General features: G+C 40.3%; 1 protein-coding gene across 8 annotated transcripts; it reads left to right on the forward strand.

The window, feature by feature from the left end:
• The first annotated feature begins 12,035 nt into the window (after positions 1 to 12,035).
• On the forward strand, positions 12,036 to 115,459 carry LOC309656867 (uncharacterized protein). Of its 8 annotated transcripts, XM_082453894.1 has the most exons (6): positions 12,037 to 12,343; positions 59,507 to 59,602; positions 85,330 to 85,375; positions 104,515 to 104,647; positions 110,979 to 111,067; positions 111,636 to 115,459. In XM_082453894.1, exons 2-5 carry the CDS (start codon positions 59,529 to 59,531, stop codon positions 111,044 to 111,046), a joined length of 321 nt encoding a protein of 106 aa, XP_082310020.1. In that variant the 5' UTR covers positions 12,037 to 12,343; positions 59,507 to 59,528; the 3' UTR covers positions 111,047 to 111,067; positions 111,636 to 115,459. The 8 variants fall into 8 exon arrangements, 4 of the variants coding, with proteins under 4 accessions (XP_082310020.1, XP_082310018.1, XP_082310019.1 ...); XM_082453892.1 differs by having other exon boundaries at positions 109,612 to 115,459; XM_082453893.1 differs by having other exon boundaries at positions 110,979 to 115,459.
• Positions 115,460 to 124,625: the final 9,166 nt, after the last annotated feature.

Here is a 124,625-nt window from a genome sequence, read left to right on the forward strand (position 1 = left end):
GTCCCGTGAAGATGGGAGCCAGGCAGATGGATCCCTTTGATAACATACAAAGGGGTTTACCTAAAGAGGTGGGTAAAATAGAATGGGGGCAGACTTAGAATCTCTCTCTAATTTTCCACTTTTAAAAACAGCAATTGTCTCCAAGTTAGAATGTTCAAATTGTCTTGATCAGCTACTTAGGCCAGGTTTGAATTTCAGGTCACAACCCTTGATTTTTCCTGAGTTCACTACCTGGTGCCTTGTGGCATTGTCTATCAGAGTGATGTTTTCAGTTACTTAAAGTAATTCAGGCAAGGCAAAAAAGTTGTTTTATGCCAGCCCCAGCAAACTTGGCTTTTTGTCATTTAGCAAGACTCACCTCTTTGTGTTATGGAGAAGAGAAAAATAACCCCAGTAAAAGCCCTACAACATGGGACAAAAAATGGGGGGACTTTAAAAAAACTTTCCACTCTGTATTTCTAGCTTTGGGGAGTGTGGTATTCTCAGAAACAACTGTCTGTCTAGACTAGAGAGGAGCTTTGAAATTTTGGGGAGAATTATCATTGCTTCTTTGATTTCACAACACTCTCTTCTCCACTACCACCTTGTTTTCATAACAATTTAGTGAATTAAAATTAAAATAATTGTTTTGAGAAATTAGGGAAGACTTTTCTGATGCTTCTGGGGGTGAAATGGAAACCCCTGTGGTTAACAGAACCAGGATTGAGGATTGCTACTCTTAGACTGGGAATATCAGAGCATGATCTAAGGAGATTTTAAGTCTTCAGCTTTGGACCTTTGTAAGGTAACCTCTTGGTTTCTAGCACAAATGAACAATTTGCTTCTAGTCATTTAACTTGTACCTCACTTGCATAGGCAACGTTCTTTCCATTTATTATGTTTACTTAAACATTGTTTCAACCCACAAAAGCAGACCGGTAACTAAAGATATCTGCTACACTGTTTTGTTTTTCTTGTTTGCTGTTCAAATCATTCCCTTACTTAATTTGAGAAAAAAGCATCATGGTTTTCTGACACATTTGCTTGTCCTTTCCAGCCTGAATCATTTATGCATTGTTCAATCATTTATTGATTCATTTACCCAGTTGACAAATATGTATTGAGCACCGATCATGTTCTCAGAACTGGGCTGGGCATTGGGATATAAGAAGATGGGTTTCCTGCTCTCTGGAAGCTTTCTATTGCAATTCTCAACATATTCCTCTCAGGATCACTATGCAGCCCTCCTGAAAAACAACGTTCTTTTGATTTTTGTGTCATCACTGCCTGGCAGGGGTATTTCTTGGCATGGACTTTTATTCTGGCCATTTTCCCAAGGACCAGAGGCAATGCATGTCAGCATCTCACTTTCTCCGCAAGGGATGAGGCCTGAGGGATCTTCACAACCTCTTTTTTACCTGACTCACAGGGAGGCCACACAGAAGAGTCCTCCCAGAATGCTTGGAAGCTGATGAGCCACCTTAAACAAATGAAAGAAATCATCCTTTCATACCCGGAGGGGATGGAGATGTTTGAGTTGGGGCCTTGACTACAGCCAAGTGAGTAAGTATGTCCCTGGGTATTTAGTTACAAGCCTGGGAATTATTGAACAAGTCTCTCATCGTGAAAGGAGCTGTAAATCAAATAACATAAGGCCTTCATTACATAAGGGAGATAACTCTGCCTTACCAAATGGATTTGAAAGCATCCAGACTCAACTTGCAATGCGAGAAACTCTAGGTAGTCAGCCTGTTGCTGCGTGTATGCGGGTCCACTCATGTATGTATCTCTGCTCTGCCAGCTGTGAGGGAAGGGACTCACTTGGCTGACTTGATGATTTGTTTTCTTTCTTTTTCTTTTTACAGGTGTGTAGAGTTGAGTCAATTTTAATTTTCTGCCCATTTCCCGCTATTATCGGCAATGGTGTTTGTTCTTCCCTTATATTTTCACTCCCCACTCACATTCTTCTTCCTCCGTAGGTATTTGCTTTTACAAATTGTATGTTGTATGTTGCTTGGTCTGTATGTATTTTTTTCATCTTTTCATTATAACCGTATTCAAACACAGTGGAAAGTTGAATGAAGAGTACAGTGTACACTCCTATACCTATGACCTTGAATCAAACATTTCCTAACACTTTGTCATACTTGCTTAACTCTGTATAGGTGTTTGAAAGTAAGTTGTAGACATTATGATAAATCTCCCCTAAAGCATGCTTTAAGCATGCTTTTCCTAAAAATAAAGACATTGTCCTACACAAAAACAGTATCATGACCCTTAGTCCTGGAAGGAAAGAAGGAAGATAGATAGAGATAGAGATAGAGATAGAGACAGAGACAGAGACGGAGATGGAGATGGAGATGGAGAGGGAGATAGAGATGAAGATGGAGATGGGGTTGGAGATGGAGATGGGGTTGGAGATGGAGATGGAGAGGGAGAGGAGAAGGAGAATTAGAAGAAATTCAGCCATTTTTCTCTCCAGTTTCTTGGCTGCAGGTTGCTTTTTTTTTTTGTTTCCAAGAATGGGTGTTCTGCCTCCCAGTACACAATATGGACACCTCAGAGTAGAGTTACTATCCAAAAAAAAAAACAAAAACAAACAAACAAAAAACCAATAAAGGGCCTGAGCTTCATAGCTCTAAAAAGTCACTTTTTTGGAAAATTAACACTTGCGATTTTCTTTAAATGCAGCCCAACCATTCCATCACTTGGCTATTCAATCCTAACAGTAATAGCAAGGTTTGGGTTGAACTTGCTGTTGAACTGCAAAGAATTTCTCAAGGCGGTCATTTTTGTGGTGTGTAGAGCAGTGTATGATCTCTAACTCTGGAAGGCCAGGCACAGAATTAATGAGAGGTTTCATGTGTATCTAAAAGAATGTCTTTCCAAGAATTTATTACTCTCCTTTTGGCATGTGCTCTCAGGCTCTTCAAGTTGGTGGTCAGATTGGAAACTTTAAATTTTTCTTTCAGAACTCTGCCTGGGCTTGTGTACTTTTCTATAGGTGTGTTATAGTTCAATGAAAATTTTATTTTAAAAAAAGAAAAAAAAAATAACTCTGCTAAAGTCTCACTTTCTCTAATATACCCATCACCCTTGACCTTTAGCATTTCCCCAGACACTTAGCACTTCAGAAGTCTTTGGTTTGGTCTCTGGAATTGGCAAACTGTAGTGTAGTGACAAGAGTTCTCAATTCACAGTATCCCTGATTCTAGAACTGGTTCTTGGGTTTTCACGTAAGAGTTGCATTATTGGGCAAGACCCTTAACCTTTTTATGGCTCAAATTTATCAGCTGTTAAGACAGGCATAATAACATGTTGTCAGGATGCATGTGGAGTCACGAAAGTCAAACAAGATAATGGATACAAAAATGCTTCATTAACTATAGGAAACGTGAAATTTTTACAATTAGGGGTTTTATGTGTCTCTGTTCTTTTTCTGGACTGTTATGTGATGATCTGCTTTCCCAGGTTCCTCCCTCAGCTGCCTGTGGTCCATTTTCCACGCAGCAGCCAGAGGGATGCTGTGAAAACATCATGTATATCATGTTTCTCCTCGGTGCCCATGGTCGGTCCCATTTCTTTCTCTGCTTCTTGACACCCCCGTCTCTCTGACTTCAATTCCTACTATTCTCTTCTTGCTCATTCTCTTCCAGAGACACTAGATTTCCTGCGAGTCTTCAAACCTCCCGTTTCAATCCTGCCTCCGAGCCTTTGCAGTTTACTCTGATGGGAATGTATCCACATGGCTCACTTTTTCACTTCCTTCAAGTCTTTGCATTTCATTGAGGTCTTTTTGGCCATTCTTCATAGTTGCAACCCTGGCACTGCCTAGCCCTTCTTCCTGCTTTATATTTTTACATAGCATTTATAACTTCCTAATATACTATGTGGGTGACATTGATTTTGGTTAATATTTGTCTTTCTCCACTAGATTATAAGCTCCATCAGAGCAAGAAATTTTGTCTGTTTTATTAACTGATGGATCCCCAGCACCTAGAACATAGTTTGACATGTAGCAGGCCCTCAGTGAATATGTTGAGTATTATGTTGAATAGTATCTTGAAATATTATTCAACCAATAAATATTTGTTGAATAAATGAATGAGCCTGTTTCAATCTCACAATCAGAAAAAGGATGGGAACTTACATTTCTGGACCCTTTTCCATATACACCTCATAAAAATGAGCCCTGTTGGAAAGTCTATGTGGATTCCTAACCTTCCCCCAGGATCCTGACCTCCTGGAAGATATTTGTATAATCTCTTTGCATGTTTTAATAATCCAGGAATGCTGTTTCTATTTCAAAAACCTGCAGAGAAGCAGTAAATGGAGGAGAGATGTTCTTTGGAGAAATACAGAGAATCAGGATCATACCAGGCAAATTTGATGCATGCTCTTGTCTACTGGATGATATTGTTTCCCCACCCATCTTTCTAGTATTTTCTTCAGCAGGATGTAATTTGGTCTTGCAGCTTCTCAAATGGCAGAATGATGACCTCCACAGCATTTCCCAAACTGTGTGCTGGGAACACTAGTTCCAGGAAATGTTAATCTGATCTCAAAAAAGAGTAAGGTTTCTGTGGTTCTGATTATATATTAGCATGTTAAAGGCTCTGAGGAGTCACACAGCTTAAAAATAAGTAAAGAATGGGTGGCCTGTTCAATAGTAACTTATTGGAATAGGGGAAGTGTGGCAATAGTGAATTCTACTCCAGTATATTAAAATGACACACCAATATTAGAAGACACTACCTATTTTGAGGCCATGATCTTCAGCTTTCAAACTTTCACTTCCCACGGAGCTCGTGGCTATATACGTTTTGTTTTGCCATTGAGTTCTGCTCAGTACTCTGTAAGCTTACCTAAGGAAGGAAATGCGCTTATGGAGTATCCCTTATGTCAGTGACATTCTCCATGGCACTGCAGTTCTTTTCGGATTTTTTTTTTAAATTAGTGAAGTACTTATTGAGCACATCTCCCTACTTAATGCAAGAATTCCATTAGATACAATAAAGATACCAGGGGGAACAAGACAGGACAAGATCGTGGAGCTTACATTCTAGGATAGCCAGGCAAAAACAAGTAAATCTACCAAATAATACACGTGGAGCCAAGGGTGTTAAAGGAAGAAGGGAGGAGATAGGACAGAGAATAAGGTGTATGTGAGGGTGTTTCCTACTTGAGGTGACCAGGAGGGAAGGATGCTCTGAGGTAGGGACATTTAAAGTGAGACATGAGGATAAGGAAAAGGGGCTGTGCAAAAGGGGGAAGAAGAATCCTGGTTTTAGGCAGAAGAAAGGTGTAGTCATGGCTCAGTTGCAGGAAGCAACTTGCTAAAGAATTGCAAGACGATCCCATGGTTGACCCATGGTGCTCATGAGGGCCATGAGATGAGGGGAAGGGCGGCAGTCTGTGTATACACGGCAATTATTCAGGGCTCTTGAGGCCATGGTATGGCCTTTCATTGAGAGGATGATTGATAGGATTGAATTTATGTTTTAAAGAACCTCCCTCAAAGCAGAATATACCCCAATGCACTAAAAATTTTAAGTGAACAATGGGCATTTAAAGATGCTTTTAAATATCTGAAAACTACAGATTACATATTTATTTGTCTCTCTTTCCCAAACATACAATATCCTCTAATTCTATGTGAACCACTGGGTCTTGGTGAAATGTTGTTATTCTACTCTGTGTTTTATACATGTCTCCACATCTAGGCTCTCTGTATATCTGCGCTTCAGAGAATACCTATAGCCTGGAGCACATGTGAGGGATTTTAGGGCAGAGTCAACCTTCTACAGTCCTGGAGCTTGTTTTGGGGGCCTCCCATCTTCCCACCCTGAAAGCATGAATTCAAGAGATGCATTGTTTTCCAGTAGTGCTGGGCATGCATTTTCTTGCTCTTCTCCATGCTTCAGTGAGTGGTTCTGGAGGTACTCATAAATTAGCATGATATTTGCAGCACTGGTAAATGGCAATTGAGAAAACTTTCCAACATCAAACAATTCATGCTATATTTATGTCAGTATAGACATGGCATACATGAAGTATGGTAGAGAATTTTTTGTTAGCCAGATGAATACTGAACTCCAGAATAGCAAAGGCTTGCTTCTATAAAAATATTTAGTAAGATTTATTTAAGATCTAAAAAATTAATTTCAGCTTTATTTAAATAATAGTTTTAATTATATTTTATTTTTTATTTTTTTGAATTTTATTTTATTTTTTTATACAGCAGGTTCTTATTAGTCATCCATTTAATACACAACAGTGTATACATGTCAATCCCAATCGCCCAATTCATCAAACCACCACCTCCATCCCCCCGCCACATTCCCCCCTTGGTGTCCATACATTTGTTCTCTGCATCTGTGTGTCAATTTCCGCACTGCAAACTGGTTCATCTGTACCATTTTTCTAGGTTCCACATATATGCATTAATATACAATATTCGTTTTTCTCTTTCTGACTTACTTCACTCTGTATGACAATCTCTAGATCCATCCACGTCTCAACAAATGACCCAATTCCGTTCCTTTTTATGGCTGAGTAATATTCCATTGTATATATGTACCACAACTTCTTTATCCATTCATCTGTCAATGGGCATTTAGGTTGCTTCCATGACCTGGCTATTGTAAATAGTGCTGCAATGAACAATGGGGTGCATGTGTCTTTTTGAATTATGGTTTTCTCTGGGTATATGCCCAGTAGTGGGATTGCTGGATCATATGTTAATTCTATTTTTAGTTTTTTAGGGAACCTCCATACTGTTCTCCATAGTGGCTGTATCAATTTACATTCCCACCAACAGTGCAAAAGGGTTCCCTTTTTTCCACACTCTCTCCAGCATTTGTTGTTTGTAGATTTTCTGATGATGCCCATTCTAACTGGTGTGAGGTGATACCTCATTGTAGTTTTTTTTTTTTTTTTTTTTAACATCTTTATTGAAGTATAATTGCCTTACAATGGTGTGTTAGCTTCTGCTTTATAACAAAGTGAATCAGTTATACATATACAATATGTTCCCATTTCTCTTCCCTCTTGCATCTCCCTCCCTCCCACCCTCCCTGTCCCACCCCTCTAGGTGGTCACAAAGCACCGAGCTGATCTCTCTGTGCTATGCGGCTGCTTCCCACTAGTTATCTATTTTACATTTGGTAGTGTATATATGTCCATGACACTCTCTTACCCTGTCACATCTCACCCCATCCCCTCCCCATATGCTCAAGTCCATTCTCTAGTAGGTCTGTGTCTTTATTCCCGTCTTGCCACTAGGTTCTTCATGGCCTTTTTTTTTTTTTTTTTCCCTTAGATTCCGTATATATGTGTTAGCATACTGTATTTGTTTTTCTCTTTCTGACTTACTTCACTCTGTATGACAGACTCTAACTCCATCCACCTCATTACAAATACCTCCATTTCATTTCTTTTTATGGCTGAGTAATATTCCATTGTATATATGTGCCACATCTTCTTTATCCATTCATCTGTCAATGGACATTTAGGTTGCTTCCATGTCCTGGCTATTGTAAATAGAGCTGCAATGAACATTTTGGTACATGACTCTTTTTGACCTATGGTTTTCTCAGGGTATATGCCCAGTAGTGGGATTGCTGGGTCGTATGGTAGTTCTATTTGTAGTTTTTTAAGGAACCTCCATACTGTTCTCCATAGTGGCTGTATCAATTTACATTCCCACCAACAGTGCAAGAGTGTTCCCTTTCCTCCACACCCTCTCCAGCATTTATTGTTTCTAGATTTTTTGATGATGGCCATTCTGACCGGTGTGAGATGATATCTCATTGTAGTTTTGATTTGCATTTCTCTAATAATTAGTGATGTTGAGCAGCTTTTCATGTGCTTCTTGGCCAGCTGTATGTCTTATTTGGAGAAATGTCTGTTAGGTCTTCTGCCCATTTTTGGATTGGGTTGTTTGTTTTTTTAATATTGAGCTGCATGACCTGTTTATATATTTTGGAGATTAATCATATGTCTGTTGATTTGTTTGCAAATATTTTCTCCCATTCTGAGGGTTGTTTTCTCATCTTGTTTATGGTTTCCTTTGCTGTGCAAAAGCTTTTAAGTTTCATTAGGTCCCATTTGTTTATTTTTGTTTTTATTTCCATTACTCTAGGAGGTGGATCAAAAAACATCTTGCTGTGATTTATGTCAAAGAGTGTTTTCCTCTAAGAGTTTTATAGTGTCTGGTCTTACATTTAGGTCTCTAATCCATTTTGAGTTTATTTTTGTGTATGGTGTTAGGGTGTGTTCTAATTTCATTCTTTTACATGTAGCTGTCCAGTTTTCCCAGCACCACTTATTGAAGAGACTGTCTTTTCTCCATTGTATATCCTTGCTTCCTTTGTCATAGATTAGTTGACCATAGGTGCGTGGGTTTATCTTTGGGCTTTCTATCTTGTTCCATTGATCTATGTTTCTGTTTTTGTGCCAGTACCATATTGTCTTGATTACTGTAGCTTTGTAGTATAGTCTGAAGTCAGGGAGTCTGATTCCTCCAGCTCTGTTTCTTTCCCTCAAGACTGCTTTGGCTATTCAGGGTCTTTTGTGTCTCCATACAAATTTTAAGAATTTTTGTTCTAGTTCTGTTAAAAAATGCCATTGGTAATTCGATAGGGATTTGACTGAATCTGTAGATTGCTTTGGGTAGTATAGTCATTTTCACAATATTGATTCTTCCAATCCAAGAACATGGTATATCTCTCCATCTGTTGGTATCATCTTTAATTTCTTTCATCAGTGTCTCATAGTTTTCTGCATACAGGTCTTTTGTCTCCCTAGGTAGGTTTATTCCTAGGTATTTTATTCTTTTTGTTGCAATGGTAAATGGGAATGTTTCCTTAATTTCTCTTTCAGATTTTTCATCATTAGTGTATAAGAATGCAAAAGATTTCTGCACATTAATTTTGTATCCTGCAACTTTACCAAATGCATTGATTAGCTCTACTAGCTTTCTGGTGGCATCTTTAGGATTCTCTATATATAGTATCATGTCATCTGCAAACAGTGACAGTTTACTTCTTCTTTTCCGATTTGTATTCCTTTTATTTCTTTTTCTTCTCTGATTGCTGTGGCTAGGACTTCCAAAACTATGTTGAATAATAGTGGTGAGAGTGGACATCCTTGTATTGTTCCTGATCTTAGAGGAAATGCTTTCAGTTTTTCATCATTGAGAATGATGTTTGCTGTGGGTTTGTCATATATGGCCTTTATTATGTTGAGGTAGGTTCCCTCTATGCTCACTTCCTGGAGATTTTTTTTTTTATCATAAATCGGTGTTGAATTTTGTCAAAAGCTTTTTCTGCATCTATTGAGATGATCATATGGTTTTTATTCTTCAATTTGTTAATATGGTGTATCACATTGATTGATTTGTGTATATTGAAGAATCCTTGCATCCCTGGGATAAATCCCACTTGATCATGGTGTATGATCCTTTTAATGTGTTGTTGGATTCTGTTTGCTAGTATTTTGTTGAGGATTTTTGCATCTATATTCATCAGTGATATTGGTCTGTAATTTTCTTTTTTTGTAGTATCTTTGTCTGGTTTTGGTATCAGGGTGAAGGTGGCCTCATAGAATGAGTTTGGGGGTGTTCCTTCCTCTGCAATTTTTTGGAAGAGTTTGAGAAGGATGGGTGTTAGCTTTTCTCTAAATGTTTGATAGAATTCACCTGTGAAGCCATCTGGTCCTGGACTTTTGTTTGTTGGAAGATTTTTAATCACAGTTTCAATTTCATTACTTGTGATTGGTCTGTTCATATTTTCTCTTTCTTCCTGGTTCAGTTTTGGAAGGTTATACCTTTCTAAGAATTTGTCCATTTCTTCCAGGTTGTCCATTTTATTGGCATAGAGTTGCTTGTAGTAGTCTCTTAGGATGCTTTGTATTTCTGCGGTGTCTGTTGTAACTTCTCCTTTTTCATTTCTAATTTTATTGATTTGAGTCCTCTCCCTCTTTTTCTTGATGAGCCTGGCTAATGGTTTATCAATTTTGTTTATCTTCTCAAAGAACCAGCTTTTAGTTTTATTGATCTCTGCTATTGTTTTCTTTGTTTCTATTTCATTTATTTCTGCTCTGGTCTTTATGATTTCTTTCCTTCTGCTAACTTTGGGTTTTGTTTGGATCATCGTGTTTTCATTGTCATTTGTCTCCAGGTACTTTTTGATTTCCTCTTTGATTTCTTCAGTGATCTCTTGGTTATTTAGCAACATATTGTTTAGCCTCCATGTATTTGTGTTTTTTACATTTTTTTCCCCTGTAATTCATTTCTAATCTCACAGCGTTGTGGTCAGAAAAGATGCTTGATATGATTTCAATTTTCTTAAACTTCCTGAGGCTTGATTTGTGACCCAAGATGTGATCTATCCTGGAGAATGTTCTGTGCGCCCTTGAGAAGAAAGTGTAATCTGCTGTTTTTGAATGGACTGTCCTATAAATATCAATTAAATCTATCTGGTCTATTGTGTCATTTAAAGCTTCTGTTTCCTTATTTATTTTCATTTTGGATGATCTACCCATTGGTGTAAGTGAGGTGTTAAAGTCCCCCACTATTATTGTGTTACTGTTGATTTCCCCCTTTTATAGCTGTTAGCAGTTGCCTTATGTATTGAGGTGCTCCTATGTTGGATGCATATATATTTATAATTGTTATATCTTCTTCTTGGACTGATCTCTTGTTCATTATGTAGTGTCCTTCCTTGTCTCTTGTAACATTCTTTATTTTTAAGTCTATTTTATCTGATATGAGTATTGCTACTCCAGCTTTCTTTTGATTTCCATTTGCATGAAATATCTTTCTCCATCCCCTCACTTTCAGTCTGTATGTGTCCCTAGGTCTGAAGTGGGTCTCTTGTAGACAGCATATATATGGGTCTTGTTTTTGTATCCACTCAGCAGTCTGTGTCTTTTGGTTAGAGCATTTAACCCATTCACGTTTAAGGTAATTATTGATATGTATGTTCCTATGACCATTTTCTTAATTGTTTTGGGTTTGTCTTTGTAGGTTCTTTTCTTCTCTTGTGTTTCCCACTTAGAGAAGTTCCTTTAGCATTTGTTGTAGAGCTGGTTTGGTGGTGCTGAATTCCCTTAGCTTTTGCTTTTCTGTAAAGCTTTTGATTTCTCCATCAAATCTGAATGAGATCCTTGCCGGGTAGAGTAATCTTGGTTGTAGGTTCTTCCCTTTCATCACTTAAGTATATCATGCCACTCCCTTCTGGCTTGTAGACTTTCTGCTGAGAAATCAGCTGTTAACCTTATGGGAGTTCCCTTGTTTGTTATTTGTCGTTTTTCCCTTGCTGCTTTCAATAATTTTTCTTTGTCTTTAATTTTTGCCAATTTGATTACTATGTGTCTCCGTGTGTTTCTCCTTGGGTTTATGCAGTATGGGACTCTCTGCACTTCCTGGATTTGGGTGGCTCTTTCCCTTTCCATGTTAGGGAAGTTTTCAACTATAATCTCTTCAAATATTTTCTCGGGTCCTTTCTCTCTCTCTTCTCCTTCTGGGACCCCTATAATGCGAATGTTGTTGTGTTTAATGTTGTCCCAGAGGTCTCTTAGGCTGTTGTCATTTCTTTTCATTCTTTTTTCTTTATTTTGTTCCACAGCAGTGAATTCCACCATTCTGTCTTCCAGGCCACTTATCCGTTCTTCTGTCTCAGTTATTCTGCTATTGATTCCCTCTAGTGTAGTTTTCATTTCAGTTATTGTATTGTTCATCTCTGTTTGTTTGTTCTTTAATTCTTCTAGGTCTTTGTTAAACATTTCTTTTATCTTCTCGATCTTTGCCTCCATTCTTTTTCCGAGGTCCTGGATCATCTTCACTATCATTATTCTGAATTCTTTTTCTGGATGGTTGCATATCTCCACTTCATTTAGTTGTTTTTCTGGGGTTTTATCTTGTTTCTTCATCTGGTACATAACCCTCTGCCTTTTCATCTTGTCTATCTTTCTGTGAATGTGGTTTTTGTTCCACAGGCTGCAGGATTGTAGTTCTTCTTGCTTCTGCTGTCTGCCCTCTGGTGGATGAGGCTAGTGCAAGTTTCTTGATGGGAGGGACTGGTGGTGCGTAGAGCTGACTGTTGCTCTGGTGGGCAGAGCTCAGTAAAACTTTAATCTGTTTGACTGCTGATGGGTGGGGCTGGGTTTCCTCCCTGTTGGTTGTTTGGCCTGAGGCAACCCAACACTGGAGCCTACCTGGGCTCTTTGATGTGGCTAATGGCGGACTCTGGGAGGGCTCACGCCAAGGAGTACTTCCCAGAACTTCTGCTTCCAGTGTCCTTGTCCTCACGGTGAACTACAGCCACCCCTGCCTCTGCAGGAGACCCTCCAACAGTAGCAGGTAAGTCTGGTTCAGTATCCCCTGGGGTCACTGCTCCTTCCCCTGGATCCCGATGCACACACTACTTTGTGTGTGCCCTCCAAGAGTGGAGTCTCTGTTTCCCCCAGTCCTGTCAAAATCCTGCAATCAAATCCCACTAGCCTTCAAAGTCTGATTCTCTGGGAATTCCTCCTCCCGTTGCTGGACCCCCAGGTTAGGAAGCCTGACGTGGGGCTCAGAACCTTCACTCCAGAGGGTGGACTTCTGTGGTATAAGCGTTCTCTAGTCTGTGAGTCACCCACCCAGCATTTATGGGATTTGATATTACTGTGATTGCGCCCCTCCTAAGCCACATATCATTGTGGCTTCTCCTTTGTCTTTGGATGTGGGGTATCTGTTTTGGTGAGTTCCAGTGTCTTCCTATTGATGATTGTCCAGCAGCTAGTTGTGATTCTGGTGTTCTCGCAAGAGGGAGTGAGAGCACGTCCTTCTACTCCGCCATTTTGGTTCAGGGCCAATAGTTTTAATTTTAAATATTGATAGTTCAACTATAATTATCTTTTATCTTTTACTTTTAATAGATAATTTTGAATACTTCAGAAGAAAAATAACTTCTTTGGAAAACTTATGAAAAATCATTTTTACTTTTCCTTTTTTTTTTTGGCGTGCTGCATGGCTTGTGGGATCTCAGTTCCCTGACCAGGGATTGAACCCGGGCCATGGCAGTGAGAGCATGGAGTCCTAACCACTAGACCACCAGGGAACTCCCTACTTTTCCATTTTTTTGAATTTATTTGAATTTACAGAATTTGATGAAAATATGTTTGTTTTGTAAATTTTGAATATTACTTTAAAAGCTTTTAAATCCTTTAGATCATTGAGAATGCGTACAATATGCAATTGTGATAGAAACTGAAAATACAAACCTGGAGTTCAGAAGAGAGAAAGAGCTATAAAGGAAAAATAAGTAAATCTTCAAAGAAGCATTGTGCTTAAGTTTTTAAAAACTATTGAAAGAAAAGCTGGCAGGCTTCTGTTGGGTATGACCTACATAAAATTTGCAAATAGGACATTATAAATTCTTTTTAAGTCAGGTTTTTGAGGTATCATTTACATATAGTAGCAGTCACCCTTTCCAGGTGTTCAGTTTTATGTGTTTTGACAAAATGTATATTGTTACATAATCATGACCTTAATCAGGACGTAGGGTATTTCTATCAACCCAGAAAGTTTCCTCAGTGCCCCTTTGTAGTCAATCCCCTTCCCACTCTTCTCCCAGCCCCTAGCTCCTGGCAATCTTTGATCAGATTCTTTCCCTATCATTTTGTCTTTTTCAGGATGTCATGTAAATTGAATTCATACAGTATATAATCTTTTGTGTCTGGCTTCTTAACACTTAGCATAATCCCTTTGAGAGTCATTCATGTTGTTGCAAGTATCAATAGATCTCTCCCTTTTATTGCTGAATATTATTCCATTATATGCAGTCACTACACAATTTGTTTATCCATTCACCAGCTGATGGACATTTGGCTTGTTTCCAGGTTGGGGAGATTATGAAAAAAGCTGCTCTAAACCTTCTTTTACAAGTTTTTTTTTTTTTTAGAAGTAAAAATAAGAATCTAAAATGACAGATTTGAACTGGATTCCAATTTTTTTTTTTTTAGTAATCTTTTATTTATTTATTTATATTTTTTTATATTTTATTTTTGGCTGTGTTGGGTCTTCGTTTCTGTGCGAGGGCTTTCTCCAGTTGCGGCAAGCGGGGGCCACTCTTCATCACGATGCGCAGGCCTCTCAATATCGTGGCGTCCCTTGTTGCGGAGCATGGGCTCCAGACACGCAGGCTCAGTAGTTGTGGCGCACGGGCCTAGTTGCTCCACGGCATGTGGGATCTTCCCAGACCAGGGCTCGAACCCGTGTCCCCTGCATTGGCAGGCAGATTCTCAACCACTGTGCCACCAGGGAAGCCCTGGATTCCAATTTTCAAAAGAAGTCTGTTGATGTTTTGTTTTATTTTTTTTTCAATATTTATATCAGAACAATAGTCATAATCATGTGAGTACTGAATATTGATTTAATAATATACTGCCATGTAACTGTTGTGGGAGATGAAAGAAGGATAATGTGTGTGTCTTTTTTTTTTTTTTTAATCAGTCATCAATTTTATACACATCAGTGCATACATGTCAATCCCAATTGCCCAATTCAGCACACCACCATCCCCACCCCACCACGGTTTTCCTCCCTTGGTGTCCAGACGTTTGTTCTCTACATCTGTGTCTCAACTTCTGCCCTGCAAACCGGTTCATCTGTACCATTTTTCTAGGTTCCACATACATGCGTTAATATACGATATTTGTTTTTCTCTTTCTGCCTTACTTCCCTCTGTATGACAGTCTCTAGATCCATCCATGTCTCAACAAATGACTCAATTTCATTCCTTTTTATGGCTGAGTAATATTCCATTGTATATATGTACCACAACTTCTTTATCCATTCATCTGTCGATGGGCATTTAGGTTCCTTCTATGACCTGGCTGTTGTAAATAGTGCTGCAATGAACATTGAGGTGCATGTGTCTTTTTGAATTACGGTTTTCTCTGGGTATATGCCCAGTTGTGGGATTGCTGGGTCATATGGTAATTCTATTTTTAGTTTTTTAAGGAACCTCCATATTGTTCTCCATAGTGGCTGTATCAATTTACATTCCCACCAACAGTGCAAGAGGGTTCCCTTTTCTCCACACCCTCTCCAGCATTTGTTGTTTGTAGATTTTTTTGTGGCTATGTTTTCATTTCTGTTGTGTAACTACCTAGGAGTGGATTGCAGATTTATGTGGTAAGTGTACTTTTAACTGTGTAAGAAACTGCCAAAGTGTTTTCCAAAGTAACTGCATCATTTTGCACATCCACCAGCAGTGTGTGAGAATTCCCTTGCTCTGCATCCTTGCTACCACTTGGTATAGTGAAGTGTTTTTTGGGTTTGTTTCCTTCTTTCAATTTAGTCATTTTAATAGGTGAGAAATTCTCTAATTACTGATCAAAAAATTAAATTGAGCAAGAAAATTATTCTCATCAACAGCACAACTCGAATAGGTTAAATCAAATCTTGCAATTTAAGGCTACTGTTTAAAATGATCAGAACACGTGTGAGCCTCCATTTGTCCTCATGCCCAGGGTCCACAATGTTAGTGGTGAGACTGTACTCACTGTACCCCTTCCTTCTGCTCTGAAGTTGGCTGTTGGGGGATGTGTTTCTTTGAGGTCTGGCGCCCTTCCTTGCATAGGACAGAGGCCACTTCATTCTGCAGTGCCCTCTAGTGGAAGCTGTTCAACTTGTTCTCTGTGCTACCCTGACCTCTCCACACTCCCGGTGAAAGAAGAGTCACCATGCCGCCCTGAGAGGCTGCAGCCCCTGGTCTAGAAGACAGGACCTGTGTTTAGAGAGCTCTCTTTGTGGAAGAACTAGCATAGCTCCACGAGCCACCTGATGGAGTGGTGAGTGACGCTGAGAAGAGTTGTGAGCAGTGGAGCCTTGGTTCCCAAAACTGTCATTTGGAGGAGGCTTATGGGATGTCACAAATGGTAGCATGCTCTATTTATCCCACCGCTGGTGAGACCCTGCACAGAGCTTCTAGTCAGTGATGAGATCAGCTTCAGCATCCTTGAACCTTGGATGAGTGGCACTGGAGAAGGCTAGACTATGATGGACATTGGTCCTGACCAACTCTAAAAACTTTTTAGTAGATTGTAAGGAATGCCACTAGGGAAAAATGCACTTCCTCAATTTCAGATTCAGCAAAATAGACACCGATTAGATCAAAATGCTGCCTCTTCCTGACCACAAGAATGTGTCCTCACAGAAGTGGTGGTGTTTTGTGATCTACAAGCTGCAGGCTGGGGTGTAATATGTCCTGACTTGGCATTTGAGGAAACTTCAAATAATTAAGGCCACTCATCTCTCCTCTCAGTTATTTCTTCCTTTGGGGATCATAAAAACCTTGAGAAATGTCAAGCTTCCCTTTTAGATTTTTCTTCATTGAATGCAAGACCTCAATTTTTTTTTTTTTTTTTTTTTTTTTTGCCCTTCTAATGAATTTGGGTTATCATCTCAGGCCCGTCATGCTGCCAAGTCAACTTTTCCAAAATGATGACTATGTTTAAGACATTCACAGTCAACTAGGCAGTTAACTACATATTTTGTATTCATTTCATATAACTTCATGGTTGACAGTGTAGGCTGTGAATTCAGACAACCTGGTTTCAAATCATAACTCAACCACTAAGCTACCACACTGTCCCTTAAAGTTTGAATGTAATGCCCACCTATTTCCTTATTTTCTTACCTTTGAAAGTTCTTGAGTGTTTGTGTTATTACTTTCATGTACACAGTACAGAACTTTCAAAGATAAGAATATTTTCACAATTAGTCTCACAGTAATTTTTTTTTCTTTTTTTTGCTGCATTTTATTCTTGCAATTAAATGCTGTATAACCTTAAGCAAGGAACTTTTATCTTCAGTGACACTCTTTCATTCTTTTTCTTTTCTTAAAAAAAAAACTTTTAATTGAGATGTAGCAAACATAAAGTGTATTAATCTTAAGTGCATAGCTTGGTGAATTGTTGTATACACCCATGTAATCATTTTAATTATTGTTGCAGTTTATTCTTGGAAAAATAAATATACATTTAAGTCTCAACTTGCTGATATAATTTCAACATACAAAGCACACAAGGACAGTTTTACTCCAAATTACATCTAGAATACTTAACTATATTGAAAGTGAATATTCAGATATTAACAAAAATCCTTATGGCAAACTTTGTATGACTGACATGGTTACAGTGATTATATATGATGTTAGCCCACATGATCTTGAGATCAAGTATACTACAAACCTTGGTCAAATATTTTTCTTTTTTTAAAATAAATTTATTTATTTATTTACTTTTTTCTTGGCTGGGTTGGGCCTTTGTTGTTGCTGTGCGCGGGCTTTCTCTAGTTGCGTCGAGCAGGAGCTACTCTTGGTTGCGGTGCATGGGCTTCTCATTGTGGTAGCTTCTCTCGTGGAGCATAGGCTCTAGGTGCGCGGGCTTCAGTAGTTGTGGCTCGTGGGATCTAGAGCACAGGCTCAGTAGTTGTGGTGCACGGGGCTTAGTTGCTCCGTGGCATACAGGATCTCCCCGAACCAGGGCTCGAACCCGTGTCCCCTGCATTGACAGGCGGATTCTTAACCACTGTGCCACCAAGGAAGTCCCTATTTCTCTGCTTATTAGTCTGTGTTACACTGCTCAAATATGTGATCTACAGAGTCTTAAATGCTACGATGAAGTCATTATCATATCAAAGGGCTCAATAGCTCATATTTCAATGAAAAAATATAAAGGATTGACTCAAGTCCACCTCTCCAAACAACCACTTAATCAATGGGACCTGGACAATGGTGAAGATCTGGATTTCACAGAATAATATCTTACGGGCTGATCTTGTCATTCCTTGGCCAACAGGGGAGACTGAGAAATAAAAATTAATTTGGAGGATAAGAATCTGTCTTCCCTTTCAACTGACTGGAAAAAAAGAAAACACAGATAAAGCTAGTTGTAGAGTTAACAGAAAGCCGTATTTCTTCCAAGGACATGCTTCAACAACAAAGTATCATAATGACTCCTTTATTTGAGTGACTGCTGTTTTCTTATTCAATGAGAGACTTCGCTATTTGAAATGCGGTTGGTTAAGAATAAAACATTTCACTCTTGCCCAGAGGACGTAAGTGACTTTGACACAGAGGAGTAGTTTTGGTTTCCAACCCAGGTGCAGAGCCTGAGATAAGAGGTGTCTGGACTCAGCATTTCAGATCCATCTTAACTTGGTCATTTCCAAGGAAACAGGACCCTGGGTCTACTTTGCACTCCAGGCTTGTTGTTGACTTCTTTGAGTCTATCAAAATACTACTTCAATTAAATTTTACTTAACTCTACCCTTCTCCCAAACCCTATAATAAATCTATCTTTTCCTTTGTTCAGTGAGATATCCCACAGTTCTCTGGTGTGGTCTCCCTCTTGGCAATGGATCAATAAATCCGCTTCTGTTGGCCTACAGGTTTCTCCCTGGAATGCTTAAGCTGATGAGACTAGGAAAGTAGGCTTTATTATTCCTGTTTTTAAAAGAAGGAAATTGAGTCTCAAGAAGGTTAAATAAAGTGTACCAAGGGTTATAGATAGTAAGTGGTCACAAAACTGAAACCGAGATCTGAAGTGTGATGAAGTCCAATCCATGTTGCCCCCGCCTTCATCTTCCAGCTCATTGTTGCCCTACTTTTGGTTAACAACCCCACTCAATGAGAAGCCACAAAAGCCACTCATACCACTTTGCTCTTTCTTATTACAGCTAGTAGCCAATTCTGACACACATCACGATTCCTTAAGGTGCGGCTTCATTTTCATAGTGTTACTCTCTTCCAGGGACACGGGTGAACCATCCAACACAGTTCTGAGTTCCTTTCTTACTCAGCCACACCAATAAGCCAATATTTCTAACAACACCCTCTGGGTTTTCACACTTACACGCCTGTGCTTGTGCTGTTCTCTGACCTTGGCGTTCCTTGCCCACAATTCTCTGCCTATGCAAATCTTTAAAAAAGTTAAAATCATATCAAGGTTTTTGTTGCAAACAACAGAAACCATGCTAGTTTGTTTGAGCAGACAAGTAATTTATAAAGAATATCAGATGATTTCACAGAATCTTTGGAAGGGCCAGAGCGCCTGACTTGAAGGCTGCTCTGAAGGACTGATCCAGGGTAGACAGGACTGCTGCAGCCAGACACAGAGAACACAGTTTCCATCTCTGACACTAGGGGGTGCTAGACTTTCTCTTGCTGCTGTGTTGGAAGCTGGGTGTCTGCCACCGCCCTCATCAGGACTAGCCAGATTAGTGCCTTATTTGCACCATGAGCCTCCAAGTCAAGTCTTGCCATAGGTATATTGGACTGGCAGAACCCAGGTCACATGTCTACGCTGCAGCTGCAAGGGAAGCTGGGAAAAAGGTTTTGGCTTCTACCTTAAGGAGGCATAGACTTAAGTGGGGAAAGTCCCTCCACACAGAAAGAGTATTCAAATATATAGAAGAGATCCAAAGAAGAATGATAAACTTACATTACACAGGGGTCCAGCTCAAAAGTCTCCTCACCTGGGAAACCTTCTCTAAAACTACAGCAAGAATTAAGGTCTCTTTGTTTTGTCTCTCAGTTATATGTTATTTGCATATTTACTGAGTTATCATTATAACAGATGTAATTCATATCCCTCTCAAATCTCCTCACTTTTACTTCCGGTTCTGACTTCCAACTGCCATAATAGCATTTTTTTTTCCCCTGAGGGCTTTTTCTGGCCACTTAGCTTGATTTTGTTTGCCTGTGCTGTGGGCTGAAAAGATGGAGGAATTCACACAGGTCAGGAGCAGCCCTCAACCAATGACTAACAGAAGGTGTATAAATATCCCAGCTCCCTTGCCCTGTGGGTGGAACAACCCTGAGGCACGTGTTTCATAGTAGCCCCCAGCATTTCCCCAGTTGGACTAAGCTGGGTTCCCCTCAGTGGTTGCTGGCTTGATAACCCCTTTATTGGCTGCCTTCCCTTCCTTGTCTCACTTTCCCATTCCTCTGTCAACGTTTCCTTCACCTCCAAACTACTTGCACTTGAAACTTCGTATCAGGATCTACTTCTGGTAGAACCCCAAGAAGGACAACACTCTTCCCTATGTTATAGATACCCATTTACTTATCTATCTCTCTTGTAAGATTCCTGAAGACAGGGAAACCATGACCTTTTTGTTTTTTTAATCTCTTTTCTATACACAGGTCCTTGTATATAGAAGAAACTAAAGAGATATTTCTTGCATTGAGTTAAAATAGGGATAATGGTCAAATTTTAAGTTTATACAGTGTACAGCCACACAATTTTACTCCTTCTGGAAGGAGTCATGACATATGATTAATAATGGCTATTTTCAATGGTAAGGACTGGAATTATGTGGTTGTTTTCTAACTTTTACCCACATATTATTATTACTTTTTAAAACATCAACCATCCAGGAGGTTGTGGTCCATTATGGGCACACACTACTGAATGGTGCAGTTATTCTGGGCCGTTCAGGGTTGAATGACCTACCAAGGACAAAGCCCTTCTATGAAACACCTCATGAGGAGTGCTAAGGACAGCCAAAGGGATCTGATTAACCTTTGCAGTGGTCTCCTTCACCCTGGACCCCCAGCCTGAATCCATGCCTGAGTGGAGTAATTCACTTCCTGGCCCCTTTCCTTGTCCCCCAGGATGGGCTCCCTACCCTTAGGAACAGTTTCCATATGAGTGGTTTTGTGCTTGTTTTATTCTTGAGTTTTTTGGTTTTGAATATAGGCCCAAGGTCTTTGGCCAGTGGGTATAATTTCAATGGGTTTGATGGATAATGACAAATAAAAAGAATGGTGAGTGTTATGTAACAGCTGGCAGGCTCTGAATGCTTTTGGCTGTGATTCTGGAAAAGCATGAGAGAGGGATGTGGTTGACATACAGAAACAGAGTCTGAGTGGAACCCTCCTAACTTTTTTGGATCAATATTGCAGCAGGAGATTGAAGCAAGAGGCACCCCAGCCCCAGGCTCCCTGCCTCTATCACAGGTCCTAAAGAAATTCCCGGACTTTAGACATTCTTGCATGTTTCTGACAAGACACCCACTCTTCCCTATCCATTAACACTGTCTCAGTGACAGTATCTTCCTTGAGATCCTCTGGACTAACCTCATTCTGCATAACTCAGTTACCACTTGATACCCAGTGTTCCCTGGTCATTCCTTATCCTCCAGATTCTCATTTTTGAAAGATCTATATATCTCCTTCATTGACCTCATCTCTCATCCTTCCCCAACTCTCAAAACTCTTACTCGGTGCCTCTGGAACTCAATGAATAGTCAGGAAATCTCCTTCTTCCCAATGTGTCTTTCACCTTCTTGTTCTAACTGGCTCTCCCCTAAGGACATTGTTCCCTCTGCAGTCTTCCATAAGGCTGCTTTCTCTTCTCTCATCTTTGGAACCACAGAAACTGGAACAGGATAGATGTTCTCTTTGTTTCTTTATTGCTGGTCTCAAACCATTGTCCCACCTTCCTCCATCAAAATGACCATCTTTGAAACTCGTAACATCGGACTGTATCATCTGCCACTTTCATGTTGGCAACTATCTACTGACTCCAGTGTCACTTCCTCTCTTCCTGGCTCACTGTCACTTTCTCCATCACTATGCCCATTGTATTCTTGGTGCTTTCAATATCCATATAGATGAATCTTCCAGTACACTGTTCATCTTCTTGACCTCCGCTCCTCCAAACATCTCACACTCCATCTTAGCTCAGCCATTCACTCACATAGTCATACCAGGTGACCCTGTCCTCACCAACAGTTGTATCCCCTCCAGAATCTTAATTCCAAGCCTCCCGATATCTGACCACTACTTCTTATCTTGTTTATTTTATTTGTATGTACCTATGTCTTCTTTCTTCACCCCATTTCCTTGCCTCCTCTCCAGAAGTAACCACTATCCCTGATTTTGTGTTTTTAATTCCCCTGATTTTTAAAATGACTTCATTATATATGAATGTAGTCTTAAACAGTGTGTTGTTTAGTCATTTTTTTGAACTTTATGAAAATGATAGACTGCAGGTAGTCTATTGGAACTTGCTCTCTTCCACACTATTCTATAAATAAGATGTCTCCATGTTGTTGGGCATTGCTATAGTTTGGTATAACTGCTGTATAATATTGCGTGGTGTGAATTTACAAAATTTCTTCATTCATTTCTTCCATGGCGGTTTCCAACTTTTTTATATCACTAATTCTGCTGCTATAAATAACTTGTACATGTCTTCTGCTGCATATTTGCAAGAATTTTTCTAGGAGCAGAATTGTTGGGTCAAAGAGCATAAGAATGTTCACTTTACCAGATGATGTTTTGTTTCTTAAAGATATTGTGCATCACTTCCTATTATTCCAGGTCACTTCCACTAAGTTCTGATGTTAAAAACTCTCTGCCATCCCTAGGACCTATAACCACTGAACACATCTTTTTACTTTCTTCAGTTTCCTACTTACCCAGCCTACAGTCCGTGATCTGTCATGATATTCATTCCTTTGCCTCGGATCCCTTGCCTCTTTCTTTATCATGCTCATCTGGCAAAACCCTAGTTCTGCCTACAGCCAAACCTCTGCTGGCTCTGTATCTGCACCCACTCAAGAGACCATGGCTGCAGAGAGTGACACAGCCAGGCTGACTGTTCTCACTTTACATTCATGACTGCTTATTGCAGCTTGTATGATACCTGTCAAACATATTATGCTTCCCTGGTCTATTAACTCTCCCATGCTTCTATTTTATACCTTCTTATCTCTCCCCAAACCTCTATTACCTCTTGCTGCACCCTCACTCCCAGCTGATGACCTTGCTCCCTCCTTCACTGAGAAGATAGAAGCAAGCAGAAAAGAACTGCCACTGGCTTCCACTTCTGCATTGACCTCCCCACTTTAATCTATGTTGGTTGTATTATCTATTGCTATGTAACAAATTATCCCAAATCTTAGTGGCTTGAACAATGTCATTTATTATCTCATAGTTTCTGTGCATCAGGAACCCTGGCACAGCTTAGCTGTGTCCTCTGGCTTTGCGGCTCCTAGCATCTTCCTTTTGTAGCTGAGTGCCTTGATCGGTAATTGTGCCCTGGCCCTCAAGGGAGAGTACTTACTATACTTATTATTAATAATGAACTGGATGAGATAGGCCACACTTGTTCTCATCCTCCTATAGAACACACACTGGGTAAAATAAAATTTGTGCTATTAGTCAATTATAAAGCTTTCTAAAATTAAACTACTTTTTTCTTAAATTGTCTTCATGGTATTGAAATAGCGTTATTAACATATATCTGGAAAAAAAGAAAGTGTCTCACCTAAGGCCAAAATAATTTGCAGATGGATCAATGATTTAACTGTAAAGAAAAGAAAGTATAAAGTACCAGAAAAAAATAGAAAACAAATTTTCTTATCATCTGACAATAGGAAAGACTTCTCCAAGTAAGGTACAAAACTCAGAACTCACATAAAAAATGTGGATAAATTTGATTCTATAATGATAAAAAATATCTACGTGGTGGGAAAAATATGAAATGACAAATTACGAACTAGGAAAATATCTTCAGTTCATACATAGACAAAGGATATATATATATATAATTGAAAAAGATATATGTATTTATATATAAATGTGTTTATATATGTGTATATGTATATAAACATATTTATATATTAAAAGGGTATATGTGTATTACATTCTCCACTGCTATATTACAAATTACCCCAAAACAGAGTTGCTTAAACAATATCATTTATTATCTCATGGTTTCTGTGGGTCAGGAATCTGGGCTCAGTTTAGGGAACATAATATTTACTGTATATATATGTGTGTGTGTGTGTGTGTATGTATAAAACATTTTTAAAAGCCTAACAAATCAATATCTAAAAGGTCAATACCTTAATGAAACAGGAAAAGGATATAAACAGACAATTGGGGAGATGCTCAAATTAATTCAATTAGAGAAATGCAAACTACATCTATAATGAATATACTTATTTTGTATTAGACACCATGCTTTACATATATTATATATAAACATTTATATTATATATAATATATTTAACTCATTTAATCCTCTCAATGAGCCTATGAGGTAGGTACTATTATTATCCTCATTCTGTAAATGAAGAAACTGAGACTCAGAATGGTTAACCAGTTTACCTAGGACAGCTGAAAAGTAGCAGAACCGCTGTGTCTCTTACCTTTTTGCATATGCCGGGAATAATATAAGTAAAAGGATATTTACTGCAGAGCCTGGAGCAAAGCAAGCACTGGGTAAGTGTTAGCTAAATAAGTAAATAAGTGCTGCTTATAACAGCAAAGATTGGAAACAATCCACATGCCCCTAATAGGAAACTGACTAAATATAATATGGTCCAGTTAAAAGAATGAGGCAGTGAGGATACTGTTATGAAATGATCGCCAAGATTAAAGCTAAGTGAGAAAAGCAAGATGCAGAAAGGTGTGTATAGCAGGCATATCTACTGCATAATATAAGGGACACGTTTCTAAATGCATGGTCTATCTCTGGAGTTATTCACAAGGAGGGTTGCCTCCAGAGAGAACTAGAGGTGGGGTGACAGAGGAGGAATGCAGCATACTTCTCAATGCATCCCCACTCCCTCTTTTTTTGCTTTCTTGTGTGCATCTGTTACCTATTCAAATGAATGAAAAATTAAAAGTGAAATAGTGATAACTTAAAAACTAAAATAAAATAGTCTTTAAACAACAGAATAAAAACATATAGTATTACACAATGAGCTGTAACTTACTGTCTGTATTTAAAAGAGTAGGGAGGACTGGTTTCATATGCAAAAATAGACATAGTCCAAGGATGTTAATACGGCATGGAAGCCTGATATTCTAGACCCATCTCTTGCTTTTGACTTTGACTGCTGAGGCCTGAGGCAAGTGAATTAAGCCAGTCAAATCTGGAAAACAGTACTTAACAATCAAGTTCACTTCTGCATTGTGAAAACCAACTACTTGATGTTGGTGAGAAGCTTTGAAGGTGCAACATTCCAGGGTGCGAGGCAGAGCCTGTTGGGACCTGTGTGCTGCCATGGGAACTGAGATTCCAGAGTCTAGGCTTTGAGGAGACTTTCAATCACTATTTAGTTAAACAAATGTTTTTTAAAGTGCCAGCGCTTCCAAGTGTTTCTTAAATGTGTGTGCCCAGAAAATTGGCCTGTTTTAGTTGAGTTTTCTGATTCCTGTATTACTTTTCTGCAATACTGCCAATGTAAGTAAATTTTGAATGTCATGATTTCAGGAAAATGGGTTCTTTTCAGGGAAGGGAAGTGAGGCTTAAGATCTATCATAGTGTACAATTCAGTAAGGAAATGATAAACCCTTTGGAAAATTACAGTGAGTTAGAGACTAATGTTGGTTTTTAAATAATATGTATTAAATTAGTCTGTAGAAATATAACACACCCAAAGAGTAATATATAGTATAAGAAAAGAAGACGAAGGAAATGAGGATGTTGGTAGATCATTCTCCATGGGTGTCTCGCATTTCTGCATATTTTGCAAGCAATGCACTAACTGTCCTTTATTCTGGGGTATCTTTTTAAAGTATGTTTATATCATTAACAGCCTGGAAGAGGAAGATATAGTTGTCCTCCAGAGCAAATGGCAGGTTTGCTTGCTGCACTTTGTATCAAAGAACCGAGCTCTCTGTGTGCCAAATTCCTCTCCTGTAATGCAACACATTGCACTTTCCATATCACCCTGTGTAACTGGGGCTTCATGAACTGATGCAAATATGTTGATACTCTGGCTACTGCTATTGCTGTGAGAAATAAACTATCCTTTGTCTCTGACCCACGAGTCTCATATACCAACAACCATTAAACTCTGGCTGGATGACTTCTTAACTTGCAAGTGGAGTAAAACCATAAACCCTTCAACTCTTGAGAGAGAAGCATTCTCCAGATCACTGCTGTACAATAGAAATGTAATGCAAGCCACTCAGGTGAGCCAGATACATAGTTTAAAATTTTATAGACACCGCTTTAAAAAGCTAAAAGAACCAGGTGAAATTAACTTGAATAATATATTTTATTTAACCCAATATAGCCCAAATATTACCATCTCAATATGTAATTGATATAAAAATTATTAATGAGTTATTTTACATTCTTTCTTTGTATGAAGTCTTCAAAATCTGGGGTGTTTTTTACACGTATAGCATTTCAATTCGGACTATCCACACTTCAAGTGTTCAATAGCCATTGAGTGGCTTCCATTTTGGACAGTGCAATTCTGGACTATAAAATACAGTAAAATGAAAATAAAAGGCTTCAAGGCTGAAATAAATTTTCCCTTAAAAAAATTAAGTTCAGAATATCAGTGATATCGCTCATTGGGCTTGTCACTCCAGAGACTCTGAGCCATGTCCTACAAGTTCCAAAATTTGTCTGACCAGGAAATCCTTCATGCGTTATTTATTCCTCCTGTGCCCTTGAAGGTACATTTGGGATTGCTGGTTCTTCTGCAGCTGCCTGTAATAAGATAGGAATGTAGGATAAGAGTCACTAAAGACAAATTTGATACCAATCCATCAAGCCATGCCCTGTCCTCATGTTTCCAGAAACTGAAATGTAGATGTGCCTTAACATTCCCTTCTGGTTTTCTCCTTTGAGAAGTTTATTTACCCAGCTGGGGGAGGGGAGGGGGAGAAAATCCTAACCTTAGCTTGTATTATATTAATATTTAAATAGGAGATTGGGTACTCAGCCAATTTTGAGGAGGGAAAAATGAGTGATTTCAGCCAGGCACTTGTTGCCTACCTTTCCTATCTGCCCTGCCTGGTGCAAGGGCTGCCACGTGATCACATGGGCAGCAGTGGGGTGTTGACAAAGGAAGAGAACCCTGAATGTCAGATGTAACGTGATGAATGTAATGATCTGTCCTTACTACGTATTTTTTTCTAAACAGTGTTCTTCACGCTTCAGAATCCTGCATGGGTTTGATTATGGAAAAATAATTAATTGCCAAACCTTTTTATCATTTGGGGCTGAGGAGATATATCCCAGGTAACGTCCAGGTTTAAAAACAAGACATGGGAGTTTACAGGAATCATGCACACTGTTCCTCATATATCCTCAAAGCTTCCATATATGGCAAAATAGTAGAATGTTGAAAGAATTTCTTTGAATCCTCTAACCTCACAAAATCCAAGGACTCTTGGATAAAAATATTACAAGACTTCATCTAAAATATATACAACCAAATTCTTTTTGAGACAAGTTCTGCACAGAGAAAAGTCACTTCAGTTTACTAAATAAATCTCTTTGTAAAGGTCCCATAACATTGAGAGTGGATGAGTTAAATAATGGTATGATATGGCTAAATGTGGTCAGGCACCCTGGATAGTAAAGATCCCAGACCCTGGACACCTCAGGGCCTCGGCATGGGTCTGCGGAAGACAAGCCTGCCTCCCAGTCTGAACGTGGGGGAGGAATTCCCCTCCACAGAGGTCTTCCACCAGCCCATGACCTGCTGTTGCCCGTGTCATTCTGTTCCATTGCACGAAGCTGGCATTTGGTCTAAAGCCTTCACGGAGGTTCTGCTCCTCCCCCATACTTCTACTCAGGAATTGCTATCGAGTCCCCTCAGTGACATTCTGTGCCCTTCTCTTTTATCAAGCACCCTGACTTCCCAACCCTCTCCCCAAGATTCTCCCTATTTCTTCTTCTGTTGTATGTCCCAATAGCCCCAGTTTGGGTTTCATACCTAGGCTTTGGGCAAATCCTTCCCTGCTTTTGGACCTATCACCCATCTAGGAATCTGGCCCCTTCCAGACTCAGCTTGTTGTACTTATTGCTGTGTTTGGCTTTGGTTTCTGCCTCTTTGGGTAAGAGGCACCTCACCCTGTACCCAGCTGTGTGCTCTTTTTGGCAACCATTAACTTTGCTGTCTGTCATTCGTTCCTTGTGTTAGACCATCAATTATACTCCAGTAAAGATGCTAAAAAAAAAAGAGAGCGTAATATAGTAAAAAGCCTATGGAATTTGGAGTTATCAAAAACAGCGTTGGATTCCAAGATGTCACCTTGCTGTGTAACCTTGGCAATTAATCATATCTGAGCTTGGTTCTTCATCTCTAAATTGGGAATGATAACAATTAGTGCTTAGCTATAAGTTTCTTACGAGGGTAAGAAGATGTGTGAGGGCCAGTGTGCAAGAGCCAGGCATAAACTGACACGTGAGCATGGCATGTTTGAAGGACAATGAGCTGAGAGTTCTAAACTCAATTAACTTTTTGTTTGCCTGACTCTTTTTGCTTGAATTGTATTCTTTTTTTAAACACAGATCTTATAACTCCTGCTATATTACATTACAAAATCTTTGACATGATATGCTTTATCTTTTGTATTCATTTCAGTAGTGCTTTGACCATTACAGTCAAGTATTTCTTGGCTTGGGTGGAACAGAGATTTCCCAAAGGAGGGCCTCAAATATTGGGAACACTTTTAGGCTTTTGAACAGGAAATGCACATATGAAAGTGGGTTGTAGGGAAGCCTGATACCCAGTGTGACAGAACTGCCTGGAAGCAGGGAAGCTAGGGGTTGGAACGTTTGACAGTTGTGAGGTCCTACCTCCTGTTGGCTGTGAGGTTTTGGACAAACTGTTTAGCTTTTCAGCTTCAGTTTCCTTCTCAGTATATTAGGGATAAAATAGTATCTACCCCATAGCGTTGATAGGAGGATGCACTAGGAAATCCATGATACTCGATTATCAAGGTATCTGGCATGTAGGATTTACTCAACACACATTAACTATGATGGTTTTTTCTTTTTTTTAAAGGGAACGCTATTTATTTATTTATTTTTTTGGCTGCCTTGGGTCTTCGTTTCTGTGTGAGGGCTTTCTCTAGTTGCGGCGAGCGGGGGCCATTCTTCATTGCGGTGTGCAGGCCTCTCACTGTTGCGGCCTCTCTTGTTGCGGAGCACAAGCTCCAGACGCGCAGGCTCAGTAGTTGTGGCTCACGGGCTTAGCTGCTCCGCGGCATGCGGGATCTTCCCAGACCAGGGCTCGAACCCATGTCCCCTGAATTGGCAGGCGGATTCTCAACCACTGCGCCACCAGGGAAGCCCAACTATAATGGTTTTAGTGTTTGCTTCAAACACCTTCTGAAACTGTTCTCAATCCAGAGCGACCCTATTAAAATGTCAATCAGATCATGCCACTCTGCTGCTCAGAAACACTTCCATTCAGTGTGAAAGTCAAGATCCTTGCAGAAGCCTACCCAGATGCACTAATGCCTTTTCTTGCTCTATTTCCTTTTTCTCTTTGCATGTAAGACCTCTTTAAAAAACAGTTAATTTTCTTATTCGGTGTGCACACTGATTATTATCGGTCTCTCCCTACTAGACTGTAAGCTCCACGAGGGAGGTCTATTCTGTGCACTGCTAGCTCAATGTCCTAGAATGGTGCCTGGCCATAGTAGGTGCCGTTTGTTGAACAAACGAATGAATGAACGAGTGAATGCATTTCCCACACCAAGATGGCCTCTACCTCTTCAAAGTTCCTATATCACTTTGATGGCTATTTTCTTATGCTACTTATTACAGTCTAAATTATACTCTACTATTTTGGGGTTTGCCTTAGTCCCTTAACCAAAGTGTCAGCTCCCTGAGTGGGAGCGGTGTCCTATTGCCTTTTTGTCTTCCCCCGCAAGCCTAGCGCACAGTTACAAATAGTGCTTCTATTGGGAGAAACAAAACTCCAGAATCTAGACCACGTTCTCTGACTTTACCTACTCCTCTCACACCATTTCTCTACTCTTATTAAACTTCAGTACCAAAATTAATTTTTTAAAGATTTGACCTTTAATTTTAAAAGTCGAATGAATTTAATAAATGCCACTTACTAAAATCCATTAATAAGTGGTCCTATTTAATTTCTGAACACAATACTTGATATCTTCTCATTAGGAGAAACAAACTCACTCCGTGACCCTCTTTAATGTGGTGGTCAGCAGCTGCAGAGCGACAACTTCCCAGGCCCACGGCGCAGTGGATTTGGTGGCAGAAGCGGCTTGGCAGTGGCCTCCCTCTGGGCCCGTCCATCTTGCCTCCACGTGGCTGCATCGAACAGTAAAGGGAATCTGCTGCTTCCCCTGCTCGTCTTCCCTGGACCTCCCCAGTGCCGCCCAGTGTAAAACAGTCTGGCCTTAGGGCAGAAGCCAAAGCAAAGGAAAAGGGCCACTTAGGAAAAGAAGCAGAAAAATACAATTCTCTCTCATTTTTTTGTTTTTGTTTTTGTTTTATGTAGGGAATCACAAAAATGTGCTTAAATTGGCGTTTGTATTGTTTGATTTCAATACTAAACTTCCTTAGCTTTTAGCCCAACTCGTGTTCCCGGTAACTGATGGTTATTAAAATTGAGGTTTGGGAATGTCATTTTGGCTTAGGTAAATCGAAGGAAGAAACTCCTGAACTGGGTAGGGGCGAGCTCGCCGCACTGAGCGCACACGTAGGCCCTCCGTGCGCCTCTGCGGTATGGAAGGAAGGACAGGAGACCCCTCTCGCATCTCGGACTCAGGCACCGTGAGCACCCCGGGGTCCTCCCGGAAGGCGAGTGTGCGAACGGCGTTTATTCAGCTGCTGCCTCCTCACTCTCTCAGCAATGAAGCCCTGTCACTCTCATTTGATGATTCTTTTTACAAAGCTTGGGCTCTCCTCAGGACCCCGGATGACACAAGGAGGTCTGCATGCTTCCCTTTGCCCGTCGGGGGTAACTGCCCTCTGTGACATGCTCAGGCTCACGCTTGGAGCAGTACCCGTTTCCCAGGCTGCGGGGCATGACTACTGGCCAGAGGGCTGCAGGCTTCAAAGGTCCGGATGAGCTCCTGCGGCAGGTCAGTCCCCGGAAGTGCCTCTGATGTGAACAGACACCTGGACAAACACAAAGGATGCAGCGCAGTTCTTTTTATTCCTGCTACACATTCCCCTGAGCGAAATTTGCCTGAACTACCTTCTCAGGCCGCCCAGCATAAAGAGGCTTTTGTGCGGTTGGGGGCTGGGGAAGAGAGTGCCTGTTGGATTAGAAACTTCTCCCAGCTAGCTCTTTCGTCTTCAGATACTCGTGCATCTGGACTTTGCCGTGTCCAGCAAGGGTGGGCACCTCCGTGGTCCCTTAATCCCTTGCCCAGTCACAGATAACCGTACTTGTCACGGAAGATTTTCAGCCAAGCACCCATCTACTCATCTTTCACAGAACGTGTACGGATAGTTTTTTGGCACTGGGCTCAGGACCTGATCCCACAGGAACACAACAAATACTTGTCAAATGAATAAATGAGATACTGAATGAAACCCTAGATCAAAGCTATATCTTTAGGTGCGGAACCATTTGTCTTAGTTTGGATTCCCCACAAAGCAGGCTGAAACACGGGGTTGAGTACAAATAGTTCCTTTGGGAGGTGATCCCAGGAAACACCAATGAGAGAAATACTGTATGATATCACTTATTTCTGGCATCTAAAAAATGCAACTATCTAGTGAATATAGCAAAAAAGAAACAGACTCACAGATATGGAGAACAAACTAGTGGTTACCAGTGGGGAGAGGGAAGAGGGGAAGGGCAATAAAGGGGTAGGGGATTAATAAGTATAAACTAGTAGGTATAAAATAAGCTACAAGGATATATTGTACAACATGGGGAATATGGCCAATATTTTACAATAACTATAAATGAAATATAACCTTTAAAAATTGGGACTCAATATATTGTACACCTGCAACATATAATACTGTACATCAACTATACTTCAATTAAAAAAGAGGATAAGGAAGTGGGGCAGGCAGGGGAAAGCAGCCAGTAGAGGGCCTCATTTAGCAAATTACCACTGTGGGCGGTGGGTGCATAGCCCTGCTGGGGAGCTGGAGGAGCCAGGGATGGACACCCCCAAGAGTAACCCCACCTGAAGGGCGAAGGAGAGCGAACATGCGGATATTATCCACCTTCTCCCATCAGGCATTGGCGAAGGACAGCTCCCAGGGCGTCATCAGTTCCAGCTGCTGAGAATTGATGGGCCGAAGAAAAGCTTGACCCAAAGGTGTGCACTGGCCGTGGAGAGTCAGACTGGTGGGTGCACAAATGGTAGAGGGCATTTGCAACACCATTACATCCTCTGGTTTCCATTCCCTCCATGTTGTCTCTACAATTAGCCGTCAGGGAGGACACTGAGAGTCACCGGCTCCTTCCACCCTAGGAATCGAGGAAGTTCCGGAGACTGCAGCCCAGCAGAGCAAGTCGTCTCCACTGTCTTGTTAGTGTGACATTAGCTGTGTGGCTAACCAGGAGATGCATTTCAGCGAACCACACACTAATCCTGCAGTGTGTTACATTGCCTGTGATGCTCTCGGCTTTCACTTCCAAACCTCAGTGTCAGTCTTAGGACTCATGGGATTGAGGAAACAATACTTGCATTTAAAACAGAAGTGGGTGGGCAGTTCAAAAACCAGTAGTCATGATCCAGAGGGGTTGAACATATTTAATGGTATCATCGCCTGATTTCTCCCCAAACTTGGCATATTCGATCCATGACGGACCTTCGATATTATCGTTTCATTCAATGACCTCATTTTACAGATGTTGAGACCGAGGTGCAGAGGAGTGAAATGATTTGTCCCACGGCACAGAGCTGGTTCAAGTCAGGACGGCAGGCCTCCTAGTCCTGGTGCCTGTGGCCCTGGCCGCGCCGCTGCGCACACTAACCGTCCCCAGGGGCTCAGGAAAATGACCCGCAGGAGCTTTTGGCACACCTTGCTAAAGAGCGCTGGACCAGCACAGGCTGGGAGTACAGGGTAAACAGGGTGGAGAGGGGCGGGGAGGGGCCAGAAAGGAGCGTAATTGGAGTCAGCAATTACTGAATACCTACTATGTGCCAAACACCACACTCTGGGGCTTAGAGATATCTCGTTACTCTTCACAAAATCTCTGGAAGGTGGATGTCATAGCGCAGTTAGAATCTATACAACTCAAACTTTATCCCTCCGAAGTCCTTTCTTGATTTTGTTTTAACTCACCAATCTCATCTTGTTCTGGAATTTCATTCCCACTCAGCAGGAAAACAAAAACAAAAACAAAAAAAGCAAACGAACTCATAACCTCGAGTTTTCAATTTACAGTAGCTGGGTTGCCTAGGGACTGACTCAGGAGGCCAATGGTTTTACTTTGTCAACAGCCCAAGACGAGTTGCTTGTATTTCCCATGTACACGGAGAAGCTCCTCTGCTGCCTCCGGTGCCCCAAGGCCACCCTGGGCGTCTCTAGTCGGCAACTTCCACCTCCATGGAAATTCCAGGTCTCTCCTCTGGTTACAACATTGGAGATCTCTTTAAGACATACATATATTTTTCAAGATCAGTATCATATTAAGGGATTATCATTTTATACACTCCTAAAAGAATGAACGGATCAGATCGTGGCAAGCAGAGAGATGGCCGTGCAAGAACCAGGACCCAGAGGAAGAGCCGGGGGGTAGTGGATGGGGGCATAGGGTGAGAGAGAGCAAGAGGAGGTGTGTGAAGGATGCTCAAGGTATGAGGGGCTTCCAAGGAGGGCAGGCGTGGCCAAGGCTGTGTAGCCACCCGGCTCGAGGGCCCTGGGAGCTTGGGAAGGGAAGCTGTGATTAGGATGGAGTCCAAAGACCCACAGCAGAACCACTTCCTGTGCAGTGGCTACTGGGGACGGTGATGCTTGGATGAGTAGCACAAACATTGAGGTTGGCGCTGACCATCTTCAGGGCCAAGAGGTGGCCTTCTGGTCCTGTCTGCACTTACATGGGAGTCGTAGCCCGTCTTTTGACCCCCGTCCAAAGCTCACTGTGCCAGGGGCAGACAGCACTGCCTGTCAGTGCCCAGGGGCTGAGGGGTACATTTCAGGCCCTGTGCAGCCCTCTCTGAGCTGTGATTTTCTTTGATTCTGTTGTTCTTGTTCCATCCGAGTGGGACTTCTGTTTCCATTCTGAAGGCCACTGTTAAGGCCTATTCACTCTCAATGGCTCATTTAGTTCAGAGGGGGTTTGGGTTTTTAGAAGGTTTTCTCTTTTAAATTCTCTTTATTTTCTCTCCCCTTTTTAAAAAAAGGGTCATAAAGAGCTTTAAGATGCCACGCATGAAAAGCCCTGGATAAATGCAGCTTGTACTGGATTGTAAAATACTGTATTGTTCCAAGCTTAATTCCTCGTGCGAGACTGGAATTGGTAATTTTCTTGTCCCAAGGCAGAGGCTGGATCAACAGGCTGCAGGCTGGACGCAGGGCTGGGCGCCCCTGGGAGCCTCGAGGGGAAACCAGAGATCTCTGTGAGAAATTCTCCTTTTGGTCCAGATTTAATTTTTCTGGCTTTTGCATTACGGTAAAATCACATTTTTGTGAAGAAACATATCTCTGTTCTCTGAAGTGGCACTTTGGGGTCTGGAGCAGCCATTGTCTAGGGTCACACAGAGTTATAAATCACAGAAAGGACCTCTTCTCAAGCCCCCTGCTCTGAAAACTCACCCTGTCTAGTATGTGACCTTGCTGGCTTTCGTGGGATGTCCTCCCTCTCTGAGTTATGGAGACTGTGCTGGCCCTGAAGGTCCCTCTCTCTTCCTTTGACATCAGGTTAAGAGGCTGCCCAGTTTCATGGCAGCAGGATCAAGTGCCCCTCAAGTCTGCCAGTCTCATCCCTGCTTCCTTGTCATTGCCTCGGTTGGTCTTTTGCCTGGAGTGATGTCCTTCCCATCTTCCTCTCTGGCTAGATCTTGCCTCTCTGCTTTCAAGCCATCCTCCTTCATAAAACTCTCCCTACTTCTGACTCTATTACCCCTGCTTCTCTGAACTCTATTGTAATCATGGTCATGAGCGCACATTTTCACCCCTTTTGGGCTCAAGTTTGGTGTGGATGTTAGATTATAAATTCCTTGAAGGCCATGTCTTTCCCATATTTTGTATCTGTCATATCTGCTATCATACCTGTCCAGCATGAAGCAAAAACTTAATAATTCCCATTGTTTGGTTGATTGATTGGTTGATTGATTGATTGATAGTTGCCCAGACCCTACCTGTTTCAGACACTGAGACAGTGTTTTGCCCAAGTGACTCCAGACATCAGTAGAGGTGTCCCTCTGACTCTCAATATGTTCACATCCTGACTGTTTCACCCCTGCTTCTTCTCAGGAGCAAGATTCAGCCTCTGCTCCAGTTTCCAGAAAAATATCCTCTCATGCTTAATGCTTTGAGAGTCTTAGTAGACTTTTACTAAACATTTGGGGATGGTAGGAGGGCTACGTCAACTGAGTGCAGCATCTCACCATCTTCTTCTACCCATTATACAGATGGACCATAGAGTCCTTGTGCATGAGTCTGTGTGCTAGCCACAGCTGGAGACCAAAAACATGTCCTGGGGACTCCACTATGGAAGATGTCTAGAAGGACAAGAAACAACTAAAATTTATTGAGAAAATGAAAAGAAACATAGAGATAACTTCTAATTGGCACACGGAATTCCAACTACTCTACCTCCCATTAGAAGCAGCAAAAATTGCTCCCCTATCCCTTGCATGGCAGCTTTTAGAGCATTGTCTGTGACTTCAGGATGGCTTTAGGGTCACACCTTCCACCTTAACTGACTTATTAAAGTGTTCTTGTAAACAAATACCATGTTTTCTCCAAGAATAATTCCAGCAAATTCTCTTTAGTCTCCTTATTCTCACAGCATCAGTCCCCAGAAGGGTTGAGTTTGCCATCTCTGGGCTGGATGATTAAAAGTATTCATCAGAGAATGCAGCCACTAACTTGGGGTCAAAGAGATTCCAGATATTTCAAAACCTCCTGCCCTTAGCCTCAGCTCTGTGGGATACCAAGAATGAGATCTGGGCTCCAAAAACACTGCCCTAAGGGCCCCCTGAAGGTCTGGGCATGAAAAAATAAACAGAGCTCCCACCCTCCTCATCAGGAGCTGTTCATGTGGGTGTCCGTGCATGTCTCTGGCCAGGGGCTGCCACTCTGTCCCAGCTCCCAGCATCGGCTTGATGGGATTCCTTTCCACACTTTCCTCCTGCCTCATAGAAATAGTAGTTTACAGTCATATAATTTCAGAACAGCAGAGATTTCATGCTAAGGAAAAATAGAATTGGTGCTGGGTCATTGCTGCTGAAACGATAACACCATTTTACACTTGCTCTGAAAGAGCCCTCCTCTTAACTCTCGCTCCCAGGCTCCCCTCTCTTGTTCAGCCTTTTGTGTGGCTCCTTTGGTTTTTCTGCTCCTCAGATGTGCACACAGTTTAAATAACATTCCTTCCTGAATTTGTCCCTTCATTTCCCCAGCTTCTGTGCTTGGGGGCTCTCCAGCTCCCATCCTTTTTCTTTCTTGCTAATGTTCTCTCCTCTATCCTTTGTTGACATGCCAATTTTTTCAACTATAGCCTCCCCCTTCCTCTCCTCACTGTTTTCCATTTCTCACACTCCTCCTAACTGACAAACACTCCCCAAACTGTATGTGTGTGTGTGTGTGTGTGTGTGTGTGTGTGTGTGTGTTTGGGGTCTAGGAGAATGCAATCTATTTTTGTCCCCATATCCCTGATGAGGCGGGGAGAAGTGTATCTTCCTCCCCCCACCACATTCTCCTAATGGCCAGTGTGGCCAGTGTGGACACAGGGTCAATTTTATGCATAGGCTGAGAGCTGTGTAATCTGCAGGGTGTTGCGAAGGCCATTGCAGCAGTCACTCTTGGCAGCCTGCCCATCAGCCATTTCTCACTCTCTCCTTCCTAACTGAACCCTGACTCCGGACAGGTACCTCAGCCAGGTGCTCCAGGTGAGGTGGGCTCTATCTCCATTCCCCAGCTGTGAGTCATGCTTAGTCTAACTGACCTTGAGAGTTCCATTCTCCTTCGAAGTGATTGGTTTAGGCACTGGCATGTGAAACAAATCTATCCAATGGGAATGAAGGAGAAATAAGCTGGGGGAGGGAAGGCATATGGGGAAGGTTATCCTTTATCTTTGAAAGATACACTGGAGAAATAAACGGCCTTCTTAATGCCCCTTTTAATGTTGTCTGGAGGCTGTGATATTGAGAGCTGCTGTAGCCAACTTGAAGACAGGAGAGGACAAGCCCCAGGAAAAAGCCATTCTGCTGAGAACAGCAGAAAAGAAATATGCAAATGAGTTGAGTCCTTGATGACATCCTTGAGCTGTTGACCCTGTCTCACTCTGGACTTATTGTTTTTGAGATAATAAATCTCCTCCCTTTTAAGCCATTTGTTTTAGCATTTTCTGTTTCTTCCAACTTAAAATATCTTTAGAAACATAGCTTTTCTGACCCCAAATAATTCCTCCATACATATCATCTCTCCCCTGCTTAGCTTATGAAACACAGATCATTAATAGCTCCTAATTTCATATCACTTTTCATGTGATATGGCACTGTTCTTAAATGCTTTAAATAAAGTAACTCATTAAACTCTTATAAAACCCTATAAGTACTCTTATTATCCTCATTACACAGATGAAGACACTGAGGCATGGAAAGGTTGAGAAAATTGCCAAGGATCCCACAGCTAGTAAGATCCATACTCTTAACAATGACTCCATCAACTTCCAGGAGTTGAATGAACTGGAAGTTCTGGACCCTGGTTGCTCTCCCTTGAGTGAAGTGTACTCAAGGTGAGGAAGACCATGCCAGGTGTTTTGGGGCCAGGATTGGTGGTTACCTCCTCTTTCTGCAGCTGAAGGTGCCAGGGCCAGCCTGTAAGGTATGTGGGCAATGTGCCCCCGGGTCACGATTCTCATGAATTCTTTATTGCTGGCAGGACTGCACCAGGATGAGTTGAACTGGGCATTGAACAGCTTAAAGCCTAGCCAAGGGCCAGAGCTGGGGAGCCTTCCCAGTTTCCCCTGGGCCTCAAGCTCAGATTCTCTTAACTTCCCTCTATAACTTAGGGACCCTAGCTCTTTACCCCACTCAGTGGGCCCCATTTACAGGACATGGAAATTTGTTGCTAAAGGGTTTTTTAATAACCTCCTGGTTCTACCTCCTCCTGTCCCCTCTGTCACTCAGAATCCAGTTAGGACGCCACACAAATTTTTTTTAATTGAGGTGATTTAATAAATAATTGTTAACTAGGCTTGAGGAATTGAGAAGGCAAAAAGACAAGACTAAGGTATCGCAGAGCAGCAACTTAAGAAAGCAGCTACCATCCTTATAGCCGTGGAGCAAAGGAAGAGGTTGGAATTTCTGGAACTTAGGAACTTAGAAGAGGGAACTTCTGCGGAGAGAGCGATGCTCTTTTGGTGCTGGTGGACTAAGGAAGTGATGCTAGGGTCCTGCTGACAGGTCCATGAAACCCACAGAAACCCAACAAGAAGCAAACAGGAAGGAGCAGTCCCTTTGTCTCCTCCAGCATTGCAGTCTTCCTCCGATGCTCCCTGTGGTACAGTCCAACACGAGCCAGAGGACAAAACAGCATGCAGAGTGTAGAAGGGAAGCTTTGACTCTGAAAGACAATAGCTAATTCATTCTCTCTCTCTCTCTCTCTTCCCCACCGCCCACAAGTATGGGACAACTCAAGGGATTGCAAAAATGACATTTATCAATGGGATTTCAATACAATAAGAAAGCTCTATTTCAATTCTATCCCATTTCCACTGGAGATACAAGATACCAGTGAGGGGGCTGCCAAGTGAAAAAAAAATGCTCTAGAAAAGTCAGTGCAAGAGGCTTAAAAGACACATGGTAGAAGAAGCTGGTAGATGGTTTGCTGTAAGAAAACTTACCTTGTACTGAGTGGGATTGCCGTTAGACCTCTTCTGAATTTTGGATAAAATAAAAGAAGGAATTAGATAATTAAGAGTTTGATGCCTATTGGTATCATGGTCTGTGTACTGTCCTTCAAAAGATCTCTTCTCTCTGACAAAAAAAAGTTGTCCTCACCTTTTGAGAAGCTGGGGAGACTCCATCTCTACTTCTGGGGAGAGAGGTGATGCATTCCTGGGTGAATGAACACGAATTAAGGACTTCCTATATGTCAGACTCTTTTAAGTACTTTTACTACTTACTATCAGTGTCAAATTACATTACTTCTATATGGCCCCATATCCACGTCTATGAAATGAAGATAATGCTGCCTATCTCATAGACTTAGGAGGATTGGGAAGATACTGGAAAGCTCATAGCCTAGTGTTGCTCATACATTGTCTCTTATTCTTTGCTTATTTACTTTGCTCTTCTACATAAATTTTAGAATCAGCTTATCCATAGCAACAAAATATTTTGCTAGTTTAATCTTCAAAAATCAATTAATCTTCCAACATCTTTTCACGACAAAAAAAAAAAAAAAAAACTCAACAAAATAGGAAAGAAGGGAACTTCTTCAACCTGATAGAGGATATTTATGAAAAACCCACAGCCAATATCATACTTAATGGTGAAAGAAAGTGCTTTTCTCTAAAGTCAGGAACAAGACAAGGATATCTGCTCTTCATACTTTTATTCAATATTGTACTAGATGACCTAGCCAGGGCAATTAGGCAAGAAAATGAAATAAAAGGTAATCAGATTGGAAAGGAAGAAGGAAAATGACTTTTATTCTCAGATTACATGATCTTGCATATAGGAAATTCTCAGGAATCCATAGAAAACTTTATTCAAACTAATGAAAAATTTCAGTAAGGTTTCAGGATATAAGATCAATACACAGTATCAATTGTATTTGTATACTCTTTTCAATACAATAGCATCAAAAATACTTAGGAATACATTTAATAAAAATGCAGGATTTGTACACTGAAAACTACAAAACATTTCTGAAAGAAATTAAAGAAGATCTAAATAAATGAAAATATATCCCATGTTCATGGGTTGGAAGACTTAATATTGTAAAAATTACTCTATTCCCCAAATTCATCTACAGATTCAACACAATGCCTATTAAAATCCCAGCTGACTTTTTTATAGATATTGACAAACAGATCCTAAAATTCATATGGAAATGCAAGGAATCCAGAATAGCCAAAACAACTTTGAGAAAGAGCAAATGTGGAGAACTCTCATTATGTGATATCAATACTATAAACCTACAGTTATCAAGACAACATGGTAAAGATAGACACATATTTCAATGGAATAAACTACAGAAATCAACCCAAAATAGTGAACTAATTTTTAACAGAAGGGGAAGGGCAATTTAGGAGCAAAAGGAAAGCCTTTTCAACAAATGGTGCTGAGACATTTAGACACCCATAGACAAACAAACAACAACGACGACAACAAAAACCACAGCTTAAAATGTCATATAATAACGCATATATGTAGAATCTAAAATAATGGTATAGATGATCTTATATGCAAAGCAGAAATAGAGGCACAGATGTAGAGAACAAAAACCACAGCTTAGATCTATAATTTATATCTAATGCAAAAATTAACTCAAAATAGAGCATGTGTCTACATGTAAAATGAAAACTAGAATACTTCTACAAGAAAACATAGGAGGAAATCTTTGGACTTTGGGTTGGGTAAAAACTTCACAGATATGATAGATAGCATGATCTATATTGATGAATTGAACTTTATCAAAATTAAGAACTTCTGCTCTTTGAAATAAGAGAATGAAGAGACAAGCCACAGCCTGGGAGAAAATATTTGCAAATCACATATCTGATAATGGACTTGCAACCAGAATGTATTAAAAAAACCCTCAAAACTCGATCATAAGGAAACAAACAACCCAATTAAAAATTGCCAAAACCTTTCAACAGACATTTCACCAAAGAAGATATACAAATGCCAAATAAGCACATAAAAAATGCTCTTTAATCATTAGGGAAATGCAAATTAAAACCACATTGAGATAGCACTGCATATCTATTAGGCTATCTATAATTTAAAACACTGACCATAGCAAGATTTGATGAGAATTTAGAGCAACTGAAACTCTCATACACTGATGGTGGAACAGTAAAATGGTACAACCACTTTGGAAAACAAATCTGGAATTTTGTTAAGCATATAGCCACCATATGATGCAGCCATTCCATTCCTAGGTATATTCCCAAGAGAAATAAAACATATGTCTATACAAAGATTTATAATGAATATTAACAGTTTAATTTATAACAGCCCAAAATAGGAAACAACCTTGTGGTATAATTTAAAAACTATATGTATTTGGTCTTTGTTCCTGGTACCTCACACAGGGTTCCTAAAATCCTTGGAATTTCCTGAGTGATAGGAGTGTCTTTTTTTATTCATAACAAGTATCTTTAGACTATACTTGACTTTATGCTAATGAGGTATCTCCTGGTGGAGCCCCTGCATGCCTTCAGGATGAGGGCTGGTCACCAGAAAGTCCAAGCACATGATTAGAGGGTTAGAACTTTCAGCCCCACTCCTGGAGAAGAGGGGACTAGGGATTGAGTTCAATTGCCAATGGCCAATGATTTAATCAATCATGTGTACATAATGAAACCTCCATTAAAACCCCTAAACAATGGGATTTGGAGAGCTTCTTGGTTGGTGAACACATGGGTGTGCTGGGAGGGTGGCACTCCTAGAGAGGGCATGGAAGTTCTACACCCCTCTCCCCCCATTCCACGCCCTGTGCGTCTCTACCATTTGACTTTCTGAGTTGTATCTTTTATAATAAACTGGTAATCATAAGCAAACTGCTTTCCTGTGTTCTGTGAGTCATTCTAGTAAATTATGGACACTGAGGAAGGGGTTGTGGGAAGCTCTAAATTTGTAGTCAGCCAGGCAGAAGTGTGGGTTTCCTTGGGACCCCACTTGTGGCCGGTGTCTGAAATGGGGACGGTCTTGTGGGATTGAGCCTTAGCCTGTTGGGTCTGTGCAAACTCTGGGTAGTTAGTATCAGAATTGCATTGAATTGTTGGGCACCTGGTTGATAACGGAGGACTGGGGAACTTGTTATTGGTGTTGGAAAAAGACATCACAAACCCCCAAATCCATCAATAGATGAATAAACAAATTGTTGTATAAGCATCCAACAGAATAATACTAAGCAATAAAAACAAACAATTAATATAGGCTACTATTAGCACAGGCTAATGTGTATGAATCTCAAAGTAATTACACTGATTTAAAAACCCAGACAAGAAGAAATACATACTATATGAACCCATTTATATAAAATTATAGAAAATGCAATCTAATCTATAGTGGCAGAAAGCAGATTGGTGTTTGCTTGGGAGTGGGGGCAGAGGAAGGGATTATTAAGGGGCAAGATGTCTTTTTTTGGGGGGCGGTAGGTGATGGATATGTTCATTATATTGTTTGGTGATGGTTTCACAGCTATATGCATGTGTCAAATTTACCAAGTTATGCCTTTTAAAGGTTGCAGTTTATTGTATGTCAATTATATCTTAATAAATCTGTTAAAACTTTTGAGATGACTGGAATAAATGTATTTTAATGGTTATCTCTGGTTGGTAGACTTTGGGAGTTTTGTTTTTTCTGTATTCTTTATACTTTTATCTACTTTTAAAGTTTCCTCCAGTGAGCTTATATGGTAGAAAATGAAAGTCTACAGTTAAAAAAAAAAAGCAAATGATATGAAAATATTATACAAGGCTAAGACAACATGATTAATTTTCCAGGAACATTGTGAGCTAAGTAGTCCTTTGTGGGCTCATCTGGGAACCCAATCACCATTTATAAAGAGGCTGCTGTGAAAAAATGTGCTCTCTGTTCCAGTGTTTTTAAATTGAACTTTGTGAACAGTTGTATTTTCTTTTTAACTCTCTTAGCAAAATCCTTTATTTCAGGTTTTGTCTACCAGAGTTTCTTTTATTTTCTTGTGGGTGTCTTTTCACAGTAGTATAAAATGGTTCCTTAAAAATTAAAGGAATTTAATTAAATTTAATGGTTCCTTAAATTAAATTTAATTTTTAAAAAAATTAAAAAAAAATATTTCATGTGGGAAATGCAGTTGAGGACTGATGCCAGAGAATTTTTCTGCTTGATCCACCAGGAACAGGTTTCAGTGTGGTTACGGTCAGAAACAAGACTATAAACATTGCACCTTGTTACTACAAATGCCTGTCTCCTACTTCATGTGGCCCTGGTGACTGAACTACTTGGTGAATTGCTTTTTCTCCCCATACACAGTCTCCCTCAATTCCTAACCCCCCCAAAAGGTAAGCCTTAAGTTAGGCTCCCATTACAGGAGAGCTTTTTTTTTTTTTTTTTTTAATTTTATTGGATTATAGTTGATTCACAATGTTGTGTTAGTTTCAGGTGTACAGCAAAGTGGTTCAGTTATACATATACATATATTCATTCTTTTTCAGATTCTTTTCTCATATAGGTTATCACAGAATATTGAGTAGAGTTCCCTGTGCTATACAGTAGGTCCTTGTTGGTTATTTATCTTATACATTGTAGTGTGTGTATGTTAATCCCAAGCTCCTGATTTATCCCTCCCCCCATGCTTCCCCTTTGGTACCATAAGTTTGTTTTTGATATCTGTAAGTTGCAGGAGAGCTTCTGTCCCGTCAGTAGTCTCTATCGAGTCTGTCTTACTGTTCTCATCAGACCTGAAGGAACACCTGCTTTCCAGCTAAGTTCTCACCCTGGGATCTCTTTGCAGGCAATGATGCACAAAGCTAAGAGCAGGCGGAAAATTTCTAAATTGGTTGGCCTCATGCTGATTCTTAGAGGAGGGGGGAAACCATCAAATCCAACTGAATTTAGACTTGCTGGAGCCTAAACAAAATCCTTTGGTCCCTTTGGAATAGAAAACTTAGGGAACACTAAGAAAGCTTCGTATAGACATTACAGTGGCTTTTCAGAATCACAAAGGTAAAACTAAATTTCCCACTATTTATTGCCTTGGAAACCTCACACACTCTCAAAGACACAACCTGATCACACCTTGGTCTAATGAAAAAAGCTCAACCCAGATAATCTTAAATTTTTTCCTTTGACTACCCCAAATAGGCTTCCTGTAGCACTCATAAGGTTATGTTGAAATGTCTTGCTTATTTCAAAGGGAAAACTTATCTTTTTCTGCAATGAATCTGCCCCAGCATCTAGCAGAGTTCCTGACACATAGTAGACACTCAAAAAATTTATGTATGACTCATGCATACTGTTTTATCGACAAATTCCATATGACTAATAAAGTTTAAATAAATGCATTTTTTTGAAAGGAATTGATGGAACAGTGTAGGAATAACCCAAGAGGTTTCTCATTATTTAATTTCACTCTTGTTGCTGTTACTGTTGCATGTGTCCAAAGAGAAGTACAGTACTTCGGTTGCATTAGGTTATGCAATTTCATCATTCTGTTACCCTGTCTCCCAAGACAGCTGACTCTCCAAGAAGTCTCTTGTCGGAAAATAATTTCTAAGTCATTTTACTCATTCAAGAAGGTCAAAGTTGGTGTCACTCAGCATTTTAGTTGCAAGAAACAGAAACCAACTTTAGCTAATTTAAGTAGAAAAGGAACTTATTAAAGGATATTGGTAGCTCAAAGAATCTTGGGTCAGGGCAAAGAATCAGCCAACTATAATGCTCAAAATGCCACAGTGAGCCTGTCCCAGGAAGACATCACTCTCCCTGGCACTGGGTCCACATGCTGCAGACTACACAGCCAGCATCTCCAGTGTAGACCCTGGCAACTGCCTCTGAAACAGTTGCCACTGCCCCCTCCAGAGACAGAGTGGCCACCCCCCACCAGAATGGGTTGTGAGTGGTCTTGTTCCTTTGTGTCACCAGTTTCTAATTTTAAATCTAGGGCAGAAACCAAACTGAGGTCTGGGCCCTAGCTGCAAAGGTGTTGGGGCAATGATTACCAGGCATGTTTACTCTGGGAGCGAAAGGTCTCTGTCTCTGTCTCAAAGCTGAGGCCATTGATGTCCCCTACAAGGCTGTTTTATCACTACTCTTTCAAGGAATAAGGGGTTGGGAAATATCTTTAATATACAGCTACTGAGGACTATCAAATACTGTCTTTGTGACAATGACATAAGAGAAAATCAGTGAAACTTAGAATGTGTATAAAGGCAAGCATCAGATAGTCATGTATAGAAATCAGTGGATGGTAGTACACCTGAAACTAACATAATATTGTACAACTACATTTCCATAAAAAACAAACAAACGAAAAGCCATCAGTGGATGGATATCAGGGAGTCTGTGAATGCTCGGCAATTTTATGCAAAATTAAGTGTATTTCAAAGGCATGCATTGTGCAAAAAGCTTAAGAATCTAGATCCAGATTATAGTCGAAACCCATCACTTTGTACGCTAGACCAGTAAACTGAAGAGAGTACAGAGAGTGGCTTATTCAAGGATGCACAGTCCTAGCAGAATAAGGACAGGAACTCGTGCCTTAAAAATTTGTCTGAGAAACATCCTCCAAGTGCAAAGCCCAGCTTAAGGCCATAGACACGTCTGTCTTAGAACAACCATGTCAGTTTGTGCCAGAGCAACTACATGTTTTATGTAAACAGAGAAACCTGTTCCCAGGTTTCAATTTCAGCTTTGCTTTTCATTAGGGTGTCTTATACTGATGTAAATCTTACTTGCTTTCCTTGCATCCCCTACCAGTGACCTGGTCACATCACCTGCAAGAAACTGGGAGGTGAAGGAAGTCAGGGGTCAGAAGCCCCAGGTCAGGCCACCCCAGCAGCTCTAGCTACAGGTGGGCTCCTAAAGGGCTCTTCCTAGTTGAACCTGTGTACACAGCCACAGAGTTCTTATTCCTGAGCTTTGCTGCCTATGCTGAAACCACCCCACCCTTCACAGCAAATGGGCCACCAATGAGACTGCTCATTGCACTGCCCAGCCATTTGCCCGATAGTCCAGGTTGAGAGCTCCAGTGTTGACAAGGGTCAAACAAACAACATGAGTGAAGCTGTCCAAGGTCAGACAATAGGAAGTGGTAGGAACTGTAGTAACCTCACGGCAACTGGAGAAAAATAAAGTTAGATTCCTACCTCATTTTTTACACCAAAATAAGTTGGGGGAATAGCCTCTTAATTATATATATTGATATAGAAATAAAGCTGTGTTACATTTTTTTTAACCCAGCTACGCTAAAAGGATTGTCTGCCATACTTCGCGCAATGCAACAGAAGGGCAGGGGAAAACGTTCAGTGCTTTGGAACAGAGGAAACAAATTTCAAAGCACTAAGGGGCTGACTTGACCGATTTATGGATCGAGCTGGACCATAATTAAGGCATGGTGTCATGATTTTATTAGGATTTTTTTCTTAGTTAGTGAGCACAATGGTGTATCTTGCAGTTGATGGTGTCTTAAAAAGACAGCATATGTATTTGCTTGTGTGTGCGTACCCTCTCTCTGGAAGGACACACAAGAACCTGTAGCAGTGGCCGCCTCTGGGGGAGCAGCCCTGGGCGGCTGGGGGAACAGTATGTTTAAACCCTTTTATATCTTTTGGATTTTTTAATCTGATACAAGTATTATCTATTCATAACTTAATACAAATAATAATTTAACATAAGAAGATGGTAGCTCTTTATGTGCTAATGTGGAATGAAACCCAAGTATAGTGTTAAATTCAAAAAGGTAAAATAAGTAAATACATAAAGCAGGCAGCACTTCTTAGCTCCACTCCCTTTTGCTGTGCAGGAATGCAGACCCAGTGTTCCCACATCTTCTAATTTTTCAAGAGAAGCTTGAAATCTCGATTTCATGTAAAATTTCCTGATTTTTAAGGTTGACAAGCAATTCAAAGTTCTCGAACATAATTAGGATGATAAAACCCATCTGTGAGTGGGCTGGGGTGCATGGACTGTCACTTGGGGACATCTGTGTTGTTCCTGATGGTGGCCCTGCCACATGTAATTCTGCAAATTGTTCTGGGGCACCTGCTGTGGGGTGAGTGCCCTCCTCAGTGACCCATGGGGCCTGGCACAGAGCAACGTGCTCCAGGAGGAAGGGGCACAGAGGCGCTATCCGCTCATCTAGGACTGCACCAAAGTCACCAGGTTTGCCTACAGAGGACACCTTTTCTTAATCCGAGCCAAGGTGGCCTTAAGTTAGTGATGGCCCTGCCTGATGGAGACGAGATCAGTGACTAGTTTTTTAAGATGAAACGCAAACCCAGATCTGTTTTTTTTTTTTCTGCCATAAAACAGATGACTTCTTGCTCTCTTGGCTCATGAACTGTGTGAGGTGAAGGATTTACTAGCTCAGAGGGCCAAGTGGAATCCATCCACATGGGTGTGCAGGACTATGAAGTCTTGTGACCGTCGTGGTTCTTTTGGGGCTCACCAAGACAGACATGGCAGGTTGACCCAGACAGACATGGCAGATTGTCAAGGAGACAGTTCTTTTTGCTTTGTTTGGTAAAAAAAAAAATCATCTGCCAAAGCTTCTGTGTTTATTCCTTCTTCTCTGTAGATGAACACACAGCCCTTGGCCGTCAGCGATACCTGCTCACCTACACACAAAACAATACATTACATCGAAGCTAAAGGAAAACAGTTTAAATCAGTAGGAGTGTTTGTTGTCCTGAGAATTAACTGAGATAATGCATTCGAAGTGTTTAGCACAGTGTCCGGCGCTGTGAACTCCCTGTAAATCATCACTTATTTTTAAAAAGTAAATTGAGGTGTAGGATGAACATATAAAGTCCTAAAAGCCTTCACACCTTATCAAGTTAGAAGTGAAACATCTTTTGCAGTAGGTTATCAAAGCCCTAGGCAGCCACCCTAAACTCCCTCAAAACACTGGCCTTTGTAAGTTATGAATTCACTTAAATTTGGAGGCTTCCGTCTAAACATCCCCTGTCAACACTGGAAAGCAGGAGAGGAGGTCAAGGGAAAATGAGGGACAAAAAGTCATTCCTGCTCGTTGGCTTTTTTCGTCTATATTAAATAATGTCAACTCTAAGTATCTCCCAGATTGCTAAGAAACTGGCTGTTGTGTAAGCTGGGACACTGATCTGTAACAAAGCAATCCACAGATTTTCCCGTATTGCCTGTCCCTGGGCCCACAGCATCGACAGACCTAAATCCAATCTGCGGTATAGCTAATGGTTTCAAGTCTAGGTCTGTTTCTTCTTATGAAAATAGTGATGATTAAAACAATGATGATGATGATAGTACCTACTTCATAAGGTGGTTTTAAGAATTAAGTGAGGCAACATCTCTAAAGTTTTTGGCACGGAGCCTGGCACGCAGAGGTGTTCCGTCAGACTAGCGGTGATTAGACACCGGAAGAAGGACTATGAAACTTCCCTCATTCATCACAGCTCATCAAGTGCCTTCTGTCTCTCTGTGCTAGGCTCTGTGCTGGAGGCACGCTCACAGACAGGGAGGTTGGGCCCTCGAGTAGTTCACAGTCTCAGAGAACAAGAGTTCAGGATAGGATGAGAGACAGAGGACACAGCTGCAGCACGATGAGCAGGCATCCAGAGACGGGGGAGTGTGTCCGGCCTGCGGGGACTTCGTGTTTTGCACAGCCTACTTCCATCTTGTTGTTGCCTGTACTGTAGTTTGAACATTGTCTTCCACATGGAGCCAAGCGGCTCAGTTTTTGCGTAATTTTGACAAAGCCATGACTCACAGAATAAAAAAAATCCTGAGCTCACCTAATTTATTCCTTGTGCCAGTCTTCAAGGTCATGCTCAAATAATCCAAGATCTCCATGTCTTCCTTTTTCTATGCAGGGCTTTTAGTGGAAGAGACTTACCAGTCTCTCTGGAAAGACCCCTGTTTAAGAGTCTTCCTATCAAGGCTGCTTTCTCATATATGCCTTTATTTTCTTGCAGTAAATCAAGCAAATTTTCTCTTAATGAAGGGAGCCAGGCAGAATTTCTGGACCACGGGTAGCTCACTGCCCTTTCCTCTCCTGCTGATATCCGTCCTCAAGAGTAACTCTTGGCCATATTCTGGTTTCTCATTGAAGGAGGCATTGGAACGCCATTCCGCTGCATTCCTCGGGAAGGATATCCAGCAAAAGGCCTTCCCAAGAATTTATGGATAAAGCTTAATTAAACTGGAAACACCCTAACATTGTTCAAGAAGTTTTAGTAACTTTCCATTATCTGGATTCAAATATGGAGTATGACTTTCTTGATTTTTACAATGGTTTCTATGGCATGATTAGGGCAACACCCATAGGGGTCAAGGGCCACAAGGTTAAGGAAGCCCCCCACTCACCTGTCTCTACCTCAGCCGTGGAGCTCATTTCATTTCAGCCAACATAAATTGGGTACCTCCTGTGTTCCCAATGTTGGTGACTATTTGAAAGATCATAGAGTTCTGTAGGTCAGCAGATATCACTTAGCACACCTAAACCTTTAAAATCCATGGGCATGTTCATTTGCTAAACATAAATTATTCAGTTCAGACTTAAATTAGCTTAGAAATGGAAAAGACCTTCAGAATTCTTTAGTACTCAGTGATGGATCACTTCTCCAGAATTCCTAATACATGACTATTCCACTTGAGTGTCCATACCTCTTGGGAGGGGGAAATCTCTCCTTCCAATGGACATTGTTCCACCTGCCACCCAGCGTTTTTTTTAAAATAAGATGAAACAAAGTATTACAAATAAGGACGCTAGGACACAGAATGTCCTCAACTAAATAATTCTTTTTCTGCTAGGTTGGAAAGTTCTTCCCTTAACCGATCTTAATACAACCTCTTAATACAACCAATATGAGTCTCTTCTACTCATATTGGTTCTCATTTCACCTTCTGAGTCAACAGGAGACAAGTTTCCTCCTCCACATGACAGCCCTTGTAGCATCTGAAGCAAGCTGCCTTCAGTCTGACCATCTCTAGACTCATGCTTCTCAAGGTCACTACCTCAGAGCAGCCCACCTGACGAGTTCAGCTTCAGTACAGTCTTCTTTTCAGTTACTCTAGCAATCACCTGCTTTGTTTTCTTCAAGCACTTTTCACAGTCTGAAGTTGTTTTGCTCATGTATTTGCTCATTCCTTTATTGTTGACCATAACATAAGCTCTTTGAGGGCAGGAATCTTGTCTGTCTTACTCATTACTGAATCTTTTGTACCTAGAACCGTGACTAACAAGCCCTCAACAAATATGTGTTGATTATTAGTGAAATGAGTCAGTGAACAAACCTGAAACCAGTCTTTCACTCACTCAGTTTCTTTGGCTCAGGTAACGAAGTAGCTCTGTCCTACAGACAGCAGTGAAGAATGAAGAAGCTAAATTAGAGCAAGGAACATCTACTAGCCACTTCCTTCTCCTACTCCTTTGAATACAGTGTGATACTGCGAGAAGAGAAAAAATGCTGCCAGGACCAGGATTCTTATGTGATGCTTGCTGACATCTTACCGTGTGGCCTTGAAAAAGGCTCTCAACTTTTTGGAGCTTCAGTTTCTCATATAGAAAACCCAGAAGGCAGATAATTTGACCCTGAAGGTGCCCTGGGGCTCAGAAATTCTCTCAGTGGAAATATAAATGCCAAAAAAGAAGCCCCACGTGGCTCAAATGCACTTAAGATCTGATCATCCTCCATTAGCAAAGGGTCAGTGGTACCCAAACTTGTATGTGCATCTGAATCACCTAGGAGGTATCTGATTAAATCAACTCTATTGAGGTGCAATTTATATGCAAGTAAGTGCACACAATTTGAAGTGTACACTTAGATGAGTTTTGACAAATGTATACCCCTATGTAACTACCAGTCCAATAAAAATATAGAACATTACCATCATACTGGAAAGTTCCCTCATGCCCCATTGCAGTCAATCCACCGTTTAACCCTCTGCCCTATGCAATCACCAATCTCATTTCTATCACCACAGATTAGTTGTGTTTATTCTAGAACTTCATATATATAATATATAATCACATATATAATATATATATATTATCACAATGATACAGTGTTTACTCTTTTGTGTTCGGCTTCTTTTGCTTAGAATATTGTTGAGATTTCACCCATGTTGTTTCTTTTTTTTTTTTTTAACTTTTTCTTTTTTTTTTAAATTTACTTATTTATTTATTTATTTTTGGCTGTGTTGGGTCTTCGTTTCTGTGCGAGGGCTTTCTCTAGTTGTGGCAAGCGGGGGCCACTCTTCATCGCGGTGCGCGGGTCTCTCACTATCGCGGCCTCTCTTGTTGCGGAGCACAGGCTCCAGACGCGCAGGCTCAGTAGTTGTGGCTCACGGGCCTAGTTGCTCCGCGACATGTGGGATCTTCCCAGACCAGGGCTCGAGCCCGTGTTCCCTGCATTAGCAGGCAGATTCTCAACCACTGCACCACCAGGGAAGCCCCCTCCATGTTGTTTCTTATGTCAGTGGTTTGTTTTATTTATATAGCTGAGTAATTGTCCACTCTAGAAAGCTTCTTAAATGTAAACCTCTGGACTCCACTGATATTCTTGACATTAGGATCTCTGAAGTTGAAGTCCAGAAATCTCTGTGTTTAACATGCCCTAGAAGGAATCCTTATGCAGAAGCTGGGTTTAGAAACCTTTTAATTAGGGGATTTTCCCCTTCAAGTTCAAATAGTTTCCACAATGCAACCGTTCGTTGGCTGAGAGTAAATTGGTCACAGGTTCTGTGCATGTCTGAGAACTCTCCTTCCTGTTGGACTGTCTCAGCCAGCTCTGTGGCCTTCCACAGCTCATGAAGTTCCTGGTGCCTGTAACAAATCCCGGAGAGTAGCTCTGCAAACATTCTTTCAGCTCTAAGGCACCTGGAAATTGAGTTATGAGTCTCAGTGTCCACAGGTAAGTCTATAATCTTAATCTATAAATGCTCACCCCTGTCACAGAGAAGCAGAGGTACTGTGAGAAGCCTTTCATTTCAGCCCAGCTGCTGGAATTACTCATGACAGTTTTATGAGTCGTTTTACTGTCTGGTAAAGTTTTTTCCTTTTTTTTTTTTCCCTTAACAATGAGGGACGCATTCTTTGACCATAGCACACAAATGCCACCTTCAGGAAGGAAATATAACATTCTTGTTAGGCCACAGGGACCCAGTTTCTTTTCCTGTATGAAAACTTGCGAAAAAGTCTTAAGATCAATATACAGTTTATGTTTTTATAAAACTTCATTCCAGATCTTAAAGAGATAGACTTTATTTTTCAGGGCAGCTTTATGTTCACGGAAAAGTTAAGCAGGAGGCACAGCGATTTCCCATCTATTCTCTCCTGTGTAGGTACAACATGCCACAGCAGACAGGGGAGCACATTTGTTACAGTAGATGAGCCTACATCATTATCTCCCTCACTCCAAAGTTTAGATTAGATTTCAAATGAAGAATGGCATGTATTCACCATTGTAGTATCATATATCATACAGAGTAGTTTCACTGCCCCTAGAAATCCTCTGTGCTCTGTCTATTTATCCTTTTCTCCCCTTGAACCCTTGCCAAACACTGATGCTTTGACAATTTCTATAGTTTACAGAAAGTCATATGTTTGAATTATACAGTATGTAGTGTTTTAAGATTGGCTTCTTTCACTTAGTAATACGAATTTAAGGTTCCTTCATATCTTTTCATGGCTTGATAGCCCACTTCTTTTTAGTGCTGAATATTCCATTGTCTGGATGTACCACAGTTTATATATCCGTTCATCTACTGAAAGGCATCTTTGTTGCTTCCAAGTTTTGGCTATTGTAAATAAAGCTGCTATAAACATCAGTGTGTAGGTTTCCTGTGTGAACATAAGTTTTCAACTCCTTTGGATAATAATACCAGGGAGCATGATTGCTGGATCATATGGTAAGAGTATGTTTAGTTTTGGAAGAAACCGTCAAACTGTCTTTTTTTTTTTTTTTTTCCTTTTTGGTAACAGCTTTATTGAGATATAGTTCACACAATATTCAATTCACCCATTTAAAGTATACAATTCAATAGTTTTTAGTAAATTCACCAAGTTATATAATCATCACCACAATCAATTTTACAACACTTTCATCACCCCCTAAAGAAACCCTGTACCTCTTAGCCATCAAGTCCTAACTAATCTCCTTTTTGTCTCAGTAGATTTTCACATTCTGGATATTTCATGTAAATAGAATCCTATAATACGCAATCTTTTGTAACTAATTTCTTTCACTTAGCTTAATGTTTTCAAGGTTCATCCATGTTTATTCCATTGCTTTTTGTGGCCAAATGGTGGAACCAACGTAAATGTCTATAAATTGATAAATGGGTAATTTGTGATATAGCCATACAATATGATGTATCCATTAAATGGAATATTATTTGGCTACAAAAAGCAATGGAATATTGATACAAACTGTCTTTCAAAGTAGCTGTACCATTTGCCTTCTCACCAGAATGAAATGAGAGTTCCTCTTGCTCCACATCCTCACCAGCATTTGGTGTTGCCATTGTTTTGGATTTTGGCCATTCTAATGGGTATGTAGTGGTATCACATTGTTATTTTAATTTGCAACACCCTAATGACATATGATGTACAGAGTCTTTTCATATGCTTATTTGCCATCTATATACCTTCTTCGGTGAGGTGTCTATTGAGGTCTTTTGTCCATTGGTAAAACTGGGTTGTTTACTTTCCTTTTATTGAGTTCTTAGACTTCGTTGCGTATTTTGAGTGACAGTCCTTTATCAGATAAGTCTTTTGCAAATATTTTCTTCCAGTCTGTGGCTTGTCTTTTCATCCTCTTCATGGTGTCTTTTGCAGATTGGAATTTTTTAATTTTAATGAAGCCCAGCTTATCAATTATTCTTTCACAGATCGAACTTTTGGCATCGTATCTAAAAAGTCATTGCCATACCCAAGGTCATCTAGGTTTTCTCCTACATTATCTTCTGGGAGTTTTATAGTTTTGCATTTTACATTTAGATCTATGATCTATTTTGAGTTAATTTTTGGGAAGGGTGTAAGGTCTTTGTCCAGATCCTTTATTTTGCATATGGATGTACACTTGTTCCAACACCATTTGTTGCAAAGACTATCTTTTCTCTATTGTATTGTCTTTGCTCCTTTATCAAAGATCAGCTGACTATATTTATGTGGGTCTATTTCTGGACTCTCTATTCTGTTCCATTGATCTGTTTGTCTGTTCTTTTGTCTATACTAACACACTGTCTTGATTACATTAGGGAGTCAAGAGAAACATTAGGAACAGCCAAAAGACAATGCAAAACAGAGTGTAATTAATCATCAAAATGAGTGATGTTGGTTATAAGTGTAAAAGGAGTGCAAGATATGGCAGATAATGTGGACTAGAGTTGTTTTGGAAGATATTAGAGACAAAGTAGTAAGATATTGGTCCTTATGGGGTAGGTTGGATTTGCAGTTGTGAAAGGGAGAGGGAAAGGCATTTCTTCCAGGTATCTGGTCAGCAAGAGCAATGGCTTGGAGTTGGGAATGAGCATGACATGATTAAGAATAGCAGAAGCAGAGTATGAAAAGAATGGTCATGGAGCTTAGATGGACCCATGTGGAGGGGTAAGTATCTCCTTAAGACGTGTTTGTTCATTATTTTATTTTCTATAATGATAAAAGAGGGGATTTTTACACTTTTATGGAACAAATAGAACCATGGTTTAGTTTCACAGTTTATGTTGCTCGTTATAAGTAATTGCAACTATCAGAGATACGATAGAATGATTAACCCCACCCCCACCCCCACCCCTTAGGGATGTTGTGATACAGCATGTCCTTTCCCAATTCCCCTCCTACAGTTTTGGAAAGCAGTGAGAGAACTAGGCTGGCTGGAGCAGGGAGCTGCTGCATTTGTAGGTAGGATGAAGGCAGATGCACATTGATAATGTCTGGCTTCTGTTATTTGAGTCTTTCTCTGACCCCCTCCCTAAAAATAAGGGGTTATTCACCCAAAGAATGAAAGCCCATTTACTATTGTTGTCAAGACAAAATTCGTTGCTATATTCATAGAAAAATGCCTAGTATATCAAATATGTGTAACTTTGGATTTTCTGCTACTTTCAGTTGAGCCCCAGTTCTCCATTTCTTTGATAACTAGAAATTTCCTGCATTTGTGGCTTATCATTATCAGGTTTTAGTGCTAGTGAGGAGCCTGCATCATGGAGCCCTGTGGTATTAATGCCAGAGGTTGCCTCTGTAACCCTCTGAGGAGAAAGATGGTAGAATGCAAATGTTACTGGTGCTCTCTGGGGTCATAGGATGCAGGGCTAGTACTGATCATCTCCCTAGTTCTTATCCTATTCTGGGGAAGTTTAACTGTCACAGTAGTCATTACAAAAGCTATAAAAAGGTCTCAATGTCAGCTTTCTAAAGCTTCAAAAAAGGCACAGCTGTATTTCTCTCTTTCTCTCTTCATAGTGCTGACCACTTATAAAATCTCCCACTCAGAAAGATAGTAGTCTATGTTCTCTTGAAGAGCTTTCTTGATTACTATGGATGAAGGCTTCCATTCTCTAATATATTCAAGGGTGTTTATTGAATACTCACTTTGCAAAAAGTCCATCCTTGGGGATGGGGATACAGTGGAGAGCAAAACAGCTAGTCACTGCTCTCAAGGTATTTAGAGCCTAGTAGGCAAGGCAAAAAATAAACCATAGCTGAAATGCAGTGAGCACTCACATGGGAAGATTACAAGGGGCTATAGCAAAAGGCTCTAACCTAGTTGGATGGATAAACTAAAAATTAGCCAGACAATGGCAGAGGAAGAGTGCTTCAAGAAGAGGGACAGCCTGGGCAAAGCACCGGTATTGCTGGAGCAGAGAGTGCTGGGGAGATTGGTCAGGGGGGTATAAACAAAGGCAGAGGCAGGGGTCTGACCATGATGGTCCTAGAAACTCCTCTTAAGGAGTGTGAATTTTATCAAAAGTACAATGGGAAACCATTGAAGAATTTAAAGCGGAGGAGCAAAAAGTGCATATTGGAAAAAAGTGTCTTGTACCCCATACTGAAACAGAGATACAGACAAAGGCTTGTTTACAAATGCTAAGCAACAGGAACCCTCTAACTTTGCCCCCAGTTCTGCCACATATTCATGTATTCACCTACTAGCATTATTTTTCATTTTTGGTAAGGATGTAATATGGGAAAAAAATCAAAAGTAGTCCTGGTACTTTGGATTCTCTAGGATTCAGAGATTTCCATGAGCCAGGATGTTCGAGGCTGAGACTGACACTTCAAAATAATGAATGAAATTGTTTTCATAGTGTCCAGATGAGAAAAGGTGAAAGGAGATCGTCAAGATGTTGACAATGGTTATCTCTATTACGAGTGATTTTATGATTTATATTTTCCAGTAGTCTCCAAATCTCTGTCTTTATTTTATAACCTGAGAAAACATTATTTTTAAGTTAGAGTGTAATAATAAAGTTAAACTTTCCAGAATTTTTCTCCTTTCTTTTATTCTTTTATCATCCTTCCATCTTTGCATATCCTGAAGGTCACAGAGAGCATGTTTTGATTCACTGTTCATTATTCAGGACCCTGGGACCCTGGAGGAAAAGTCCTGGGAGGTCAGACTGACACAGAGGTGATAAATTCCATTTCACCATTGATTTTTATAGCTGCTGCATTTCTTTCAGCCTCTTCTTGCCCCAAGCAGCATTAATAATAGATTTCACGTCTTCTTCCGAATTTAATGCTCAGCCCCAGTCTGTCGTTGAAGCAGGCTCAACAACTAACACGGCTTTTCTTCTGAAATCCTAGTCCTGAAATATCTCCGGAAAGATATTCAGTGGTGAGGCTGTCATCAGATGTGCAGCTTAATAGAATGACTTGTATGACTTGATCAAGGCCTTACGTGAGACTAGTGATGGACTCGCATTTTAACAAAGAGGAAACTAAAACCCAGAAAGGATAAGCAACTTGACCAAGGCCATGTAGCTAGTTAGTGGCAGAACTGGGACTAGATTTAAATTTAAATTTTCCTGTTCCTAGAATATGGTTCACTCTGTCCCATTGCCTCCCTTGAATGGTGTCAGCCTGGGCAGAAGGTGCTGGGAGGGAAGGAGATGGCTGCATAGTGAGCTCATAGCAGGCACAAAGGGGATTAGGGAAGTGTAAGGTGGAGGATGGAAATCAACAGGGGAGGAAAACAGGGGGTGTGCCAACCTCAGGGCAAGACTCACACAATCCAGTCTAATCCAAATCAGGCTGGCAAGCGTCTTTGATTGGTCCATCTGGCTGAGTTCTCCAAGCTGTTCTCCCTGAACTATGCCCAGCTGGCAGAATGAAAATCATTTGAAAAATATCCGGAAATTGCTACTCACCAGGGAGCATCTGTGAAAAATACTGGCCGCAAATGAGCTGGCAGGAATCAGTGACTGCCAGGTCACCATGCCAGGGCATGTTTTTCTGAAGGGGTTCAGAGTTATTTCTCAGACGGGCTGCTCAGCTGCTATAAGTGGTTGGGCCTTGTGGTCTTTTTTGCAGTGTTTCTTGTGATGCAGGAGATGTGTTCTAGAAAAGCTATGGGTAAATCAGAGTTTCATACCTGGAATCATATTTTTCAAGTGCACTCGTGAATATTTCTGTGGTGACTCTCTAAAAAAGATTTTTCATAAATAATTTGCCGTTTCATAAGTCTGGATTTCTTAATGCAGAATTCATCCAGGGTCATTATGGTGAAGAAATTCTAGGGTACCGAGACGTAATCTGTATTTTTGGACAATTGTTGCCAGGAATGGTAACTAAGAGGCAAAGACAAACCATCTTCTCAGTAGACTGGGATCCTGGGATTTGGCCTACCACATTGGCAATTTGTCCAGCCTCTGAGCCCAATGGCTCCTTAAGGAATCACAGCTGGAAAAACCTAACCCAACATTTTAGCTCATCCCTTCCTATCCCAGGTTATTCCCAACATCCTTGAGTGATTTTTCTTGTCTCCTATACCCTTGTCCTTCTTCAAAATACTGTTGTTCTCTGCAAGGTATCATGTAAGTATTTTGGTTTGAGCTCAGAGTCCAGGCTCTTTGATCTCATTTGGGAATGAGACCACTTGCTGATCCCTATTGACTTTTCACCTGCTGGGTAGAATCCAGCAGTTCACCAGAAATGGGTGCTCTGAGTTTTTATAAAACAGTTGAAATTAAGAGAATAAAATGCTTGCTTACCATTTGTATTAGTCAGGGTTCTCTAGAGAAACAGAACCAAGAGGGTATATATGTGTATATATATATATATATATATATATATATATGGAGATTATTAGAAGAATTTGCTCATGCAATTATGGAGGCTGAGATGTCCCACAATCTGCTATCTGCAAGCAGGAGAACCAAGAAAGCCTGTGGGGTGTTGGAATCTAGTCAAAACCCAAAGGTCTGAGAACCAGGGGAGCTGATGGTGTGAGTCTGGGTTGGAGTCCAAAGGCCCAAGACCCAGGAGTGCTGATGTCCAAGGGTAGAGAAGATGGGTGTCCCAGCTCAAGCAGAGACAGCACATTTGCTCTTCCTCCACCTTTTTGTTCTGTTCAGGTCCTCAGCGGATTGGATGATGCCCACCTGCATTGGTGAGGATGATATTTGTAACTCAGTCTACTGATTCAAATAGTAATCTCTTCTGAAAACACCCTCACAGACACACCCAGAAATGTGTTACCAGCTCTCTGCATCCCTTAGCCCAGTCGGGCTGACACATAAAATTAACCGTTTTAAATCATCCAAATCAAATACACAGACTATCCTGTTCATGAACCTCTATCCCCTTGGTGGCCTGTCTGGTGGCTTCTGTCTATTTTAAACACATGCAAGACCCTATAGACTGAACAGAAAGAAAACACAGTGATGGAAATGACCTCACAAACTATAAGACCCCATTTTATAGAAGATGAAAATGTCCCAGATAGCTCACACAATGGCTCTCAGAGAAGAATTCCTAAGAATTCAGGACACGATTTCTTCAAAGGCTTTTGCTTTGTGGGTTCCTTTTCCCTACACTTGACCTTTCAGCCTCACTAAGTACAAAGGCTCCACCAGAGCAAAAATTGAGAGTCGGGTTGAGGAGAAAGAGCCTTTGCGCAGCTGAGAGATATGAGAGAGGAAGAACAATGGGAAAGGGGACTTTAAATATTGCTGAGTGACAGGATTTGAATCTCTCGTAATTTCTTTAAAAAACACAACTGAAAATGGAATTTCTTTTCTTTACTTTGATTCATGGACTGTGTGTGTGTGTGTTTTTTAAATGCATCTAAGTATCACATGAGCCATAAAGAACTTTAGGGTTTATTCCATTTAGGTAAAATACCTTTCCTTTTAGCAAAAGAAGTTGGGAGTGGAGAGGGAAAGTTGTTTTATATTTCAGAAATCCTTAAGATTTCACAAAGCCTCAGTGAAAACTCCACAGGAGACACCGAGTTTGGTAGAAACCCCTTTGTCCCTTGTCAACCCAGTACCCAGATGGGTCCAAACTAACACTAGGATCCCATCTGCCATCCAATCCATCTGCTGGTGCAGTTGCCCACTTACGCTGCTAGGTCAGCCCCGCTAACCATAGGATTCCATTTTTTTATCATGTTTTTTATGTGATTGCTGCTAAATTCTCTTGGCAGATGCCTTTGCTTTTCTTATGTTATATAAATATTGACAATCCCACTTAGAAAAATATTCCTTATTTAAATGGACAGACTTTGGCTGCCATCCACCAACATGGATTGCACTAAAAGACAACCTCCTTGTGACTTCGACACAGCCCTGCTTTCATCTGAAGCTCCCAAGCTGGGGTATGTATTAGAATCACTGAAGGAGGGAGTGCTCATTAACAAGCAAGGAGTCCAGGTCTCATCCTAGGAATTCTAATCTAGGAGCTCTGGGGTGGCCCAGGAATCTGCACTTTAACATGGACCTCCAGTGATTCTGATGGTGGTTTGAGAGACCACACTTTGAAAACGATAAAGGTACTTTCCATAGAGCTCACTCAGTGGCATCTTGTGAGTCACAAGCCCCCTCTAGGCCTGCACCCAGTGGTTACTAGCATAAGTGACATTCACAGGGGAACAAGCAAGGGCCAATGGATTTCACTGCCATGTTTTGATGCATAAAAGAATGCCAGGAAAGCGTCTCATTTGAGTCTACTCGTTAGGAGTGCAAGAGTCTTCTAGCTAGATAAGGCAAAGGATCCGTGACTGAAAGATTAAAATCAGGCTTCTTTTCTGCTTCTTGCAAGCGATTTAGTCATTTTGGCCTGGAAAAGAACTGCTTGGTCGGGGGGAGACACATAGTGATTGTCTTCATAAGCTAAGGGCTGATTTTGTGGAAGGTGGGTTTACAGTTTTCCTGTGTGGTTCCAGAGAAGAACCAGAGCAGTAAGTCAAGCTGTACGGAAGTAGAGTTTAGTTCAATGAAAGGAAGTTAATAATTAGGGGTCTTGGCAGAAGACCTAAATAGACATTTCTCCCAAGAAGATGTACAGATGGCCAACAAACACATGAAAGGATACTCAACATCACTAATCATTAGAGAAATGCAAATCAAAAGTACAATGAGGTATCACCTCACACCAGTCAGAATGGCCATCATCAAAAAATCTACAAACAATAAATGCTGGAGAGGGTGTGGAGAAAAGGGAACCCTCTTGCACTGTTGGTGGGAATGTAAATTGATACAGCCACTATGGAGAACAGTATGGAGGTTCCTTAAAAAACTAAAAATAGAACTACCATACGACCCAGCAATCCCACTACTGGGCATATACCCTGAGAAAACCATAATTCAAAAAGAGTCATGGACCACAGTGTCCATTGCAGCACTATTTACAATAGCCAGGACATGGAAGCAACCTAAGTGTCCAACGATAGATGAATGGATAAAGAAGATATGGCACATATATACAATGGAATATTACTCAGCCATAAAAAGAAACGAAATTGAGTTATTTGTAGTGAGGTAGATGGACCTAGAGTCTGTCATACAGAGTGAAGTAAGTCAGAAAGGGAAAAACAAATACAGTATGCTAACACATATATATGGAATGTAAAAAAAAAAAAATGGTTCTGAAGAACCTAGGGGCAGGACAGGAATAAAGATGCAGATGTAGAGAATGGACCTGAGGACACGGGGAGGGGGAAGGGTAAACTGGGAAGTGAGAAAGTAAAATTGACACATATACACTACCAAATGTAAAATAGATAGCTATGGGAAGCAGCCGCATAGCACAGGGAGATCAGCTGGGTGCTTTGTGACCACCTAGAGGGGTGAGATAGGGAGGGTGGGAGGGAGATGCAAGAGGGAGGGGTTATGTGGATATAAGTATACGTATATCTGATTCACTTTGTTATACAGCAGAAACTAACACAAAATTGTAAAGCAATTATACTCCAATAAAGATGGTAAAAAAAAATAATTAGGGGTCTTGAGAATAAAGTGGGCTTCCTTGCGTGGTGGTGAGCACTGTACCATCTGAGCATCATGATGAAGAGTCTATGTTAATTAATCAATTAGTTTATGTGCCCTACATTTATCAACCCATTGTGGGGTAGTACGAAGAGTCTGGGAATTGGAGTCGAGTCTAAGTTCAAATCCTGAATCCCTTACCTACTGTGTGACCTTGGAATGTAATTTAACTTTCACAGGGTTAATGTGAAAAGCAGATAGCACATATCACTTGCCAGCCACAGAGTAGGTGCTCATATGTATTTGCTCCCTGCCCCTTTCTTTTGTGTCTGTCATTGTTTTAGGGTATTAGGAAAACAAGGATGAATAAGGTCCTTGTCTCCCTTCCAGGAATTCCTCAACTAATAGTGGGAGACAACCAGAAACAAAAATATGGTGCAAAATTGTACCTGCCGTAATAGAGAGCGACGTGCAAAGGCTAATGTAGGCCCAGAGTGGGGAGGGATTTCCAAATGTTTGCAGGAGTTGATGCTTCCTATCAACCCAGGCTCTTGTTGCTGTCATTTGAATTCTATTGGACACAGAGAGTAGCTTTCCATCTTGGAATAACTCCTCCACACTGGGAAATGCTAAGGGGCAAAGAGACATTTGCTATAAAGCAAAGGTCAAATTCCCCTAGTTCTTTGTTTTTTTGAATCCATTAGTCCAGCAAAAGTTTTTTTGAGCCCCAACCAATCCTAGGTAAGGGGCTGGCAGCTGGGATTGTAGAGTTAATAGGCACAGTCCTTGACCACATGAGGTTCACAATCTGTCTGCGCAGACAGGTTGAGATGGTTAAATACACTCCACGGTACCTTGATATCCCTTTCAACCAACAGTGTCTTCTCTCACTTTTCCACATTACAGTTCTGTTTATCCTCGGAGAGTAAAACTGCTTTTGGCCAACATGGCACTTCTACCCCTAATGACTCTGAACTCACAATAGACTTTTTTATTCAAATTTTAATTCAAAAATTTCATACTTGTAACTTTAGTGATATTCAAACTCTTTTGATCACACATTTTTATTAGTAAAGAATTGTTTTTTATTAGTAAGTAATTTTGAACCTACATTTATATAAATTATACACAAGTAGGACCATTATTAACTATTTTCTCAAGATGCAATCTACACAACCGGCAAAGCCACCACTAATGATAATGTTTACAGATTCATATATTAAATCATCCTGAAAATTTCAACTTTGGGGGATCCAATTTACTATCATTTGTGACGAAATAGTCATTTTTCTTCTTGTATTGTTGCTGAAGGGATCACATTAAGAGTAACTGGACCGGGCTTCCCTGGTGGCGCAGTGGTTAAGAATCAGCATGCCAATGCAGGGTACAGGGGTTCGAGCCCCGGTCCGGGAAGATCCCACATGTCGTGGAGCAACTAAGCCCACGCGCCACAACTACTGAGCCTGCGCTCTAGAGCCTGCGAGCCACAACTACTGAGCCCGCGTGCCTAGAGCCCGTGCTCCACAACAAGAGAAGCCACCACAATGAGAAGCCTGTGCGCCACACGAAGAGCAGCCCCTGCTTGACACAACTAGAGAAAGCCCATGTGCAGCAACGAAAACCCAATGCAGCCAAAAATAAAATAAAAAATAAATTTATAAAAAAAAAAAAAGAGTAACTGGACCTCTGCCATTGTAGTTGTATAGGTTTGTGAATTTGCATGTTGCAAACATTATCTTCAACCCAGACCTCATGTGGAACTCCATTTTGTGAGGGGCAGTTTAGCTAAAACTAGATAATGTCATCAATGAGGCCGCCTAACTGGGCACACAAAAACTGTGAATGCCTCAGTGCTGGAAAGCAGAGGAAGGAGAAGGGGTGGCTGTCAATCCTGCCGCTTTGTAGAATGTCCTCATCTCCCAAGGGCATCTCACGTCCCTCAGATGAACTCTACCTTCTGACGAACAGACAGAATGAAGGCACTTTTTTTTCAACTTTCTTTCTATTGGATAGTCTTGTGCTTCCTTGGAGTGTATACCAAGCACTTGGAGGTCACTCAGACTTGACAGCCAGTTCTCCAGCCCGTTCTGTGTACATGAATAGCTCCACCAGCTGACTGTGTTGGACAGTTGCTCCTTTCCTGGAGCTCAGGCTTTTTTCTAACGTTCCTGATATAGAAGCATTTCAATGAACAACTGAGAATTTGCTACAGTCTGCTCTTCTTACTCACTTTTCGAGTGCAATTCGGTGTTCAGAAAATATCACCTGATGTACAAATTGAAAACAAATTTCATGGTTTTAAAAGAGGTATTTTTAGAGAACTAAACATACTTACACACCACTGTGTGTGTGTGTGTGTGTGTGTGTGTGTGTGTGTGTGTGTGGTTGGTTGGAGGGAAGGGAGAGTAAGGAGAGGGAGGAGTTTTCTCACCACAGTTTTAGGGTCCAGTTTCATGAGGAGAAAAAGAAAGCACAAGTTTTATACATTGATGATTAATATGATATCAAAACATCCTTTTGTTAAAAAGAGAAACTCTTTCCATTTAATTCTATACAAAAGAACTAAAGATCATCATTTTAGTGAGAGTTGTTCTATATTTTCTTTTATCCTTCTCTATCCCCTCTAGAATGCATCTAGAACAGGCATTCTTAATATCTTCTGTGCCATAAACCCTTAACTGTCTGGTGAAAATGATAAACACCTTCTTAAAATAGCCCATAAATGTATGAAATAAAATACGTGGAATCTCAAAGGAAGCCAATTATACTGAAATACTAAAAATCCAAATATAAAAAATCAAATGTATGAGATATTAATATGTTTTTATTTACTAACACATTAAATAACAGAGTCTGGTGGCAGGTTTATGGTGATTTCAAAGTAACATCGAGTGTAAACAATGCTTTGAGATATCTGCAATAACTAGAATGTGATTAGAAAATATCTGTGATTTCTACTGTTGACATCGTTATTAATACTAATAGAGTTGATAGCCTGTAGTCATAGTTGAAAATAAGAATTTATTCAAATAGCAATTTATGGAAATAGAGATGCAAATAGAAATTTATGGAAATAAAGATGCAAGGTTTGTCCCATCCAATTTCGTGTAGCCCTGAAGCCCACTCAAGTCAGGAACTCCTCTTCTAAATGAGGCTCCTAGGGCCCATCTTACTGTTCCTGACAAGAAAACTAGTTGTGAGTGCAACATGCTTTCCAGAAGGTGTCAGACTTGCATTTCTGAAGACTGTAATCCAGTTGCTGTAATCTCCCCAGAGTCTCCTGACTTGACTTTTAAGGCAGATAATCCACCAGCGTGAATCATTGAAAATTAGGCAAAAGAATGCTGATTTCAAAGAGAAAAAAAAGAGCTTCAAGGAAACAATTTTGACAAGCACTAAAGAAATGCTGTCTGAATTAAGAAATTTTATGCAACCCCCCCCAAAAAATCTGAAGAAACAAGGAATTGTTCTCCTGTCTTTTCAGTATGAAGACAGGATTCATGTTGTCAGCAAGGTTCAGACATTGAGAAATTCTGAAAATACATCACAGCTGACTTTTGCTTGAAGATGGATAACTTACATCCTCACAGAGGAGTCCATCAGGAGGAGGATTAGAGAACAGAAGACACTGAAGATCTGGCCCATAAGCAGAGGCTTCTGGGTACAAAGCAGGGATTAGGCTATGGCTCTTCCTTTCATTTAAGTTGTACCCTTAGAATTCTTCAAATTCTCCAAGAAAGCAGAGAATTTATTGGAAATCTAGTGCAATGAGTAAAAGATGTTTCCTAGAGAGGTCATTGTTCACACAGAGACTGTATGGGCTTCTAACACAAATATGTTTAATTGTTCAGTGGATTTTCTTACATAAATGATCCACTAAAATGGATAGATTTTGACTGAGTTCACTGAATTTGGGGGAGTTTCTTCTCTTTCCCCCTGATTTTCATATTATACTTTCTGGTTGATCTTCATTAGAAAATGACCCCTGTAAATAGTCTGCATCATTTTTCTCTATTATTTGCTTTCCTAGAAAGGACTAATGTCCACTTGGCCAAGTGATACGCTTTTCTTAATGAAATATAAGCAGAAATGACATATGTCAGTTTCAAGCAGAAGTTTTAATAGCTACTGAGTGGCTCTGCCACCTCTTTTTCACTTTCTTCTTTCTCAAGAATGGTATGTCCCAGATTAGAATGGCTCCTTAAGCTTGTATTGCAGAAGAAAAAGACATGAGGAAGAGAGAGGAAGTCTACTGCGGCTGAAGTAATGTGAGAACGGGGAAAACCTTTATTGTTTTAAGCTATTGATATTTGGAGGTTGGTTGTTATACAGCAGAACTCAGTGAAAGCCGAATATTGTTAACTCTAACTCTTTAAATTTCAATTTTCTCCCTCTCTCTCCTGGTTCAACTAGTTATTGATCTATAAGCAAATCAAAAATACAAGTTGACTATGGGTGCTTCTAAGTAGTGACCTCTCCTAAAATAATTAAGAAAGAAGGCAAAACCTTACCTCTCTCTACCTTCAATCTTTCGCCTTCTTCCCCTCTTCCTTCTCCTCCTCCTCTTCCTTCTTCTCCTTCTCCTTCTTCTTCACTAAATCCCATCTGTCAGTGTTTGATTGTTTGTAAAACCTTTCCGGATTCTTGCCAAAGGTAACATAATTACTGTATTTGGGTTTAAGTTGCTGGTTCCCAGGAAAAGCTCCTGGGCCTCTGGGACTGGTCAATCAGCCTTGTTCTTTCTTCTGGAGGAATAAGCATGGTACCTAGAGATGAACTTTCATAAAGACGCAAAGTTACATTGACAATATGTTGTGGATTTTGAGGCAGTCCCCATTTCAAATGTCTCATCTCACTGACCCAGTGGTATACATAAGTACCACATTTTTGCTTCTACAAACATGTATCTTAAGAAAATGTATGACTCTACTTATATAAAGTTCAAAATAGGTGAAACAAAGCTACACTGTTAAGTCAGGACAGTGTTTATCTTTTGGGGAGAAATGGAGTGGTGATTGGGAAGGGGTAGGAGTGAGGCTTCAAGGTGGTAGTGTTCTACTTCTTGTCCTGCGTGCACAGATGAGTGTTCACTTTATGATCATTCATTTATGTTTTGTATACTTTTCTATTTGTATATGACACTTCAAGATAAAAAAAAGGTTAAAAATGCAATCACTGTAGCCATAGCCTACTCAAAACACATATGAAATTAAGAGCTTGAGAATCAACAGACTCTTAGAAGGCCCATTTTGTTGTGTAAAGAGAAAAACATTGTCTTATTCATTCATCCTGTCTTTCCTGGGCGAAGAACCAAATGCAATTTAATTTAGCACTCTTTTTTCCTATATTGAGTGTTTTTTTTTTTAACAGTTTTCTTTTAAACAGTGTATCAAGGGAAAATGATATCAATTAGATAATTCTACAAATGTGTAATTATATATTACAATAGGTAATTATATATTATATAACTGCGTAAGTATATAATTAATTATCTGTAGTAAGTACAATGAAGTACAGAGTGCTGGGGATATTAAGCATTATCTTCGTCGTGCTGTTATCAGCTAACAGAGGGGAAACACTCTTTATCATATACAACTCCTCTATCTGGAAGAGAAAAACAAGTCATAATCAATTCATTCAGTAGGCAACAATGCCAGAGATAAAGCCAGTGATGCCCGCATCAGTGCAAAAAGTCTCGGTTCCCCACTTGCCTCTAGCTGCTCCCTCCACTGCTGTCAGAAGTCATCCAGCTCTGGGCAGAATCTCTGACTCTGCAGGGCTCACTTTGATCTTCTTAAGTCTCTGTTTTCACACAAGCCTGTTTAAGCCCAGCTTCAGACACATCCCCTTCAGCAGTGACATACTTTTCTCTACAACTATTCAGAAACTGAGATTTGACCCTCAGTTTTCCTCATTATGAACTCAACCACCTCTGAGCTCTGTGGCCAGATCTGCAGGGCTCCTATGACCCAGACAGCTGGTCTTGGGGGCTCTGATGGTTAGAGGAGACGAAGGAAATAAAGAGCATTGAGGGAAATGGATTCTGCTTCCCACGGCGCCAAGTCAGCCAAGGACATATTTCCCAAACTCTTCTCCCCAGCAACCAAAAATTTAAAAAAATAAAAGAAGAACAGTTAAACCTTTGATTTTCAGTGAATTCAACTAGGCACTTTGCAGCCCATAAGAAAAACTATATTTGCAGAGAAAAACTACTTGATTCCCTTGCTGTTAGATATGGCCTTGTGACTAATTTCTGGCCAATGGGATGAGAGTGATTACAAATGGAAATTACAGGCTAAACCCTTAAAGGGGAGGGATGTAACCCTCCTCACCTCTATCCTCCTTCTTTCATCCCGCTGATTGGGATGTGGGTGTAACTTGAACCAGACATGAGGAACAGCCTGTGAAGGGCAAAACGACAAGATAAAGGAGTCTGGGTTCTTGTTCACTTGGCAGAGCAGAGCTGCCTTTCCAGCTCTGACTTTGATATGAGAAAAGTTAATTTCTATCTTGTATTAGCCTTTGTTATTTTCATTCTAAGAAACATGAAGCCAAGCCTGTATCTCAGCTGGTGCAGAGGCCATCTAGCTCAGTAGTTCTCAACAGGGGAGGTGCAATTTTGTCTCCAGAGAACACTTGGAAATGTCTGGGGCCATTTTTGGTGGTCCCATTTGGGGGTGCAGAGGTTGCTGCCGGCATTAGTGAGTAGAGGCCAGGGTTGTTGTGACACACAGGACAGCTCCCTCCCCCAATAAGACAGAATCATGCAGCCAAAAATATCAGTGGTGCTGAGTTTGATGAGCCACAGTGCACTTCAATTAATAGTGAAGAGAATCTAAGACACAGAGAAATTGAGAGAGGAGCCTTGGTTCCACACAGACTACTGGGCGAGGGCAGTTACCTAGGTCTCCTGAGGCTCAGGTCACTGCTTTAATATTTTTAACTATACCATTTCACCAACCCCAAACCAGATTCATTTTATTCTCTCTCTTCTATTTATTTAATGAGAGGCTGAAAGGGGAGACATAGTACTTAAAGGACTAAGGAAAAGTCACACCTTTCTTCTACCTTGAGTCAACGCTATTTTATCACTAACCGTTTATCAAACGTCTATTAATATTTGGGATAGCTCCCTAGGCTGGATGCCAGTTTTAGATCTAGTTGGGGAATTCAGGTGTACGCAGAAAGAGAAGATAAGCAATGCAACAGAGCCCATGGCAGTACCCAAAGAGGGCCCCCTGCAGTGTGTGGGTAGGGATGGAGAGGACAGAGAGGGCACGGTGGGCTCTGGTGGGCAGAGCGTTAGTGACAGAGCCGGGTCTTCCAGCCCTGTGGACCTCCACCTGGCTGAGGTAGGTTTGGAACATCAGTTGTCATCCAGGCTGTAAAATGGTCTCTGCACAGCCCCTTGGCACAGTTTTCGCCCCAGGAGATGTTAATGAACGTCTGTTATGTTGGACTGTGTACCCCCTCATCTCCCTTCTTAGGGTGGCAGCTATCTGATTTTCCTTTGCCAAGCTGCTCTGCCCCCGTTCTATGGGATTCTGGCGGGGTGCCAATATCCAACACTCTGTTGGAAATATTTTAGTTGCTCCTCCAGATCCTCTCTCCACCCTGCTCTGTGTCCCAGAACCCTAGCTGAGCTGAAGCTTGTAGCTGAACACAGCTTAGGCCGAAATAATGCTTCTAATGCCCTTCTCCCGAACAAGAAAAGTGTCCCTGCCCTGCCCATCCACGATCTTTCTCAGGCACAAGAGCTAACCTGATAAACTCTTTCTCATTGAGGTGATAAGTGAAGATACTCTGATGAGCAGGAAACAAAACAAAACCCACAACAAAACCCACTAACATCCAGTTTGAAAATCCAGATCCAAATCTTGATTAATTCCGAGTCACTTAATCTCTCTGAACTTCAGTTTTTTCCTCTGGAAATTTGAGATAAACGTAACTGCAGGAAATGGCTCCAGAATGGGAGAGATTTTGGGTTCCTGGCTGCTGGTGGTAGATGAATATTTTTTTTCCCTTTGGTGGTGAGGAGAGGTCTGGGAAAGTCCTACAAAGGTTAATATGCAGGTCCACTGGCAATTCCGGACCACAGGCATTTCCTGTCACGTAGCTGATAAGCCTGACATGATTGTGAGGAAAGCATGAAAGCTGCTGGTTACAGACAGAGTCTGGAGTGCTCATCCGGGGCCATTCTGGTGCAAAGCCAGCCTGCTCCTGTTACATGCCCCTCACTCTGGGGAGAACCCAACTGAATTTGTTTCCAAAGAGTCCCCCTTGCTGTGCCCCTACAAAGTTGGCCCTGGAAGCCCAATCACCCTCTACCAGGAATGCTTCTAGCCTCCCCTCCAACTGCAGGGAGCCATGTTACAAGAGCAATGATGCTTCCAGAGGCTGGGGGAGCACAACGTCTGCCTGACATGATCACCATTTGCATGGTTATAAATAAAAAAGACTGACTGAAAAGGTCCAGAAGATGTTTCATATAATAATTGCTTGGAGAGAAAAGCAGGAACTCTTTAGACACTTCAAGAATCCCCCAAATATCAAAACAGTGGCAAAAGCAGGGCAAGCATGTGTCTTCCTGCCTCTTCCTTCGGTCACTCTTTCCCCCTTTAGCCACATTTCTCCACAGTTCTACCTCAGATTGGCCTATGGGTTAGCCCTGGCTAGACCAGCCACCTGGGGTCCAGGGTGTGTCATTTCTCCATTCGTGGCCACACCCACACACCTAGGATTTAGCTGCCATCCCTCCCCTGGGTCTGCATTCTCCTAGAAGAAAGGTAGACAGTTAGGGAGACATATCAATTCTTTTTATCCACACTTATCTTGATATTTAAACTCTGCAATGGTTGTTTCAGTGGTGCTGCTTCATGAATAGAATTTCAGTGTGCCATACTGGTATTTCTGTTTCCCAAACATGACTCCTTAAGGGCTCATGCTGTTTCTTAATTTGCAGGTTATGATTATGGTGGGTAACCACTCTATTTCTACTCTTTATGTGGTTGGCTGTACATTGTTAGTCTGAAAGCCAGACTTTGTAATTAGCTTTGTGACTCTGGGAACATTGCTTCTTTTCTCTGTGCCTCCATTTCATCATCTAAAATTTTAAAAAGGGGCTGTCTTAAGTACTATTTTAGGTCCCTTGCTGCTCTAAGGGATTAAACTTCTAACATTCTTCACAAACTTTCAAATGACCTTTATTAATATTTCCTTTGTTTATATAAGTCAATATATGTTCTAATTAACTATTTCATTAAGAAGACTAATAATGTCTTTGCAAGAGAACTATTAATAGATCAGATTGGGAGTAAGGCCATGTATAGCAGGGCATTGGTTATACGATAAACAAGCCAGGAGGGGGTCCTCTGGTGACTCCAGAGAAAGCTGGAAAACAAAGCTGGGAGGAAAACAGATTGTGACATAGAGTTGCAGAGCGTTTATAAAGAGGCAACACACACAGACACACACAGACACACACACACACACACACACACACACGGAGAGAGCTCTTCTCCGTGTAAAACCCCTTGCATAGCCAACAAAACAAGCAGTGGAAATTTCCAGCACAACTGACAAGCAGTTTCCAGTCATTAACTCTCTGCTTCCTGAATTTTGCAGAGATTCATGGTGTTTGCAGGCTACATATAAACTTCTCTTTAGAAATTGTACATTTTCCATGTCCTTTTGTCAGCTGAATGCTCTTTTAATTGTTTCATGTTGGAAAACTTCCTAATATTTAAGTTCAACTGTCCATTTGTTATTGAGACTATAATGAGATAATTGGACAGATTTTTAAAAAATAACATTTTAAGAACACTAGTGATTAGTACCAAATCGCAAATAAAAAATATGCCCTGTGGCTTCCTGTATTGATATCAGTTTGGATTGAGAATATTTTTGAACCAATGAGCAGACTTGGACAAAGCATTCACAATTATTCAGCCTGCTTTCCTAGTGGGAAATGAAGGCTCACTGAAGTTTCATTAATGACTTTTTAATTTCCCTCCTTCCAAGCAAATAGCACCTTGGAAGTGAAAGTGGTCTGAGCCTTGGTTCAAAGAGCTCCTGACTTCAGCTGCTACTGTCAAAGCTTTCTGACCAGAAACAGATGATAGTGACAGTCACCCCGATAAAAACTCTTAAAAATGGTAATGATTGAATATTTATTGTTTGCTTTATAAGGTAGGTACTATTATTCCCATCCTTGTTTTACATTTGGGGAAATGATTTTAAAGAGGTCAAGTAGCTTGCCTGAGGTCACATAGCTAATAAGTGCAGAATCTGGATTGAATTCAGATCATGCTAAGGCCAGAGACTGAATTCTTTTTATTTATTTATTTATTTATATTAATTTTAAAAATTATTTATTTTTAAATTTTGTTATTGGGGTATGATTGCTTTACAATGTTGTGTTAATTTCTGCTGTACAGTGAAGTGAATCACCTATGTGTATACATATATCCCCTCTTTTTTGATTTCATCCCCATTTAGGTCACCACAGAGCATTAAGTAGATTCCCTGTGCTATACAGCAGGTTCTCATTAGTTATCTGTTTTATACATATTAGTGTATAAATGTTAATCCCAATCTCCCAATTCATCCCACCCTCCTTTTCCCCCCTTGGTGTCCATACGTTTGTTCTCTACATCTGTGTCGCTATTTCTGCCTTGCAAACAGGTTCATCTGTACCATTTTTCTAGATTCCACATACATGCGTTAATATATGATATTTGTTTTTCTCTTTCTGACTTACTTCACTCTGTATGACAGTCTCTAGATGTGGACACTCTGTATCCACATCTCCACAAATGACTCAATTTCATTCCTTTTTATGGCTGAGTAATATTCCATTATACCTATGTACCACATCTTCTTTATTCATTCATCTGTCGATGGACACTTAGGTTGCTTCCATGTCCTGGCTATTGTAAATAGAGCTGCAATGAACATTGTGGTCCATGACTCTTTTTGAATTATGGTTTTCTCAGGGTATATGCCCAGTAGTGGGTTTGCTGGGTCATAGGGTAGTTCTATTTTTAGTTTTTTAAGGAACCTCCATACTGTTCTCCATAGTGGCTGTATCAATTTACATTCCCACCAATAGTACAAGAGGGTTCCCTTTTCTCCACACCCTCTCCAGCATTTATTGTTTGTAGATTTTTTGATGATGACTATTCTGAATGGTGTGAGGCGATACCTCATTATAGTTTTGACTTGCATATCTCCAATAATTAATTATGTTGAGCATCTTTTCATGTGCCTCTTGGCCATCTGTATGTCTTCTTTGGGGAAATGTCTATTTAGGTCTTCCACCCATTTTTTGACTGGGTTGTTTGTTTTTTTGATATTGAGCTGCATGAGCTGTTTGTATATTTTGGAGATTAAACCCTTGTCCATTGCTTCATTTGTAAATATTTTCTCCCATTCTGAGGGTCATCCTGCTTCACTGTCCAAGTGGAAAGCTTTTTTTTCTGGACCTATAGAGTATGAGATTTTCAGCACTACCCCTTTTCCTGACACCCTATACCACCCAACTGGGCTAATGGTGAGAATTTTTTTTTTTTTTTGGGTCTTTTTTTTTTTAAATTATTATATATTTATTTATTTATTTGGCTGTGTTGGGTCTTCGTTTCTGTGCGAGGGCTTTCTCTAGCTGCGGCAAGCGGGGGCCACTCTTCATCGCGGTGCGCGGGCCTCTCACTATCGTGGCCTCTCTTGTTGCGGAGCACAGGCTCCAGACGCGCAGGCTCAGTAGTTGTGGCTCACGGGCCCAGTTGCTCCGCGGCATGTGGGATCTTCCCAGACCAGGGCTCGAACCCGTGTCCCCTGCATCGGCAGGCAGATTCTCAACCACTGCGCCACCAGGGAAGCCCTAATGGTGAGAATTTAACCAAGAAATTCAATTCTGTTTCATAAATATTTATTGAGAGCCTACTGTTTTTTATGTACCATGCTAAGCTGTGCCATGGGGATTACAGAGATAAATAGCCAAGGTCACAAAATTTATAGTCCTATGGTGGTGAAAAACATTTATAATTATAGCTGGGATTACAGTTATAAGCAGAATGTGATAGTATAATAGAAACAGCAATAAGGGTTTGAGGAAAGGAAGAAATACATTTAAATGGGAGATCTGGGTTGTTTTCGGGGGATACTTGCACTGGGTTTTAAAGGATGGGTTGGACTTTGAAAATTAGGCATTGCATGGAGAGAGTATTGCAAAGAGAAGAAATAGCAGGAGCAAATGTAGCTAGGACACGGCTAGGTTCCCGAGCCTACAATTGGGTCATCTCTCTTTGTATCAACCTCCCAAGTAGGTAGATGAGGCAGTAACCTGCACAGCTATTGTGGGGGGCTGGGATTGCCCAGCCATGAGAGAAAATGCAATGATTACACAATAAAATTCCAGGCTGCTGGGAAGGACCTATGAACTTCTCAAATAAAGGTGTGGTGGGGCTTTGGGGCTCCACCACAGTATGGTGGGGCTCAGGACAGAAGTTTCCTCTTCCCATCAAGAGCCACAGTGATCCACGAACACCACCCCTGTGTGGCAGGCAAAACCACAGAGCCAACCTAGGTGATAAATCACCTTGGTCCCCAGCATTGCACAGACTGAATCGGGGGCAGACAAGCTGATAGCCATCAGGACACACTGGTATGGTATACCAGGTACAGCTTGTATGGTGTACTGCTGGCAGATGTTCTGATTGGTCCAGCCCAGGACATAGGGATTTTTAAATACTTTTAAAAAGGAGGGTTCTTTTTTTTTTAAACATTTTTATTGGAGTATAATTAGGAGGGTTCCTTTTAAGAGGATCACAGTATCCTGAAGCAAAGAAACCCCATATGGTTAAATTTGTTTATTATTTATAGTTTGTTGTATATATATTTGTGTTTAAGTTGACTGCTCCATAAATTGCATATTGTTAATTCCATTAATGCATATTTTGCTTTTTCAAATAATCCTTTTTGTTGTCTTTATAGGGTCCCTTGAGGGGAAGAAAAAGAATTGTATTTGCTTATATGCTCCTTTAAGAAGTCTGGAATAATTCAGAGGAACATAAAAGCAGTTACTCGACGGGGTGTAGGGAAACTGTGGAGATGGCAGAGAATAGGGTTGCGTGTGTGACTTTTCACTGATCATCTCTTACATTTATTTGTATTTGTTATTTTTGACCCATGTGAATGACCCAGAGCTCTGAAAAAATTAGCAAATAATCCAATAAAAGAACTTCAAATAACTCTATATTTCTGCAAATGCATAGACAATCTCTGGAAAGAGGACAAGGAAGAAACTGATCATAGAGCTCACACCCAGGGAGGACAGAGTGGCCAGGGCAGGGAAAGGAAGGAGGCTTATTTTTCACTCTATCACTCACCTGTTGAATACTTTTAATTCTGTGCTGTGTACATGGATTATCTGTTCACGAATAAATAAATGGAAAAGTAACATAACCTTAAACTAGAATGACCCTTCTGATGACTCGGGCGAAGGGTTTGCAGCAGAAGGACCAAGCAGGGAGCAACTGGACCTTCTGTTCCTCATCCTGAAGAGGCATCCGCTGGCCTAAGGGGGTGGTACCACCCCTGAAGGCTGATGCCCAAATCCCCATGATTTGAGCTCCACTTATTTTAGAAATAGTTTCCTTCCTGTTTTTCTAGGAAGGATTACATATTAAGCTTTTGGTGACCATATCTACCCTAGCAAACATGTAAATGTCACGGTGGGAAAATTCCAAGGAAAAACAGAAGTAACAGCAAGGACGCCCTCCATCCCAGCCGAGGTGGTGTTTGTTTGTTTGTTTTGTTTAGGAGAAGAAGAAAATAAGATGTCTTAGGACTGCATTATATGCTTTTGTCTCTCAGTTTTCCATGTTTCCCTCCACCCCCATGTGAATATCTCCAAGCATCATGTGAAATAGTTTACCAGTTCCTTTTTGGGATAAGGTTTAAAGAAGGATGGAGGGAACAGAGGGCCCCAAGTGCCCTGGGTGAACAAGGGGCCACCCAGAGAGACAAAATACGAAAAGGGGAGGGAACAACCTTGGGCCAGATCAATGTGCTGTCCTGAGGAAAGGGAGAACAGGACGCACCCACTTCTTTGGGCAATAATGCAGGAAAAGCCTGTGTGTGCTGTGGTGGGAGGGTAGCTGGGTGAAGTGGGGGCTGTTTTATTGGCAGCTGGGATACGAGGTAGAGGAATGGTACGTGCACCCAGCTCATCTCTCGTCAACAAGCTCCTTGACCAGCAAAAGGAAGTGGCTGTCAGAGAATTAGTGGTGATCAAAGTTGCCCTGGAACATCCTTAATGCCCAAGATGAAGTTGACATAAACTTGAATATCTAATAATGTAATACATGTTTTATTCAAATACTAGATGGTCTTATTCTTAAGTCCAGGCACTAAAGAATTTAACCAGAAAGAGTGAATTCTTCTAAAGGCTCAGACTTCTTAACTGGCAGAGGAGTGCATACCTTCAACAAAATGTGCTGGGTTTCTCTTTAAGTAACTTAATTTTATACCAGGGAATAGTGAGGGGAAATGTAAAAACAAGCCTAGGTTGAGTGATCTGAAATATTTCCTTTGGATTATAAAGTCTGATGGCTGTAAAACAGTTTTTAACTTCTGTTTTGTGCCTACGCATGGTCTTGTGATTTCTGTCTGTATGACTAATTCAGTCGGCAAATATGAAAATGCAGCGATCACACGGTCACTCATCAGTCTCTGCAGGTCCTCTGTTTCCTACTACACCGAGTGAGCTGCCTTTCCTTGTGCGGCGTCTTCCATAACACGGTCCTGAATTTACTCCACCTCCTTTCCACAACTCCTCAGCACGCAACCCCTGCTTCAGTCTTGGTCTCCGCACAGTCTCCTGAAAGCACACCTTCTTCCATCTCCCACACACAGCCTCTTCCTGCCTTCTGACCAGCTCAGTTCCTTCCTTCAAGAACCAAGCCAAATGTTAATTTCCATGAAGACTGCCTTAAGCAGTGAAGCCTTTATTGGTCTCTCCTCTGAATAGCACTTATAAGACTAAGTCTGTGGCACTTAGGGGACTAAGCTGTGTCTACTAGAAATGTCAGCGTAGACAGGTGGGTAGGTATGTTTGCATGAACTGAAAAGATGTTGCCCAAAATAACAGGTCTGGAGCCCCTGATAAAGACATGTCCAAGTTAGAGTGGAGGAAGGCAGACAGCTTGGCCACACCTTGGGCTTCAGGGGGAAGGAGCAATGCTGGGTACATCATAATGCCTACCATTCACATTTGTCTTCTGCCCCTGCTCCACCTCCAGAGCTCAGGCCTGAGTCTTAGGGAGGAGTGGCTCTAAGCAAAGAGATGCTTTGTTGAGAATGTATTAGGACAACGGGGCACAAGTGACTTTTCTTTGTTATTCCATTAAGAGAGTGTAAAACAAAAGGCGAAGAGAGGCATTTGGGCCAAGTTTCTCATTTAACATTCTAGTTCTGTGACATTTTGAGGACTCAAGGCCATCCTATCAATTCCCTAGGGAGACAGTGGTACCTGGTGAAAGTCGTGGCAGTGCCCATAAGGGAGGGTTGCCAGGGAAAGTACAGGGTGCCCAGTTAAATATGAACTTCAGATAAAAAACATACTTTTTAGTATATCTCATGCAACATTTGGGGCATAATTATACTAAAAATTATTTGTTGTTTATCAAACTCAATTTTAACTGGGTGTCCTATATTTCTATTTGGTAAATGTAGCAACCCTACCATAAGGGACAATGGTGGCTGAAAGAGGATAAAATGTCCAGTGGGGTTAAATAGTGCCCAGAGGAGGGGTCCAGATATGATAATTAGGCAGTTGGCAGCCTTCCCTTTCTAAATAAGAAGACAAAGTATTGAGAAGAGAAAAACTTTTGACCCTCCGCTTGCTTCCTGTCTTTGAATCGCTCATGCTGCCTGGAATGATGGCAGCCATCTAGAGGTCATGGGCTACGAGCAAGAGGATGAAAAGCCAAGATACTAAGGATGGTGAAGCAAAAGTTTGGAACGAGCCTGGGTCCTTTAGGACATCGTTGAGCTTCAAACTCCCCTGAGACACATCTGCACAGGGTTGTTTCAAAACCTGAAAAACATTCAAGTTCTATTAGGAAGGAATTTTATGATTAGGAGGAACAAATGGTACTGCTGGATATATTGCTAGGTGTTTGTTGGGACTGGTGCAGTAGGCCACTAGGAACCACTGCAGTCCTTGAATGTGGCAGAACACAAGGACAGAGACATCTCAGGGAAATTCATTAGTCAGTAGCCTATAGGGTATATTAAAAGAAAGACCCTGGAGGCATTGACAGCAATTAGGAAGCTTTTAAAGTAATAGAGAAATGGCTTATGGTGGTGGTAAGGAAGCAGGAGGGAAAGAAGTGAATCCTAGAAGTAGTTCAACTGAAGAACTGACAGAAGGAAAGAGAGAGAAATGCTAACCTTTGCTTGGTGCGTACTCTGCGCCAAGCACTTCACATACACTGTCCTGTTTAGTCATTGTGAATTATATTACTATACCCACCATCCAGTAGGGGAGACCAACCTGTAACATGCAATGATATTATAGAGAGACCATAGTTCTAACAGAGGCGTATGTAAGAAACCTCTTGGGGTACCCAGGAAAGAGGAACAGGTCCAAGGAATGTCTCGAAAAATGAGTAGAAATTTAAAAGATAGAAAAGTGAGGTGAGAACATTCCAGACAGATGGATGGCATGTGCTTAGGTACTACTTTGGCAAAATCTTTGCATGTGGTGTCTTCTGGAGAATTCATCAGTACAAAGGAATTCCTCTAATGGTGAGATATTTGCAGGCCAGGGCAGGGGGGCCTTTTGGAACCCTTAAATAATAAGACCAGGCCACCAGCTGCCAATTTGTAATTTTAGCTATAGCCAGAAGTGGAAACACCTCCAAAGATTCCTACTGGAAGTAATGCTCCGTGAAGTGGTGATGTGAGAAGGTGGAGAAATGTTGAAGTTCTTCCCACGTCCTTCATCTCTCCACCCTTCCCAGGATCCTCCAGGGCCACCTGCCTCTCCTCCTGCCCCCACCCCTGCCTGTTCTCCTGTCCATGAGAGGGACAACATATATGCCAAGCACAAAGAGCTAGGCAGCAGCATCTACGTCCCTCATCTATTTGCTCTCGAGGCTGACTTTGCAGCCTCCTCCTCTGCCCGCTTCCTGAATATTGCAGACAGCACTTCTCATGACTCTGTGGCTGTGGCTTTCTGATATTTGGGCTGCAGCCTCCAGGACACAAAAGCAGAGACCCCCTGCCCAAATGTTCCAGTGCTCAGGATATTGTTTGCTTGCTTGCCTGTTTTCTCTGCCGCCCTTGGAGATAAACAGGAGACCTCAGATAACCCTAATGTCAGGAGGGATCATCTCAGTCTCAGAGAACAAATCTCCAGTTGCAGGAGGGGTGGGCTGGCTGCCGTCCCCTTGCTCAACTGGTCAGGACCTTGCTCTCTGGCATCTGGGGAAGATAAGGAGGCTATCACACCCTCTTCTTTTACAATTTGTTCAAAAAGTTAGCAAATGTTTTCATGTTTCCACTCTGATTCTGCTGCCACTTCAAACTTATTCTTCAAATCATCACAAATAATACCATTCTCTTCATAGTACTCTTCCTTCAAATAATTCGTAAAAAATGTGCCCAAATGGCACAGGAATAGGAGTCAGGAGAGCCAGGAGTCTGCAGACCTGACTTTTGGTTTAGCTTCTGCCTCTATCCATCCAGTCTGCGCCCTTGAACAAGACACCCCTTTTCTGAGTCTCAGTTTCCCCATTTGTTAAAGAGGTGCAGCAGAGTTTGCTCCCTCTTCCTTAGCATTTCTAGGAAGACTAGATGAGGTTGCACGCATTACAGTGATACTGGAAGTATACAACATGATGGACGTGCGTTATCACCAGGCAGCAGGACAACATAACTAACAGCACAGACTCTGGAGCCAGATTGCCAGTTTTCTCCTCTGGAAACTGAGGCTAATGATGCAGTTTGAAAGCTTTGAAATCCCCGAAGCTCAGAAACCTAGAGTTTTTTCATGAGTGGGGCACCCACAAGAATTTGGTGGCAAGATTGACGTGAGGGTTTTTATGGTCTTTGTCTAGCCCACTTGCTGCAGAAATGTCAATGCACTCATTTACTGGGTGCTGCCCCAAACCCCATAATGCTACATAATATTGCAGTATATGCACCATACTATTTTTATAAAATGTGAAAAATTCTGAAGTGGGAACACATTTGGCTTCAAGAAATTTGGATGCAAAATTGCAGGCCATTGGTAGCGAACTCATAAGGCTGCTGTGATGATTAAGCAAATTGATTCAGGTAAAGCTTCTAAGCATAGTGCCTGGTCCGTAGTAGGTATTCAGTGAATGTTAGCTGCCATTACTATTCCCTCTGTTACTGAAGCCCTAAGTGTCCTTGAACAATATCCATCATTGCTCTGGATATGTTTCCCTGTTTCTGCCTGGAGCTATTACAGTGTAAACTTCTTCCCATTCAACCATTCAGCATTTGACTTTCCTGAAACTTCTGCCTTCCCAGCTTTCTGCCAAAACGCTCTCCTGGTTTAGGACAGAGAAATGTCCCCTGTATCTACCTCATGTCCCCTCCCTCTGCCCTCTCGGTAGTTAGTTGGATGGTTTGCTTACAGGTGAAGGAGGCTGGGAGAGAGCTCTGGGAAGTACCCCAACAGCTGGCCTCAGACTCCTAGCTCACCCCAGCATGCTTACTGTGGGCAGTGTGGCTGGGACCCAATACGTGTGGGTGCAGCTCTGCCCCCTTTAGGGAGATAACTTCCACCCCTTTGGACCTCCATTTCTCTTGGATAAAGCCCAACAGTTAGACTAGATGATGGCTGTGTGCCTTCCAGCTCTCTTAAATCCTACCTCCTGTTATCTTTGGGTGCCGGGGAAACACATCCTCCATGCCCCTTCAGTAGTCAGATCATGTGAAAGGGAGAGTGAAAGCTGCTTCCCTCCAGCTCCGAACATGGTATATCCAGCCTCAACAAGGGCCAAATGCAAGGCTTTGGGAACCTCGTTACCACGGGAAATTACATCTCCACCACCCCCCCGCCCCCCGCCAACTTTCTGGGCACTGAAACTGACCTGATTACAGGAACAGACGCTGGGTCATCTCCGGACAAGTTCAGAGATGAACTGGACAGAAGAACCACGGCCCTCAAATCCATGGGCCCCCAGGGCTCTTCCCTGCAGCCCCAGCGGCTGCCATGCTGTGGTGGGACATGATTAAATGCCAGCCTTATCTCCCTTTTTTCGTTACAAAAAGGACCCCGATATTGTTTCAGAAACACTGTGGTCGATTAAAAACACGAATATCCCCAGAGTCCCTGGTGTGTTTGGTAACCTGTAAACAGAAATCCCTGGAAGGAGCTGTGGAAAAACTTGTAAAAGGGGTGGATTCCACTGGCATTTGCTTTTGCCCTTCATCCTTTCCCCGTTCTTCTGCCTGAAGCTCAGACGGGATGCTGAAAGAGAAACAGCCATCTAGCGAGCATGAAGCACAAAGCCACAAACTAAGGCTGGTGGGGCTGAAAGTCAAATGAAGCCCAAGACCCTGATGGCACAGGAGGCCACAGGACCAGCCCTGGACGGTCCTACAGCTTCTTGTTCTGGGAGAGAAAGAAACTCTTGCCTGTATGGGCTTCTGTTTGGTGCAGACAAACCCAGTCCTAACAGGCACAGTGTCTACCTTGCTGGATTGTTGTGAGGATTAGATGAGATGCCTTAGGAGACTTGAGGGTTGAGATGAACCCAGCAGATAAAGCTGAGCACCCAGAATCCTGCTTTCGGACCTTGTCCTAATATTAACCCCCTGTAGGTGGTGGAGACTTCTAAGCCACTGAGACACTTCCTGTCCCGAACTTAACTCCAGACTTAGTGGGGTGAGGGTAATTCTGGGACCACAATGGAGATGTGTCAGTAAATCCAGCTGCAGGAAAGCGGTATAGAAAAAGCAGCGGAAGCAAGGTGGAGTATGACATACGTGGTGGCTTACTGAAAATCCGTCTGCACTTCTAGAAAAAAATGTGTCTGCTTGTGTCCTATCAATGGTGGTCCAGTAGCCCCTTCTTCACATTCAGAGCACACCATTCATTCATGCACCAAATACTTCCTAGGGGCCTACATTGCATCAGGTACTGTATTATGTGCTGGAGACACACGGGTGGATAAAACGTACTCCTTGGCCTCAAACATCTTCTCTGGGTACCAATTTTTTTTTTTTTTTTTTTTTTTAAGAATGGGGCCAAAAGATGAAGGGTATATTTGGGTTAAATACGATGGAAGAAAAAGCACTGAATACTGAAATTGCTGTCATTTTGCATCCCCTGATTGATGCTGAAGAATAATATACCCAGGTTTTGGGAGGTGGGGAATATTTCCAACCTAGACTGAAGTGGAAAGTTACTGGTATGCTCAGAAGTAAGATTCCGTAATTATGGGCTGAGGTCAGACAAACTATAGAGAGCTCCTAATTTCTAGCATTTCCTTGAGCTGTGAGTAAACTACCACTTGACCCAGGTAAAATATGCTGTCTCCTTAAATGGAAAATACCCAGATGGTGGAAAGTTTATGTTATTTACCAATGGGAAGCTGTTGGGTTTTCAGTGATACCCTCTGCACCACACTCTGGACGGCTGACTGAGAAGGCACCAGCCCACCAATTTTCAAATAGTTGCTCCTAACAGGAAAGGTATTAGGGTCTGCAGTACAGACCATGCTTCATAGTGCAGGCTCTGGCATAAAAACACCTGACTTTGAATCCTACTTATTGCCTGCAAGGAGCCTGGTAATTACTTGACATCACTGAGTCTTGGATTCTTCATCAGTGAAGAGGATCTAATAAATCCTACCACATAAGGTTGTTATGAAGAGTAAAAAATAATATATTATACAAAGGATGGACAGTGCTTGGCACAGAGTTAGAGCTCAAAACATGTTAACAGTGGGGGAAATAGACGGGGAAGGGAAGAAGGGGACTGGGAAATCTCTCCTCAGAGGGATGATCTGGGCTGGAGCCAGTTTACCCCCAAACAGACTTCCTCATGCCGTCTGTCTAGACACAGCCCATCCTCAACAGAACCCAGAGCCGGTTCAACCTCTGTTCTCCTGAATTCTGCCCCAGTCACTTCAAGCTGCTGGAGAATCTGGGGCTCTCTAACTCTAAATAGAAAGCTGCATTTTCATGGTGCTGAAATGTTCATGGCTGAGTGCAGACACGTGGGCAGTTCTGGAGGGTCTGTGAAATGAGCAAGTCTAATGCTCCACGGAATGAATCTGCTTTGTGAGGCCAGTTGAGGGTTTTCATGAAAGGCCTCCCTATCTACAGACATTAGTTTCTTCATCTCTTCAGTGGAGACGGGGGGAATTAAACCAAAAGACCAGCATCTAGCATGATAACTGAGAGGAAGTAGGAGCTCAATAAATATTGCTCCATCCTTCCCCATGACCCTGTCCTGGTGTCATACTGCCCTAAACTAGAAGGGTATTACTGTCAAAGTGCTGACAACATGTGGCAGGAGAAATATAGAATCCACACTTAGCAGCTAACACTTGAGTTGCAATTAGTTTATCAGGCCAGCCAGGTCATTTTCCTCAACCCTAGTGCACTTAGAATTACTGAGCAGAGTTTAAAAAGCTACCAGTGTCAAGCATACATCCCCTCCCTCAAGAGAAGCTGATGAATTAACAGCTCCTTGAAAGAACGAGCACCTCTCCCGGTTTTAGTTTGTTCCTCTGTACGTTGGGAACAGAGAGGCAGAGTAACTTACCACGTGTTGCACAGCTGAAGAAGGCCCCAGGTCCCCTGAAGTCCAGCCAATGGTGTTCACCCCAGTGGATATTGTCTTCATTTAAAATTATGATATTTTGTCCATCATGGATATTTTACATCAATTTTGAGTTTTAAAACATTGCATTAAAGTATTATTTATCTTGGTTACTGAATTTCTTTGGCATTCTCTTAAATTTTGCCTCAAGGCTATAGCCAAATGATGGGGAGTGCTTAAGGAAAACCTCACCCCATTTCACCTGTCTGGGGATGGCATCTAGAAAGGGAAACGAACTGGACATCTTGTCTTTTTGCTCAGAGGTCATGCTATGCCTCATTACAGTTTTGTGCTATGTTTGCAGGACCAGTGCTGGCCAGTCACAAGGATGGGTATGAGCTGCTGGTCTGTGGCAGAGCTGGACATTGGCCCAGTGAATTTCTGTGGCTTCTCTACAAGAAGTCAGTTGACAGTAAATTTAAGACTGCTTAGATTTTGGCTATGTCTCTTTAGCAGTTTAAGCAGCAGATGAAATGCTTCCTGAAAGAAGTATTCATTATCTAACCTGCCACTGGTTTACAGTTAAGCTTTTGACTTCGGCTGGCTTGAAATTTTCAACCCATACTAATCTGAATTAGGAAATAAATGAGTGACAATACAGGAGCCATGCCATTAGACCTCATTAGACCAAAAGAGAATTGATTTGCCTGGAAGGAGAACCATGTTTATCAGGTCGGGAAACAAGTGAACAGTTTGAAAAGAGAACATTTGGATAAGGCAGAGCCCAAGATCCAGGTGAAAAGTCCTTCCTGAGATGGGAGACAGATACTGATGCTTGCAGGTGGAATCCTACCTGTCTGACTTTATCTGCCTCAGGGAGTGTCTCCAATCACCTCCAAGGCTGTGGCTGAATCCTCAGCAGTTTCTCTAAACTCAGCTTTCCTATGATTTCAATTCCCACTAGACTATAAGCTCCGTAAGAACAAGGATTTTTGCTGGTTTAGTTCTATGCTATATCCTCAGCAATTAGCATGGAGTTTCACCAGAAATAAGTGCTAACAATCATGTCACCCTCCTGACTACATCATCAATATCTTCTGTTTTCTTTAGAATAAACAGTGAAGCCCTTATGTGGCCTCGGTGCCTGTGTGCTCTGCCCTCTGCTTACTTCTCCGACTGTAGGCCCAGCCGCCTTTTCTTCATTCACTGCTCCAGGCTCTCCCTGACCAGGCCTCTGCAAGTGTTTTCTCCAGAGCGTTGAACACACACACACACACATACACGCTCTACACGTTTCACAGGACTAGCTCCTTCCCAATCTTTACATCTTGGTAAAAAGATCCTTTCTTCAAGAAGGCTTCTGTGCCTATTCTTATCCACGGAGATCCTCTCCTCCTTTACTCTCATCTCTATGTCATGTTTCCTTAGGAGCACTTTTCTCAACTTGTAACTGAGTTTTTGTTGTTCCCCTGTTCATTGTCTGTCTCTATATTAGATTCCAAAATCCATGAGGGAGTGAACACGGCTCTTTTGTCCCAATATATGCTATACTCCTCTGAAAGACCCTGACATCGAATAGGTACTTACAGATTACTTGTTGAATGAACACAGGAATGAGTGAATAAACAAAGCCTTCAGTATACCGGACCCTGTCCTAGACTAAAGTATGAGGACGGCATTCTCCATCTCTCTCCATCCAGTCTCTTCCCTTGAGGCACTCTCCTTCCTTGTCCCAGTGGCTAAACACTGCCCTTTAGCTGCCCAGGCCCCTCAAGTGCCCCAGCCTCAGGTCTGACCATCTAGACCATGCTCCCCTAAGATACTAAAGGCTGAAATGTCAGGAGGTGCTGTGCGTAACATTTAGCTGTTAACAGAAACATGTCATCCTAAATATGGTGGGAATTGGGGGCATGATAGACAGCTTATGAAGAAGAGATTTGTGTGAGGACGGGGGGTCACAGCCTGTTGTCTACGCGGGAGACAGATCCTCGCATAGCTCTTGTAATCAGTGAAACCCAGGATCACCTGGGATTTTCATGCTGTTCTCTTGACCATTCTAGCCATATACTAGCCAGTTTGCACTGTTTTCCCTTCTTACAGAAAACTGAAGAGAAATACTAGAAAGGGTATCATACACCACAATGTTAACAATACCTACATTTAGGTGTTGAGAAATGAGTGTTTTTAGTGTTCTCCTCCACATTTGTCTATTGAATTTTTTTTCTTTATTGACAATATGTTGCTTTTTTAATTTTACCATAATTAAAGACTATTTCATGTGCTCTTTTTTTGTGTTTGTCTATATTTCAGTTGTATAGAGCTGCGCAGTTCAACACGGCAGGTCAACTACAGTCAAGTGAGTATTCAAATTTAAATTAATCAAAATTGAATTCAGTTAAAAACTCAGTGCCTCACTCGCACTAGCCGTATTTCAAGTGCTCAGTAGTCACATGTAGCTAGTGGCTATCATTTTTGGACAACCAAATACAGAACATTTCTGTTATTGAAAAAATTTCCACAGGAAATGATGGTGTAGAGTATATAGGTTTTCAACATTTGAATATAAAACAGAGACTTACAGATGTTGAAGAGTAATGTTGATGCAAACAAAGTTTGAAGAGAGCAACTGTTTGAGTTCCTTGTGACCCAGACGCAGTGGTATTGATTCCTGAGAAAAGATGTTGGTTTGCCCCCTTGGGAGAGAGGCTAATGGGAGAAATGTGTCCTTGATATTTTGTAGCTGTGGAAGCTGGTCACTGTGTTTAGCCATCTGAGAATTTTCACAAAGGAATCTGAAAAGACTGGACAGAATGCCTGCCATGATGTGTCAGTCTCTGGGGCCACTCTGGGGATCCACCTTTCTATGGGAAATTTCCATAGGCTTATCTGAAATCAGATTTCTTATTTCCCTAATTCTTATTCCCATTAAAAGGCTTTTAGGATCTGGAACTAATCCCCTCTGATGAACTGCAGGATAACTTAATGCTAAAGTAAAGTTATTATGCAACCAGCCCAGCAAGTTGTGCTCAGCAACTGGACCAGGCTCTTCCTTGAAAGACGTAGGGACTAAGTGACCTTCGACACAACAGCACAAGATGTGAACAGCTAAAGTTGCTCTGTAATTATCAAATTTGCCTGGTGTCAAGATGAATTCCCAAACCCACACCTAAGAAATGTATCACATCTGTCTAAGAAATGGTGGCCTAAGAAATGTATCACATCTGTCTCAGCCATCATGAACAAGAGGGACCTACATTATTAGCTGAAAGGTACAAGGATATAGTCATTCACAGATTTTTTTCAACAAATCTTTAGTGAGCACCTACAATGTGCTAGATGCCAGGGATAGAGCAGTGAATAAGACAGACCTGGATACTGCCTTACAGACTACCACCTTGAATTATTATAACAGCAACCTTATAAAGGTCATGGGTAATCTTAAATAACCAGAAATGAGCTGATACCCAAGGGTCTGTTACAGGCAAGAGTCAGGAGTGTCTCCAATGAGCAGTAAAGATAAAATTCTAGCTACATGTCTTAAGCAGGAAAGATACAGAACATATGAGTGTTTACATCAATTTGAGCTTCTCAAGAGAGCCCTTAAATGTCATTTAGGTCTGTGCAAAGGAAAGAGACAAAATGTTTCTGTAATTGGGTCCCGTAGGGGACGTTAATCACCATATGAAACAGTGCTATGTAGTAAACTGCCAAGCCCTGTAGCACTTCACTGCCCTTTCTCCAAGCACCCTAGGTTAACATGGAACAGGGAAGATCTACCAAAATGTTGGTTCAAGTCCATGATGAAAAGTCAAGTTCCCTTAAACAAGTAAGATCACAGATGCTGGAAACAACATGAAGAATGTGTGACAATATGAAAACAGAAGGACAGAGCAAAAGGAAAAGATGTCTTCTTAAAGCATCTTTTTACCTATAAAAAATGAGAACTCAAAATTTGAATGTTAATTCTAAGAAAGAGACACTCCGATGACATCCTGCAGAGCATGTAATTGGCCAGAAAGAGTAGACTAGTAAATCTTATTGTAAATCTCTCTTCTTTCATGGTGCAAACTTCTAGCTCTCACACTGTGATGTTATAATGATGTCTGATTGAAGTTCGGGACAGGAAGAGGAGGGAAGGACATGTAAAGAGTAAAGGGAAGAAAGTGTATAGAGTAATGGTCAGAAATCAACATAAGGAATTGTGGCGGAGGGTTACAGCACAACATGTGGATGTTGCTAGAAGCCCCTCCAGACCAATCCACACTGGCACTGTGTTTTGGAAAATATTTGTTGAGTACAAAAGTATGTAACATTGAGCCCAAAGAAATTTAGGAATCACCAGCAGTTGTTAATAATTAAAACAAAGAGCGTGAATGAAATTACTGGAACGCATAAATGAGAAGAGTAGGAGCCAAGCATGAACACGTGAGTGGCCCTAATGTTTAAGGTTGGGAAGAGAAGATAAGGACTCCATTAAAGGGTACAAAGTGAATGGCCAAAGACAGCCCGTAGAGTGTGTTGTCAGAGAAGACAAGGAAGAAAATTTAGAGAATTTAGAGAAGAGATACCTGATTAAACACAGATGTGCAGCCACCTAAGGACCATAAACTGTCCATTGATTTGGCAACGTTTACCAGAGAAGTTTGAACGGAATGGTTTGAGCATAAGCAGATTGCAAGGCATTGAGGAACGACAGAGAGGAGAGGAAATGTGGTTGGGACCAACTTTATAGGACCCTTAGAATGAAGGCCCATGTGGACATTGTTAATAAGCTCTTATTCCTGAAGAACATGGCTTGCTCAATTGTAGAGCTTGCCAAATAACAGAGTGTTCTAGTCTTGATTCTACTTTGATTATTAGAAAAATTGTTTAGCCTTTAGAGAAATAATGCTTTTGAAGACTTTCTCTGTAGCAGTTCTTACCTTTCTCTATAGAGTAAAAGTTTCCCACAAGAGTTAGGCCTGTATAGTTCAAGGGAAATGAATTGGCAGCTATTCCTTTGAAAAACAAGCTCTGGGGACTTGTCAGGCATTGAGCCTTGCAAAGCACCTAGCATGGAGCCACAGAAAGGGTCTCTTGATCTGCTATATGCAGAGACTAGGTCCTGTGTAACCTTTGGGTAAATAGAAAAGATGATCAATAACTTTCAGATCTGCAATGTGGTCAGAAGGCTTTGCACAAATAAAGCAACACCCTGGAGGTGTTGGAAGGAAGATCCTGCCTCTTACTAAACAATTACAACTTCAACGTTGTTCATGTAGACCAGCCATAAAAGTGCCAAGAAAAATATCTTAATGATTATTTGTCCTATTTCATAATGCTAGGAGTCCTAGGCTATCAAAACAGCTTAGTGTTTTTAAATTTTATCTTTGCATCATATTCTTTTGGTGAACTAAATTGGTCTAAATCTATATCTATATCTATGTATCTATATATCAGATAAAAAAGCTGGACTACTGTGATTGAAGCTGAGTGAGATTGGGCCAAAGTTACCTCTTGGAATGCAAAGCATAGTTTAAAAGTCTTAGCCCTAGAAAAGTGTCTTGTACCCTGGCTGCATATTAGAATCACCTATAGACAAATCCTAATGCATTTTGTGATCCTGATTTAATTAGTCTAGGGAGAAGAACTCTGGCTTGGTATTTTTTAAAAAGCATCCCAGATAGTTCTATTGTGCAGTGAGGGTTAAGAATTGTTGTCCTTGAGAAAGACTCTATTTATGAGAAGCTCCATTTCACTAAAGAAGATCCTATTTATAAGACTGCTATTAAAGCAACAGTTATGGAATCTCTGCTATTGGTAATCAAATATCTTAGTTAATGAGAGTTGGCAAGTTTACCGTGAATAGAAATCCATTCTACATGGAATTAGGATAAAATAATACATACATTATAAAAGTCAGACTGAACATCTCATTCAGCCAACATTCATTCACTAATCATTTCTTGAGTGCCTATTATGTGACATATTCTAAGTAAGGGGCTTTAGAGGGTTGTATAAATTATTCTTCTCCAGTGTTTGCTCTCAAAGAACTGTAAGTCTACTGTGGAAGGTAGAATGTAAAATATACAGAAAGAAATCTAAGAATCAAGAAACACTGGAGGATCTTACACTGTCTTGAGGTCATTGTCATTTTGGTGGATTAAAGATGACCACAAATTCCAGACACTCTTCCCATCAAAAAGGGGCATCTATTTTCCTCTCTGTTTATATCCAGGCTGGCCTTGTAATCTTCTTTGACCAATAAATGCAGCAGAAGTGATACTGTGATAGTTGTAGGCCTAGGCTTTAAGGCCTAGGTTTTAAGAAACTTGGCAGCTCTGTCCTGTCCTCTTACATCCTTCAGCCACCATGTAAACTGGTCCAGCTGCCTTGTTGGAGAGAGCACATGGAAGAGAGAGATACGCCTGGCTGTGCCAGCCATTTGAACAAAGTGCTAGATACGTGAGCAAAGCCGTCTTGAAATGTAGCCTTGAGACCATCATGTAAGGAAATGCAAGTTAGTCATGTGTAGAAGCCACGTGGAGAGCTAAGGCATCCTAGCACATAGCCCAAGCTCAGTTGCCAGATAAATACAGTCTCATGACTGACCAAGGGAGATCAGTAGAAGAATCATTCAGTCAACCCACAGAATCATGAGAAGCAATACCAAGTTTTTATGTCACTAAGATTTAGGGTTGTTTGTTACACAGCAATATACAACTGATACAGAAATTGGTAACTAGATGTGGGGTGTGGCCATAAAGAAAACCTACAAAATGCAGGGCATAGGTTTTAGACAAGGTAATAGGCGGAAGCTGGAAGTGTGGCAAGGAGATTAGTAGTGGAAGTTGGAAGAGCAGTGAAGTACTTGCCATTGCAAGTTGGAGAAAACAACATTCATATTATGTAGTATTAATTTTTTGTCCACACTGTTGCCCATGGTAACCTGGAAGATAGAAAATACATCAGTTGAATTTATGGATCCAGCTAAGACTTCCAGACAAAATGCTGAAAGTGAAAGTTTCTTTTAGCCAACTATGATAAAATATGGAAAGAGAGAATGATCCAAAGAAGAAACTATTCCTTCTTAAAACATAATTTAGTGGGAATGTTTCCTGCCCTGGACTTACTAGGTTGGAAAATGTTTAGCCTCTCCATGTATCAAAAGATTATCAAAGTAAGAAACAGGTCTCAGGGTAAAGATTAAATCCAGGATGCTGATAGTAAAACAGGAACTTGAGTGAAGATCAGATCAAGGTTTTATGACCTTGCTTTGCAGTTGTGCAACCCTTTGTTAAGACATCAGAAAGATGTAAGAATCTTAAGAGCATTGCTCCACAGAACCCTGACTTGCAGTCTAAAGAAAGAGGTGCCCATCTTGGAAAAGTTTATGTGTGTGATTTTTATTTAATGAAGTGAATCTGTAATTTTTTTTTCTGAGATTTTTTTAAGTTTATTTTTTAGAACAGTTTTAGATTTACAGAAACATTGCAGAATTTCCATAAATCCCGCACCCAATTTCTGCTATTATTAACATCTAACATTAGTATGGTACATTTGTTTGGTTTTTTTTTTTTTGGTTTTTTTAAGTTTTTTTTAATTCTTGAATTTTATTTTATTTATTTTTATACAGCAGGTTCTTATTAGTTATCTATTTTATGCATATTAGTGTATATGTGTCAATCCCAATCTCCCAGTTCATCCCCTCCCACGCCCTCCCCCTACCCTGCTTTCCCTCCTTGGTGTCCATACGTTTGTTCTCTACATGAATCTGTAATTTGATGCATAAAAAACAAACACAATTTTAAAGAGAATTGTATTGCCGAAGTATCACCAATTTGGACTAAAAGGGACAGGGGCAATACAAAATAAAATGAGACTTCTGGGTTCCAAAATTTGTATAGGCAGAAACCAGGCAAAGAAAGCAACTCAGCTGTAAACTTGGGCCTTATCTTATAGAAAAGAAGGGAGTTATAGAGTCAAGATCCAAAAGGTAGAACCAACAGCTATCAAGAATGCTGGGTTGGGAAAAGATTCTGAAAGAGCAAAACTGGACCCTAATCAAGGAACATTCTCTGCACTATATAGTAGGAGACCCTGACAATCTGTGAATTTCAAAATTACTATGGATCAAGGAATGTTATATACTCTCCTCCTTTTTTGAATGAGAATGTCCATTACTATTTTTCTCTTTCTGTCTCACCTTTGTATGCTGGGTGTTTTGGGAGGCATAAATTTTATCTTTTTAAATCATAGATCTTCAGGTAGAGACGAGCCACACTGATTGCCTGTACCCAGAGAACTGTCTTAGGAGGTTCATTCATATCTGAACCTGATTTAGACAACAAAATCTTGGATCTTAAGCCTGTGCCTGATGCCATAATGAGATGAGGTGTTTACAGATCTTAGGAAGGGATGAGTGTATTTTGCATGTAGGAGGAATATAAGTAAGTTAGAGCCATAGGTTATTAAAGATAGCCACAAATTCTATGCTTTCCTTCCACCAAGAGATGGAGTTTATCTTCCCTCCTCTTGAATGTGGGTTGGCATTGTGAATTTCTTTGTTCAACATAATGTGGCAGAAGTGATGTTAGTCTAGTCTAAGCTAAGCTAAAACTTCTTTAAGTACTGTCAACCTTTGCTTTATCAGAGTCTTGAGTCACCATGTTAAGAAGTCCAGCTACTTTGCTGGAGAGACCATGTGGCCAGACCCTAGCAAGTCCAGCCATCTCAACCAAAGTGCCAGACATGATGAAGCCATCTTGGAATGCCGCCTTAAGACCACCATGTTGTGAGGAAGCCCAAGCTATCATATAGAGAGGCCACATGGAGGAGAATAAAGGCATCACAGCTGACGGCCCCAACCTAACTGCCAACTAAATGCACCCAAGATAAGGATAGAAGAAGAACTGTTCGTTCAACCTACAAAATCATAAGAAATAATAAAAATCATTGTTGTTTTAAGCCATCTAGTTCTGGGAAAGTTTGTTTTATAAAAAAGGATAACTGACACCATTGTGAGCTATAATAAGAACATTCTAGATATGCAGAAGAACCTTCAAGTGGAGAGCCCTATCTGGAAGTTTAGTTAAACTAGCTATTTTGTATTAGCATTTTTTTTTTTAACTGCATCTCAGGATAACATCAACAAAAACAATTCTGGGATGCTTGAGAATAAATAGAGAGTAATGCAGCCTAGAGAAAAGATCTCAATTCCACTTTTTCTGTAGTTATGTCTAAATTGGCAAAGTACTGGAAAAATTTACTCAATAGACATTTATCAAGTACCTACTGTGAATGTTAAGATAACCTAAGGACAAAAAACTTATCCCCAGTTTCTAAGGAATGATGGGGATTTAAACACCTAAATAATGCAGATATTTGCCAATTTCAGAGCTTAACTAGCTCTGAACAGTAGAGAGGTATTTCCTCCTCTTCTATTTTCTAGAAGAGATTATGTAGGATTGATGTTAATTCTTTATTCAATATTTAGTAACATTCTCCAGTGAAACCATCTGGACCTAGAAATTTTTTTGCTGCTGTTGGAGTTTTTAAATTATTAATTTCATTTCCCTAGTAGTTATAGGACTATGAAAGTTATATCTTTCATGTTGGGTGAGTTGTGGTAATTTGTGCTTTTAAAGGAACTGGTGAATTTTATCTAAGGTGTCAAATTTGCGTGTAGAATTGTTTGTAGTCCCTTATTATCCTTTTAATAAAAAGGAAATCTGTAGGGTCTGTAGTGATATCCCCTACTTCATTTTTGTATCAGTAATTTGCCTTCTCTTTCTCTGTCAGTCTTGCTAGAGTTTGCCAATTTTATTGACCTTTTCAAAGCACCAGCTTCTTGATTTATTGGATTTCTCTATTGTTTTTTTCTGTTTTCAATTTTCAATTGATTATTGCTCTTTACTATTTCCTTCCTTCTGCTGGCTTTGGTATTATTTTGTCCTTATTGTTCTAGTTTCTCGAGGTTTTTCATTCTATGGGAAAATACTACTTGAGTTTATCTTATATGTTTGTGTTTCACTAAATACAGTATATATATTAGATATGATGAGCTAATCATTATATACTTTCATATAGCTCATAAACTTGCTTCCCTTATGTTCATGTGAAGTCGTCAAAGTATATCTGAAAACAGTGGCAAAACTCACAAAATGTGTGTGGATAAAAAAAAAAAAATCAACACAAGCCATCAAACAATCAGTACTAGCTGATATATCCCTAGTGTTCTTAGAGAGGCCAATCAAAATGAATTATACCAGTAATGGGAGCAGACTATCAGTGTTTTTTCCTGTTGCTCTAAAATTTTTCCCCTAAGCAGTAACCTAGCAGTGGAAAATCCCCAGCATGAAGGTTCATAGAGGAAGTGTGGTAAACATGTGCTGGTCACTAGATTTATCTTTCTATGCTGTGTTTCCATTAATAAAGGGTCCTCAGAACAACAAAGAATCTGAGTGTGTAAAGGCTCAGGTTAGCAGCCAAGCTACATAAAGAACAAAGTGTGGTTCAAAAGGGATGACTGGCGTATTTTCTTATATTTGTACTGGTGTTCATTTGAAATTACTTGGTATACTCTTGAGACAAACAACAAACCACCCGACTGAATTTTAAAATCATACAATTATTTTTAGAGAGGTACAAACCTTAAGAGAAAACAGGGACCCAGAGTGATTATGTGATTTGCCCAATATCACTCAGCCATGTCCCAGCAGATCCTGAGCTCAGACTGCCCAACCCTGTTCCACCATTTCAAATATTTATTGACAGCCTGCAATACTTCAGGAACTGTTTCAGGTGCTTAGATATAAAAGGCAAAAATCCTTGACCCCATAAAGCTGGCAGAGGGAGAGAGATAATAAACAATTATTGAATTAACAAAGTGAATTAACTGGTATGTTAGGTGGTGGCAAGTGCTATAAAAAAAGAAAGCGGAGCAGAGCAAGAGGAATTGGGAGTGCCAACAGGGGTGACGACAGTGCAATTCTACATAGTGTAGTTGGGGCAGACCTTGTTGAAAAGACCTGAAGGAGGTAAGAAGTGAGCCGTGGGTGTAACTGCGTGGGAGAGAGCATTTCTACAGAGCGTAGAGCCAGTGCAAAGACCTTAAGGCAGGAGTGGGCCAAGAACCACTTCTAAGATATGCCTGCCATGTTTGAGAAGTCATCTATTACACTCTCTGCAACACATCCTCTAATAATCACGGAGCTATAGGTGCTTAGAGTTTGGAGGGCCTGGAAAATTGTGTGTCCAACCTCCCAGCTGAAGCAGGAATATTCAGCATCATGGCCCTGATCCTCATGTGTCAAGGCTGCAGATGGACCCCTCCAGTCCAAGGGCTCACTGGCTCACAAAGCAGCTCATGCAATTTTTTTTTTTTCCCACCTCTAATGGTTAGAAAGTCTTGTCTTATGTTGAGCTGAAATCTGCCTCCTTTGGGCTTTACCCTGTGATTCCACCTCCACCCTTTGGTGTAACACAAAACCGCTCTCCCGCTTCTCTGCCATGACGTGTCACCCTTTTGTCTTCTTTCCTTCAACTGTCTATTCTTCCTGGACAGCTTTGAAGTTTTTCTCTAGACCACTGCTTCTAAACATTTTCCTTACTCATCCTTAGCAGTAAAAATAATGGTGAACATTTATTCCCCATATACGTCTATTAACTTCTTCACCTAGTTAACTCCTACTCCTCTCAAAGACACCTTCTCTCCTCTTCAACTAAGTCACATCACCCTGTTTTTTGTTTGTTTTTGTTTTGATAAGAGAAGGTAGATTGTGGGGACTTCCTTGGTGGTCCAGTGGGTAAAACTCCGGGCTCCCAATTCAGGGGGCCTGGGTTTGATCCCTGGTGGGTGAACTAGATCCCACATGCATGCCACAACTAAAAGATCCTGCACGACACAACAAAGATCCCGCATGCAGCAACTAAGACTCAGCACAGCCAAAATAAATAAATAAATATTAAAAAGAAAAAAGAGAGAGAGAGAGAGAAGGTAGATTGCTTAGTTTAACAGAAGTCCTCCTTTCAACCAATGTTTGTTATTTATTTGGCCAAGGACCCCTCTGAGGCATTCTGGCACAGAGGCAAGAATGTGGGCTCTGAAGTCAGATGGAACTGGGTTCAAAGCCATTTACTAGCTGTGTGGCCTTAAGCAAGTTACTTCATCGCCTCAAGCTGTGGGGTAAAATGGGAAAAATGACCTCATCCCAGAGACTGTTGGGGCCACTGGTGACTACACACATATGTTCAATAAATGGTAGTTGCTGGTATATTTTTTTATCTGCAGGGTTACTTATCTTTCATTTATACTTCATCTCCACTGCTAAAAAGGCTCAGAGTACACAGCCCTGACAGCAAAGCTAATTTAGATTCAAAAAGCCCCTGAACTCTTTCACCTGAGCTCTTCATGCACTGGCTGATCTTAAGGAAAGGAAAACAAGTGACCTGTCCCAAGTAGATTATCTGTCATGAGAAGCACATAAAACCAACCAGTAAGTAGCCATGGTTACTGGTTACTTGGTGCAGGAGTTCTGAAGTAAGGAGCCAAAAACCAATGAAGAAGAAAAAGCCTCACAGTGTGAAAATGCTGCAAAGCAAAGTGCCCTATTCCTAGCATTTATTAGGAATTTCCTAGGGGGAAAATGCAGGCAGCACCACTGGACACGCACAAACACAGATGATGGGTCAGAAGCATGAAGCATCTACCCAGATGCCCAGAGCAATGCCCTGCACATGTGGAAGGTCTCCCAGCCGCCCCTGCTGCCCAGCTTCTTTCAGAAACTCAAGTATGAAGTTTATTGAGCCACTTTAAGAGAGAGTCTCTTAGCAGTGATGATGCAATGAAAGATTATGCATCTGCAAAGAACAGAGGTAATTACCGTTTCCTGGTACCACCTGTGTGCTGGGCACTATACATATAATATTATCCCTCCTGAAAAAAACAGCACGTACAATACAGCCTTGGTCAAATTGTCCCTCTAAAAAGCAGAAGCTAGGAGTCTTAAGACAGAATTACTAATGATCACTCCAACCTCTTCTTTTTTTCCTAACCCCCTTCCAATCATCTCAGCTCTTCTCTCCATTGGGAAGTATTCAAAATCAGTAGGAACAAGTCTGAGTTCAGGCAGGATTCAATCAACCCATATAAAACCACGTGGCATGAACAGACATGGCAAACACTTGCCATGTCTAAATATCACCCTTGAAAGATAATGCTAGATTTAAAAGAATATTCATTCTAGAATTTTCTATGTGGCATGTATGAATCGGAAAGTCACAAAGCAGTGATGTGCAAATATGAATCTCATTCTATTTTTATATCTCTGTGTGTATTCCTTTGACTAGCCCCCATATCTTCCTCCAATAAGAAAACTAAATTCAAGATAATTTAGAAAACTCAGACCAACCCTGTAATATTTTTAGCCACTTTTAACTGAAACATAACCTCTCTCCAGTTTGTATTCAGTCAAATCCAAGGATTATTATTATTACTATTATCAGTTTTCATCTAGTTCAGTTTCATCTAGTTCATCTAACCTCTCTCCAAGCTTCTGCTCACCCCTTCCTCATGTCTGACCCTTAAGCCCCCAGGGGCCCTCATCCTGACCATTCCTGGCAGCCTTGGCCTCTGAGAGGGAAGGGTGAGACCTCAGGGCACGTGGCTGAATGTTAGTGATGGGAGCAGGTTCTGCATCTGGTTGTGGTCTCTCCTTAGCTGGGTTTCGCTGCTTGTGTCCTCATCTGTTGTGAGCTTTAACATGTGGTGCGTTTGCTGTGACCTTTTGCACATCTTTGGGTACAGACACTCCCACAAGAATGTACTTTCCTTCCTTCAGCCCAGGAACTTGTCTCTAGTCTCCCAGGACACTGATCCTTCATCAGGCCATATAGGTCTGGGCAGCAAGCCAGCGTCCGTGCACACCAATTTCCAGAGCCCATGCTGAGCCCATGGAAAGCTCACACACCTTTGCCACACCATACAGTGGGGACTTGGACTGTCCGCAGACACTCTTTCCCTGTTTCTTACCTATACTGGCTGGCATGGTGTGCCTCAGTGCACCACCAGCCCTCCAGAGAGCTCCCGATGAGAAATGCACACCAGCCCTATACTCCAGAATGATTCCTTCAAAACTCACTGGGCAGATTCTTTTGGTGCCTCTAACTGGAGGTTTGGTAGGTCCAATGCTTGCCTTCTTCAATAACACTGGAAAGCTCCACAAACTCTCACTTCTCCAAAAAGAGCTAGTCTCATTGCCCCCAGACTCTTTTAATATATCATGGTGGCAAAGGTCACAAATCAGACCTTCTTCTTTGCTCAAATCAATTTTGTCCAACACTTGGTAAGTCTCCACTGAGCCTGGCTATCAATAACCTAGTTTCTTTGTTCTTGGCAGTTATGATGAAATGGCGGGGGTGGGGCTGGAGTGATGACAACAAAAGTAGAAGGGCAAAACCCATACTTCAGTGTCCAGAGTCATTGCCATTCGTAAATACTTAGTATACCACTCCATTTCACACACCTGCACTCACCTTTTCCATGGGACAGATGGCTACTATACTCATTATGGTTATAGACTTATTATGGTTATAGACTGGATATAAACAAGATTTTCAGATAATTTAGTCCAAATTCCCTTAATTTGCAGTTAAGGAAATTGAAATCTATATGCATGCAAATATGAAAATTTTATTTTCTCCCATAGCTTGTTCCTTTGTGCCAGAAATTCTGGAACATTTTAAGCAGAAGGAAATAGGTACCAGCTATTTCAATACAACCTACAAAGATGACTAGAATTACAGTCTGAAACATTTTAAGCTGTGCTTTTAAACTGATTATTTCCAAGTTCCTGAAAAAAACAAAACAAAACCCTTAAATTCAAAGAATTTTTCCAACTCCTACATTTCCTTTTGAGGAAAATCTTAATTTGGCTGATAGAAGTAGAAAAAATTATGTGGAAAGCCAGACCACCCCTCAGGGACACCTCTGTCCTCCTATTTGGGGAGGCCTAGAAAAGGGGAGGTGTTTTTTATTAGTAAGGGGTGCGATGGTCCACTTTATGTGTCAACCTGGCTGGGCTACGGTACCCAGGGATTTGGTTTCACACCAGTCTAGATGTTGCTATGAAGGTATTTTTCAGATGTGATTAACATTTCAATCAGTAGACTTTGAATAAAGCAGATTATCCTCCATAATGTGAGTGGACCTCACCCATCAGTTGAAGGTCTCAAGAAAAAAAAAGACTGAAGGCTCCCTAGGAAGAAGGAGTTCTGCCTCCGGACTGCCTTTGGGCTTGAACTGCGACATCAGTTCTCCCCTGGTCTCCAGCCCACTGGCCTGGCCTGCAACATTCAGACTTGCCGGCCCCCACAATTGCATAAGCCAATTTCTTAAAATCAATCTCTTCCTCTCTCTCTTTATCTAAATACATATGTCTATAGGTATGTAAATTTATACACACACACATATCCTACTGGCTTTGTCTCTCTGGAGAAACCTTACTAACACTAAGGGTGTCACAGTGAGTCTGACAGTGGCCCAAAGAATGGTTCAGCCCTGATCACCACCTTTACTGGGAGAGACTCTGAACTTCCCAAGGCCAGCAGCAGGAGACACAAATGACCAAGCCTGAGACTTACCACCTGGCCGGGGTAGCCTGGGCAGTGCAGGATTTCCTGGGGAACCTGAACATCGTGTCTCATCTATCTCCCTTTGTGCCAATGGGACCTTCCGGGCCACAGAGGTTTTCCTGGCAAGGCACCAACTCTGAGAGGGGAAAGCCAGGGAAACAGTAATGACAAGCCCAGAGTTAGGGTCCTCTCTGTTCAAGGCCGATTTATCCTATCAAGACTTGAACTAGCACACTGCAGCAGGACTCCCAATTCTTATGGAAAGAAACGTGAACTTAACAGTTACTGGAGGTCTCTTGGCAAGAAGAAAATTTTTTTGTTCTCCATCCATTTCCTTATCTGTTTTTTGAGGTGCAGTGGTCCGCTCTGTTTCACATGAGACTGTTCTGTACCTGGCTGGGACCTCCAGGTCTCATGAAGAGGAGGTGAGTGTGTGAAGTGGAGGGACAGGTATAGAGTTGTTCTTGGGCTCTGGATAAGAAGATCATTTTGTTCTGAACTTTAGTGGTGCAGCAAGTGCCACAAGGTGGGATTGGCATTGTTTCCGGGGTTCAGCAATGTCAGAGTGTCCCTGCAATTCTTTTGATCTTTCATCCATGGTCACAGTGTGGTTGCTTCCATTCCAGGCAAGACTTTCTTCCACATTCACAGCAGGAAGAAGAGGTACAGAGCCACACAGCAGAAAAACAAATGCTCTCCAAATATCCCCAGCAGACAGTTGCTTATGTCTCATGGGCTAGATCTTGGATGTCTGGCCACGCCTAGCTGCATAGCTGCAAGGAAGCCTGGGGAAATATTTGGTTCTTCTAGTCTCTGTAGTAGAAGGAAGAAGAACTTTATAGTATAGCTGTGTTTGATATGAATCTGAATTATACATTTTTAAATTAGTGTGATAAAATATTTTTGCATATTATGGGAAATTTTTGATATAATGCAACCCGCCACCACCACCACCTCCCCGCCCCCGCCCTGCAAATAAACTTTTCTTTGAGGGCCACCCTGTAGATCAGGGTTTTCCAAATTGTGGGTTATGAAGTTTACTTAATGGGACTCAGCTAGAGGGAGGAGAAGGAGATAGAGGAAGAGAAAAGAAGGGTGAGAGAGATTGAGGAAGAGGAGAAGGGTGAAAAACGGAAAATAATAGAAAATATCAGGATGAAAGTTTTATTTCTTCTAGACATTTTTTTTTTTCTTCACTCTTAGTTGCAGTCAAAAGAGTTTGAAATCTACTGTTATAGAGCATGCAAATAACACGTGTTTCCAGAGACTTTTGCATGCATGGCTTTGTACAACTCTGACCATAGCAAGCTTAAGCATAGCAAACTTGGTCCCACACTCATTTAGCATCTTTATTAGCTTCGTGTCTTCCCTGCCCCTTCTTCTCAGGCTTCAAATATATATCTTCTGCTTAACAAATTCCACTTGTTCCTGCTACTCCCTTGCCACTTTTTTTTCGTTGAGGTGTCATCCACCTGGAACTGATAGCCTACATTCATAACATCCATTTCTTCTCCTCCATTTCTCCTAAGATATGGCTTCTATTTCCTCCCATCCCAATAGGCACTCTTAAAAGATCCTTCATGGCAAATTCAGTCTTTCCTGCCAGCCAATCAAAATTCCTCATCACTTTGTAGAAGTGTGTGTTTTCATTGGTCATGCTCGCCTTGAAACACTTTCCTCTGTGCTTTCTGATATACTCTTCTGACTGCCTTTCTCCCTTTTCTTCATCGACTCTGCTTCCTCCTATTCCTTAAAACTGGGCTTCTGCCTTTTGCTCTCTTCTCTTGCCATTTCTGTCTCTTTGTCTCTCTGTCTCTTTCTCTCTCTCCCTCTCCATCTGCCTCTTCTTCCCTCTCCCCCTCTCTCTCCTCTGAGAGCTTGTCTCTCTCATACATAAAATGATCATCACCTTTATGCTAATGATTCTACAACTGTATTGCCAGTTCTATTCTCTCACTGTTATCCTGTACCCCACTCTTGGAAGTCTTGAACTCAGCATATCTGAAATGAGAGGAATCACTTCCCCACTCGAAACAGGTTTTCCCTCCCAATTTCTCTATCTCTATAAAATGTACAACTTTTCCAGTGGCCCAGGCAGGCATCATTGAAGCCATCTTTGCTTCTTTGCCCTTCTTATCCTTCACATCCTCCTAAAAGAACAGTCCCATGTCATGGGGCATGGAGTAGTTTCACTTGCTACTTGTTCTGCCCACTGGTGGAGTGAAATCAACTGAGAGAGCGTGGACCTACCATTTCACTTTTTTTTTTCTCATCTAAGCTAACGATTAATTCCTGGGATTTATTTCTTTGAAGAGAATCATTATTTTTGAAGTTCCAGTTGCAAAATCCATTATCTCTTAATAGGAAAACATCAATTTTTTATTCCTTTAAGCATTTGTTTTCAAAATTTAAAACAATGCTAAGAGATATTGAACATGTAAATTATTACCCCCATTTAAGAAACTATTTGGGGAAAGCAGCATGTAAATCAATGAAGTTAGAATATGCCCTCACACCATACACAAAATAAACTCGAAATGGCTTAAAGACTTAAATGTAACACAGGATACCATAAAACTCCTAGAAGAGAACATAGGCAAAACATTCTCTGATATAAATCATAGCAATGTTTTCTTAGGTCAGTCTCCCAAGGCAATAGAAATAAAAGCAAAAAGAAACAAATGGGACCTAATCAAACTTACAAGCTTTTGCACAGCAAAGGAAACCATAAACAAAAGGAAAAGACAACCTATGAAATGGGAGGAAATATTTGCAAAAGATGCGATCGACAAGGGCTTAATTTCCAAAATATATGAACAGCTCACACAACTCAATAACAAAAACAAAAACAAAAAACCAAACAACTCAATAAAAAAATGGGCAGAAGATCTAAATAGACATTTCTCCAAAGAAGACATACAGATGGCCAATAGGCACATGAAAAGATGCTCAACATCGCTAATTATCAGAGAAAGGCAAATCAAAACTACAATGAGGTATCTCCTCTCAGTGGTCAAAATGGCCATCAATAAAAAGTCTACAAATAACGAATGCTGGAGAGGGTGTGGAGAAAAGGGAACCCTCCTATACTATTGGTGGGAATGTAAATTGGTAAAACCCACTAGGGAAAACAGTATCAAGGTTCCTTAAAAAACTAAAAAATAGAGTTGCCATTTGATCCAGCAATCCCACTCCTGGGCATATATCAGGAGATAACTCTAATTCTAAAATATACATGCACCCCAATGTTTACAGCAGCACTATTTACAATAGCCAAGACATGGCAGCAACCTAAATGTCCATCAACAGATGAATGGATGAAGAAGATGTGGTACATATATACAGTGGAATATTACTCAGCCACAAAAAAAGAATGAAATAATGTCATTTGCAGCAACACGGATGGACCTAGAGATTATCATGCTAAGTGAAGTAAGTCAGGCAGAGAAAGATAAATACCATATGATATCACTTATACGTAGAATCTAAAATAAGATACAAATGAACTTATTTACAAAACAGAAACAGACTCACAGACATAAAAAACAAACTTATGGTAACCAAAGAGGAAAGAGGGTGGGGAAGGGATAAATTAGGAGTTTGGGATTAGCAGATACAAACTACTATATATAAAATAGATAAACAACAAAGCCTTACTGTATAGCATAGGGAACTATATTCAATATCTTGTAATAAGCCATAATGGAAAAGAAAAAATATATATATATGTATAGACACACACACACATACATGTATAACTGAATCACTTTGCTGTACACCAGAAACTAACACAACATTGTAAATCAACTATAGTTCAATAAAAAAATTATTTTAAAAACAGATTATTTGGCAATACATCTAAAGAGTCATGAAACATTTGTACCATTTGACAAAATAATCAAAATTCCAAGAAAAGAACAGGCTAGAATCTAAAGGTATTCATTATAGATCTATGGAAAAATAGAAAGCAACCTAACAGTTAATAGAAAAATGGCTTGGTAAATTATGCATGAGAAATTACCAATTTCAATTAGATATCATGCAGCCATTAAAAGGGATAATGGCAAAAATTAAGTAGCAACCTAAAAACGTACAGAAGAAAAACCCAGAATATAAATTGTGTTTCTGCTATGATTACAGCTAAGTTAAAATTAGGTATGTATTCTGGCAAGAACTGGAAAGAAACGTGGAAAAATAATTTATTTTATTTTAAGATGGTAGAATCTGAATCATCTTTTAAATTTCATTTTCATTTCTTCATTTATTTCAAAAGGCATGTCATAGGCAGTGGCTGTGTGGTATGGATTATGTCTTATGGTGAAAAATATATTTTATATCCTCTACTAGGATACAAACACACACTCATGTATGTAAATTGTATTTCATTATATTGTCATTATAAGATACATAATTTTTTACATTTTAACATCTCTAAAACTGGGATGCATGTTACAATTGATGGGATCTTAAACTAATAAACGTCAGCCTTTTTTTCTCTCTTGGAGATACATAAATTCATGGTGCCTGTCATAAGTTTCATGACACAGTTACCATATATGATATATTGTGACATTTTCTCTTCTTTTCTGTTCTATTTTGTATCTTTTTTATTTTTTAACATTGGAAGCAACTCACTAAATTGAGTTTTACAACTCATTAATGCAGAAGCTGGCAAACTATGGTCGGGTTTTTGTATGGCCCATGAGCTAAGAATGGTTTTTGAATACTTGGAAAAGAGAAAAAGAAGAACATTTCATGATATGCAACAATTAAAAGAAATTCAAGCTTCAGTGTCATAAATTTTTCTTGGAACCCAGGCATTCATTCATTTATATATCATCTATGACTACTTTAACATTGCAAGGGCAGACTTGAGTAGCTGTGACAGAGACCATATGGCTACAAAGCTTGAAATATTTATCATGTGGCTCTTTATAAATCAGTTTGCAGAACCTACACTAATGTAGGCAATTCACTGTTTAGAACACTTCTGATGTAGTAGCAGGAACACAGAGAAAGAAGATCTGGATCCAAATTTTGACTCTACCATTGCTACTACCTTTTCATTTACAAATAGATAGCATGCCTATCTGATAGTGGTGAGTTTTGTGTGATCATTTATCTAAAATGCTTGGCCCATAGTAGCTACTTGAAAAGTGTTAGGTATTTTTCCTCTTTCCTTTTAAATTTGTCTTAAGCCATGACCCCCACGATTTTCCATCACAGATAATGATAATTACTACCATGCCACCATCCCCTTTCCAGGGCAGTCTTGAGGGCAAAGTCCAAAGTGGTCTTCCACAAGTGTGAAATTTTTGATGTTTCACATTTTATCCTAAAATTTCAAAGGAGTTTTTCATTCTACTCCAAGGTATATCCATGTTTGTTTCAATATAAAAGTAATTTTTAGGTCGAATAAAATGGGCAATCCTGGAAAATTTACCATGTTTGTCTTGGGGCTTTGTGTGTATCTTTGCTCAGTGCCATGTATCTGCATTTCCCCGTTTGAGAAGCACGGGTTTATACATGAGATTTTTTTGTTGCTGTCATTGTTTTAAGAACTTTCTTTTCCAGAACTCACCTTTGTCATTTGGTTGTAGTTAATAGGAGTGAAGAGAAGCTATTTTTAAAGGAGGCCATTCAAGTTGGGTTTGAGAATGGAAGATGCTAGTACCTAGGAAGGAGCATTAAAATCAAAGATCAGTCCTGAGCTTGCAGGTGCAAAGCTGATGTTTTCTAGAGTTCCCTGAAGCAGTTAGGATTAGCTGGACTTACTCAGCTGATGGAGCTCACAAGAGACTTATGCCAGAGGTTTACTGAATGATTTGCAAAAAGAAATTATCAAATGCACTGGAACAATATCATTGCTTTTTCTCCCTAAAGATAAAAGTTATATGGAAAGCCAAACCACAGCCAGAAAGCTACTTGCTGAGCATAGAATCAGAGGAGTATCTGAATGATCTTCATGGCTATTGTATCAAACTCAAAAGTCTTGGCGTATCCATTTGCATGCTGGGTGAGTGCCTACCAATCAAACCAAAACACCCATGTTCATCAGTCAGAGTCTCCTATACAGTGCTAAAGGTAGCTGACACATTATATTCTTAACCTTGGGGTTTTTCCCTTTTCTTGATTCCAAGCCAACCTTCCCCTTCCCTACCAAATACACTTCTGCTTACTCATTCTTTCTTCAGACGTTAAAACCATTGATTAGCATACAGTGGTGTAATTCAAAGTGTATCCCATAGAATAATAAATAAGCTTGGAAATTTTGGGGTAAGTGAAGTTAAACTGTTTATTGTTGCGTGACTTCTCAGAGTTTTTATGTATCAATGTGAATCACGAAACTCCACGAAGGGAGCCTACTATGTGACATGTCTCAAACTTTTTTTCTGTATATTTGATTTCTCAGAGCATCTCTCAGGACTAATAGAAGTAGAAAATGCTGGGCTCCAGTTCTCTTCCCTTCACATTTGTTCAAGTCTTGATAACATTATAGGTCCTAGTCATACCATCAGCCTAAAGAAATCCTACCGTGTTAGAGTGACTTCTGCAGGACGATCATGTTATCTGGTTTATATTGAATCCATCTGCTTAAATTTCTTAGTTGAAATGAGGTCACCTAACATACTGATATATTCATATAACAAATATATATACATATATATGTATTTTTTACTAAAATGATAGTAACCACATTTGAAAAATAAATTGGCTAAAGAAAGGATTACTGCTATCCTCACCATCTTAATTCAACAATGAGCAAAAAAAACTAAGGATTTCTTTTGTATGCTCTTAGAGTTTCTTCTCAGTAAATAAATTTTAAAAAATTTTACCTAAGTCATTCATTTTAAAAAATAATTAAAAGTACCTAGTTTTCACTGTTTTGATATTCATGTCTTGCTTTAAAATCATCAATTTAGAAACATCTTCCAAAAGGTTGTCTAATCCTTTCCCATACATACAGAAAATATGGTGCTTAATCCATCTGAAATATGTTCACCTGCTACTATATTTAAAGACATTTCCAAGAAAGGGAAAGAATTTACTGTCATCAGTTATTCTTTCTCGTGTCTGCCTATCTCCTCCACCAGAATGGCTGCCTTCCTTCCTACAATATTTGGGGAAAGGGAAGTATGTTTCAAGTCTACATCTAAGTAAGTCTGTGCAGCTTCTCCATTGTCCTATGGCTTCTACCCACAGCTCCTAGGGTCGTCTTGGGCCTCTGTTCACTTCACTCTTGGTCACTGCCCAGAATTCTCGGCTGCAATGCCAAATGATTTCACCGGGGGGTGGGGTAGGGGTAGGGGGCTCAGGTAGAGGAGGCCACAATTCCATCATTGTTAAGCAATAGAATTTTACTGGATATTTGTGGGTTTAAAAAAAAAAGAAGAAGAGAAATTTCAGTTCATCCCAAAACAGGAAGCAATATTAGACATTACTCTTCTTATAAGTCCAATGTCTTCCCTGTCACTCGTAGTTTCTCAAGCCAGGCCTGCTGCTATGCTACTGGGAGCTGCCTCTCCTTTTTCTGTCTTCCTAGATGTCAGCTTAACATCCCCAAATTGCTGTTAACTTTCTAGTGCAGAGCAATCTATCCATCTAACCCAGTGGTTCTTCACTGGGGACAATTTTGCCCCTTCCCCAGGGGACATTTGTCAATATCTGGAGACATTTTTGATTGTCATGACTGAGCAGCGAGGTTCTACTGGCATCTAATGGGTAGAGGCCATGGAGGCTGCTAAACATCCTACACTGTACAGGACAGGTTCCCATAACAAAGAATTATCCAGCTTAAAATGTCAGGAATGCAGACGCTGAGAAACCCTGATCTAATTCCAAACCAAGCCAACCAAACTAGGATCAGGGCATAAGTCTGCAAATCCAGATTCTGATCAAGTTGTTTTGCTAAACAATGGGCCAATTACATCAAGACTCCACCCCTAGCAATATAAAGAATCAACATTTCTCTAGCATATCCTTATTTGATTTTTGAGCAGTGACCATGCCTACTAATTTTTTAAAAGTAAGAAGAACAGTAGAAACATTTTTACTTCCCCTGTTCAGAGAAAGTCCTTTAAGGCTGGAGATTTTTTATTCCAGTTGCAATTGTGTCTAAACTGCTTTTCTTTTGTGTAAGTATAAACACTCCTTTTTCTGAAGCCTTACTAAAAGAGATACTGTGTTGAGCCTCTGCCGGTGGCAAAAACGACGAACCATGCCTATGGTGGGTGACTCTGCAGCTGCAGAAGTCAGGAGATTAGTGCTGTGGTCAGAATGTGACTTATTTGTGTAGTTTATTTCACTTGAGTGTTGCGCACATCTCATCATGGTGCTTGCCTTATTGTATCATAATTCCCTAGTTACCTATTTGACTCCAATACTCGGTCTACTGCACTTCTCAAATGTAAGGTCTTTAAAGGCATCTCCAATCCCGGGACAGTGTGGGGCCCATAGAAGACCCTCAACGGTTGTTTGCTGAATAAATACATGAGTAACTGCCCAGTAGAACCAGGTAGAAATGAAATAACATAGTCTAAGTTTAGGTTGAAGTATAAAGAAGGACTTGCAATAATTATGCACATGTGGAAAAGTAAAGTTCCAGTCACATGAATGCAAAGTTTCACAATACTAATTCCTTTAGAGAGTGATTTTTTTAGAAAGCAATTTCCTTTTAATCTACTTCCTCTGGTCCCATTTACTCAGAGAAACAGAACAGCAATTCTAAAAAATAATGTATGTAAACACACAAATGTATTTTAACCATTTCTGTGACCTGTAAGGATCTAAAACTGGAGTATGTAACAAAAATGCATAGAGAGGCCCCAACACTAGAGATTTTAAACAATATGATATGAGGCCCAGGAAACTGGCATTTTAAAGAAATACAGCTTGTGGGACTTCCCTGGTGACGCAGTGGTTGGGAATCCACCTGCCAATGCGGGGTTCACGGGTTCGATCCCTGGTCGGGGAAGATCACACATGCTACGGAGCAACTAAGCTGATGAGCCACAACTACTGAGCCCGCGAGCTACAACTACTGAAGCCCGTGTGCCTAGAGCCCGTGCTCTGCAACAAGAGAAGCTACTGCAATGAGAAGCCCGTGCACCGCAATGAAGAGTAGCCCCCGCTCGCCGCAACTAGAGAAAGTCCATGCACACAGCAACAAAGACCCAACACAGCCAAAAATAATTAGTTAATTAATTAAAAAAATAAATACAGCTTGTGATTCTGATGTAGTTCATTTGGAGTCTCATTTTGAGAGACATTGTTTGTAACAGTAGCTCATAAACTAAGGTATGACTTGGAGCTATCGGAAGAGTTTCCTAAAAGTGAAGACAACAACAGCAATAATAATAACAATAATGCATGTTCTCAGACCTCAGCCTACTGGTGTTTATTCTCATTCACCAGTAAAACATGACTTTTAGGAGAAGTGTGGCTGGAATCCCTTAAATCTTGTCCACCTACAGTCTGAATTGGTCATGTTCTAGACTGGAGAGGGCATAACTCCAACCACAGGTTAATTTAAGTGGCCCAGCTCAGTGAAAAGGGGGACTACCAAGAAACAAAGTTCATTAAAGTAGGATGCAAAGACAGATGCAGACTTCCTAAAGGAGAATTCTAAGTGCCTGTGAGGGCTTTGTAGCAAGTCTACTGCCATTGTTTATTAATTTTGGCTCATTTTATTTCAAACCACAGGGTTTTAGTTGGGCTTAACAAAATATTTTATTCTTATTACTCTTATGTTCAAAAGTCATCAGTAGGTTTAATAAAATGAAATGAAGGTGGGAGTGAAGAATAAAAGAGAGAGTTACTCCAGTAACTAGGCAAGGGTTGGTAGAAAGAAAGGAAGGTGAAACACAAAGAGTCTGCCTAGAGTCTGAGAGTAGGAGCCCAGATGTTGCATGTCGTGGCCAAACCCCAGGAAGTGAAACAGCACTGAGGAAGGTGAGACACCAGCCCACGTCCAACTCACCAAGAGTTTATCTGCCAGACTCCCGAGAGACCTGGATCCTTCCACTGTAGAAGGCTCTCCAAGATAGGAAAGGAATGCTCAAGCATCACTTTTTTGGGGGGCGGGTTGCCACGCTGCGTGGCTTATGGGATGTGGGATCTTATTACCCTAACCCGACCAGGGATCGAATATGGGCCCTCGGCAGTGAAAGCGTGGAGTCCACTGGACTGCCAGAAGATTCCCCCTCAAGGACCACTTTCTAACCTACAGCTCCTTACTTATACTTTCACTGCACACTCCTCATCTAGCAGAAGCTCCAAAGAGCAGGGACTTTGTTTGCTCACTGCTGGCCTCAATTTTGTAGTTGCCCAGAGATGTAGTTCTTGATGTTTTGAATACAAGAACATATAAACAAACACCAAATCCAACATCTCAGGATCTCATGGGCAGGAAGGAAAATGTTGTTCCAAGCAACAGGCAGTAAGTTCTAAGAGGGACAGCTGGATAAATAGTACAAAGATCATGGTCTTCTGATAAGCTTTATTTTTCTTATTTCTGGTATAAACACTCTTAATTTGATAAAAACTGAATTCTGGTAACTATTGGTAAATTCCTGTACCAGTTTAAAGGAACAGAAGTTGGGATATATGTTAAGGACAAAGGAAACTAGCCAACAGCTCATTAGAATGCTTTCATGTCTTTGATTTTGGACAAGGTAAACATCAAAATAATATTTGAAAGGCGAACTTCATAAAACAAAAAAACAGAAAGTGATGGTTCATCCAAATACTTCATCTTCAGAGATTATTTATAATTCAGTATGTTGACATTACCTCTCCTAGAATGGGTTTTTAAAGACTTCTTTGAGAAGGTGTGAGAGAAACCTTTTCAAATAAAATGACAATTTATTTGGTCAAAAATATTTGTAAGGTCTTCAAGACATTTGTGTAGCCCCCTTCCTTAGGCACTAAAAATTTGTTAATTTTTAAATTTGAAAAAATTTTCTTTTTTTTTTCCCTTAGATTCCATATATATGCGTCAGCACACTGTACCCGTCCTTTCATGCACATCTGTATTTCTCGGTTCTCGTCAGTAGCCAGAGAAAGATGGATAAAAAGATATGATCCCATCCCAAGCAGAGGGTGATGGGTATTTCAAGCTGTGTAAAATTTATGTTCTGTCTTAAAATATTTCCTAGTTTATTACACAGGATCCAATTTGTTGCATTTTGCTGGTAATGCAACACCAGCAAAACGGGCATATTATACAGGCTTGTACTTGATCCTAACAAAATAAGACAAAGGCAAAAATTAGGCTTATTTTTCCAGGAAAAAAAAAATATCTGGAGAAAGTATACTTAAAGACGTAATGAAAAAGTATTAACTAAAGTTGTTTGGTAGTCAAAATTTAACTGTTTAGTATTAACTAAAACTGTTTGGTAACATTCAGGTGTGAACAGATACATTTGGTGTTTTTTAGAAAGGCACAAAGGACTTAATATTTTAAAACATATTCTTTCCAGTAGAACTAACAATGTAGATTCCTTCATGGGTTTGTGACTGTTTTGTCACACAAATTAGTCAAAAGCTAAAAGTTGTCCTAGATTTCGCTTCTGGAACTCTTTAAATTTCCATTCCTTCTTTTGGGAGAATTTGGTTCTGGTTCACCCAATAATGCTGCAAATCTGAGTCCAATAACTTGCTAGACCTGCATAGCAGTGTCTGAGATCAACAAGCAAGATCTGTGTGAAACCCCAAAAGCTTCATCAGTAAAACATTTGATGGAAGTCTTAAAAAGTTCTTGTGTCATTTGAAAGCATAGGAGAAACAAGACCCCCAGGACCACCTAGTTCCTTAATTGAAGACTACAACTCATCATGGATGCCCTAAGAAGTCATCAGTTCTGGCTAGACAATTAGATTTTGGCTTGTTGGTTCATAGCATATATATACTTGATATACATATTTAGATTGCTTTAGGGTTTTTATTCTTAATATATGTAATCATAATAAAATAATGTAGAACTGCAAAGAATGGGTGATTAGGCCAAACATATTCTCAGTAAAGATATACCCTTGAAGCTATTGATTGTTTGCTTTTTGACCATATTTTACTATCTTGAGGATTTCTTAGCTATATAGTGAACACATCTTCTCCATCCCTGTCACCAAGGTAACATAAGAGAGCAAGAGTGAAGACTAGTTCAAGGATTTTTATCACATTTCTAGACTCAGGAGGCAATTTGGAAGACTGAATTTAAATGTCAAAAAAATGTAATTTTAAGATATTTCTCATTGGCTTAAGAAGATAGGATCAAAGTATTTTTAATTTGGATTTTCTGGTAATTTCTAAATGTGTTTCTATGTATACCATGCATGTGATGATTCCAGCCTTCTCTATATTTTCCACTTCTCCGTGGATGACTGACATCTTCCCTTTCCCAACTCTCAGGAGATGACCTTGATGTTTTCATGCATAGGTAATAAAAGCGTTGTGCATGTACAGCCCATCTGCCTTCCTCTACTCCTACAAAAAAAATTTTTTTTTGCATCAGTTTATTAAGTAGCCAATAGAGTATAAGATATTGCTGAATATATCTTAAGATGCAACTCATTCTATAAGTATTCTGCATATCTCTTTGCAACTGACTTGGCTAAGAGTTTTATTTTAGTGAGTAACTATCTGTTTGTTTATTTAGTTTTAGTTCCAATTCTATTTGTTATCCTATTTGTTATATATTGATATCTGTCTCTTGTAGCCACAGTGGCTTGGAAATTAAGGTAGAGTTTATTTGACAGAAATTCTGGTTTTAAATTATGTTTTTTATAATTTATAAATTTATAAATTATGTCTTTTTCTAATGACATTTTTTAAAAAGCCTTGTTTTTCAAAATTGAAATTGATTCTAAAACAATAAAAATTGAGTTGTTTTCTTTTTATTAAATTTTGAGTTTGTTATTATATTCTGGATATAAATCCTTTATCAGATATATTATTTATAAATATTTTCTTCCAGTCTGTAATTTGTCTTTTTATTTTCTTAACAGTGTCCTCTGAGGAGCAGAAGTTTTAAATTCTGACAGAGTTCAATATATCATTTCCTTTTATGACTCATGCCAATAAGTCATAACATCATATCATTCATTTTATGACTCTCATACTTATGAGCCGCTCATATCCTATCTATGAAATCTTTGCCTAATCCAAGGTCACAAAGATTTTTTTTCCTATGTTTTCCACTAGAAGTTTTACAGTTCCCGGTTTTACATGTAGGTCTATGATCCATTTTGAGTTAATTTTTGTATGGTAATGGGAGATACAGATCCAAGTTCAATTTTTTGCCTGTGGATATCCAAATGTCCAGCATCTCTTGTTGCAAAGTCTATTTTTTCCCTCATTGAATTGTCTTTATACTTTTATCAAAAATCAGTTGTGTATATATGTGTTCATCTATTTGGGGGCTCATTCTTTTCCATTGATCTATATTTCTATCTTGGTGCGAACATCTCATTGAGTTGATTACTGTAACTTTATAATGTCTTGATACCAAGTGGTGTTAGTCCTCTAATTTCGCTGTTCTTTCTCAAAATTATTTTGGCTAGTCTAGGTCCTATGCATTTCCATCTGAATTTTAGAATCAATTTGTCAATTTCTATCAAAAAGCCTGCTGAAATTTTGATTGGGATTGTGTTGAATCTACAGATCAACTTGGAGAAAATTGAAATCTTAATAATACTGAGTCTTCCAACCCATGAATATATCTCTATATTCATATCTCTAGATTCATATCCAATATATTGGGTTGACCAAAAAGTTCATCGTAACATTTTAAGATGTTATGGAAAAACCTGAACGAACTTTTTGGCCAACCCAATATATCTCTATTAATTTTGGTTTTCAATTTTTCTAAGCAATGTTTTATTGTTTTCAGTATATAAGTCATTAGTTTTGTAGAATTTGATTATGATGTGTCTTGGTGTAGTTTTCTTTATTTTTCTTGTGCTTGAATTTGGGGGTTTATAATTTTCACCAAACTTGAAAGTTTTTTGGCTATTATTTTTTCAAATTTTTTTCTGCCTTCCCCTGACTCTCTCATCTCTTGATAACTCAAATTACACATATATTTGTTCACCTGAAGTTGTCCAACAGCTCACTGATACTCTGTTCACTTTTTTAAAATCTCCTTTTTTCTACACATTACATTTTACATAGTACCTATCAGTCTACCTGAAAATTCACTAATTTTTTTTATATCCAATGTTCAATCTTCTGCTAATCACACCCAGTGTATTTTTTATTTTAGACATTGTATTTCTATTTGGGTCTATTTTTTATATCTTTCATGTCTCCATTTAACATTTTGAAAATATCAAATATAGTTATAATCACTATTTCAATATTCTTGTCTGCTAATTCTAACATATTTAGTTCTGAGTTTATTTCGATTGACTGATTATTTCCTTTACTATGAGGTTGTATTTTTCCTGATCCCTAGTAATAATTTGCATGCCTGGTAATTTTGTATTTGATGGCAGTCATTGTCAATTTTACCTTGTTATATGTTTTACTTTTACGATACTTACATAAATACTCTTGCACTTTGTTCTGGGACATAGTTATGTTATGTGGAAAGAATCTGATTTTTTCAAGTCTTGCTTTATGATTTATTAGGTGGGATCAGAACAGTCCTCAGTATAGAACTAATTATTCGCCACTACCAAGACAACATCCTTCTAAGTACTTTACCCATTGCCCCATGAATCATGAGGTTTTCCAGTGTGATTTCTGGGTACAAGAACTATTCTGACCCTGTACGAGTGCCAGGCACTCTTCCTTTACCCATTCCAGGTGATTCTGTCCCTGGTCTAAGGCAGTTTCCTCACATGCATATGCTCGTTGGTACTCAACCGAAGATTCAAGGAAAACTCTTCAGATCTTCAGATAGCTCTGTACAGCTTGTTCTTTCTCAGTACTCTTTCCTGTGAACTCTAGTCACCTTGTTCACGCCAGACTTTCAGCTCCCTCTCAAGTCAGGGAATCATCCAGGCTCCACCTGGGTTTTCCCTTTTCTGCACTACAGACTGGAATCTCTTTTAAGACAGCAAGCAAGGGTAAATATAGGGCTCATCTCACTTGTCTCCTTTCTTTTAGGAATCACAGTTATTCAGTGTATGATATCCAGTGTCTTGAAAACTATTGCTTCGTATATTTTCCTCATTTATTGGTTGTTTAAAGGTGGGAGAATAAATCTGGTCCTGTTACTCCATCTTGGCCAGAAGTATAATTCAGTTCCTAGAATATTTATTTGGAGAAGGATAACCGGTACTATTCGTTATCAGGAAAGAAAGGAAAAAGAAAAGAAAGAAAGTTAGTTATTTGGTTTTAAACAAATGTTTCAGAGAAAGGTTGTTGGGAGGCAGCAAAATGAGAAGAAAAATAGTGTAGAGTTTTTCATGAAGCTAAGTTTATTTCATTTAAATGGCAGTTCCTTATGCTGAGATGATATACTTGCTAAGTTTCGTGTGTTAAAAAGACTTCCATTTGATTTTTTTTACCTTGTAAAATTAAAAATTGGTGACTCTTCAAAAAAATAAATACTGGCCTATCAAATTCCATAGTCTAGAAAGGAGTGGTAAGTTTGGGGACTAAGAACAGGTAAACTCCAGGTGGCTGAGAAATAACTGATTTCTGAGTTGACAAATAAAAAGCAATTCTTTGAAGGTTGAGATTGTATCTTTCTTCATCATTTTATTTCCAGTGTTGAGCACGTAGTTGGTGCTCAGTATATGCTTGTTGAATGAGTGAATGAATGAATGAGTGAATGAATGAATGAATGAATTTGGTGCCTAATCACCCAAGGACTGCTGGTCTGGCAGCTCAGGAATTTTCCAGTGCAGCCCTCTTAATTGATCTGCTTCATTAAAAGAGAAACAGTGAGACTAACTCGCTTTGACACAGGCTTATTTCCCAGGTCACTGCTATGACTGTCACACTCCTCAGTAAACAAATTGTTGTGCAAGGCGCTTGAGGCAAAGGACCTAACAAGTTGGCAGGATTTTGGACCATGACAACACAGATAGGGAGAGAAGAAAGAGTGCAGCATTAACTGGTGAATCTGACAAGATTTAGGAACAGATATAAAACTGGCAAAGAATTGACCAGGCAGACACCTGCCCTGTGCGTTACAACCCTGGTCACTTACCAGAATCACCTGAGTTACTAAGATACTAAGCCCTATATCCAGAGATTCAGATTCAATTAGTCTGAGGTGAGGCAAGGAAATTGGCTTATTTTTGAAGCCTTTAGTTAATTCTATTGTACAGCTCAGATTACAAATTACTGTGTCAAGCCAAGAAATCAATAATCCCCATCCTTCCACCTTTGCTGATCTCTACCATTTAAAAGGTGTTCTATTCTCCAGTAAGGTGCTACTAGTAAGAGGTATGCATTGTAAAAGTGCAAGTCAGATGTTGGCAAATATGAAACTCAGTTTTTGTATTGGTGCCCATTTTCCTTTTACACGCCCCCATTTCTGTTACAGCAGGAGAATAAAATATAGTACAATCAGGTAAGTGTCCATCTAATTTAGTATATCTGTTGTCAGATTCAGGTATTATTATTTCAATCACTATCCAGTTCAAAATTCTTTCTTCAAACTGCCTTCACTCCCAACGCTTACTGAAATTCCAGAGGTGGAATCTCATGCTTGACTTTTGTGAAGGCTTCAGGGAGATGGGAAGATGAGGAAAAATGAGCTAACTGACACAGGACAGTGGGCAGGAAACTGAATAGGGGGTTACAGTCACTTCTCTGCTGATTCTAGCTGGCAATGTCATCACCCAGTCTGGTTGTGGGTATGTTCCTGCTGGCTGAGCAAGTCAGAAAAATATATATAAAGCTTAGAGTTAGCAAAATATCAATTAAATCAATTAGATTTAATTTGGATTACACATGACTGAGTGTTCTCTTGATGGGCTGGCTATGTTTGGATGAGCAATAGTTCAGAAATTAATATATATTTGTTTCCTAGAATCTAAATTTTTTGACCTTCAAGTAAAGGCACTAACTATGTTGATATAATCAAAATTTTCACACATATAAATAAAATGTGAATTTCTTTAACTCTCAAAAAACTTTTTTTCACACGTAACTTGTATTCTTAGGTCAGTAATAATTAAATAGTTTAAAAAATAAAATGTAATTATATTTAACCTGTATAAAATTTGGATTAATTTTTAAGAAAATTTAAAGTAGATGTAAACAAATAAAACTATTTTTTAATTCTAAAATAAGTAAGATTTCTTTTAAAATATTTTAAATTATTTATTAAAATTAAAAGGCAACTACAAATTACAGTGTAGCAATTCATTTTTTTCACCATATTTTAAGTCAAAATGATTTATTAAAACTGAAAATTTAAAATTTTTAAGCATTTAAATTAAATCTTATTAAATATTTTTTAAAAAGTAAAACGATTTGTCATTCTAGAATTTAATGCCCATGAAATTGCCAGTATAAAGGAAAGGAATCATGTTTCATGCATGCTACAACTAGACCTACATATATACACATTTAAGGATTATACAAACAATACTACAGTTGTTTCTCAGCTATCAGGTTAACTATTGAAAATACTGGGCAAATTTATGAGCACCTCTGGAAGTACAAACTTAAACATGAAGAGGAAGAAGAAAATGGACAGTTGACACTGTGAGGGAACAAATATTTCATTATAAAGGAATCTTCTGCACTCACACTATTTGAGAGAAAGAGCTTATAAATAAATTTATCTTTTTTCTCCCTGAAGTATTTGCACTGAATGCACTGCTAAAATCCTCCCCATACTTCCAAGCAACCTCTGCAGAAGCACAGCCCACAAACCTTCAGGGCTTTGGACACAATTGCCTTTTGTTTAGAGTATCTAAAGGAGTGAAGAAGCTTTCCCTTGAACCTGAAAGGTGTCAGTCTGTGCCAGCTCTGATCTCACATCCCTGGTGGCAGCAGTACCATGTGGTTTTGGCAAATGCATTTGTTGGCAATATGCAGAACCCTCTCAATCATGGGGTCAAGGACAGGGGCCCCTCTTCCCTGGGACTAAGTAAGGCTGGTACTTGTCCCTTTGTTGCATGTGTATCCAGGGAATGGGGGTTTGCTTAGCAAGATGACTTATGCTTCCAACCATCTTATGGGACCTCTGGGCCACTGGGAAGCTTGGACTTACCATTACAACCACCTTGGCTCTGTGGAAAACTGGGAGGTGATTTGTGGCCTCTCCTGACTTGTCCTCTTTCTGATGCCCTCTGCCTGTGTCCAAAGCTCTCTGATGTCTTCTGCCTGTGCCCTGGCAGCTCCGGATGTGCCAGTGGGTTCTGCCACTCAGCAAGCCCCTGTGTTCAGGTGTTCCCCTGAACTTCACAGGACCTTCTTTGTGGATCCTCTTTATAGGAAATCACGACAAGTGCTCTCCTTTCTGAAGAGAGTGAGGGTGTGAAAAGAATGTGTTCCAACTCTAACACTCCAAGATTTCTTCAAGGAGTCACCCGTCTTTCTCTCCAATAGCTCTATAGACTGTCCTCTAGCAGGTGGAGTAGGGCATCTAATTGACTTCTGGTTCCCCCGGTGTTTTTGTCTCATACCTGGCTGGTCCTTATTGATCCTATACATCTGTATTTATGTCTGTTCTCTGACCCAGGAAGGGGTTTGTGGTAGCAAAGGGAAGAAAGGAAGACTCGTGGATTGATGTCTCAAGTTATTGTCACAATTAATAGTTTATCAACTTCTCCAGTACCTCTCTTTGGTGGTAATATGAGGGGAGGTGAAAATGGATAGTTCTAGGTTCCCAAAATAGCTTTGGAAAGTCACTACAACTGGCTGGATGACTGGTCTGAATCAACCAGTAACACCTCTGATGCTATAAAACCCACTCTCCCACAAGACCCCTGGAAGGATACTTTTAAACATGATTCTTCTTCATCCCTATTTGTTTAAGTGAAAGGGTCTCTTAAAACACCCTGGGAGGGACTTCCCTGGTGGTCTAGAGGTTAAGAATCCACCTTCCAATGCAGGGGACGGGGGTTTGACCCCTGGTCAGGGAACTAAGATCCCACATGCCGTGGGGCGTGCGACAACCAGAGAGCCCGCATGCTGCAACTACTGAGCCTGCGAGCTCTGAAGCCCGCGTGCCACAACTAGGGAGAAGCCAGCCCGCCATAAAGAAGAGCCGGTATACCGCAACAAAAGACCCCGCATGCCACAGTGAAGGTCCTGCGTGCTGCAACTAAGACCATATGCAGCCAAATAAATAAATAAATATTAAAAAAAAAAAACACCCTGGGAAAATCTGTTCTCTATTTTGCAATCTTGCAACTAACAGGAATCTTCCCTGTATTTACCACAAATGAGGACATTCAGAAACTGAAAGGACTGGAAGAGAAACTCTAATAACAAAGCATTTGTCATTTAAATTCAAATTCTGTTCAGGAAAGTCGGAAGTTGAGAATCTTTGCTTTTCCCAAGCATCTATTTGGCAGGATCAAAGACATAAATAACTGAATGTTATTTTTATCCCTGTGACATTGTTAACATTCTTTTTTAAAACACAAGGTTCAGAAATTGTACTTTCCAAACTCCACATCTGCTTCAATATCTGTGGGGACACCAGGATTGTAGGAATTGCTGTCTGTCAAATCCCTCTCTCCTGAGACTAGAAGCTCCTGGAGGTATCTGGTTGAGCACACAGGCAAAATAGAGAGTGCAGAAACAAAGAGGGCACTGCCATTCCCAGTCAATCACAGGCACTGGAAGAGACTTAGAAATTTCGAGGAAGGCCCTCCAAAGTGTGGGCCCTACTTCGCCAGGTCTAAGTGAGGTACTGTGCTAACAAGTGCCATGCGACCCTCTGGTATGCATCAGGGTGTAGAGATAAACATAAAGGAGAACTGTCAGCAACATTGCTGATCTTGGTTTAGAAGAGAACCCTTTGTTTTTATTCTATTTCACTCACCCCAACAATATTTATCATGTGCCATGGACCAGGCATTACAGTAGATGCTAAGATGAGTGGTGGTAGTAAGCATGCCCTCAAGGAGTTTATAGTCTAGAGCCATGTTTTAAAATCCTAGCTATTAATTTGAATCACTTTGGGGAACACTTGAAAAATATATGCTCCCAAGCTCTACCCCAAATCAATATATTCAAATTTTCTGGGAGTGGGGCCCAAGCATCAGAATGCTTTAAAATTCCCTAGGGGGGCTTCCCTGGTGGCGCAGTGGTTAAGAATCCACCTGCCAATGCAGGGGACATGGGTTCGAACCCTGGTCTGGGAAGATCCCACATGCCGCGGAGCAACTAGGCCCGTGAGCCACAACTACTGAGCCTGCGCATCTGGAGCTTGTACTCCGCAACAAGAGAGGCCGCGACAGTGAGAGGCCAGCGCACCGCGATGAAGAGTGGTCCCCACTCGCCGCAACTAGAGGAAGCCCTCACACAGAAACGAAGACCCAACACAGCCAAAAAAATAAAATATAAATAAATAAATAAATTTTTAAAAAAAATTCCCTAGGGGATTCTAAATATGCAGCCAGGGTTGAGAACTACTGACCTAGTAGGCAAGAAATGATGCCGAATGAATGAATATCTTCTGATTCTGTTCTCCATGGCCTGTGATCCAACCCAGCAGATCCTGAATCCCTGTAAGAATTTGGACAAGCTCTGTTACAGGGTTCGCCTGGTCAGTTCTTTCTGCCACTGGAGGTGTACCAGGGCCCTTACAGACCATTATGAGTCCATCCAAGAACTGTTCACCATGTGGCTGTGGTGGACCAGGCTTTACATCACATGGGGGTGGAGGACATCACTTCTTTCATGACTTTCATGCCTTTTTTCGGCCTAGAACATAATACCAGGTGGACTTCAAAGTCTGTGAATCAGCTTCCCAAACCACACAGAGACTTTTTTGAAATGTAATACTTCACCTGAAACAATTATGAAACCAAATCTCTGCCATGTTCTGCTAAACAATTCAGGTATCTTAATTATCTGTCAGCCTTTTGGAATTTAAGTGAATAGGCCTCTTTAAACTACTAAATGCTTGCCTACTTCTAAACTCAAAATGAGGTTTATAAAGTTTGTTTCAAAGGAGTTTTAAAAGGGGAAGCCGTATATTTTTACTTAATAGTTTTTAGACAGTCCCTACTTACATACATACTTCATTTCATAATTCTAATTCCCTCAATGTTATTTCTTATACCAAGCCTGGCTGACTCTCTGACATGTAGTGCAGATATTTCCACTTGGTATCTGCTGTGTTTGTCCTTTACTGCGGCTGCCAAATGCTGACTAAACAAATCATGTTAGTCAGCTCCCAGCGGGGTTCTCCTCTTGCGTTCAGACTGGAGAGCTATCGCCATCTTTCCATCATATTTAGTTAACATCTTTTGTGCTTTGTGTAACTGTAAACAGTATTTTATTTAGAACTTTATAAATCATAAACAATGACATAGTTTTAAACATACAGCTAATAACACATGAAAATAGAGTCAGGAAAAGAAAAAGCAAAAATATCTGTTTTTTGGAGTCATTTCTTTCTTTCTTCTTCTTCTTTTTATTCCTTTGCAGGGTGAGAGTACAGATGATTTCTAATGAAGCTCTCTCATGCAACTGGAAAATTCCCACAGCTGAAAGGCTGCTGTCTCAGCCACAGAGCTGACAAAGGTTTCCTTGCACTGAGAGAAAATGGGAATGTGAGGAAAGTCAAGGAAGAATGAAGCCCTACTTCTTTCCTGCTTGATATTATGCAGGTCTTAAAAAGATGTCATCAAAGAAAAATTTGGCAAGGACTTCTGGGTTCTGCTGTTGATGTAAATCTCAGCAGTTAGGCCTCAGACAGGACCTTAGTGTGATTTCACGAGTTCCTTCTTCTGATGAAATTCATTGCCACCTCTGGGGTGCCAGTCTCAGTGCGCCACACTTGGGACCCAAAGTTGAATTGGACATGGTCCCCGTCCTCAGAGAATCTTCATGCCCCCTTACTGAGGCCTGTGCAATCCACAGGCTTCAAATTAGGTGGAAGAAATTCGTCTGGGAATGTTGGTTCTATGGAGAGTTGACTCATCCTAAAAGAATCACTACAGAGTATAAATCAGAATATGTATGAGCTGGCCCAACACCCCTAAAAACTCCTTCACTATTCACCAGCCAGGGCAATCCTCTCATCCTGGTCAGTATCCCCACTTCCACCATGAGCCCTCCCCAGCTCATTACATATGTGTGCATATATATGTGTACATATTTCTTCTAAGTATATATATATATATACTTATATATCTAAGTATAGAGTTGACTCTTGAACAACATGGGTTTGAACTGCACAGATCCACTTATACACAGTTGTTTCCCAGTAGATACTATAGTACTACACGATCCACAATTGGTTGAGTCCTTGCATGCGGATACCAGGAACCACGGTTACAACTATAAATTATACAGGAAGTTTCCACTCCTCGGAGGGTTGTTGCCCTTAACCACCACGTTGTTTGAGGGTCAACTCTGTGTGTGTGTGTGTGTGTGTGTGTGTGTGTGTGTGTGTGTGTGTATGTATATGTATGTATATACATATATATATATATATATATAAAATACACACCACGTATATATGTTAAATATAAGTACATATATGTATTAGTGGGAAGAAATGTGTGTGTGTGTATATATATGTATGTCTATACACACATATATATATATTCTAAGTTAGTACTTGCTATGCACGGAAGATGCTAACATCTAAATTGCTGTGCCCAGCATTGAGATAGATGTAGTTATCTCACCCAATATAGACTACATATTGATCTTATAAGACAGGTATTACTGTACTAATTTTGTCTGATGCAGAAACAGAAGCTGGCAGATGGTAAGTTGCTCAAGGTCACACTGCCAGCAAGGGGTGAAGCCCAGATTCCAGCAGGCCTGCCTGATTTCACAGCCCTTCCAATTCAATGAACCTGATCTCATTTAAATGATATTAAAGTCTAACTTTGCCTCTTAGGTCAGTAGCACTTTATTCTTTCTGTTTATTCCAAATGTCAACCACTTCTTTTTTTTAATTTTTATTTTATATTGGAGTATAGTTGATTACAATGTTGTGTTAGTTTCAAGTGTACAGCAAAGTTATTTAGTTATACATATACATATATCTATTCTTTATCAGATTATTTTCCCATAGGGTTAATTACAGAATTTTGAGTAGAGTTTGCTGTGTTGTATAGTAGGTCCTTGTTGATTATCTATTTTATATATACTAGTGTGTATATGTTAATCCCAAACTCCTAATTTACCCCTCTCCCCAACCTTTCCCCTTTGGTAACCATAAGTTTGTTTTCTATGTCTGTGAGTCTGTTTCTGTTTTGTAAATAAGTTCATTTGTACCATTTTTTTAGATTCCACATATAAGTGATATCATATGATATTTGTCTTTCTCTGACTCACTTCACTTATTATGATGATCTCTGGGTCCATCCATGTTGCTGCAAATGGCATTATTTCATTCTCTTATGGCTGAGTAATATTCCATTGTATATATGTACCACATCTTCTTCATCCATTCCTCTGTCAATAGACATTTAGGTTGCTTCCATGTCTTGGCTATCGTAAGTAGTGCTGCAATGAACATTGGGGTACATGTATCTTTTCGAAGTATGGTTTTCTCTGGATATATGCCCAGGAGTGGGATTGCTGGATCATATGGCAACTCTATTTTTTAGTTTTTTTAAGGAACCTCCATACTGTTCTCCATAGTGACTGCACCAATTGACATTCCCACCAACAGTGTAGGAGGGTTTCCTTTCTCCACACCCTCTCCAGCATTTATTGTTTGTAGACTTTTTGATGATCGCCATTCTGACCAGTGTGAGGTGATACTTCACTGTAGTTTCGATTTGCATTTCTCTAATAATTAGCGATGTTGAGCATCTTTTCATGTGCTTCTTAGACATCTGTATGCCTTCTTTGTAGAAATGTCTATTTAGATCTTCTGCCCGTTTTTTGATTGGGTTGTTAGTTTTTTGATATTGAGCTGCACGAGCTATTTATATTTTGGAAATCAATCCCTTGTCGGTCGCATCATTTGCAAATATTTTCTCCCATTCTGTGGATTGTCTTTTCGTTTTGTTTATGGTTTCCTTTGTTGTGCAAAATCTTTTAACTTTAATTAGGTACCATTTGTTTATTTTTCTTTTTATTTCCATTACTCAAGGAGGTGGATCCAAAAAGATATTGCTGCAATTTATGTCAAAGAGTGTTCTGCCTATGTTTTGCTCTAGGAGTTATAGTATCTGGTCTTTCATTTAGGTCTATAATCCATTTTGAGTTCATTTTTGTGTATGGTATCAACAACTTCTTTACAGTCATATAATCTACTTTTCCCAAACAATTTTTCTAGAAAATTTGGATGCAATTTCTTCCACTTGGTTTCTTAACCATGGATGGAACAGAAATTTTCCCAATTTGGGGAATAATCTGCTAGGATCTAAACACAGGACAGGTTGGTTATTTCATCATGGTCTCATTGAGGAAAAAGGAAGAAACTGTAACATTTTTCCTTCTTTCCTTCCTCTTCCTTTCCCTCCCTTCTTCTTTTCTTTCTTATTGTCTCCTTTCCTTTCTTCTATTTATTTCTAATTTAAAAGCACCATATATTAAGCCCAATGCACTCCTATGTTACTGAGAAGAAACATATATGTACAGGTAATTATCAGGAAATATAATATGTACAATGATAGAAATATATTGAAAATATAGTTCCAGACCAGAAGAGGGTGTGATTAACTCTGTCCTGAAGATGGTGGTGCCGGTGTATCTAAGTGTTGAAGAATGAATAGGCAAGAGAAAGGGCATTTCAGGGACAGCACAGAGTATGAAAGGCCCAGGGGCATCTTTGTTGGGTACAGATTCCTATACCAGTGACTACTACATGCAATAATAAGAGGAATGGAGATGTAGAAAGGTCAGAGCTAAACAAGTATTGTATTGATATTGGCAAAGTGTGTGCTGTTTCCAAAGACAACGGTCCTGCTGCTCTCAGCATTGTTATAGTGAAAGGTGAAGCAGCTGCAGGGATGGCTCCAAGCCAGTCCATGTTGATGGAATGACTTCTCTCTCCTGGAAATTATGATACTAGCTGTTTAATTTTTATCAGTATCATTTCTATTCATTATAAAAGCCATTTGACATGGTACAAATTAGAGCCAGGCTGTATTCAAAGCATTTATTTTCTCACAAATATTTAGTGCAAGGAGAATGGGATTTCATGATGAGTCAGAATAATCCCTGATGATGGGGTTGAGGCCTAGCTCCCCTGAAGCACATGGCTGCACAAGATCAGAGTTCTGTCAACAAGGAGAGAGAAAAATGGCTGTTGGGCAGGCATTCAACAATGTCCACTGCAGAGTGAATAAGAATATGAAGGGACTATCAGGTTAACATTTGCAGTTAGTACAAATGAGGTACCTGTGTTCTAATGAAGACAGAGCATTGCATATTTTCTCTCTTCTTTGGCACCATGCAGGTCATTATAGGTCACATGTAATGCTTTGCAGAGGACTTTTTATTGGTTTTCACTTTGTTTTACTATATCTTTAGCTATAATCTTCAAAACAGTACTTTATAAATATTAGTGCTTTTAAATTTCTATTTGTCATCTGCAAGATGCAGGAGATGTAAATTTGCCTCAATTTATTCAATATCTGAATATCTGCAGGAGGCAAAAAATTTGTTTTTTGGTGTAGGTAGTCATTTCTTTAAACAAAACTGTTAAATAAAAATGTTCCTTTTGGAACAAAAAATTAGAAGCCACCAGGGTTCCTGGAGGACCTCAGATAGAGCCACCTATTCAGTTTGGATCACCTGCTCATCTCTGGACTATTATGTGAGAAAGAAAGAAATTTCTATCTTCTTTGAGGGACTATATTTTAGAGTCTATTTATTACAATAGCCTGCCTTAATTAGCAGACTTGTTGCTTTTTTGGAACGGGGGTGCAAATCTT

Source organism: Balaenoptera physalus (assembly GCF_965194825.1).
Source record: "Balaenoptera physalus genome assembly, chromosome: 3".
NCBI lineage: Eukaryota > Metazoa > Chordata > Mammalia > Artiodactyla > Balaenopteridae > Balaenoptera > Balaenoptera physalus.

Coding starts and splice junctions, on each gene's coding strand:
- LOC309656867 (XM_082453891.1), top strand. CDS start 59,529: ATGGATTGCACTAAAAGACAACCTCCTTGTGACTTCGACACAGCCCTG. Junction 59,603..85,329: donor TCTGAAGCTCCCAAGCTGGG/GTATGTATTAGA, acceptor TCTATATTTCAG/TTGTATAGAGCTGCGCAGTT. Junction 85,376..104,514: donor GGCAGGTCAACTACAGTCAA/GTGAGTATTCAA, acceptor TTCTCCCTAAAG/ATAAAAGTTATATGGAAAGC.